The following is a 114,011-nucleotide window of genomic DNA, read 5'->3' as shown; positions in this document are numbered from 1 at the left end:
GACTGATGCTGAAGCTGAAACTCCAATACTTTGTTCTCCTCATGCGAAGAGTTGACTCATTGGAAAAGACTCTGATGCTGGGAGGGATTGGGGACAGTAAGAGAAGGGGACAACAGAGGATGAGATGGCTGGATGGCATCACCGACTCGATGGACATGAATTTGAATAAACTCCGGGAGTTGGTGATGGACAGGGAGGCCTGGCGTGCTGCGATTCATGGGGTCTCAAAGAGTCAGACACGACTGAGTGACTGAACTGACTGACTGACTGAAGTCTTTGTTGAAAGCAATTTATGTCAAAGTTGTACAATTTTCTTTGAAAAATAAAGATGGATATGTATCAGTGGTCTCTTTTCCTTTCATTGGCCTGTTATTTATACATTTGGAAAAACATAGAAGAGAAGGACCTCTTAATCTGGAGCTAAGGGAGTTACCATCGATAATTGTGAGTGAATTTTAGAGACTTAATGATTCTGTCTTAATAAAGTAACAGCTCTAATTCTCTTATTTTATCCGTACAAACTTGAGGAGTTTTCTCCAACTATCAATTTTTCATATTGGATAGCCAGAACTGAAAAAATGTAGATTGATTTCAGGGTGTATTCACAATTATATAGTGAAGCTGAATGTGACACACACATTACCAAGTTTCTTATCAAATATGAAAGAGTCACTTTATCAAATATAAATCACTGTATCAAATATATTTTCAAATATAAAAGAATCATGCTTATTATTCATGCCTCTGTTTTGCAAGTATTTCCTATAAATACAGCGGCCAATACATTAAAAAGATTTCTCACTTTGGCCTTTTTTTATTAATAATTATTTTTTTTAGAAAGGCTAAAGTGAGAAAATTTTTTCTTTTATTTGTTGAATTTGCTCCAGGACTCCAGAAAAAAGGGTGTTACTGATAAACTTTAAAGTGACTCACCACTGACTACCCTTTCAGATTTCTTCTTGACTGAAGAGCTTAGTTGATGAGCTTGACTTAAAACCTACATCCATTCTACTTGGTCAGTACTTATCAATCTCTTAAAATGTGTTTCAAATGCTCTTCTCTTCATAAAAATGTCCTAATAAGATGGCCAGGATGCTCTTGTTCTTCTCTTCTAGTCATCCGTTAACACACAAAACATATCAGTGTTTCCCAAGCCAGCCAATTGCTTGAGATATTAGTAGGTGTTCCGGGTGAAATACATTTAATAAACACTGTATATTATATCCCTTACTTGGAGATGATTCATGTTATGAATAATTATGAATGAATATTAAAGTCTCTGAGAACATCTTCAGTAAAAGAAATCTGCTTAATTTTGTTTAGCCCATTGTCCTCAGTAAATACTTTACGACTTGCAAGTTGTAATTCAAATGTTACTTTTCACATAAAGGCTTTCATGACTCCCACAGGCAGCAGCCAGTGTATCTACCACTGAATTCACATAGCTTGAAGTTATACTATAAAAGTGCTGTAAAAATTTAGTTTCTGTTAATACTATGATGTAATCTTTGGATTGTTAGCTTAAAGCTCATTCAAACTTAATTAAGGGAATTTACTAGTTATCAACCAATAAACCAAAGTTTGGTCCTCAGTGTTGAGGCTCAGTGATGTTACTAAAGACCTAGTTTCTATTTCTTCTTCTAAAATATTTGATTTTCCAAAGTTTCCTCTTTCATAATCTCAGTATGGATGTAGCAGTTTCTAAGAGGGCTGCATGTGCTTCCTTCATCTCTAGTGGGAAGAGGACATCTCTTACGGAAGCTCCTTCAGAATAACAAGGAAGCATCTTTCCCAGAAGCCCCAGCAAAGGTTTTTCATATCTCATCGGCCTGAATCGAGATCACTTGCCCATCACTGAACTGATCAATGTCCAGGGAGATAGCATGTGCTATGCTTAAGCCAAATAGGGTCTATCCTGGTTTTGAGTGTGAAGCTTCCTTATAGTGATTATACATAAGAGAATATGGGCACTCTTTCTAAGGGGAAGGAGGAGTAAGTGCTGGGCAGTCAAAGCCAGTAAAAATCCATTATATGATGCTTAACACATTCCATTACTTCTCTATTAAGTTATACCTAATTAGTATAATCATTCTGTATTAACTTTGTTCACACAAAAACTTGTACAGAAATGTTCATAGTATCAATATTCAAATAGCCAAAAAATAGAAAAAACCCAAGTGTCTGTTAGCTAATGAATGGATCAACAAATGTGGTATATCCATACAGTGGGATGATATTCAGAAATAAAAAAGAATGAAGTACCAATACTTGCTACAACATGGATAAAACTTGAAAACATTATGCTAAGTTTAAGAAGCCAATCACAAAAGGCAACATAATGTATGATTCCATTTATATGAAATGTCTAGAATAAGCAGAACCATAGGGACAGAAAGTAGATTAATGGCCACCAGAGACTAGAGGAAGGGGGAAAAGGGAAACGGTTGCTAATAGGTACAAGATTTCCTTTGGGGATGATGACAATGTTCTGGAATTGGTGACTGCAGCCATGAAATTAAAAGACGCTTACTCCTTGGAAGGAAAGTTATGACCAACCTAGATAGCATATTCAAAAGCAGAGACATTACTTTGCCAACAAAAGTTCGTCTAGTCAAAGCTATGGTTTTTCCTGTGGTCATGTATGGATGTGAGAGTTGGACTGTGAAGAAGGCTGAGCGCTGAAGAATGGATGCTTTTGAACTGTGGTGTTGGAGAAGACTCTTGAGAGTCCCTTGGACTGCAAGGAGATCCAACCAGTCCATTCTGAAGGAGATCAGCCCTGGGATTTCTTTGGAAGGAATGATGCTAAAGCTGAAACTCCAGTACTTTGGCCACCTCATGTGAAGAGTTGACTCATTGGAAAAGACTCTGATGCTGGGAGGGATTGGGGGCAGGAGGGAAAGGGGACGACAGAGAATGAGATGGCTGGATGGCATCACTGACTGGACGGACGTGAGTCTGGGTGAACTCTGGGAGTTGGTGATGGACAGGGAGGCCTGGCGTGCTGCAATTCATGGGGTCGCTAAGAGTCGGACACGACTGGGCGACTGAACTGAACTGAACTGAACTGAATGCTTGAACAACTTTGTGAATATATTCAAAAGCACCAAATTACACAGTTTACATTTAAACTTTCAATTTTTATGGTATGTGAATTATATAAATTAAAAATATGTTTTCATATATACCTTGAAGTTAGGAGCTCATTTTCCTATTTGTATTTTCAATGACCACCCACTACCAACCCCAGTGTCTTACACATAGCAGATACTCAAAAAATATTTGAATCGTGATTCAATTGCTTAGTTGCTCTGACTCCTTGTGACCCCATAGACTGCAGCACACCAGACTTCCCTGTCCTTCACCATCTCCCAGAGCTTGTTCAAACTCGTGTCCATTGAATTGGTGATGTCATCCAACCATCTTATCCTCTGTCATCCCCTTCTCCTACCTTTAATCTTTCCCAGCATTAGGGTCTTTTGCAATGAGTTGGCTCTTCGCATCAGGTGGCCACAGTATTGGAGGTTCAGCTTTGCATCAGTTCTTCCAATGAATATTCAAGGTTGATTTCCTTTAGGGATTGGCTGGTTTGGTCTCTGGGGTCCAAGGGACCCTCAAGAGTCTTCTCCAACACCGCAGTTTGAAAGCATCAATTCTTTGGTGCTCAGCCTTCTTTATGGTCCAACTTTCACATCCATACATAACTACTAGAAAAACCATAGCTTTGACTATACAGACCTTTGTCAGCAAAGTGATGTCTCTGCTTTTTAATATGCTGTCTTGGTGTGTCATAGTTTTTCTTCCAAGGAGCAAGTGTCTTTTAATCACCATCCACAGTGATTTTGGAGCCCAAGAAAATAAAGTCGGTCACTGTTTCTGTTGTTTCCCCATCTATATGCCATGAAGTGATGGGACTGGATGCCATGATCCTAGTTTTTAGAATGTTGAGTTTTAAGCCAGCTTTTTCATTCTCCTCTTTCACCTTCATCAAGTTGCTCTTTAGCTCCTCTTCACTTTCTGCCATAAGGGTGGTGTTATTTGCATATCTGAGATTATTGCTATTTCTCCTGGCAATCTAGATTCTGGCTTGTGATTCATCCAGCCTGGCATTTCATATGATGTACTCTGCATATAAGTTAAATAAGCGGGGTGACAATATACAGCCTTGACATTCTCCTTTCCCAATTTGGAACCAGTCAGTTGTTCCATGTCCGGTTCTAACTGTTGCTTCTTGACCTGCATACAGGTTTCTCAGGAGGCAGGTAAGGTGGTCTGGTATTCCCATCTCTTTAAGAATTTTCCAGTTTGTTGTGATCCACACAGTAAAAGGCTTTAGGGTAGTCAATGAGGCAGAAGTAGATGTTTTTGTGGAATTCTCTTGCTTTTCTATAATCTAATGGATGTTGGTGATTTGATCTAAGGCCATGGCACCCCACTCCAGTACTCTTGCCTGGAAAATCCCATGGACAGAGGAGTCTGGTGGGCTGCAGTCCATGGGGTCGTGAAGAGTCGGACACGACTGAGCAACTTCCCTTTCACTTTTCCCTTTCATGCATTGGAGAAGGAAATGGCAACCCACTCCAGTGTTCTTGCCTGGAGAATCCCAGGGACAGGGGAGCCTGGTGGGCTGCCATCTATGGGGTCACACAGAGTCGGACATGACTGAAGTGACTTAGCATCCTCTGCCTTTTCTAAATTCAGCTTGTACATCTGGAAGTTCTCAGTTCATGTACTGTTGAAGCCTAGCTTGGAGGATTTTGAGCATTACCTTGCTAGCATGTGAAATGAGTGCAATTGTGCAGTAGGTTGAACATTCTTTGGCACTTCCCTTCTTTGGGATTGGAATGAAAACTGACCCTGAATGAGTGGAAAACTAAATTGAAATAACTGATTTTATTTTTGTCTTTAGGCTCCAGAAACTTGCTTAGTTCTCTCCTTAAGTTAGCAATGCAGTTAGCATGAGTGCAGATCAATATCCTCACAATGAACAAGTATATTGTATTCAAAGATTTTTCTTCACTTTTGTTGTTTTACTTTGTAATTTGTCACCTTTAACAGATAATTTTTGGTTAAATACCATTACAGAATTGAGCTGGTTAGTCCATGTTCTCTTCACTTCCACAGTATTTATTTTCCTGATTTACTTGTAAAAATTGCTTTCATTAACTTTCAGCTTTGAGAGCAAAGAGTTTAACTGGGTCACTGAATTTTTTTGTCTGAATATGGCTTATAATATTTATATTATTTTTAAAAACTATTGCCTTGAGTTTGTTTCCTCCTCAGAGAGCTTTACTCATATTAGCACCATTCAAGTTAATCGTCTTTGTACTTGACTCCATAAAGGTGGAATGTGGAGGAACCCATATGTACAGGTGGAATTATTTCTTCAGATCATGAATCTGAAGACAGGGAATATCACAAACAAATTTATTTCCAAGGTTCTTTCTGGTTTTACTTAAACTGGCTGCTCTACCTTTTCTGTCTCATCCCAGTTTATGTGATATATGGAGCCTGTTTATCTCTGCCATTTAGAAGCATTAGTTTTCATAGCCCTTTCATCTTGAGGGTTCAGTGGGGGATATCAGCCAGCAGATTTTGCTGGTTTTGAAGTAAGATTTCCAAGAAGTGTTCTGAAATAACTGTCCTTCTACCCGTGAATACTGCTTTTAAACACTGACAGCCCCATGGCCAGTAAATGTCTTTTTTTTTTTTTCTTATTTAGCTAGAGAAGTACACTTTTATCATTTTCTCCAAATTTCTTTTTTTTTTTTTTTTTACAAATTTCAATTCTATATAAAAATGGAAAAAGTAGTTCAACATCCATGCCGTCATTTAAATTTATGAATTGATAACATTAATATTTTGTCTTATTTGCTTAGATGTGTATATATGCATATATCTTCAAAATATATACATCTGTACCTTAAAAAATATGATTTTATGATCCTTTCAGAAGTAAGTTGCACACTGTAGACATCATGGCATTTTCTTAATTTTATTTTATTTCTTAAGTTCATTTATTTGGCTGTGTCACATCCTAGCTGCGGCTCACAGCTCGCAGGCTCAGTAGCTGCGGCGCACAGGTTTAGTTGCCCCACAACATCTGGGATCTTAATTTCTAGACTAAGGGGCACGCCTGCAATCCCCTGCATCAGAAGGCAGATTTTTAACCACTGAACCACCAGGAAACTCCAGCGTTTTTCATTTCTTTCGTTCCCTTTATTCTAGAACAATTTCCCACCTTTTTTTTTTTTTTTCCTTTATGACATTGCCATTTTTGGAGAGGTAAGGTCTCAATTGGATTAGTTAGATTATTTCTTTATGATTAAAGTTAAACATTTTCCGCAAAAGTATTATATAAGTAGCCAGTGTTCTTTAAGAATCAGTGTGCTCAAGACGTGATCAGCACTTGCCCCAAGCCTGTTTTCCTTCCTAACTCTTCTTCCGTAGCCATTAGTTCATTCACAAGCATTTACTGAAACAGCCTGGTCTACTCTGTCTTTTCCTTAGTTCTTCCCCAACTTAATTTTTTTTTCCTTCTGTATACATAAATAAAATTATTGGAGTGGAGAAGGTTAGATTCTTGAACATAATAGACTGAAAATTCCCATGCAGACCTTAGGAAATTATATTAAAGCCATCATTTCACTAATGATTCTGAGGCCTGGAAGCCACAACTATTGAAATGAAGGCTTTCAAAAGATCAAAGAAGTGGCTCAAGTTATCAGTACCTATGGAATACCAGAAGTTTCACACTGTTATTAAATAAGCATATTTTAGGGGGAAAAAAAAACCTAGTTACTCTACTTGGTGATTCATTTTTTGGGTAAAATTTTATTATTTTTATTTTGTTTCTTCTTTGGTCTTGGGCTACAGATGCTTTTCTAAACACAGTAGATGTCTTCTCATTAGAGTTGAAGCAACTTTTAATGATATTTTTTTCTTTCCTCCTTCCTGCTTTGTATAATTGGTCATACTTCAACCTCTCTTTTTATTCCTCCTCAAAGAGCTACTATTAGTGTTCTGTCTGTTTTCTTCCTATTCTCTTCTTCTTGGGGAATATGGTTGAATGATGCTTTCTGGTTTCTTGATGAAGATGAAGGTGATTGGTGCTTGATAGCCTGTTTGGCCTCCCTGTCCTCCTTATCTTTCTTAAAAATATCTGCCAAAGATTGGTCCTTAGTTCTCAAAACATTTTGCCATTTCTCCCTTGGAGTGAAATTGGTTGCATTGGTTGATACGGGAATCCCTGAGGAATGCTCTGAATTTGTTAGTAATTGCTTACATTCCTCATTCTTTAATTTTCATAGAAGACATAGAATCCAAAGACACATAAGTGAAAAAATAATTCCTATCTTGAAGGATAGAATAATTGCTCTGAAAAGGTTTTGCACATTACAAAGAGCATACAGATGAAGGAATGTCTGTCTTTGCACTTTTGTTTATTTTTTTGTTTTCTTGTTTTTGAGATGAGGCAACAATCTGTTGTTCAGTCACTAAGACTCTGCAATCCCATGAATTAGAGCACACTAGGCTTCCTTGTCCTTCACTATCTCCCTCAGTTTTCTCAAACTCATGTCCTTCGAGTCCGTAATGCCATCCAACCATCTCATCCTCTGTTGCCCCCTTCTCCTCCTGCCCTCAATCTTTCCCAGCATCAGGGTCTTTTCCAATGAGTCAGTTCTTCGCATCAGGTGGCCAAAGTATTGGAGCTTCAGTTTCAGCATATTTCAATGAATATTCATGGTTGATTTCCTTTAGGATTGACTGGTTTGATCTCCTTGCTGTCCAAGGGACTGTTGAAATACTTGAAAAGAAATGGTAGTTTGTTTACTAGAATAGGAGGGAATGAAATCCTGACTAAGGGATAGCATATGAAAAAGCACAGGAATGTAACATAAGAGCGTATATTTAGAGAACAGTAAATAATCCTCTTTGGAGGAAAATATCATCATTTTTGGGGGGGGGTGCTGCATAGCATGTGGAGTCTTAATTCCCCTGTGCTACACTGCTGTGCTTAGTTGATCAGTCATGTCTGACTCTTTGTGATTCCCATAGACTGTACCCCACCAGGCTCTTCTGTCCATGGAGATTCTCCATGCAAGAGTACTGGAATGGGTTGCCATGCCCTCCTCCAGGGGATCTTCTCAACCCCAGGATTGAACTTAGGTATCCCAAATTGCAGGTGGATTCTCTACCATCTAAGCCGCCAGTTCAGTTCAGTTCAGTTCAGTCACTCAGTTGTGTCTGACTCTTTTCGACCCCATGAATCGCAGCACGCCAGGCCTCTGTGTCCATCACCAACTCCTGGAGTTCACTCGGACTCACGTCCATCGAGTTAGTGATGCCATCCAGCCATCTCATCCTCTGTCGTCCCGTTCTCCTCCTGCCCCCAATCCCTCCCAGCATCAGAGTCTTTCCCAGTGAGTCAACTGTTCGCATGAGGTGGCCAAAGAACTGGAGTTTCAGCTTTAGCATCATTCCTTCCAAAGAAATCCCAGGGCTGATCTCCTTCAGAATGGACTGGTTGGATCTCCTTGAAGTCCAAGGGACTCTCAAGAGTCTTCTCCAACACCACAGTTCAAAAGCATCAATTCTTCAGCGCTCAGCTTTCTTCACAGTCCAACTCTCACATCCATACATGACCACAGGAAAAACCATAGCCTTGACTAGACAGACCTTTGTTGGCAAAGTAATGTCTTTGCTTTTGAATATGCTATCTAGGTTGGTCATAACTTTCCTTCCAAGGAGTAAGTGTCTTTTCATTTCATGGCTGCAATCATCATCTGCAGTGATTTTGGAGCCCCCAAAAATAAAGTCTGACACTGTTTCCACTGTTTCCCCATCTATTTCCCATGAAGTGATGGGACCAGATGCCATGATCTTCGTTTTCTGAATGTTGAGTTTTAAGCCAACTTTTTCTCTCTCTTCTTTTACCTTCATCAAGAGGCTTTTTAGTTCCTCTTCACTTTCTGCCATAAGGGTGGTGTCATCTGCATATCTGAGGTGATTGATATTTCTCCTGGCAATCCTGATTCCAGCTTGTGCTTCTTCCAGCCCAGCATTTCTCATGATGTACTCTGCATAGAAGTTAAATAAGCAGGGTGACAATATACAGCCTTGACATACTCCTTTTCCTATTTGGAACCAGTCCAGTTCCATGTCCAGTTCTAATTGTTGCTTCCTGACCTGCATACAAATTTCTCAAGAGGCAGGTCAGATGGTCTGGTATGCCCATCTCTTTCAGAATTTTCCACAGTTCGTTGTGATCCACACAGTCAAAGGCTTTGGCACAGTCAATAAAGCAGAAATAGATGTTTTTCTGGAACTCTCTTGCTTTTTCCATGATCCAGTGGATGTTGGCAATTTGATCTCTGGTTCCTCTGCCTTTTCTAAAACCAGCTTGAACATCTGGAAGTTCATGGTTCATGTATTGCTGAAGCCTGGCTTGGAGAATTTTGAGCATTACTTTACTAGCATGTGCTGCTGCTAAGTTGCTTCAGTCGTGTCCGACTCTGTGCGACCCCATAGACAGCAGCCCACTAGGCCCCGCCTTCCCTGGGATTCTCCAGGCAAGAACACTGGAGTGGGTTGCCATTTCCTTCTCCAATGCATGAAAGTGAAAAGTGAAAGTGAAGTTGCTCAGTTGTGTCCGACTCTTAGCAACCCCATGGACTGCAGCCTACCAGGCTCCTCCGTCCATGGGATTTTCCAGGCAAGAGTACTGGAATGGGGTGTGAGATGAGTGCAATTGTGCGGTAGTTTGAGCATTCTTAGGCATTACCTCTCTTTGGGATTGGAATGAAAACTGACCTTTTCCAGTCTTGTGGCCACTGCTGAGTTTTCCAAATTTGCTGGCATGTTGAGTGCAGCACTTTCATAGCATCATCTTTCAGGATTTGAAATAGCTCAACTGGAATTCCATCACCTCCACTAGCTTTGTTCAGGGAAGCCCCTTAATTCCCCTGAAGTGAAGTGAAAGTCACTCAGTCATATCTGCCTCTTTGTGACCCTGTGGACTATACAGTCCATGGAATTCTCTAAGCCAGAGCACTGGAGTGGGTTGCCATTTCTTTCTCCAGGGGATCTTCCCAACTGAGGGATCTAACCTAAGTCTCTCACATTGCAGGCAGATTCTTTACCAGCTGAGCCACAAGGGAAGCCCCTTAATTCCTCTATCAGGGATTAAATCTGTGCCCCTGGCCAATGCCCCCTACAGTAGAAGCATGGCATACAGTCCTAACCATTGAATCACCAGGGAATTCCCAATTTTTTTTTTTTTTTCCAAATACAGTGGTCAGCACAAAGATAACCAGGGCACATGAGGAGAATAGATACTATGAGGAAGGAGAGAAATGATAGATAATAGAAAGACCCAAAGGAACTCTGATGTTACAATGAGTGGGCAGACACTATAAAACAAGTCTGTTTACTATGTTCCAGGAGATAAAAGTTATACTTGAACAATTTGGCAGAGAACTAGAAACTATAAAAAGTGACATTAGCAGATTTGTAAATGAACAAGTAGAAACTCTAGACTGAGACATGGTGAGCACTTAAATTTGTAGGATCAGAGAGATTCAAGTCTGGTGACCTTGATGGTCCTGTAAGTCCAAGAAGACATGCAGAGAGAAAGAGAGAAGAGAAAGCATGTGACCCCAGGGAAACAAAGATGCATGGAGAGAAAGCTACCTGACTATCTTCCAATTTGACCTCTTCCCACTACAACTGATGCCACAATAAGTATCTTTGTACACATACGTACTGGCATTTTTATTTCTATAAAAAAGATCCCATATACTGTGTTAAAAGGATATATTACATTTTAAAAGATCCTGCCACATTACTTTCCCAACTTGTTATTTCCCCCAGCAATGTATGAGAGTTCTCATCTCCCCATATTCTTTCCAGTACTGAATGCTATCAGTGTTTTAATATATTACCAATCTGAAGAGTTAAAAATAGTATATTAAAAGTCTATTTTTTTTTTGTTTTTATAGGTTTTGGGTTTTTTTGCTTCGCCATGCAGCATGTGAGATCTTAGTTTTATGGACTTCCAGGGAAGTCCATAAAAGTCTATTTTCCATAAAGAAAAACATGACCAATGGAATAGAATCAAGTCCAGAAATAAATCTTTGCATAGATGTTCAAAAGGTTTTCAATAAGGATGTCAAGATCTTTCAATGGAGAAAATGGTCTTTTCAACAAAGAGTTTTGGGGAAACTGGATACCCTCATGCAACAGACTCTTACCTAATAACATATACAAAAATTAACTCAAAATGGATCAAAGACCTAAATGAAAGAACTAAAACTATAAAACTCTCAGGAGAAAAAAGCAGAGGAAAAATTTCATGTCACTGGATTTGGCAACAATATTTTGGATATGACGAGAAAGGGGAGAAAAGGGAACTCTCTTACTCTGTTAATGGGAATGTAAATTGATACAGCCACTATGGAGAATGGTATGGAGATTTCTTTAAAAACTAAGAACAAAGCTGCTATATGACCCAGCAATCCCACTACTGGGCATATACCCTCAGAAAACCACAATTCTAGAAGACACATGTACCGCAGTGTTCATTGTAGCACTATTTACAAGCGCCAGAACATGGAAGCAACCTAGATGTCCATAGACAGATGAATGGATAAAGAAGTTGTGGTACATATATACAGTGGAATATTACTCAGCCATTAAAAGGAATGAATTTGAGTCAGTTCTAGTGAAGTGGATGAACCTAGACCCTGTTATACAGAGTGAATTAAGTCAGAAAGAGAGAAACAAATATTGTATATTAATACACATATATATGACTATGCCAAAGCCTTTGACTGTGTGGATCACAATAAACTGTGGAAAATTCTGAAAGAGATGGGAATACCAGACCACCTGACTGGCCTCTTGAGAAGCCTATATGCAGGTCAGGAAGCAACAGTTAGAACTGGACATGGAACAACAGACTGGTTCCAAATAGGAAAAGGAGTAAGTACATCAAGGCTGTATATTGTCACCCTGCTTATTCAACTTACATGCAGAGTACATCATGAGAAATGCTGGGCTGGAAGAAGCACAAGCTGGAATCAAGATTTCCGGGAGAAATATCAATAACCTCAGATATGCAGATGACACCATCCTTATGGCAGAAAGTGAAGAGGAACTAAAAAGCCTCTTGATGAAGGTGAAAGAGGAGAGTGAAAAAGTTGGCTTAAAGCTCAACATTCAGAAAACGAAGATCATGGCATCCGGTCCCATCATTTCATGGGAAATAGATGAGGAAACAATGGAAACAGTGTCAGACTTTATTTTTTTGGGCTCCAAAATCACTGCAGATGATGATTGCAGCCATGAAATGAAAAGACGCTTACTCCTTGGAAGGAAAGTTATGACCAACCTAGATAGCATATTCAAAACAGAGACATTACTTTGCCAACAAAGGTCTGTCTAGTCAAGGCTATGGTTTTTCCAGTGGTCATGTATGGACATGAGAGTTGGACTGTGAAGAAAGCTGAGCGCTGAAGAATTGATGCTTTTGAACTGTGGTGTTGGAGAAGACTCTTGAGAGTCCCTTGGACTTCAAAGAGATCCAACCAGTCCATCCTAAAGGAAATCAGTCCTGAATATTCATTGGAAGGACTGATGCTAAAGCTGAAACTCCAATACTTTGGCCACCTGATGCGAAGAGCTGACTCATTGGAAAAGACTCTGATGCTGGGAGGGATTGGGGGCAGGAGGAGAAGGGGATGACAGAGGATGAGATGGCTGGATGGCATCACTGACTCGATGGACATGAGTTTGAACTCCGGGAGTTGGTGATGGACAGGGAGGCCTGGCATGCTGCGATTCATGGGGTCGCAAAGAGTCGGACATGGCTGAGCAACTAAACTGAACTGACATATATATATGGAATCTAGAAAGTGTACTGATGAACCTATTTGTAGGGCAGCAGTAGAGTCACAGACAGATAGAACAGACTTGACACAGCAGGAGAGGGAAAGGACAGGACAAATTGAGAAAGCACATGACCAAATATAAAATAGATAGCCAGATGGAATTTGCTGTATGACACAGGGAGCTGCTCAGTGTGGTCAAAATAATAATCATAATACTTAAAAAAAATAAAATAAATCTATTTTGTTTTTCTCTGACTATAAGTTGACCATCTTGTTTTTTGTTGTTGTTTTGTTTTTTTAACATTTGCATTTTATCTTTAATAAACCGCCTGTTCTTATTTTTTGCCCAGTTTTTTCCTGTTTATCACTTTGTTATTAATTCATAGGAATTATTTTTACATTAATAATATTAACCTTCTGTCCAAGGGGATTTTCCTTACATTTTATTTAGTTTGTGGTGTCTTTGGTATTCAAAAATCTCACAAAATGGTACCGTGGCCCCACTACCATTATAAGGTGAATTTAGTATGGTGGGACTTCCCTCATAGCTCAGTTGGTAAAGAATCTGCCTGCAATGCAAGAGACCCAGGTTTGATTCCTAGGTTGGGAAGATCCCCTGGAGAAGGAAATGGCAACCCACTCCAGTATTCTTGCCTAGAGAATCCCCGTAGACAGAGGAGCCTGGCGGGCTACAGTCCATGGGATCTCAAGTGTCAGACACGACTTAGCAACTAACCCACCACCACCACAGTGTGGTGGGAGGTGGGGAAAGCAGTTCACAGAAAATGTAATGCTGGCTGGAAAACTTAATGGGTGTCTACTATATGAAATGTTATAAAGATATGGCCTTCAAACAACTGCAAGGAAATGACAGAAGGCACTGGATATGGGTGCTGTTATTTACCTCAGTCATGGTTTACTTGTTACCATTCACCATAATTTCCCCTAATTGTTTATTTATTCAACAAACATTTATTAAGCAGCTATAATGTACCAAGCTCTGTATTTTATAACAGAATACAAAAATAACTAAGATGTGGGTCCTACTTTTGAGAGGCTCATGCTATATTTGGGGAGGTAGAAATGTTAAATTACCAGTAGTTGCAAAAAAATGTTAAATTACCATGAGCATCGCACTAGAAAGATGATGATGCCTCAGGCTAAGACGCTGTAGACAGAAGAAGTGAATGGGAGACTTCCCTGGTGGTCCAGTGGTTAAGAATCTGCCTTGTAATGCAGGCACCGTGGGTTCAGTCCCTGGTCTGGGAAGATCCCACACGCTGTGGGGCAAAGCCTGTGCACCACAACTAGACAGTCCGTGTGGCCAACAAAAGATCCCACATGACTCAAAGGAGATCCCTTGTGCCAAAAATGAGTGGATCTGTGTTACATTTTAAAGGTGAAACTGAAAGACCTTATTGATCATTGGATATAGGTGTCAGGAAAAGAGGGATCAGAGATGATCCTAGGTTTTGGGCCTGAATAATTGTGAATAATATCCAGAAGAGTCTTCATATGTATGTGTGTGTATATATATATATATTTATACTTATTTATTTATTATGTTTGGCTGTGCTGGGGTCTTTGTTGCTGTGTGCAGGCTTTCTCCAGTTGTCGAGAGTGGGGCCCACTCTCTAGTTGGGGTGCTTGGACTTCTGTTGCAGTGGCTTCTTTTGTTGCAGAGCACAGGCTCTATGGCACACGGGCTTAGTTGCCCCATGGCATGTGGAAGCATCCCAGACCTGGGATCGAACCAGTGTCCCCTGCATTGCAAGGCAGATTCTTAACCACTGGACCACCAGGGAAGCCCCCAGAAGAGTCTTTTACTGAGTTGGAGGAGACTGAAGTAGATAGAGGTTTTAGGGAGAAGTCAAGAGTTCTTTTTTTTGGCCACGCCAGGAACTTGAAGATGGAACCTGGCCCAACAGTGAAAGCACCAACTCTAACCACTGGACCAGCAGGGAAGTCCCAAGAGTTCTATTTTAGATATGTTAAATCTGAGATATCTACTAGACATCCAGTGAATTTTCAAGTGTATATTTACTATATGAACTGGAAGGCTGGGGAGACAGGCAAGACTGGATTATAAATCAAGTGGTCAATGGCAGTATTTTAAGCTGTCAGACTGATAGTTGTTAGACTGATAGGGCAGAGTGTGCGTAGAGTAGAAAAGAGCCAAAGCGAGAGCCAATCTTTAGAAATTCCATGGAGGAAGGGGAGGATCCAACCAAGATGATTGAGGCGTGGCCATGGAGGCAAGAAGAAAACTAGGAGAATGAAGTGTCCTAGAAGTCAACAAAAGAAATTACTTCAAGCAGGGAGTAATCAACAGTGTTGAACAGTGTTGAGAGGCTAAGATGAAGGTAGAGAATGCAGGTTATAATGACCTGAACAAGGCAGCTTCAGTAGAATGGTGGGGATAAAACCTAGGTTTGAATGGATTGGAGAGAAAATAAAGATGAGAAAGTAAAGATAGCAAATAGACAAACCCTTTGAGTGGTTCTGTAAAGAATTAGGATAGCTGGGAGGGGAGGTAGGTCAGGGAAAACTTTGGAAAAAACTTAAAAAAAAAAAAAAAAGAAACAACTTTTGAATAGGTTGCACTAGGTACAAAATTATAAAGATACAAAAGGGTGAACAGTGAAAAGTCTCACTCCCACACCTTTTCCCCAGCACAGCCTTTCCCTTCCTCATTCCAATGTTTCCATTCTGTTTGGAATCCTTCTGGAGATATTCTGTGTTTGTACAAGCAAATATACATATCTTCTTCCACTTTCCCTCCTTTTAAACAAGTTCACAAATGGTAGCTCATTCTACACACTGTTTCTGTCTCTTGCTTTTCTATTTCTCAGCATATCTTGGAGATCATTCCATTTAGGTGTACAAAAATGTCTTCCACTTACTTTGCTTGTGGTTGCATTGTGCTGTTATACCATAATTTATTCAACCCCCTAGTGATTCCTGTTGATGAATATTTAGATTGCTTTCAATCTTTTGCTATTACAAAACTGCAATGAATAATTTTATATATAAGTTTTTTCACATGTGTGGCAATATATCTATAGGGTAAAATTATTTAGAGGAATTGTTGAGTCAAAGGATAAGTACATTTGTGAGTTTGATAGATATGGTTCCAAAAGACTTCAATATAATTTGTATCAGTATCTGTACCACCAGCAATGATAAGAGTATTTGTTTCCCTATATCATGTTATTAATTTTTTTTATGTTTGCCAATCTAGTTAATGAAACATGGTTTCTTAGTGTATTTTAAATTTTCATTTATTTCTTTTAAGTGAGGTTGAATATATTCTCAAAAATTTTAAAGCTATTTGTATTTCTTTTTCCTTGAATTGTCTCTTCTTATCCTTTTTATCTTTTTTTAATCCTTCTAAAGGATTATTGGTCTTATTAATTTGTTGGAGCTCTGAATATATTAGGCCCATTAGCCTTCTCTTTGTGATATGAACTGCAAATATGTCTTTTCAATTTATGTTGATTTTTCTCTGAAGAAATTTTTTTTTACACAGTTGAATTTTTCTGAGTTTTGTGTCATACTTTGAAAACCATCCCTACCCCCAGAGTTTTTGTTTGTTTTGTTTTAATTTCCCAGGAGAGTTTTTTAAGTATGGGGAAGGAAATTCTAGAGCGTGTTCACATGATTTCAATAGAAAGGTAGAAATTGATAATGCAGGAGAGATTAAGAAAAATTTCAGGAGCAAAGTCTATAACTAGGCTAAAGGAAATGTGAAACAAAGCCTAAATGGGACAATTGGTCTTTAATAAGAACAGGACACTCCTGAGAATATGGGTGCTAACGCAGATATAGGTTGGTGGATTTGGTGGTGAGAGGATGAGAAAGTTCTTATCTGGTTGCCATATTTTCCCAGTGGCATAAAGGCAAATTTATTAGCTAGGTGCAGAGCAGAAAAGGATGTTAGGGCTTGAGGGCAGTTGAATATTTAGAAGGTTCAGAGGCCTTACTGGATTAGATGTTCTAGTTCATGTTCATTTTCCCCACCTAGGAACAAAAAGATAATTTATTTAAAATTTTTGTTGGTATAATGATTCAATCTGATGGAATGACTTTGTTTCTCTTTGTAACCTTTATGTTTGGAGAATGCTTCATATAATTACATTAGTATAATTAACTTGGCACCAATGTGTTACGCGTGGGTTCCTAGCAGTGTGGGCTTGTCTTCAAGAGGTGTTTGGGCTCATTCTTTGGACAACAACTGAAAACTCTTCACAAATAATTCATTTTCTACACTTACCACACAGCTGCTAAAAGCTTAACAACTTGGGCTTGAGTTATTTGCCTTGTTTTGTTCACTTGGCATATGTCCCTAAAAGATAATTTGATTGGGTTGATTTGCCATTACTCAGTACTGAGTTGTGCGTTTTTGTTTTTTGTTTTTAGTTCTACCTCTGTTTATTGGAGAAGGAAATGGCAACACACTCCAGTATTCTTGCCTGGAGAATCCCAAGGATGGAGGAATCTGGTGGGCTGCCATCTATGGGGTCGCACAGAGTTGGACGCGACTGAAGCGACTTAGCAGCAGCAGCAGCACCTCTGTTTATTGCTATCAACCCATCTCCATCCACCCAGCTCATGCTTGCATGCTCAGTTGTGTGACCCCATAGACTGCAGCCCACTAGGCTCTTCTGTCCATGGGATTTCCCAAGCAAGAATACTGGAGTGGGTTGCCGCTCCCTTCTCCAGTGAATTCTGCTTTTGAACGCTAAGCTACTGCTACTGCCTCAGTGGCAGTTGACTAGCCTGTATATAGCTACCTTCGACTTGTGTCTTGGCCTCTGGTTAATCAGTTGTGATAGCAGAGTATATTTCATTCAAAACAGATTGTATGAGTCATATCACTTGAGCAGGAAAGAACAGTTTGGATCATTTTGCTTAGAAAGGGTCCAAGTACCTGGCAAGCCCAAATAGCTGCATGGACTCCTTCAGCCCTCCCAATAAATTCTTCAGATCCTTTGTTTCAGTAGTTAATTCTACAAGGAATCTAACTTAAGAAAATAATCCTTAGCAGGCAGTATAGCAAAATGGTTAAGAGTCAGATAAACTTAGAATTGGATCCCGAACAGTGATGAGTAAGTATCTCCTAGAGTTTTATTTCTGTGGCTCTCATCATCACTGTGCAATTAAAAAACAAAAGAACCTGGGACTACCCTGGCAGCCCAGTGAGTAAGAGTCTGCCTGCCAATGCAGAGGACATGGGTTCAGTCCCTGGTCTGGAAAGATTCCACATCTCGCAGAAGGACTAAGCCCATGTGCTACAACTATTGAACCCGAGCTCTAGAGTCAGCAAATCACAACTACTGAAACTATGCTCCACAGCTACTGAAGCCTACATACTCTAGGGCCCGTGCTCCACGATGAGAGAAGTCACCACAATGAGAAGCCTGAGCACTGCAACTAGAGAGTCGTCCCTGCACTCTGCAACTAGAGGAAAGCCTGTGTGCAGCAACAAAGACCTAGGACGTCAAAAATAAATAAATAAGTAATTTAAAAAACAAACAGAAAACACAAAAAACCCTACCACATCTCCATGGGGATGTAATTCACATACCGTAAAATTCACTCATTTAAAGTGTAAAATTTAATGATTTTAAGATATTCACAGACTTGAGCAACAAGAAGCACTTTTGAAATATTCTCATCTTGCACAAAACAACCCCTAGTCCATTAATCACTCCCATCCAATAAAACCCTATACCATCACTAATCTTTTTGTCTTTATGGACTTGTCTATTCTGGACTTTTCATATAGAGGAATTATGCTACGTGATCTTTTTTGACTGGATTCTCTCATTTAACACAATGTTTTGAAGTTCATCCAGGTTGTAGCATACACCAGTACTTGAGTCCTTTGAATTGTTCAATTATAATTCCATTGCTTGAATATACCACTTTCATTGATCCACTTATCAGTTGATGAACATTCAAATTGTTTCCACTTTTTGGCTATTATGAATAATCCTGCTGTGAACATCCATGTACATCTCTTATCATATAAGTATTTGTGTGGATATATATTTTTGTTTCTCTTGGATATATCTTTGGAAGTGAAATTGCTAAGCCATAGGGTAATCCTATGTTTGGCTTTTTGAAGAATTGCCAAACTGTTTTCCAAAATTCTGAACCATTTTGTATTCCCACCTGCAACATATGAGGGTTCCAATTTCTTAAACCCTCACCAACACTTGTAAATATTTGTCTTTTATATTATAGGCATACTAGTGGGTGTGCAGTGGTATCTCATTGTGGTTTTGATTTGCATTTCTCTAATGGCTAACGATTCTTGAGTACCTTTTTATGTTTTTTTCAAAGAAATTTTATATATTTTTAAAATTTATTTATTTTTTAATCAAAGGATAATTGCTTTACAGAATTTTTCTGTTTTCTGTCAAACCTCAACATGAATCAGCCATAGGTAATTTTATTTTGTTTTATTTTATACATTTACTTATTTACTGGCTGCATGGCACAGCATGTGGGATCCCCAACCAGGGATCAAACCAACGTCCCCTGCATTGAAAGTGCAGAGCTTTAACCACTGAGCCATCAGGGAAGTCCCACCTTTTTACATTTTTACTGACCATTTACATATCTTCCTGGGAGAAATGACTATTCAAGTCCTTTGTCCATTTGGAAAAAATGGGCTTTTTTTTTTTTACTATTGAGTTATAAAGCTTTTAAAAATAGATATTCTGGATACAAGTCTCTTATCAGATTTATAAAAAATTTTCTCCCATATGGTAGGTTGTCTTTTGGTTTTCTTGATGGTATCATTTGCAGCTAAAGGTTTTTAATTGTGATACAGTCCAATTTCTCTGGTTTTTTTTTTTTTTTTTTTGCTGTTTGTCTTCTCAATATTTTGAATCCTTTCCTCTCAGTCTCTCTTGCTGCTGCTGCTGCTGCTGCTAAGTCGCTTTAGTCGTGTCTGACTCTGTGCAACCCCATAGACGGCAGCCCACCAGGCTCCCCTGTCCCTGGGATTCTCCAGGCAAGAACACTGGAGTGGGTTGCCAGTTGCTCAGTCGTGTTTGACTCTTAGTGACCCATGGACTGCAGCCCACCATGCTCCTCCGTTCATGGGATTCTCCAGGCAAGAGTACTGGAGTGGGGTGCCATGGCCTTCTCCGCAGTCTCTCTTGAACCTACTGCAAAACCAGGCTTTTGCCCTTACCACTCCACCAAAATTGCTCTTGGTCAGGCCACCTGTGACCTCCATGTTGTTAATCCAACAGTCAAGACTCAGCCTTCATTCTTTATGACAAAGCTCTTGCCTCCTCCTTCTTGAAATATCTATGTTTTATCCACTAGACTTCCAGGTCACTACACTGTCTTGGTTTTCTCCTACCGCACTCACTGACTGCTCCTTTCAGTCTAGGATTCAGACCTTGGCTTCTCTATTTTTACTCTATTGGTGATTTCATCCAGCCTGATGGCTTCAAATATCATCTATATGCTGACAACTCCTTGACTGGTATCTTTGTCCCAAACTCTCTGCCTAAAACATTCTTCCCCCAGGGAGCTCAGTTCGGTGCTCTGTGATGACCTAGAGGAGTCATCTGATGGGGGAGAAGGTGGCAGGGAGGCTCAAGAGGGAAGGGATACATGTATGCATGTAGATGATTCACTCTGGTGCACAGCAGAAGTTAACACAGCATTGTGAAGCAATTATGTGCTATGCTGTGCTTAGTCTCTTCAGTCCGGCTCTTTACGATCCTACAAACTGTAGCCCACCAGGCTCCTCTGTCCATGGAATTCTCCAGGCAAGAATACTGGAGTGGGTTGCCATGCCCTCCTTCAGGAGATCTTCCCAACCCAGGGATCGAACTCAGTCTCCCCCGTTGCAGGCAGATTCTTTACTGTCTGAGCCATCAGGGAGGTCCAAGAATACTCAAGTGGGTAGCTATCCCTTCTCCAGGAGATCTTCCTGACCCAGGAATTGAACCTGCATTGCAGGTGGACTCTTTACCAGCTGAGCTACCAGGGAAGCCAGAAGCAATTATACTCCTATTTAAAAACAAAACATCCTTCCCCCAGATATACACATTACTGATAAGCTGCAATGGACTGAATTGTGTTGTCCCCCCGACCCGTATTTATATGTTGAAGCCCCAGACCCCAGTATACTATTTGGAGATAGGGCCTTAATGAAGGTAATTAAGGTTGAATGAGGTCATAAAGGTGGACCCCCGATATAACAGTTAATGTCCACATGAGAAGAGATACCTGAGCACCGCCTCCCTCCCTCTCTCTCTCCTCCCCTCTCTGTCTCCGTGTGCACACAGAACAAGAAGGCTACCTTCCACAGGCCAGGAAGAGCTCTCCTCAAAACTGGGCCATGCTAACTCCCTGATCTCTGATTTCCAGCCTCCAGAACTCGAAAAAAATGAATGTCTATTGTTTAAGCCACCCAACCTATGGTGTTTTGTTATGGCAGCCTGAATTGATTAACACACACCACTTTCTCCAGGTTTTTGCTCAGATGTTGCTTTCTCAGTGAGGCGTTTCCTCACCATCCTGTTTAAAGTTACAATCCCATCTAACCCCAGCTATCTTTCCCTCTTTCCTGCTTTATTTTTCTCCAATGAATCATTTGGCATATTATACCTATACTTTAATTATTTTTTATTGTCTAGCTCCCATCACTAAAATGTCAGTTTTTAACAGTAGAAACTTTTGTCCATTTTGTTCACCCCTATTTCCTTAATACTGAAACTAGGGCTAGGCAAATCATAGGCTTTTAAAAAATAAATGAATGTTAAAAAAAGATACATGTCAAGACACTTAAAAAAAGGAAATAAAATCTTTTCTATCACCAAAATTAATGTGTAGTAAAATAAATACCTGATGAATGACCAAAGAGGGGAAATATGGATGAATGATTGCCATCATAGTTTGAGAATATATAATGAAATTCGGTATATTAAATAGGGATAACATCAAATTGGCTACTTCTGTGAAAATTAGCATTCAGGCCTTCATGGTTATATCTTCGGAACTGTTAATTAACAGCTTCATCAGTTAACAAAAGTCCTTCCCTCATGACCCTTGCAAGCCAGAGTTGGAGCTGAGATGGTCTTTACACCAACACTGTATAAACATAGCCATCTCCTAGAACACTGCACTTTTATGTTTCATTAAACACCAAGTGTACATTGGTGACTTTGTTGGGAGATCCTCTTCAAAGCTGTGTGATCCATTGCTGGCATTACTGTGCCCTCCTGTTTTTTTACTAAATATCCAAATGAAAGTGTTTGAATATGGGAGTACCAGCTTAAATGTTATCTTTGTTGTTTTTTTTTTTTTCCTTCAGTCAAGAAATCTGTGTTTCATGTTGGTCATTATACTTTGGCAATATAAGATAGATTTGTTTTTGCTATTGCTTTATAGCAATTCTTTGTATATGGGATGAGAAGGTCATGAACAGTTAGAAAGACCACCAGTGAAAGACATGACCTCATTTTGATGATGGAACTCTGCATGGATGCATTTGTATGAATACATTATACTAGTAGTCATTGCAGTAGGAACTGTAAGTAACAGAAAAAAAGTAACTGATTCAACTCTCAGTCATTCCTAAATCAATGGATACTCTGGCTAACTTTCATTAGAGTGTATACTTATTACATAATTTGTACAAGCAGCTTTGGTTGCAGTCAGATAGATCATGTTTGATACCTTCTAGTATAACATGGTACTTTATTTATATTTTTAAATTAACTTTTATTGGAACATAGTTGTTTTACAATGTTGCATTAGTTTCTGTTGTACAGCAAAGTGAATCAGCAATAGGTATCTCCTTCTTTTGGAGTATATAACATATATCTCCTCTTTTTTGGATTTCCTTCCCATTTAGGTCGTTATAGAGCATCAATTAGAGTTCCCTGTGCTATACAGTAAATTCTCATTAGTTATCTATTTTATACATAATAGTGTACATATGTCAACTCCATTCTCCCAAATCATGGTGGCCCCTCCCCCGCTCTATATCTTTACATTCATTCACTACATCTGTGTCTCTACTGCTGCTTTGCGAAAAAGTTAATCTATATCATTTTTTTAGATTCCACATATAAGTGACATTATACAGTATTTAACATGATACTTTAGATGTATTGTTTTCACTGAGAATGACTTTAACAGTTCTATTATAAATTTCCACAGTGCTGCTACTGCTAAGTCGCTTCAGTCGCGTCCGACTCTGTGTGACCCCATAGATGGCAGCCCACCAGGCTCCCCCGTCCCTGGGATTCTCCAGGCAAGGACACTGGAATGGGTTGCCATTTCCTTCTCCAATGCATGAAAGTGAAAATTCAAAGTGAAGTCATTCAGTCGTGTCTGACTCCTAGCAACCCCATGGACAGGAGCCCACCAGGCTCCTCCATCCATGGGATTTTCCAGGCAAGAATACTGGAGTGGGTTGCCATTGCCTTCTCTGAAATTTCCACAGTAAGATAAAATGAAAATTTGTTTAAAAAGAATCTGCTGACTTGTTGACATCATAATAATGGTATTTGTACCCATAGCCCTCTGAGTATTAAATAAATACTATACAGTTTCAGGTATTTTGCTCTGGGTTTTACTATTCTATGTATCATGTATCACCCAACTCCTCTGTTATGACTTGGACTTTCTAATGTTTTGAATGACAGTCTCTCTCAAGGGGGCCCGTAAGTATTTATTTACTTATGGCTGCACTGGGTCTTCATTGCTGTGCCCGGGTTTTCTCTAGTGCAGTGAGTGAGGGCTACTCTTCGTTGTGGCATGTGGGCCTGTCATTGCAGTGGCTTCTCCTATTGCAGAGCACAAACTTTAGAGCTCCCAGGCTTTGGTAGTTGTGAATGGAGTCTTCCCGGATCAGGGATCAAACTGGTGTCCTCTGCTTTGGCAGGTGGATTCTGAACCACTGGACCACCAGGGAAGACCCAAGGGAGCCCTTCTAATTGTAGAATCTGTGCCTTGCATTCTTGGGTTTGCTGGTTCAGTATGAACACGAAGTGACTAGTCTATGGATCTACTTGTCTCATGGAATGTATATTTCCTGTGTTCTCCATCTGCCAAATTGGACCAGAAGATGCTACTAGGCTTCCTCTTGTTTATTGTCTTTCTCAGTAGAACCCTCTTGTTTAAATTTGGTTTGGTCAATGGGCATTATTAGAAGGGTTTTTTTTAGAAGGTTGTTTTTTTTTTTTTTTTTTTAATTCAGTATAACTGATGATTCCATAGCAAAGAAAAGAATCCTCTAAACTGCAGAGAATGAGATGGCATACCTTCAAGTCTTGAATAGTAAGTATCATGAGAAGTCCATCTTTAGTCATTCTGCAGATTGATCACTTCTCTTAATTTGTCACTCACTAGCATTTACTGATGGCGCCCCACTCCAGCACTCTTGCCTGGAAAATCCCATGGACGGAGGAGCCTGGTAGGCTGCAGTCCATGGGGTCGCTAAGAGTCGGACACGACTGAGCAACTTCACTTTCACTTTTCACTTTCATGCATTGGAGAAAGAAATGGCAACCCACTCCAGTGTTCTTGCCTGGAGAATCCCAGGGACAGGGGAGCCTGGTGGGCTTCCGTTTATGGGGTCGCACAGAGTCAGACACGACGGAAGCGACTTAGCAGCAACAGCAGCAGCATTTACTGAACAGCTTTGTGGTGGCTACTTGCAAATGCTGGAATGCCGAGTCAATAAGCTAAGATCCTTGCCCTCATGGAGCTCACAGAGTGCCAACTATTACTATGTGTGATAATGCTATAATAGAGGCACACATATGTTTTAATATTATGTGAAAAATGATTTAGGGAATGACATCACTATGATATTTTTAGAGATATAAAATGTTGGGAAGAAATCATTCTTGGGTTTAGGATTCTTCATTTTGTTTGTTATTAGATACTTACTAGGGTTAGGGTTAGGGTTAGGCTGCAGTCCATGGGGTCGCTAGGAGTCAGACACGACTGAGCGACTTCCATTTCACTTTTCACTTTCCTGCATTGGAGAAGGAAATGGCAACCCACTCCAGTGTTCTCACCTGGAGAATCCCAGGGACAGGGGAGCCTGGAGGGCTACCATCTCTGGGGTCGCACAGAGTAGGACACGACTGAAGCGACTTAGCAGCAGCAGCAGCAAAACATATTTTAATGCCTCTTGAATGCTAGGAGTTGTCCTTGAAGAAAAGTTAGATGCGGTTTCTGCCTCCATTGAAGGAGATAGACAGACATTAAACAAATAGAGAATTAGTTATTTTCAAAACTAAGAAGATAAGTTCAAGGTGTCTTGCAAAACTAGAGGGAATTTAGATAGAAGGAAAGCCACTAAGTCTATTGTATGTTATCTATTGCTATATAACAAATAATTTCCAAAATTAGAAACTTCAGACAAAAATTAACATTTATTATTCCATAGAATTTATATAGGTGAGGAGTTCAGGAGCGTCTGAGTAGTGTGGCTCTGAGACTGTCATGAGTTTATAGGCAACATGTCAGAACTGCAGTTATCTGAGACTTAACTGAGGCAAAAAGAGCCAATTCCAAGGTGGCTCGTTCAGCTGGTTGTTGGCAGGAGACCTCAATTCTTTGCCTCATGGATTACTTTATAGAGTTGCTTGTCTCCAAGACATAGCCATTAGTTTTTTTCTGGGAAGAGTGATCCAAGAGAGAGTAACGCAGAAGCCACAAGTCTCTTCTGACTTGCCTCAGAAATCCTGTACCTGTATTTCCACACTATCCTCCTGGTTCCAGAGGTCATCCCTGTCAACATGGGAGGGGGCATGACTACCGGGAGGTAAGACTATTAAAGAGCATCATGGAAGCTGACTGCCACCTGTATGAATCTCCAAATGCAAGCTTGCTGAAATCAGACTTTCAGAAGAACCCCATGCAACCATTTCATAAACAGCTTCTGTTTGTTTTACTCGAGTAAGGTCTTATTCAACTGCATATCAGTAGAGGACTAGCATGACCCTGCTCCCTACCTTCCCTGGTGGGTCAGACAGTAAAGATTCTGCCTGCAATGCGGGAGACCTGGGTTCGATTCCTGAGTACGGAAGATCCCCTGGAGAAGGAAATGGCAACCCACTCCAGTATTCTTGGGTAGGAAATCCCATGGACAGAGGACCCTGGTGGGCTACAGTCCATGGGTTCGCAAAGAGTTGAACACAACTAAGCAACTAACACACAGCTCTTCCTGCCTTTCTGCACCACTCTCTTCCAGAAATGTTCATAGAGTACCTACAATCACTGCTGCTGCTGCTGCTAAGTCGCTTCAGTCCTGTCCGACTCTGTGCAACCCCAGAGACAGCAGCCCACAAGGCTTCCCCGTCCCTGGGATTCTCCAGGCAAGAACACTGGAGCGGGTTGCCATTTCCTTCTCCAATGCATGAAAGTGAAAAGTGAAAGTGAAGTTGCTCAGTCGTGTCCGACTCTTAGCGACCCCATGGACTGCAGCCTACCAGGCTCCTCCATCCATGGATTTTCCAGGCAACCTACAATCACTAGAAGCTCAGTTTTGCACAGTTCAGAAAGATGTAAAGACAGAATATTTACTCTCAAGATACTCATGTTCTAGTGGAAGTAAACTCACAGTACAAATGTGATAATGGAAGCATGAACAATTAGGTTGAAAAATAAATATCTGAGTCAGGACTTCCCTGGTGGTCCAGTGGTTAGGACACCATGCTCTCTCAGTGCAGAGGACCCGGGTTCAATCCCTGGTCAAGAAACTATATCCATCATGTGACAACTAAGACCTGATGCAGCCAAATAAAAAATAAATGTTAAAAGAATATGTATCTGAGTAGAATAGAGGTCAACAAACCATGGGCTTAATTTAGTCTATTGGCTTTTTTGTAAGTAAAATTTTGTTGCAATACAACCCTTCCCATTTGTCTATTGTTTATGGTTGCTTTTGCACTGCAATAGTAGGGTTGTTTCATTGGGACAGAGACCTTATATAGCTCTCTCTTTTCCCTTGGCCTGTAAAACCTAAAATATTTACTATCTGATTCTTTATAAAAAATATTTGCCAACCCTAGGTTAGAGAAATCAGAGGCTGCTTCCTAAGGAGGTGATATTTGAGATGAGGCTTGGGGGAGCCACAGGAGTCCTTCTGCTGAAGGGAGCAGCATAAAATAAGTTATGAAGGGCTATTTCCTAATACATTGGAGAGGAGTCTTTATTAGAGCAAGACCACACTAGCTTAACCCCCGTCTCAATCACTGCAGCTTCCGACCATAGGAACGGAAGGAACAAGACACTGACAGGGAAACACGAGGCCCAGCACCAAGGTGGCACCATAGCTCACAGCCTTACATGTCCTTCGTCCTCCTCATGTACAGGCGTGAAGCAAAGCTTCTAACGGTGAATCGTAGGCCTCTCTTTACTTTCAGTTAAACTGAGTTTTGATCACACTGAGTTTTGGCCCCAACTTAGATGGAATAGAGGGGTCTGAAGAAAGGAGAAACCCTAGAATCCAAATCCTGTTGACCACAATGAAGATGAGATGTTTCACATCTCCTAGGTAGAAAGACAGTAGGTATGCAAAAGGGAAAGAAGTGAAGTCGCTCAGTCATGTCTGACTCTTTTCGACCCCATGGACTGTAGCCTACTGGGCTCCTCTGTCCATGGGATTTTCCAGGCAAGAATACTGGAGTGGGTTGCCATTTCCTTCTCCAGGGGATCTTCCTGAACCAGGGATCATATCCGGGTTTCCCATATTGTAGTCAGAAGCTTTACTGTCTGAGCCACAAAGGAAGCCCCTGTAGAAGGCAAAGTAACAGACAAAACTATACATCTGAAAATCTTAAGGCAAAAAAAAAGTCATGGGACTTCTCTGGTGGTCCCATAGTTAAGAATCCTCCTGCCAGTGAGGAAACATGAGTTTGATCCCTGGTCAGTTTGATCCCTAAGATCCCACATGGCGCAGGGCAACTAAGCCCATGAGCCACAACTAGGCCTCTGCACGCCCTAGAGTCTGTGCTCCACCAAACAGAGTCACCACCGTGAGAAACCCTCACACTGCAACTAGAGAGTATCCCCAATAGCCACAACTAGAGAAAACGTGACATAGATATAAATATATAGACAACTAATTAAAGCAGAAACAGAAAGTGGAAGAAAGACCAAGAACTGAGACACACTAGAATTGGTGTTTATCACAATTAGAGGGGAAAAAAGGAAGAAAAGATGAAGAATTAAACACTTTAAAAGTTGCTGTAAATATTAAATAAGAACTCAGAAAACACAGTTCTCACCGTCATTCATTCATTAGAGGGCTACGCCACTGTCTGAACAAAGCTTGTAAGTGGTGCCTATGATTCAAATCATCCCAGGCCATTGCAGAAGACCTTGTCTCTTTTAAGGAAGGGTAACCCCTCTGTATATCTTTCAATAACAGGTGTTTTAGAAAATTGCCTAAGATTTCCTCTTACTGAACTATGCCTGTGCTCGTTCTCACCAGTCTCAATGCTATACTATCTTAATTCAACTTTGCCTTTGCACTCTGGATGGGGTGTTCATACCCCTTGTTGTTGCTGCTCAGTTGTTCAGTCATGTCCGACTCCTTGAGACCCCATGGACTGCAGCACTCCAGGCTTCCCTGTCCTTCTGCATCTCCCAGAGTTTGCTCAAATTCATGTCCACTGAGTCAGGATGTTCATATCCCTGATTGCCTAGTGTTTGGCCATTTGGCTTTCATCAGATGGCTTTAGATCTGCTCTTCTGGAACCCAATCCTAGCCTTTAAGCCAGTTGGCCTTTGGCCCTAGCTGGGCTAGTCCAAGGCACTCCTGACCCCTCCCTCAGAGGGAGAGTCTAGCAACTGGGAAGAACCACTTCTACTTTATCTTCTAATGATAACTGCCAATTACAAACACAGTTGGTTTGTTACATTTATTACCAGTAGGTCCATGGGCAAGTTGGTCTCAATTATACTGCTGAAAACATGCTGAACATTCTTTTATTACCTCTCAGCAATAGTAGAAGGAAGACAACTTGACTTAATAGAAAGCATGCAGCCTTTGAGAGTAGCTTTCTAGGTCTGGGTACCAGAGAGAGGGAGATGGGCAACCCCAGTCTTTAAGACTCCTCATTTATCCAGGGGCACCCAGATTCCCTCACCCTCTTCTCCCTACAGGACTTGAAGGGTCCCTTACCCATTCCAGTCTGACCTCCACCATTCCAGAGCAAGCTGGACCAGATGTGCCTGTGAATGAGTTCTGACCATGCAACTGAGGTGATATCCTTAAGAGAGGGCAAAGCAACAATAGGAAAGGAACCCATCTCTGACTGACCAGGGACAGCAAAGCTGTCTGCTGTTCAGCATCTTCCAGACTGCTATTTGAGAAATAAACTCTGTTTTCTGTTTTTTAAAAAGAAAAAAGAACGTAGACTCTTGATTTAGGGTGGAATTTGAATATTAGCTCTTACATTTAATACTCCTGTGAACTGATTAAATCCCTTTAATGTCTATTAGCTTCATAAGTGTAAAGTAAGATTGTTATATACTTCACAGCACTGTTCCAAGTAAAGAAACTAGGTATACCTGGCATATAGTGGACAGTCAATTTTAAATAATAGCCATTATATTTCTAAAATTGAATACATTGGTTTTAAATTAAAATTACAACTTGGGCCTTTTTCCTGTCTGTCTCTCTCTCTCTCACACACACACACACACACACAAATCCAAAACCAAAACTGTGTTTAGAGCATTCCCTGTGATCTATAAGATCAGGTTTCTAAGTTACTGAGGTTTTCTTTATGCCCATATTGGAGGGACTAACAGTTTGAAATCAGAAGAACTGAAAAGAAAAGAAATAAAGAAGAACTTTTGATGGGAAAAAGCATATCTGACTGAATTGTGTTAACAGAAAAGTATTAAGGTAATTCAGTTTTCAACGAAGGTAATTTATCCAACAATTTAGGGCATCTGTAGGGAAACTGAGGATATAGGAGCTAGTGAAAAGGAACATTGAACTGCCTTTAAAAAGCCAATACAACTCACTTCCAGGAAAAAGTCTCAGATTAACCTATTTGCTCCTACTTTACACACAATGCTAATAAACATAGTTATCTGGTTTCCTAGGACACAGATTAGGAAAAGGACTGCCAAAGCCAGGCGCCTAGGAAGTAGCAAGAGGTACTATCTAACAATTTAACAAAGGAAGGGGGAGAAGCCAGAAAGAAAATTATTAGAAGTACATCAAAGAACACAAAGACACACCAGCCTTGGGTCACTTGGGGTAGAGCAAAGAGCCTGGTGTTTTTTAATATTTCCCAAGACGGCTCAGTGGTAAAGAATCCACCTGCCAATACAGAAGAAGCAAGAGATGCGGGTTTGACCAGTGGGGAAGGAGGAAATGGCAACCCACTCCAGTATTCTTGCCTGGAGAATTCCACCCAGGGGAGCCTGGTGGGCTGCTGTCCATGGGGCTGCAAAGAGTTGGACCCGACTGAGCACAGTAGCACAAGATGCTTTACTTTGAACTCTACTTCTTAATGCTAACGGTGACCATGAGTGTATTTGCTGTGTGTTTCAAGAAGGCAAGCATCTATTTTATTTAAAATAATATTTTATTAAAGGCAGATTTTTTAACATCTTGTACTGAAAAGGATTCATTTAGTTAATTAAGTTATTTAGAAAACTAATTCAGAATTTTCACATTCTCTAAAGGTGTTAGATAAATGAAGCTTTTCTAAATTGTAACAGCAGGGCTTCCCTATTGGCTTGGTGGTAAAGAATCTGCCTGCCAATGCAGGAGACACAGCTTTGATCCCTCATCTGGGAAGATTCCACATGCCTTGGAGCAACTAAGTCCATACACCACAACTACTGAACCTGTTCTCTTTGGAGCCCGAGAGCCACAACTACGGAGCCCACGAGCCGCAACTACTGAAGCCCATGCGCCCTATAGCCCATGCTCTGCAATGAGACGCCCACTCATCCCACTAGACAGTGGTGCCCACCACAGCTAGAGAAAAGCCTGTACAGCGATTAAGACCCAGCCAAATATAAATAAATTAAAAAAATTTTTTAACTGTTAAAAAAATACATTGTAATAGCAAAGTCAGAGTGAATACACATCTGTTTACATTGACAAGTCTTCTAAATGTGTCGTTAGATCTGGTTGGTTGCTTTGACCCTCCCCCGCCCCCCCCAAGCAAGAGAGGAGAAATAATGCATTCCTTTACAAGCTGACTAACAGTAAAAGTGTAACAAGTTCCCATTGGTATGCCCAGCCCTGTAGAAGAAAAAAAGAGTAGAAGATAAGAAAGTTATGAGACACCAAGTTCTGAGTTCCCGAGGATTAAAGGATGATCATACAAACAAACCCACAATGTAAATTATTTGTACTGCTAAATAACATGAATCTATACAAATTAGCAAAGATTATATACAAGAACAATTTCTAAGTCTAATGTGGTTTAGTCGCTAACTTGTGTCCGACTCTTGTGACCCCATGGACTATATAGCCCGCCAGACTCTTGTTCATGGGATTTTCCAGACAAGAATACTGGAGTGGAATACTGGAATGGTTGCCATTTCCTCCAGAGGATCTTCCCAATCCAGGGATCAAACCTGAGTTTCCTGCATTGCAGGCGATTTCTTTACTGACTGAGCCACCAGGGAAGCCCTCTAAACCTAATAAGCTATTGCTTAAGAACGCAGTAATATTATGAAGTCCATTAATGCTCTTGTTCTCACCCTCTGAGATACCTCTGTGGCTCTTAGGGTTATTTGTTATTCAAGGCTCAAAAGTAGGTTGAAAGCAGAAGGTTCTGCAAGGCTACCAGCCAGGAACTCATGAGTATATCTGCTTTTCTTCCTTGCTGTCCAAGACCTCAGGGTCTTTCTTTCCTGCTTCACTCAGGAAGAGCAGGACTCTTCAAGACACAGTGAGGGAATCACCCAAGCACATGGCAGGTCGGTCAGGGCTGCAGTCTGTTACATGTCCTCCCTTCCCACCCACTCCAGGGCAAAACCTGATGAGAGCTGGTACCTTGTGTGCCTTGCGTACAGCACTGGGCTGGCATGTAGTAATATCCAAGCATTTCCTGAATGAACATGATAGAGTGGCAAAGAGACCTTGAGGTACCTGAAGCCTTCTTTTGGAAAGCTTTTCCCAGGAATAAGGGCATGACCTGGGGACGTATAGGCTATTCAGGGAGTACTAAGCAATATACAACAATCTGTAATGGAACTATATGCCCCCAAATGAACTCAGACAAGTTTCCAAACCCAGGAAAAGGCAGCTAGGGAAAACGCTTTTGTTATCATGCTAGTTTTTCTTTGGGACTGATCATTTACGTTTCATAACAAAAATTTGGCTTTGGGCAGCTTCATTCATTAAAGAAGAACATCTTGATTTTGGAGAACAGAAAACCGTTTCCTTGTTTTGCTGTTCAGTAGGGCAGAATGTTTAGACTGGCTGTCTTTTTTATAGAAGTAACTTAGCATACCCAAATGTCTATGTACACAACTGTTATGCTGCTGGAAGTGACAAGAGAAAACAATCCAGGTAGAAACGAACAGGAAAAGATGTTTAGGTTCCCTATTCTGTGGAGAGTAACGTAGGGAAATGAAAGTGAATTGAGGAGAGGAAGAGAAATGGGAGCTGAAGAAACAGCCAAGAATCAGGAAGAGAGATTGCAAAACATGCCCCCTTTAGCCCGAAGTGCATCTGCATTTGCTTCTTTCTCTGGCTTTTGGCTGTTTGGAAGTGCCAGGCATGCATGGCCACACAGCACACCCTCGACCTCTCCTGGTCACACTCTGTCATGAGTCACACCCTTGAGTGCTGAGCAAAGAGCAAAGATCTGGGCTCTCGGGGAGGAAGACAGTGCCTGCCCCAGTGTCCACTACTTCAAGGAATGGGCATAAGGTGGCAGCACTGGTAGTGCCTGCAGGTGCTGTGGAGAGGAACTTGGCCTAGGGCCAGCTGTACTTGAGCTGCTTAGTCCCAGCGAATAGATGGAAAAGGAGAACTCTGCAAAAGGCCTCCTTAGTAGGGTAGTTAGCGATGGAAGGAAAAAGCCTTCTTTTAGGGGAGCGGTGGCACCCAGGAGCTCGCCTGGAAGGAATGGGGGAGAAGGTCACATTGCTTGACACCCACACATCTGTTAAAAGAACAACTGCCACTTAAGAGGAAGGAGCAAGACGTTATCGATGAACAACATGGATGGACCTTGCAAACATGGGAAGAGAAACAAGCCAATCACGAAAGACCTATATTGTACAATTTCACATATGAAATGTCCAACATAGACAAATCTACAGAGACAGAAGGTAGATTAGTGGTTACCTAGGACCTGAGGCTGGGGGCAAAGAGAATGGTGCTGGTGATTTAGTCACTAAGTCGTGTCTGACTCTTGTGACCCCATGGACTGTAGCCCGCCAGGCTCCTCTGTCCCAGGCAAGAATACTGGAGTAGGTTGCCGTTTCCTTCTCCAGGGGATCTTTCCAACCCAGGGGTCTACCCTGTGTCTCCTGCATTGCAGGTGGTCTCTGGTATTGCAGGCGGACAAAGAGGGGGTGACCGCTAAAGGGTATGGGATTTCTTCTTAGGGTGATGAAATGTTCTAAAATTGATTGTGGGGATGGTTGTGCAACTTTGAATAAGCTAAAAGCCATTGAATCGTGCACTTCAATGGATGAACTGTAATGAAACCTCAATAACGCTGTTACTAAAAAAAAAAAAGAAGACTATTTAGTTAAAAACCAGAGAGGAAATTTGAGTGCATTTTTAACCATTCTCTCCCTCCCTGGTCTTGGAATACGGAAGACTTCAGTAGGGATGAGAGAAATTCCTTTACCTGGAATCCCCCATCTCTAAGCTAGTGCCTCTTAAACTTTAATTTGCATACAAATCACGTGGGGATCTTGTCAAATTGCAGGTTCTGTTTCAGAAGGTCTGAAGTGGAGCCCAAGACTGTGTATTTCTAAGAAGCTCCTAGGTATCCAAAAGCTGCTGACTTGGAATTACACTTTAAATTGTTGTTGTTGTTTAGTCACTAAGTCTTTCTTAAGGACTCAGTCCTTCGTAAGTCACCATTTCCTTTTCCAGGGCATCTTCCCAACCCAGGGATCAACCCCCATCTCCTGCTGGCAGGCGGATTCTTTACTGCTGAGCCACCAGGGAAGCCCCACACTTTGAATAGAGAGACTCTAAGAGATTAATGAAATTATATTTACTCTTTGATTGGGATCAGTGGTATGTCTGCTCTGTATGAAGTTAAAATGCCAGGTAAATTTTTTATTTTGACCTTATTTTTACTTGTTAGAGGCAAAAATATATATATGATGCTTCTAACAACAGTTAATACAGGTATGTTGAATAAAGTACATTACCAACATTATGGGGTTTATTATCTTTTTCTTTATGGGCTTCCCTGGTGGCTCAGTGGTAAAGAACCCACTTGCCAGTGCAGGAGACACAGGGGAGACCCAGGTTTGATCCCTGGGTCAGGAAGATCCCCTGGAGAAGGAAATGGCAACCCACTCCAATATTCTTGCCTGAGAAATCCCATGGACAAAGGATCCTGGTGGGCTACAGTCCATGAGTTGCAAAGAGCTGGACACAACTTAGTAAGTGACAACAAGCATGATCTGTTTTTCATTGATAAGTTCAGGATTTGGAATTTGTAAGAGAGCTGGGTTTGAATCCTGGCTCTATCATTTACCAATGTCATGGCCTCGGACTATCTGTGTTTCAGTTTCTTTGTTTATAGAATGGAAATACTAATACCTATCTCAGCGGATTTTTGTGAGTCACTCTTGAGATAACCACTCTTATTGTCATCAAAGCTGTGTGAGGCGAGAGAGATACCCCACTTTCCTTTTCACATCTGCATACTCTGTATTTTCTTTTAAATCTCCTAAATCTTGAAATTTTAGTTGTGTGGGAGATGCTTCTCTAAGATTATTTTTCTTTATCTGCTTGAAGAAGGTGTTGTTTAGAACTCTAGTAAAATCCATATGGAAAATAATTTTTAATACATAGATGTGTGCTTTCTTTTTTGTATGGGGAGATTATTGGTTCTGATATTAAGAGATTCAAAGTAAAAGTTCAGGATATTTAATTTAATAAGGAATTTTGGTCTCCCCATTTCTCAAGTGCAAAGCTGAAATAATTCAACCACAATGGCTTTGGTTTTTGGTGAAAGGAATTTTCAAGCTGTTACTCAATTTCACTTTAGGGGTTCTGTTGTTTTCCTTTTCCTTTACAGGTACAGCAGGCAAGTTCTTCTAATGCCTGGTCCTCAGGGAAGCCTACAGAGAGAGGCAATTCGGAAAACCCTGTTTTAGAGCAGAGCTGCTCCTTAGTAGCTCCCTATGGAAGAGGGATTCCTGCAAATGACATGACATCACAGGCACACAACTTGGGCTAGAGTGAGGACTGCTTTTCCCTCTTGCGGTAGTCTGATCTGGGAGGTCCATGGACTACAGTATTAGGTGAGCGCCCGGGTGCCTTGTTCTCCCACGTTATACTTGGGCTACTATCTGAATGTTAGTAGTAGGAGGCTGCCTAGTGAATTTGCTTCCTTTTGTTTTTATATTCTTTTGACTTTTAGGCTGACTTTATCTCCTTGATTTTCCTGGTTTTTGGAAGAATATGTAGCAGATACTAATTGTCACTGGGAAGTTCCTGGTATGCAGCATTAGTGAAATTCATTTCTTAGTGATAAATCATTCTTGTTGTTTTTTTTTTTTTTTGTAAATTTAGCCTCTTGCCGACACCTACTATCACTGTGTACTCAGCATTACCTATATGAAGACCTAAGCAGTATGGAGACTTAAAAATATGTTTCCTTCTCTGTTTTTTCAATTATAGAAGACTCTAATGGTGTCAGCTGGTAAATGTTTAGAGTTTAAGATAAACAGCACTCTAACTTTTGTAAATACTGTAATATAAAACTGGTTTTGGAGATGTCAAAAACAAATTAAAAATTTTGTTTTATGGAGAATTATGTTGAAAACATAGTTTCAAATTTGGAGAAGGAAACAAGGGGTTCTGCCTCTTCAGTGCAGCTTTGAATATTTAGGATTTCTTCTGTTAACTGTTCTGCTTTATGTCACTGTTGCATGAGGGGCTCAGAAAGGCTGAACTAGAAACACCAGCCCCCTGGAAAGGACAGTCACGTGTTCATGGAGTGAGGAAGTGCTAGCTGCTGGCTGGGGATTTCCCAGGTCACTAATTTTGAAAAACCCCCTAAACATTGATCTTAATGACCAAATTCTTCTCTTCAATAGCAAGGATCAAAAGGTTGGAAGTCTGCATCCTGTTTCCTCATCTAGCACCAGGGTTCTGGTGAAGAGTTACCCTGGGGTGGACTCTAAGTTGACCTGTTCTTTCCCTTCTCATCTGGCCAATTAAGGACATTATTTGGTTTGGTGCATCTTAGCCATTCATTTTGGTGGACAGTTGTTTCTCTTGTTAAAGGCCAAAGACCATTTTAAACCCAGAGTCAGCCATATCGGTAAAACAAAAATATCTCATAATTCCACATACCTGCCTTAGGAGGACTGGACTCCAGTTTATACAGGACTCACAGGCATAAGCGCTGTGACGTGCAGGAGTCTGAGCGCTGAGTGTAGCCAGTGTGGCAGAGACTGTGCCTTGTGGACATTTCTGTGCCATTTAGTCCAAGTACAATTACCCATTGTGAGAGCCTATGCGACACTGAAACAAAAAGACAGAAGGAGAGGAGGAGCAGGAGAGAAATTATCTCAATTCTCTTCTCCTCTGGGGGAAAAATGACTAAAATATAACCTGAGTGTAAGAGCATTAGTAATATTAATATCTTTGATAATTAGGCCAGTGATCTCAAAGTACTTTTAAAATCCACTATTTTCTTTGTATTCATCAAAGTCTCTTTAAGGTCCCACAGAATGGGAATTGCCATGTCTTAAGTTTTTCCCTATTTGTCTTTATTCATCAAATTTCTTGCAAAATGAGGGATTTTGCTCTGAGTGTTAGAAACTCATAAATTTTGAAGGAAAAAGGTATATACTGTTTTGGAGGTATATAGTATCTTTCCTGTTAGAGATCATCCTACACTGTATTTATGGAATGTACAAAAGTAGTGTATATTACAGTGTTGTACATCACAGCAGGGTAACTGTCAGAGAACCTTCCACTTACTGTAAACTGAATGAGAGGATTGGCATCCAAAATCAAAAAGTGGAAACTTCCAGACTGGTTTCAAAGCATCACAGTGAAAAGATAGTCATTTGACTCATGGAAAACCTGTGCTCTGATGCTTCAGAGTGTACATAGTCCACATGATTAGATTTTGTGAGTCTGAAATCTTGATCATTGCTGTCTATAAATGGATACAGCCTTTTGGAAATCTGACTTAGAATGAAAGTCTGGACCTTTATCTCCAATGATGAGATACTTTCAAACTGTAGGTAGGCTCTTTGCCTTGAGTATTAGGTGGTTTGTTCTCCTTTAACTTTTTGTCTTCCCTTTCCACCCCCAATCACTCCTAAGAATTACACTTCTAAGAGAGTTTTTGTTGTCTTTGTAGTACCTCATTCCTGTAAATTCCTTCTTATCCATGTTTTTGTTGTGTTTCAAGAAGTTTGGGAAATGGCAGTGTAGAATGTGTTTGATATAACTCTAGTCCTGATCAGGATTTGTGTATATATATGTTTATACAGGGAAAGACTAGGTTAGATAGTACAGTGTATACAATAGTGAAGCATTTACTAAATTAATATCCAATTAGCAGATCATTCACAGGCCGTTAAAAAGTGATGTCAGTGAACAGTTATGGCTCAACATGATTGCTTCTGTTTGCTATTGCATTTAGTCCTAGCACCATTGCTACGGCAGGGCTCTCCTCTGAATTTTATTGTCGGACTTTAGAAATGTCTACTGCCAACGATAGCATAAATAAGTATTCTAGGAGACAGTTAAAGCAAGGAACAAGTTACTTAGTGTGGTTTTATATTGATATTATTGGCAATAATAATAGTCATAATTTCTAGTTGAAAAAATAAAATGCTTACAGGAATTTGGAGCTTAAATAGAAGACCCATTTGGGTGGAAATTGGGTCAGAACAGCACAATGCAACTCAAGGATTGCTGAAGAAGGGCAAGCACATAGAGTGAAGTTGCTTCATCATGAAAGGTGAATATTCATTGTATAGACTGTGTGTCCTTGGTGAAGTTTATACAATGGTTTCTACCTAAACTCTCTGTAATAGTTACCACTTGTGCTCATAATGGATTACTAAAAATTTCAGTAGCCAATCAGGTTGTGACCTCCTTAGCTCTAAGCTTCTTCCTAGAAAATATCTTTCTTTAAAAAATAATTGTATTTATTTACTTATTTATTTTTGGTTGCACTGGGTCTTCATTGCTGCACATGGACTTTCTCTAGTTGTGACAAGCAGGGGCTACCCCTTGTTGCGGTGCGCAAGCTTCTCATCTCGGTGGCTTTTCTTGTGGCCGAGCATAGGCTCCAGGCCCAGGGGCTTCAGTGGTTGCAGAACATGGGCTCAGTCATTGCGGTACATGGGCTTAGTTGCTCCACGGCTTGTGGAATATTCACGGACTTGCATTGGCAAGTGGATTCTTATCCACTGTACCACTAGGGAAGTCCTAGAGAATATCTTAGGAAGGTTATGTAGTATCTCAGTTCTCCTATGTTTTCATCTTGAAAACACTGGCTGCTAGTTGTAAAAAACCAGAGTACATGCGAGTCGACTAGAATCCTTTTCTAGTTACGTTGGACTTCCAACTTTAGCTGGGCTAAAGCAGAACAACATCAGTCATGAACTCCCAAGTTTTGTAGAACGGACTGCCATATTTTCAGGTAACTGTGATCGCCTGGGGGAAAAAAGACTTAAATGAGTTCTTGGACTTTGTTCTGAGGTCAAAAGTGACCTCACATTAAAAAATGGGTATTTTATATCATGATCTTGGTGTTTGGAGCAAAAATCGTACCTAATGTTGTGTGATATAATATATTCTTTTGCTTGAACATAGTTTGTGGATGGATTCTATTAAACAAAATACATTGTGGTGGAGAGGAACGTGCGTGAGTGTGTGATGTGCGTGAGTGTGTGTGTGTGTGTGTCTGTGTTTCAGTTTTTAAATGGCCTTTTGGGTAGGCTTGATGCAGTGTGTTAGGTTGTTTTACTTTTGTCTCCTGTTCTCTCTACAGCAAGACTGGAAGAACAACACACTTATACCCCAGCCAATTGGAACCAACCTACTCGTCTCCACCCCCAGCCCCCCTGTAGATTCGTTTCAATGTTGTTAAATTTCAGGGCAGAAAGTGATAATTTGGAAAAGTGCCAAAACTGACTGTAATTTTTCCTGGCAGCTTTCCCTTGGTGTCACTGGTAAGTTCTGCATTTCACTGGAGTACCACACCACTACTACGACAATATCCCACAGCAGACTTTCTCAATTGGTCCACTTTCATCTTCCGAAGAAGCCATTTTTCAGTAGGGATAGATGGATTTACACTCTCTTAAAGCTAGTCCGAATGCTTTCCCTTAAGGGCCATTCACTTCCTGCCTTTTGCCTTGTAAGTTTCTTTGGCTTTTCCTTGATGCTTACATAAAAAGCCTGGGATGATCATGCTGGATGGAGTATTCTCTTGAGGTGGCTGAGTTGCATACTTGCTGCTTTAGCCTCCCTTCATGTTTCAAAGGACTGTACGCCATGCCTCCTTCCATTTTGTCCGTGCTCACTGGGGTTTTCCTTTACTTTCCACCTCTCTTCTACAGATTTGTGTTGGAGCAAAAGACTCCATTCCAGATCCATTCCAGAGTTGCTATGAAAAATTTCCCCACTCTCTGACTTTTTTTTCTCCTATCTCAGTAAAATGGCAGTGTAAGAAAGCTCTGTGCAATCAGGGTTGAAATAAATACCCACCTAGAATATTTGATTTTCTTTCTGATATTCTTCTCCATTCTCAACTTTCAAAAATTTCCCTTACAATCACTTTACATGTGTGAAATGTTCTAGACTGGTTTTTAAAGAATAAAGCTGAACAAAAGCAGCCTGTATTGGTTTAATATGGGAAGTCAAAGAAAACAGACTTTTCCTGTTCCTGAGCAATACCTCCAGTATTAAAACTGGTGACCTTATCTTTCTTTGGTAGTGTTGTGAGTGTGTTGTTAGTGTTTAGTTCTCCAAATCTAAAAACAGCTTTATGTAATAAGTGCTAAATACAAAATTGTCCTGTGTCTTCTGATGAACTATAAAGTGGCTTTCAAACTTCTTTGTAAGTAGGTTTTTCATATGTGCACTGTTTCTGTGTCAGTTGGTGAATACAAACCTTCAAGGAGGCTCAGTAGAAATGCCCAAATTCCTGATATGTTCAGTGGTTTTATAAAACTCCAGTCTGCAATGGTTTGTCTTAAAATAGTATTAATACTTTTACACTATCTTCTGCAAAAGAATCATCAGCAAGCTCACCAATGAGACAGGTGGATAAGGAGAATGCATATATTAGTGTGAGAGAATTGGTGCCTTTCTCCTCATGTTAGATTGACTCTGAGTCCTTGCTTTGTTTGAAATCTACCACAATCCAGATCAGCCTGGACCTTTATCTTATTTTACATTTCAGTTTTGGGGTAGGTGCTGGTGAGGCTAATTCTTTTTTATAGTGGTACAAAAAAAGCAAGTTGACTTATACCTAAGGTTTTTTTTTTTTTTTTTGCAGGGCTCCTGGTGAAAAAAAAAGACTCATTCAGAAATGAACATTTCTCCAAATGTGTTCTTTCTTTTTGTGAAAGATAAATTCCTTCAAGTTGTTTATTTTAAAACTTTACAATGAATGGCAAAAGGATCCAGACAAGCAGTTGTTGAGCCACCACCATGCTTGATACCTCTGGACTTGCTCCTTTGGAATTCTAGGTGCTCGGCAAGCGCTATTTTACCAGGGTCTGTTGAGAGCGCCACTCGGACTCCGTTCCATTTTTCTCGGTGGCGATCCAGTTCGTATCTTACAGCTCCCGCCTGGAAGCCGGCAATATAATGAATTGCCTTGACTCTTGCTTCAATCCACTTTCCTCGCTTAATATGCAGCCCAAAGTTTTGCAGCTCGCTGTCAGATGGTAGTGCTAGACTTTCACACTGCTCCCAAAGCCTCCGCTGGGGCTGTTTCAGAACACGGAGTTACAAACTTTAAGAAACAGACAGCTCCAGACGGAAATCCACGCCAGGCTTTGAGCTCTGCTTCTGGCTTCCGTCAACTGACATAGTTGCCCTTTTGCTCAAACTCGCAGCTCCAGTTCTCACTCGGGAGAGCTCTGCTGGGTGTCTGCTTGCTTCGCCGCGGCGGAGACGCGTGCAGGGCCACCACCCGGCGCTCCATTCAATTTCCCCGCGTCTTAGTTCAGAACATAGACAAACCCTCACTTGGGTCCCTGGACTTAAACGTTTTCCTTCAAAAAAAAAAAAAAGTGTAGAAAAGAGGGAGCCGGGCCCGATCTTTTGTTTATTGAATTTTGTATTTCGGACACTTAGGGGAAGCAAATAGCCAGAAAGGAAAGGCGGTCCACCTTGCAAACGCTTCCATCTCTTAGCAAACCCTCCAGGCCTGGGTTCCACATTTTGCAGTTGACTGCGTGGATTTTAATAGGTTGCTCCCTTACTTTCAGACCCAATCCATGCACACCGTGCAGCCAGATTAAATGAGAGCACATCCTCTGCCATTTTCAGTCGGTTTGTCCTGGCAGCCCTGCCCCCCTCCTTGGCTGCGGCAGCCGCGGGAGTTAATGCTGAGCGCAGAAAACTCTGCCTGATTCTCCGGGCGGAAGATCCAGTCCACGTTTGCCAAGTGCCGTGCGGTCGGGGACGGCGATAAGAACTCTCTCGTGAGGGAGCCAGCGAGACTTTAGTCCGGTTTCCATGTCAACGATTCAGTCCATATTTGCCATCAGGCTGTTGGTGGCACTGGAGCTTTCGTGCGGGTAGCGCTGTCCTAGTCCTAGTTCTCCAGTCTGCGCCGGGATTCCTGAGCTGCCAGGGTGTGGGGTTAAAAGGCAGGGACCGTGGGGGTGAAAACTCCACCAACGGGAGGACCCACAGTCCCAAACCCGGGTCCTGGAGCTCGGGCCAGCCACGTGCCCAGCTCCTCCCCTCCCCCCCACCTTTCCCGCTGCCATTGCCCCTAGGGAAAGCTAATGGGCCAGTTTCTAAGAAAGTTCCCGTCCACTCGGCTGTCCCTGGGACAGTGATGTGGGCTCTAGAGGTAGCCGTGGAAGAGGATCCTAAAGGATTTGAAATTAAAAAAAAAAAAAAAAAAAGGTGGGAAAGGAGAAATCCTACATTACCTCCTTCAACCCAAGTGGATAGATTTTTGTGCACTTTATTGCTAGATAAAGATGGTGGCTGTTTTCAAAACAGCGTGCCCACGTGTCAGGGATTTTGGCATTTTCCAAATTTCACAACCATTGAAGAAGGGGGATGAGGGCTTCCTCTGGAGACAAATTCATTCTGGCTTCCAGATTTTCACTGGGCTCCAGGTTTCTCCTTACACTCCAGCTCTGAGGGAAATGGCAGGGTAATTGCATGTAAAAAATTCTTCATTTGTGTGCAGGACTCAGGACTGTTTGCCAGCTCTGAGGCAGTTGATTAAATAGCCAAGCTCCATTTCTGAGGCAGCCTATAATTTGGTTTCTAGGACCTGATGCACCAGGAGAGTTGTTGCCCCTGAGGACTGTGAATGAAAGGAGGGCACTGGTCCATTCCAGTCAGTCAGATCCTGGTAGGCTGGTTTGGTTCTTGGCTTGAGGGGAAGAAAACACCACTCTTAATAGTCATAAGAAGTTTGTGCCATTTTAGTGTAAGATATTAGGTTTTCTGGGGGTTAAGAATGAGTTCAGGTTTGGGGAATTATTCAGTGACAAGTGGCACAGCCAAAAAACTCCAGGGGCCTGCAGAATCTGGAAATTCTAAGGTAATAGTTCTGTGGCCTGAAGTGTCTATTTACAGCATTTAAGGGGGGATGAAGCCTTGGTGTCTAATGCCTAGCTGACCTAGCATCTCTCAAGGCAGCCCTGGGCTTGGTGAGGAGCTGGTATCCCCTCTGGCCTGTGTAGCCTGTCATGTCAGAGCATTCTAAGTCAGTCAGAGGAGGACAAGGCTGCTGCTGAGATGTGGTGGAGCCTGTGAATCTAGAATTTTCTGTGTATACCTCCAGTTCACTAAGCATCTCTTAGAATGTAACAGTAAACTTTAATGATTCTTTACAATGAAGGATAGAAAAACAAATTTAGGTTGCATCTGTTTTCTGAGTGAGGTGTTAGACTGCACCTTTTCTGTCTTTTTAAGGAGAAAATGGTTCCCTCTATTTGGTCATCCCTCTTCGGCAGTGGTTCCTTTGAACGCTCAGGTTCCACCAGTCCCTGGAGTCTCTTCTGTGGTCTGTTACAGTCTTACAGGTACTCTCTTTGGAGACTGGGACCCTTGGTCATTGTGGGCAAAGGTGGGGCTTGTGTCTTCCTGCGAGAAGGCTGTCATATGTCCCCAAAATATCTTCAGGGGTGACCATTTTATATCAGTTGAGATGACCAGCTTTGATCTCAAACCCATTCTGATGTTCTGATCCCACTGTTGTATATGGCACCACTTTTCATTACTATTATTTCTAATGCTAAGTAGGTAGACAGGGGCAGCACTGGGGACTCTACTACTTTTTAAAGTCACCCTCCACTGCCCTCGTCTTTGTAAGTGATAGGCTAAGCGATAGGCCAGTACCCTACGCTGTCTTATAACTGTAAAATGGGGATAATGGACTTCATACTCCTTGTAAGTGATAGGCCGGTCCCCTACGCTGTTATGGCTCTGTAAAATGGGGATCAGGGACTTCATGCCCCCCAGGGCCTGTGAGGACCGGCTAATGAGGGCAGAGAGTGCGAAAACGGAAAGTCTGAAACAATGATCTGTCATTCCATGCAGCTTGCAAAGAGGATACAACGTAAAGCTCAGCTGGGTCTTTGGAGCAGGTCTGCAAAAAGCTTTGAAGAAGGAAAAGTGCCGCGGAGATGCTAAGTAGCGGCCAAGAGACCAGGCCCGCTGCCAGGGGGGGTCAGGCCTGGGCCGAGGCGGCCGCGGTCTCGGGCTCAGGCCAATTTTGCAGCCGCGAGTAAAGTTCACGCTGCCCGCGGCGCGGAGGGGACCGACCTGGATAGGGAGGCCAGGAGGGAGGCGGCGCGCAGGCTCCGGAGAGGCGCGAACTCCGGGCCGGGTTTTCCCCGAAGCCTTCGGCGGCGGCGCTGCCGAGCGAGAGCGGCAGAGCGCCTGCCGCCGCCGCCGCCGCCGCCGCGGCTGGTTCTCTCCCCTCCTCCTTTGTGAGGGGAAGGGAGCGAGTCCATTCCACGGCCTGCGCCCCGCTCCGCGCTCCGTTCCGGGTTTGCCAGGCGGCCGCGACGGCTCTGGGTAAAATGGCAGTGCTGAGCCTCGTGTCGGAGTGAGGGGGACTCGGAGGAGAGTGGGGCGCTCTAGCCGCTCAGTCCGGCCGCCCGCCCGCTCGCCCGCCCGCCGCCGCGCAGTAGCCTCGGCCCGGCGCCGCGGCCGGGGAGGGGAGGCAGGGCGCCCGGCCCGGCCCACGCTCCGACTCTGCCTGCCGGCGCCCGGGCTGCTGCCGCGCGCCCTCCAGCCCGCCCGTCCCGGGTCCCCCTCCCCCCGCTCCCTCCCTCCCTCCCTCCCCGCCCCCTCCCCCTTGCCTCCCTCCCTCCCCTCCCTCCCTCCCTCCTTTCTCCGGCAGCAGAAAGCGGAGAGTCACAGCGGGGCCAGGCCCTGGGGAGCGGAGCCTCCACCGCCCCCCTCATTCCCAGGCAAGGGCTTGGGGGGGAATGAGCCGGGAGAGCCGGGTCCCGAGCTTACAGAGCCGGGAGCAGCTGAGCCGCCGGCGCCTCGGCCGCCGCCGCCGCCTCCTCCTCCTCCGCCGCCGCCGCCAGCCCGGAGCCTGAGCCGGCGGGGCGGGGGGGAGAGGAGCGAGCGAGCGAGCGAGCGAGCGCAGCGCAAAAGCCGCGGAGCCCCGCGAGGCCCGCCCGGGCGGGTGGGGAGGGAAGCCCGGGGGGACTCGGCCCCGGGGCGGGGTGGGGTGGGAGGGGGGTGAGAGAAGACGAAGACAGGGCCGGGTCTCTCCGCGGACGAGACAGCGGGGATCATGGCCGCGCAGGTCGCCCCCGCCGCCGCCAGCAGCCTGGGCAACCCGCCGCCGCCGCCCTCGGAGCTGAAGAAAGCGGAGCAGCAGCAGCAGCAGCAGCGGGAGGAGGCGGGGGGCGAGGCGGCGGCGGCGGTCGCGGCGGAGCGCGGGGAAATGAAGGCAGCCGCCGGGCAGGAAAGCGAGGGCCCCGCCGTGGGGCCGCCGCAGCCACTGGGAAAAGAGCTGCAGGACGGGGCCGAGAGCAATGGGGGTGGCGGCGGCGGCGGAGCCGGCGGGCCCGGCGCGGAGCCGGACCTGAAGAACTCGAACGGGAACGCGGGCCCTAGGCCCGCCCTGAACAATAACCTCACGGAGCCGCCCGGCGGCGGTGGCGGCGGCAGCAGCGACGGGGTGGGGGCGCCTCCTCACTCAGCCGCGGCCGCCTTGCCGCCCCCAGCCTACGGCTTCGGGCAACCCTACGGCCGGAGCCCGTCTGCCGTCGCCGCCGCCGCGGCCGCCGTCTTCCACCAACAACATGGCGGACAACAAAGCCCTGGCCTGGCAGCGCTGCAGAGCGGCGGCGGCGGCGGGGGCCTGGAGCCCTACGCGGGGCCCCAGCAGAACTCGCACGACCACGGCTTCCCCAACCACCAGTACAACTCCTACTACCCCAACCGCAGCGCCTACCCCCCGCCCCCCCAGGCCTACGCGCTGAGCTCCCCGAGAGGTGGCACTCCGGGCTCCGGCGCGGCGGCGGCGGCGGCCGCCGGCTCCAAGCCGCCTCCCTCCTCCAGCGCCTCCGCCTCCTCGTCGTCTTCGTCCTTCGCTCAGCAGCGCTTCGGGGCCATGGGGGGAGGCGGCCCCTCAGCGGCCGCAGGGGGAACCCCCCAGCCCACCGCCACCCCCACCCTCAACCAACTGCTCACGTCGCCCAGCTCGGCCCGGGGCTACCAGGGCTACCCCGGGGGCGACTACGGCGGCGGGCCCCAGGACGGGGGCGCCGGCAAGGGCCCGGCGGACATGGCCTCGCAGTGCTGGGGGGCTGCTGCTGCTGCGGCGGCGGCGGCTGCGGCCGCCTCGGGAGGGGCCCAACAAAGGAGCCACCACGCGCCCATGAGCCCTGGGAGCAGCGGCGGCGGGGGGCAGTCGCTCCCCCGGACCCCGCAGGTAACACGGCTGAGTGGGGTGGGGGGGTGCTGTGGCGAGTGGGGTGGGGGGTCCTGGGAGTGGGTGGCGGCGGCGGGGAGCGGGCCACGGCCGTGGGCTACCCCCAGTCTGGGGCCCCCACTGCTGGGGAGCTGCCATTGTCTCGCTCTTTCTCTCTTAAAATGGCTGCCCGTCTGCCTTCCTCTCTTTCCCTCCTTCAGCCTTTGTGTGGGGCTTTCCTTGAGGTGTCCGCTCCCCTCCTCCTCCTCCCCGGGTCCCTTCCAGCTCCGGGGGGTCTTCAGAGGGGTGCGGAGCCGGGTGTGCGGGAAAAGGGCCCGGCCTGGGCTGAGGGGGTGTTGGGGGCTCAGGTTAGGGGTGTAGGCAGCCCTCGGAGGTTGGGAGTTGAGTGAACAGTTCTCTGCTCACCTGCCGCTCCTCTCTGCCCTCCCTACCTTCCTCTAGGCCGGTCCCCATCTGTGCTTTCAAGGAGGGGGCCCCTCGGGCTCGGGGGGGACCTCGAGGGAGGGCAGGGGCCTGCTTGGGAGCAGCTAGAGGCCGGCTTCGGTTCACCCTGGGCAGCCCGGGTCGTCTCCTGTCTTAGTCTCTGTCGGCCCAGTGGCCTGGGCTTCTCCCTGGAAGTGCTGGTAAACAGCTGAGTGATTGGAGTAGTAAGTGCAGATTGCTTTGGTTTGGGATTTGAATTATGGAGGTAAAATCCTTCTGTCAAAGCCAGGAGACAGTTGGTCTTAGGTTGACATCCTATCTGTGATCTGATTGGCTCCCCATCTCCTGCTCTTGGCCATTTATAATTGCCTCTGATGTAATGGTACAACAATCCTGATGAGCTCATAAACTTTTACACTCTGCTTTTCTGCCAGTGATAACCCAAACCATCGCTGCCACTATCTGCCTTTTATTCCAGAGCTGAAATTGGCTGTGACCTTGAGGAGGGAGGTTTAAGCAGCAATACTGTATCAGCAGGAGCAGAGCCCCAGACAGGCTGCCCTTGTTACATTGTGCCCGGAACAAAAGAGGAGGCAGTGGCATTTTGCTTGTACCTTGGATTTATTTTGCTTGTTATGTTTTATGCAGCCTGAAATAGATTCTGTGTTGTCCGAACAGTAGCTGAGTTTTTCTCTACAATGGGTTTGCTGTTTGTTTTGGTTTTGTGACTTTCCTGATGGTATAAATGACTTCTTTGATGGCTCTGAAGATGCGTTTGTCTTGAGTAATTTTGACCCTGTTCGCTTTGCAGAATTGAAATAATTTTACTGAGCTTTTTATTGAGTGGCAAATGTGGGATCTTTATCAGAGGGGGTAAGAGAAAACTGAGAACTGGAGGCTTTCTGAGAGAGAATTTCACATTTAAGTGTTCTAAGGAAGGCTGGCGTCATTCTTTGTTTACATGTTGAATCTTGTTAACACTTTCTTTTGTTAATTAAACTTTGGGAGAGCAACTTATTTTAAAGGGAAGGACATCTTTCATGATCTTGAGAGGTACTGTTTCTTAAAGGCTTGGTTTGGTGAAATTTATCATTTGTTCCTGGAATCATTTGTTCAGTTTTTTTCTCTGCATTTTAAGTTCCATTTATTTCTGTCTTCCAAGATAATAAAAATATGACCTACAATGATACTTAAGATTTGCTTAGAAATTACAACTTTTAGGTATGTTTCTATGCATTCTGCTTTATTTTGCTCTTCTTCCTTCATCGTGTTCTGTCTTCAGTGCTTTGGTCAGGAATATTGGGTGTTCTATGGAGTCATCTTTTCAAAGCAAGGGGAAAAGGCTTGATCCTTTTTCATGTTTGTCCCTCTCTCAGCAGTACCCAGTTGTACCTTTGTCCTGTGAGATTTTATTCACATTTTGTTCACTTAGGCGGCCTAATTATATATATATATATATATATATATATATATGTATATATATATTCCCTCCCCATTCTAGAACTGCTTTTCCACTGTTACTTGGAGCTGGGATTTTTTTAAAGTAGTTGTATCAGATAGCAGGTTTAGAGGTCTGTGCCTTGACTCCATGTCTTCCATGATGTCCTATATCTGGGCAAGAAATAGGGAAATTTTAAATTGGATTCCTAGTGTCTGGAGGATAAATTATGTTTTAGAACATCCTCTTGTCTCTGGGTCATTCTATAGTTTATATCGCTTTCCTCTCATTTCCCCCTTTATTTGTGGAGGAGGGGGAAAGAGGGCTGAGAAATTTACCTTTCTTAAATCATTGGAGAAAAAATTTGGGGCAAGTCAAGGCTCATTTAAAAACAAAAATTAATTTGAATTCTTTAAGTTTGGGGATATTCAGGCAAAAAAAATTTTTTTTTAATTAACGTTTACCATATAGCATTTTCTGCTTTTCAGTCATTAAATATTTGAGCATTCTCTATGTACTTGGTACTATGTTCTATGCTGGGTAAAAGGTGAGAAAGTAGATACAGTCCTTGTTTAGAAGCTTGTCTGTGCTGCCTTTGGGCAAATTTTCTGACTCCCTTTTAACATTACCAGGCTTAGCACCTCACACAACATAGATTCCTGTTGGATTTCAGTTCATTTGCTTATTCTCCTGAGACCCACAGCCATGGGCTTGAGAGCGTTCACTCTTAGGAGAGACAGTGCAACTTCCAGTTTTGTAGGTTGCTTCAGATATGTCATCTAGATGAAGGTTGTAGGTGGATAGATTTCATACTGAATTCCTTTTTGCTACTTAAGGATAAATTTCTTGTCAGACCATGATGGCCTATTCTTAACATTGTTAAATAATAAGATATTGCTCTGTTCTTTTCTTACCCTCAGTCTTGAATTAACAGTTTTTTGTAAATACTTGATTAACACATCTAAGATAGTAATGCTCTCCTTTGACTCTGCCTTTTTGAAAGAAAGATTAGATAAGTGTGTGTATTGTGGCTGTGTCTTTTCACAGGAGCTGGAAAGATCTCAGCATACAGAATTTTCCTTTAAGCCTTTCCATAAGTAAAATTGTATCTCAAAGAGTTGTATCCTGCTAGTAGTGAAATACTTTTCAGTCACCAATGTGACTGAACCTCACTTAAAGCTTTTTACTTGGGATGCTTTTAGCTACAGTACCTTGAGAGTAGTACCAGCTCATCAAAGTAAAAAAAATCCAATAGAATATGTAGTCCAGGATCAAAGTGAATTTGATTGTAGAAGCTTGGCTGTTAGTTCCTGCTATGGAAATATCAAACGGTACTTCCGACTCCTGGGAAACAAACACGGGAATCCTAGGCTTATTATGGGAATGCCTACTGGCAGAAATTCTGGGCTGGCTGAAACACAGGACTCTTGGAGTTCTCTCAAGTAGGAGGGATCAGGGTAACCACATTGAGACAGCACTTAGTTGTAAGAGCTTCATGTGTCTCTGCTCTCCACGAGAGAACTGGGGGTAATGGAATGGGGTTGATGGTGAGAGAAGAGAGAAAGCCGTCAGGACCAAGGCTGGCTTCTTTGTAATGGGCCCTGTGGGGACTTTTTAAGGTTCCTTCCTTTGTGTGTGACACAGAGTTACCATGACAAGTGTCACCTGCTGTAACAAGATGTCCTGGATTGCATTAAACATTCATATGTTAGATTGACTCCTGTAGTATGTGACGTCTCTAGCAAGCCTTTTACAAAGTTAGTGAACCTTTTTTGAAATGTGGAAATCAGCTAACAAAGTAATGGTCAGGGGCTTTTCCCATCCCCGTCCCTCAAAAGGTGGTATTGATTGGCTACAAATCCCAAAATTCTAGAAGGATCTGAAGCATGCAAATGTGGTATTCAGAATAAATTGGCACTGAACAGTTCTTTTCTGCCTGTGAGCTGGAGTGATACCTTGATGTCCGATATGGAGTCCTAGATTCCCTTTGCTTTTCTCTTGAGTTTTTTCCTGGTTATATTGGTCATTATCATTACTGTTGTGCATCGAGTTGCGTGTGGCACAGTAGTGAGGGGTGACGAGCACAGGACTTGGGAAGAGAAGCTTTGGCTCCATATGTAGACCTGGATTAAGCTGTGTGACTTTGGACAGGGCATTTGCCTTCTCTGGTTCATTTTCTCTTCATCGGACTGCATGACCTTCTTCTCTGATGCTATATGTATCTGTCTGTGCTTCCATACCTGGCTTGTTAGGAGGGCAGCCTCTTCCTGTACCTTTTTCGACAGGGATCCAGAGACCATCTTTCTTCCCCTGGGCTCATGGAACTTGAGGCTGTTTTCTCTTGAGGATTTACAGGATCAGGCTCTAAATAGTTGGGTACCACTGTGTCTGTGGCCCTTCGCAGAACCCTACCAGACTCCTTTGCTTTGAGACTGTTAATCTGTTTGTCATTAGTCATTCCACCTGGCTTGTGGTATTAAAACACTAAGTAGTAAATGAAAAAATTAGGCAGACTTCATTAAAGCAAGACTTGAAAAATAGTTCCTTCAAAATCTCCACAAGACGATTTTGGAGGTAGATTAGGAATGGAGTGAGGAGTGGATGTTCATAAATTGAATGTTAACACCGTATCTTTTCTGGGGCAGGATAGGAAGGTGGGGAGAGGCAGCATTAAGCTCTCCAGCTTCTTCTGGTGTTTGGGCAGGTCTAGGTCTGGTTTGGGCAGTTGGTTGTAATCTGAGTGCCTGAACTTGCCCTGTAAGTTTTGCTGAGAGAGGAGTAAAAGTTCCTGAGACTGGAACAGGAACAGGAAAAGCTTAAGTGTTTCAGGGTCAGCTTCGTAGGTGTACTGCTTTCTCATAGCCCTGGTTTTGCTGTTGTCGTTGTTGTTTTTAAACCAGGTGGTGTGGTTTGCAATTGGTCCTGGAGATGCTGTTCTCTTAGGTGTTCTCCAGTGCCCCTGAATTTCCGGTCTTTCTCCTCTTGGTTTAGCAGTTAAAAAGTGTAATTTAGGCATCTTAGAGGGGTGCTAGAAGGAAGCTTCCCTTTATGAATGAGGGAAAGGTGTTTGATAATTCTCTGCTTGACACAGCAGCTTCTTCTCTGAAGGAACCAAATGTTTCAGAGCTTTGTGTAAATACTTGCTGAGCTGTCAATATGTACCCAGGAGGTTTCTGTAGTAAGATGTAAACGGCTCTATAGAATGTTTGACAGGCAAATTAATAAACAGTTTTCAAGCAAAGATAATGCTAGTTTCTTTTCACGTGGTGGAATAAAATAACACTGAAGAAAAAGACCTGGGGATAGAGAAGAGAGAGTGATGTGGGGAGTGGGGGTGGAGGTGAGGGCAGGGAGCATGGAGATAAGAGATGATCTAAAAGAGTTTGAAGTGAAAAGATGATGCCATGGAAGAGAAGCCTCCTGGCTCCGTGCTAAGTTCAGGACACGTGGAGCCCTGTTTAAAATTGATTGCAGTTCATAGTGAAAATAAACAGAAGTTTGGAAAGAAGGACCTAAGTTTCAGTCAGTGAATTAAGTGTGCTTCTTAAACTTTGTTTATGAGACTGTGAGTTTTAAATTTAAAGCCTTGTTCTTTCAGAAAGGTTTTGTAGTTTGGTGAGGTGTTTTTAGGGCTGGGGTTTGCGTTTTTAGAATACTATAAAGAGAAAAAAAAGATACCACAACTTCAGTGTTGTCTGTCCCAAGCCTCTGTTGTGCGTTGGCTCTCAGGATCATAAGCCTACTCCAGGGGCTGTGTTTGTTTATGTAGTTTTTACTGGACTCCTATGCATCACTTATTTATATATGAAAATTAATGCCCCAGGTTTCAGTACAGTGTTTGGGGACTCAACAAATCCTGCCTGAAGGGTTATGTGGGTAGATTCAATTTTTGTTTTTAAAATTGCCATTTTAGGATTAAACACGTTTCTGGGTTGTTTTAGTGAAACATCTTTTTTATGGAGGAGGAAGTATTTTAGAATTGTTTGAACTGTCTTCTGATCGTAATCTCCCTTGGTGGTCTTGTGAGATGACTGGATTTACTTTCTCAAAGTCCCTTTTCAAACGTAATCCACTAGCTCTGACACCAGTTTTCTTCTCAAGAAGTGTTTTTTAGACCAGATTCCTGGAAGTGCCTTTTTGACCCAGCATAGTATCGATAGTAGGGAGTATGAATGTAATTATGGCTCTGACCATAATTTTTAGTTAGGTTCAGCTCACTTACCAAAGACTATCAGCTTGTTTTAAAACAAGATACAAAAACTTGGGTTGACACTGACATTGGTTATCCAGGCCTTTCCCAGTATGGTGGTAGGGAGGGTCTTAGAACTTCAGGTTTGTTGCTAAGAGCCTGATTTCTAGCTCAGGGAGGTCTGGAGTTTCAGATGAGAGTGGGAAGTAGCTCTGTGTGAACATATCTACTAGATACTAGGGAGGGACTTGAAAGATAGAGGCAATATCTGCTTCAGAGGAATTTAGTTTTCTTGGGAAGCATGCTTATGTGCACACATTTGGAAAACTTGCAGAGCAAGGTTTTATAAATGGATATAGACCAAACTAAGTGTATGGCCTGAAGGAATCTGGGAATAAGGAGCTATGAGACTTGGGCAGAGTAAACCTGGGACAGCTTTCAGAGGCAGTGATTTATGAAGTTAAAAGTCCAAAAAAGGAAAGTTAAATTACTAATTTGCTTTTTCATAGTGCTACTCTGAGTTTCACAGGCTTTACAGAATCCAAATTACACATCCATCCCCAGACCTGTAGTTGTCTCATTCTGGTGACTTTGGGGATTTGGACTGTAACCAATTCCATGAAAGAGAGTGGTTTCAGGGTCTTAGTGGTTCCTGTGGTTACGTGGGGCCTTTAGTACAACCTGCCAAGTTCTTGGCCAGTTCAGGGCCTCTTTTGTAGTAATTTTGGGTTTGGAAGGTTGTGTCACCTTCAGAGTTGTGTGCCCTGGACGCTTCAGTGTCCGTGGTTCAACTTTGGTTAGAGAACCTGAGTTTTTTCTTTTTTGGCAGAGTTACTTGACCTTTCTTAAAACAGGAGCCATGAGGTACCTGTCCAGATCTTAGACTGCTGCTGTTTTTGAAGATTTGGGAGCCATGCTCAAGCTGAGTTGCTTGGATCAGACCTTATATTGAGGGTTGTTGGATGGGTAAACCTGCATATATGCAGTTTGCCCATCTGTTCACAGAAATGGCCTTCAATATTGTTTTTGACTAGGTTGGCTGTGGCCAAGAAGCTCCTAAATGCTGCAAACACATGCTTATTCCTTATAGGAGCCTCTTTAATGTAGTAATTTTGGTTTCTCTTTACCTGCTGGTCCATGTGTGATTGGATCACAAGCAATTTTTGGCACTTCTCAAAGGGCTCTAAGTAGATGCTTAACAGCTAAAGGTACATGGAGGATCCAGTGCCAGGTTACTACAGGGCTTCCACCTGGAGGAGGACGGTGGGTTATGCTGTTCGCATGTAAAGTTGTATGGAGTCTTGAATACAGATTCTAGTTTGGAAATATCTCGTTCACCACCTTTTCCTGGCCGTTCTGGCATTTTGCAAAAGTGAGTTTCCAGCAACTTGGAAATGGGCACAGTGGTTCAGCAGCAAGTTTGTAGGGGCTGAGATGAACTCCTCAGTCAATCTGGGTTTTAGAAGAATCCAAGTTAGGGTGAATATTGGCTTAACTGTCCTGAGTATTCTTCCTTGAACTCACTCTTCCCCCTGTTTAAATGGATGGCATTAGTGAATTTGAAGGGACATCTGAGTGAACTTTTGTTTATTTTTGTTAGTCATTTGTGCATACTAGAAGATGGTCTTGAGACAGGTTGAATCTTTATTTCCCAGTGGCGTCTGCATTTTCTAAGGGTGGACTGCAGTGGGAGGAAGTCTGATGCCAAGAATGCATTCCAACATGCAGCCGAGTAGGAAATTTGATCCCTGAAATGTTGACTTAGTGTTGGTTATGGTACATATTAGAAATCACTCAGTAATCCAGGACAGATTTTTGTCGCCCTCCAGGAAGTTAATGTTGATATGAAATACTAAGGGGCTTTTGGGCACTGGGCTGTGTGCTCTTCAGGCCCAGAGTTTCTGCTTGAATATGAAGAGGAAATGTGCCATGTGCTCCCCCCCCCCCCCCCCCCCCCCCCCCCCCGGCCTTTTTTGCATTTGGGCTTCCTTATGGCTTCATTGCTTCTGGGTTCCCAAGTCTGCAGTGTTAGATATTAGACTTCCTCTTCCCTTGGCACTGGCGCATTCATGATTTTTTTGTGGCTCTTCACCAGCAGCCAAGAATTTTGTATGCGTTTCCCTCTTAAACTTGTTAGCTTTCAGCTTGCTTGTTTATAGACATCTCTGTTAAAAGGAACTCCCCCTTCAAGATCTAGCAGCAGCATGACAGCAGCAGGGGAGATGAGGGACTGGTGTGATATCAGTCGTTTGAAAACCCATTTGCTGTGTGCTTAGTGTTTTTTATTTTGCCTCCTGTTTTCCTTGAGGTCACAACTTGCATGAGTGCATCTGGATCCAGCTGTTTATTCTCAACTGACTGGTGCCTGGTGTACTTTGACTTTAAGAAGAGTGTGAGTTCAGCCACGTGGTAGAGGATTAAAGGCTACCTCGTGCTGGGTGCTTCCTTTTAGAGGAAACAGATATGTCTTTGGGCTCTTCTTGCCCAGTGATTTCCCCTGTCTCTTGGGTAGACCTTATTACTGCTTTCTGCTGTTCTTAAAGAAGTCACCTGAGCAGAAATGCTGGAAATAGGTTACTGTTTGTTACTGCATCTTCTCTGGTGAATACAGATGGCATTCTCTCTCGCATTTTGGACAAGATTCTGTTCTGGCCACAAAGTGATGGAGTTTCATGAGCATTAGCCTGCCTTTTGTTTCTAGACTTCTAACTTTTTTACTTGTTTAGGAGTCTGGGCTGCCAAAGTTATTATAAAAGATTTGGGGGTCACTTCTATAGTTAATGTGTCCACAGTTTTGTCCTGGGCCAGGGATAGACCAGGGACCTCACTGAGTTCCGTGTTTTCTACTGATGGCATGTCAGAGGTGACTATTAATGACAATTACCGTGTCTTTGAGTACTTACTGTGTGCTAAGCACTATGCTTGCGTGTCTCCATGAATTTCTTCATTTAATCTTCAAAACCCTGAAAGGCGGGTTCTAATGTTACTCCTCCCGCTTTACATACAAGAAAGTAGAGTAAGAATGAGAAATTTGCCCTAGGGCAAAAAAACTAGTAAAAGGTAGAGTTCAGATTTGAATCTAGGTTTGTCTGATTCTCCAGAACTATGTAACATTATAAAATACTGTTTGCTTATCCAAAATAAATTATTCAAGCACTAGAGCTTATTTTTTCAATAGTCTAGAACTCTTACATGGGGTGAAAGACTGAAAAGCCTTTAGTTACAGTTGACATTATGCCAAGATTTCTGTCCCATCCATCTCTTCCATTTAGATTTTTATTTAGGTTTCTGATGAATGGCTGTATGATACCAGTGGTAAGAATTGGCAGCATTTGGTCCTGAGGCCCTGTTCTCTTTGACAGTGGGGGTGGAGGTAGGATTCAGACTCAAAGATAGAAACCTTCACTTTGATCTAAGTGAACATAACTTGCATTATGAAAATGTTTGCCGAGTGATTTTACTTTCTAGAACTTGGGGCACTCACTGGAGAGATGAGGATTTTTGTCTTAATTTTCCACTTCAAGAGAGTGAACACATAAAGGTTAAGTGCCTCACAGTTTCACGTTAGAGTCAGTTCTGAAATTGAGGTTTAAAGTTCCCTTAGGCTGTGTGACTTTATGCAGGTCACTTAACTTCTCTGAATCTGTATCCTCAACTGTGTAAGGAGGAAAACTACCTGCCTTGCAACTGTAGTCAATGTTAAATAACATATATGAAAGTATTATTTTTTATCAACTGAAATTTGAACACAACTCCTAGTTGGTAGAGGCCTCTGCTTGAGAGGGGGTAGAATTGAGTGCTTAAACACAGCATTGATCTTTGCTAAATTAAAAGCTGTCCTGTAGTATTTAGCTACATCTGAGTTGTATTAATGCTAAAACAACAAAACCCCAACAAATGTTGTTAAGCATCTGTTCTAGTTTGATAGGTACATTAGTGCAGTGGTTCTCAGTGTCATCCCTAACCGTCCGTCATCACCCAGCACTACCTGGGTCCTGTTTAGAAGTGCAAAGACTCATCCAGACCTGCTGAATCTGAAGCTGTGACAGTGTGTTTCAGTGAGACCTCCAGGCCACTGTAGTGCATATTCAAGCTTGAGAACTGGATTTATGCTCATCTAGGCTACAGAGTATACCTGAATTACCTGAGGGGCTTCTTCCAAATTGTACCAAAGGCTAAAATGTTTCAGATGTATCTGCCCCTCACATTGTGTTCAAAGTGTGTTATTAGTTAGAGAAAAGTTTAAAAGTGCTTGGAGTTGGGGGAGAAGAAAGGAAATACTTTTTTTTTTTTTTTTTTTAAGAAAATACTTGTGATATACATAGTATATTTTCTACTATGCAGTAATGACAAACTCTGTTTATAGGACCTAGGGCCTCCCTGCCTTCCATTTCTTTCTCTTCTAGCTCTTTGGTGGCATAGCATGAGGATAATCTGAACCTGTGGTCTGGTTGGTTGATGAAGGTGGAAAAGCTCATTTTAGGATAGTGACCTATGGTGGTCTCCAAGTATGACCAGTTAAGAAAACTGCCCAAAAACTGATTCTTGAAAATGCTGCTCAGAGGCTAGTATGGGAGCCTTAATTAAATGCTACGATAACCTTTCAGCTTGTTGATGGCCAGCCGATCTGAGAATCTGTTGGTCCCTGAGTAGATCATTCTTAATAACTTCCCTCTATCTCTCATCCCTGCCCCATTGTCCCAGTGGCCATCTTGAGTTTTGTTGTTTTTCCTTTCCTTGTGTCACTTGTTGTCAAGTCCTAGTAAATAAACCCTCTAAGAAGACTCCTGACAAGTTACCAAGTGGATGAGGTCTCTTTGAGTAATGGACATTTGAGCCACGACCTGTCCCTCGTTGTATGTCTTAAAGATTGTGCTTGGCACAGAAATGGTCAGATAATAAACATTAATAATGGAAAGACCAAGTGGAGAACCAGTGCTTTAGTTCATGTGGGCTTTCTGAAAACCCTATGTGGTTTCTGAATCCTTCCCATTAAAAATAAGTTAACTGTACCAGACCACTCTTCCCTCCTGCCTGAGTAGGGAAACTGTGATCGCTGTGACCCGGCTGCGATGAAGGCAGAGGCTTCCAGGAGGCAGTATGTTGACAGTTTGATCTGTGAGTTGATATTTGTATGTACAGATGAATACTCTGGCAGGGAGTCATGTGCTCCGTGTGTGTTTCTGTGTTCTAGACTCACTGTATCATCCCTCTGCCATTTAGCTTTATTTTCTCTCTGTTCTTGCTTTCTTGCTTTTTCATTCTCTCCTTTGGTGTCTAACTCTGTTAGTAGAATGCAGAGCACATTGGGAGACATCAGTAACTTTAACACATCAGAGCTGGTAAAACGTCTTACAAGAACTGGAGAGGCAATTTGTACCACTTTCAGGTCAACATCGTTTAAGTGAAGATTCCTGGTGTCTGCTCACCTCTGTTGGAATGGCCTGGCTAACTGGAGGCAGGATGTGCCTTTGTCTAATTAACTAATAAACCAGAGTTCCCTAGGTGATCTCTGCCTCTTCTCCTTTCCCACTTTGTTTCCTTTGGTCTAGGGATTGTTTCTCAGCCCTCAGTCTGTTTGGGGGGTTCTGTTGGTCTAGGACAGATTTGTAACATTCTTGTTTTTCTTTCTAGTCTGTGATTTCGATCTTCTGCTTTCCCAGTGCAGCTTTGAATTGGCTTCTTTAAAACCCCTACATAAAACCTCAAGTGACCAATATGTGGTCTCATTATGGTATTTTGGGTTAAAATAAAATGAGATTGAGATAGCTGTGTTCACCCACCCAGACACATTTACCAAAGGGAAATTCTGTGTGCCTTGAATAAGACAGTCTCAAAAGAGTCTGTGAGCCAAAACAGACTTGGGGGTGGGGGTATGGATAAATATTAGCTAGATTTCCATAGCTTAGCATGCCAAGTAGCCATCCCAATTTGATTATACTGGCCAGAGATAACAAGAAAGACAGCTGGTATCTTTGGTCTATTCTCATGTATTTCTGGTATAAATGATGAAGCTAGGCTCTTTATACATTTGTGTGGACAGTAGTGTAGAGGAGGTTGGTACCCAGGTACTTTTGGAGCTCTGAAGAGAGAATTGGAGAATCTATAGGAAGGACTCTGGTTTTTCATTTGGGGAACTAATGACCTTTAAAAAGCCTGATTTGGAAGCATCTCAGAGTATTCTTACCTGGAGAATCCCAGGGACAGGGGAGCCTCGTGGGCTGCAGTCCAAGGGGTCGGTGAGAGTTGGACATGACCAAGTGACTTCCTACTTTCACTTTCCACTTTCACGCATTGGAGAAGGAAATGGCAAGCCACTCCAGCGTTCTTGCCTGGAGAATCCCAGGGACGGGGGAGCCTGGTGGGCTGCCATCTATGGGGTCGCACAGAGTCGGACACGACTGAAGCGACTTAGCAGCAGCAGTAGCATCAGCAGCAGAGAATGAGATGGCATCACCGATGTAATGGACATGAACTTGGGCAAACTTCGGGAGATGGTGAGGGACAGGGAGACCTGGTGTGCTGCAGTCCATGGGGTCGCAAAGAGTCGGACACGACTGGGTGACTGAACAACAGCATAATCTTAATAAATTGGCTGTTGCCTCAGCCATTCTTTAATTTATTTTATTGTACCTGTTATAGTCCCAGTGGACGTAGGGGGACCAAGGAAAAGGCTGGCATTTTTGGAGAGTGGTCCAAGGCAGCCCTAGGAATTAATGAAATAGTGATATGGCTGCCTTTTCTCAGTATCTTTATCAAAAATATAGTACTTAGTTGGATTGATGACAGTCAAAGCATGATGACAAACAGAATCCCCTACTGCATGTAAGTCACGTTCCTACAGCTAAGTGATGTATCACAGATATCTTTTTTAGTAAAGAAGAAAAAACTGGCAGAATGTAGAACTGTGTACTCAGAGTTTAGGATCTTTTTATATAACCCATGCCAGATCAGTCCAACTTTGGAGATAAAAGGAATAGGGGGTAGGGAGGGGGTAAGAGAGCTTTTTAAAAGAGAAGGCAAGAAGGCCTTAAAGTTTTTTGGTTAAGAACGGTTTTTGCCTTTTTTTCTTTGTTTCTGAGCAGTTACCCACAGAGCAATTTAATACATGGAAGAAAGAGTAGTATTTTAGAAACCAGGTCAAAAGAACTAGGTGTGATTTAGAAGTGTTGTCCTTACTGAAAAGTTGATAGGGACTCTCCTGGGTAAAGCTCCGTTTGTAAGGTTATGTGACCCTTGTCTCTCCAGGTATCCCTTAAGTGTACCATATCAATTCATGATGAATGACAAATAGATAGGGAAGAAAATGTCTTAAAAAACTGCCCCTCTTGTTTGGGCTTGTGGTCCATCCACACTAAGGTCCTTTCCTGAGTAGAAGTACCAAATGATGGCTTGCAGGAGGAAATATATTTTTTCTGATGTCAACTCATAATACTTAGTGTGGGTAGCAAGATCTGTACATTAAGTTTTTAATTATTAAGCATGTACTGGGGATACAGTATACCAATCTGCCTTCCTTGTATATCATCAAGATTTCTTAGGCTTTGATCATGTTTCATTTCTCAAGAATTTTCAGGATAAGAACTTTTTTTTTTAGCTCATTTAATTGTCCAGTCCTGTTACTGAAATTGTCTCATTTAAAGCATACAATAGTTGGGACTTGCCAGTGTAAGAAGTCTTGCGGCAAAACTTTTTTTGAAAAACCTGTATCTACCTGCCATTCAGCAATTGCTTACAGTAATGCAGCAAATATTTAATAAGCTTCTACAGTGGATCAGGCACCAGGATTCTAATGCCATGGAGTACTTTCTAGAAGGGAAAGATGTATATATATAAATAACCACAAATAACTGTATAATTGTGATTAACACACTGGGAAAGTACACCTTCAATAAATTATCTTCCAGCTATTTCATAAAGTAAATATTTAATTTATGATTATCTTGGCTAGTGGGTGACTTTGTACTTGGGATGGGTATCAGTCAGTTCTGATTCCCTTTCCCTCCACTGCTCCCGAGTCAAGTGTTCTCAGATTCGGCTTGTAATGGGCCAGAGTCCATTGTTTCTGAGGCTCTTCTTTGTGTGGCAGTGCATAGCAGGACAGTTGGCATCCTGCTCCCCAGGTAACAAACGCCAGTAACGCCACAGAACTGCTGCGATAACCAAAAAGGCACTTTCATACATTTGTTTCCAAACGCTTCTCAGGGGCTCGTGTTGTCCTGGTTGAAAACCGTTGGACTTTACTGTCAGGATTCTTGGAAGGAGCTATTGAGAAATTCCTTTGGAAGAACACACTGAAAGTAGGTGGAGCTTGAGAATTGGACTGGTCAACCCTTTGGTGTCTGGCTTGTGTGCTTTTGTTTTTTAAGTAGGTATTTTGAAACCACTTTCAGCTCCATTCTGTTTTTTCTCCTGTTGAGGGTGTAGAGAAGGAAGTAATTTGTTAACTTCTAGTTGACCACTTTGGGTTTCTGGTCTTGAGTGTGTGGGACTGGACCTTAACTACTCTGGTTTCTAAGCTTTATTGCTAGAAATTTGGGATTTGTGTAGATGATAATAGCTAAAGTTAAGTTTTGGAGGATACAGCAATCATTTAAACACAGATACATGCTTTGTATTCTAGCTTTGTAGCTTATATATTCTAGTCTAGGGTATAGACATTAAACAAGATAAATAAGTAAACTTTAGCATATAGTATGCTTAGTGATATGTGCTCAGAAGCAAAGTTAATCAGGGGTCAGCTGCGAGAAGTGTGCTGGATTGAAATTTTAAATAGGTGCACCAGGGGAGGTCAGTTTGAAGTGATATTTTATGTGAGAGAGCTGTGCTAATACCTGGCAGGAGAAAGAGTATTCCAAGTGGAGAGATGAGTGAGTACAAAGACTCTGAGGCTGGAGCATGTCCAGCTGGTTTAAAGAACAGTGTCTTGTGTTGTTTTGTTTTAATAACTTATTTCATTCAACCCTGAGGGTGCTGTTACTGTCATCTCTATTCTGTTGATATAGAAACTGAAGGACAGAGATGTTGAAGGCAGAGCTCTTAGGACTGACCGACCTAATGTTTAGCCAAAGCATTTCCTCTCAACATGAATGCTGGTAGGAATTGCCAGACCTGCAGAATCCCACTTTCTCTTTCACAGTCTCCTTTCTTTTCCTCTTAAAGTTGGTAAGTGTGTTTTACGTACAGGTGTCTTATGTTCCTTCCCAGAGCTTATGTTCTACTCTAGGGTATAGACAGTGAACAAGATAAACAAGTAAAGCTTGTAGTAATTGTTAGTAATAGGTGCTTAGGTGGACAAGACAGTCAGGGATTGAGTATTAACAATTTGGGGAAATCTTAGCTTTGAGAGTGCTGCTTACTTGGGAATCTGAGTTCTATTCCTGGTTTTGCTCGATTGGCCGGGCACTGCCCTCTTCAGACCATTGTTTGGCTAAGGAAAACCGAATGTGCATCTGAGTTCTCGAGGTGCTCTGTGCTGGAGATGGAGGCGATTTGGAGGGAGGCCATGGAGCCCAAATGCTTCCAGACTGGACCTGAGAATCGCCTGAAGAGATTCCTGGCCCCATCCCAGAGCTGCTGGTTCAGAATCTGGAGGGCAGGATTCTGGTATGCAGCTGAGGAGGTTAAGGTGCGACCTGGCTAGCACCTGCCCCTCTCCCCCCAGTTGGTCAGAGAGCTGGGATGGAAACCCAGTCGTTCAGTCTGGTGTACTCTTTTCACCACGTTGAACTGCTGCCTCACTCTTCAGATTAAAAAGTTGTAAAGAAGGGGATGTTTAATTTTATCAAATGGCATTTCATTCTTGTTTAGTTATTGCCTTGGGGCCTTGTGTGTCTACATGCTCAGTCGTGTCTGACTCTTTGTGACCCTATGGATTGTAGCCCACCAGGCTGTTCTCTCCATGGGATTTTCCAGGCGAGAACACTGGAGTGGGTTGCTATTTCCTCCTCCCGGGGATCTTCCCGACCCAACCCAGGAATCAGACGTGTAACTCCTGTGTCTCTTGCATTGGAGGTGGATTCTTTTCCACTGAGCCGTCAGGGAAGTCTTGTCTTGGGGCCTCACTGTTTTATATATTTTATCCCTGTTTTAATGGTACCTTTCTCAAGAGAGTGTGTGTCTTTCTTAGAGGTTTTTGTAATTCAGTGGAAATTGGGAGAATTTGGTTTGCTAAGTTTGGTGTTTCAAAAAAGGGATCATTTTTGGAAGACCACTTTCTCTGTGAAAGGTGGCTAATGAAAGTGCTCTGAATGAGAAGAACTTTATCATTTGTTGGGGAATTTATTACTTTGATGCTCTAGCTGCTTTATTTGAAGGCCCTTTCAGGAACCAATGAAGACATAAAGATTTATCAGCCACCTGGTTGTGGTTTTTCTGTCATATGCCTCTTTTGGATGGACAGCTGTGAGGTGGTTATTACAGTTGGCTCTCATGATCTGAAGATTCAATGACTTTCCCGCTCTGGTCTCTCTTTTCTGCCTCGAGTGAGGTTGTTTCTTTTAATCCCCTGATCTTCTGGTTTGGAAGGATGGAGCACAACAGCCTAAATACCTCCGAGCCTGGACAAGCCAAGCCTCCTGTCACTTTTGAGACAGTGTGGGTTGGAGGGTCCCTGAGTCTGTTGTCTGGTTGCAGCCCCTCCTAGGGGTTCCATGAGGTTGATGCTTCAGGCGATGTCTTTGAAATGCGCTCTTACTTAAGGCTGCAAAGAGGAATGTGCCCTGATCTTCAGGAATCACTTCTGGTAAACAGAATGGGGGTAGGTAGAACTTTTCATTGACTTTGGATTTTTTATTTATATTCATTGTGAACATGTACAGAACTTAGAAAGAATTTTTTTTTTTTAAACTGTCTCTTTGGAGTGGTAGTTGTAAACTAGTGGTTGGTAATTCCTCTCACACCACAGGCGTATGACCAGTTTGTTGAGAACTTGAATGAACTAGAACTAAACTGAAAGAATTTTCAGTCTCTTGTGAAGTAGAAAAATGGGGTGTGATTCTCAGGTTATGAATGATAAGACATATAGGCTAAGTGGGTTGATTTCCTGGGTTAGGTATGGGTAGATTTGATGAGAGATTTTTATTATCAATTTAGATTCAGGAAATCATCAGTGAATGCCTCTGGTGAGACCAGATAGGAAGTAAAGAATCTCTTACTGCCCTGGGTCACATTATTGGTGGGGAAATGACTGCTTAACTGCAAGACAAAACGAAAAGGAAGGAATCTCCTTATTGTTGGAGGCAGCATCTGGGATAGAACTAAATAAGCAGGTTTCTGGGCAGTTTCTCCGTGATTGGGGTTGGGCTCCTAGACCAGTCTTCAAAGCCTTGAAGTGTGCTGGAGAAGTGAGAAAAGACTGGATGAGGATACAGATGTTTGTGTGGCTGGGGAGGGGAGCACAACGAGAATGATTTATGCTGGTCAACACGTGTATCTCGGGGTGCAAAGGGTGGTTCTGTTTATGGAAGTCTGCTCAGTCCTTCCTTAGATCTGAGTGGGGCCACGTGGAGCTTGTGGGGAAGCCGAGAGACCTTAACTTTTTCTACTTGTCCCTGCCTGGAATGCTGCTCAGTAGGGGAGGGTCCCAGCCGGGAACTGGATCAACAGCTGCGGCCCGTCCCTATAATCACAGGAAGCTGAGGCCGGGTGCCTTTGTATGGGAGCTCCGCAGCCAGACAATAGTTTGTGCTGGCGGGGCCATGTGGCGCGTCACGTGACCTGGGACTGTTTTCTGCCGGGGTCCTTACCCATCTGTTCTCTCGGCTCTTTCTGGGTTATCAGGCGCCAGTCCAAGTCCTCCCAGGCAGCCAGCTTCATGGCCAGAGATTACGAGCACTAACCTTCCTGGCAGGGGCGGTATGGCTTCGCGTTTATGCAGATTAGCCATGTGTTTCTCACTTCAAGGCGTTCCACAGGAAAAGCCTTTTCCTGTGTTTGGCTCTCAGTGGGCGGTTCCCAGCTTACTGTACTGGGACTCAGCAAGCAGCAGGCGTGCACGAGAGGGATCACAGTACACTGGCCCCCTCCCATTCCACCTCCAGTGCTACGTCACCACAACACAACCACTCGCGCTCTCATACTGTTGGTGTCATTCATTCGGTGCCAAGATTGCTTTAAAAAATTCCCTTGGCCCCAGTTCAAACAGGAGTACAGCTGGGATGTGTTAGATTTTAGGCAGTCTGCCCTCAATTTGAGATGAGTTATAAATAGCAGTGCCGACTTCCTTAACTACCGCTCTCTGAGGTAAAATGCAGGTTAATTACTGTGGGAATCAATTAGGGGGTTCTTTCGGTTAAAGAGCCAGGGATGCTTTTTTTTATTGTTATTATTAAAAGTCATACAACAAATCTGGCCAGGAATAAATTTGAAAGCACAAGGAGTAAGAAATGATATTCTAGGTTTCTGCCGGCCCCAACTAGTTGGCATTTAGGGTGACAGGTCGAGTGGCAGTCAAGACTTCTGCTTGCTGATGGACGCATTTTGTGGCAGCCCCCGGCCCATCCCTCTCTGATCACGTTCTTGCTGGTCCTTGGGTACTAAATCTGGCTCCTTTGGTTTGCTGCCTGGTCACTTCCTTTCTGCATCTTCGGATTGGGACTGAAACCTGGAGCTTTTCTCAGTGGAGCTTTTATTTCAAGAAAATTAAGAAGTTTCTCTTTCCCTTTGCCCCTGCCATGTGGTATGGTGTGTTTTGATGAATTGTATATCGCTTGGTAGTTGGGTCCTTGGTCATGCCCCCTCTACTCCCTTCTGAATCAGTCGTGATCACAAGAGAATTTGGAAGTCAAGTGTGTTATATCTCAGCAACCCCTTAGGTTGTTATGGCTTCCTTTGGTGCAATAAGAAGTTGTAAGGGATTCCGTTAGCCCTCTGATCTGGTGGGGCTTTTAATTCCATTTGCTTAGAGCAGGGGACTCTATGCAAGTGGTGAGTCTGTAAGTGGTTTGTTCTGAATATATTCAAAGGGTCTAGCCTGCCAGGCATCCCTTTCCTTTTGATGCCCCTAAACAGCATCTTTTGATGCACTTCATTTGGCAGGCAGTTTGTAACACGTCCAGTGATCTGGAAAGAGATAAATGGTGAATGGAGATGGGGTTTTTCTTATGGCTCTTTTCCTCTGTTTTATTTTTATTTTTATGAATGCAGGAGAGTATATAGCAGGGGGGCCCCGACCTCCCTGATCAAGGGGGCAGTATTTTCCTCTCAATTATGTGTCTTTGTGGCAGAGCCTTTGCTTTTGAAGTGTAATCACAGTAATCTACCCCCGTGGTTTCCCATTGAAAGGATTTCCTCTCCTTCTCTCCCAGAGTGGAACCTCTGGCTCTTTGGTATTTCCCATCCTCTGCCTCTTCCTGGGTGCCTGCAGACTGCTGATACTGGTTTTTCTGTCTTGCATGTAGTAGGGATTTTTTCTGGTCTGCAATTGCTACTTTCCAATAAAACTGATTAGTGAAGATTTAAGGCCCCCTTCTCTGTTACAAAAGATTGGAAGATGACATTTCATCTATAACTGCAAGTCACAAATCTTTAACAATGGTTTTAAATGTCAGAGGTGTGAGTTCAGTCTCTGCCCACCTCCCCTCCTCATGTGAGCAGATATTTAACTTTCACATGAGACCAGAGTAATCTGATTGAACTGAATACATTTTAGTTTGCTAAGCTGCATATTCTGTTGAAGGGAGGGGGTTCAGAAATCTCATGTCCAGGAAAGGGAAATGTCTTCATTTCATTTTTTTTTAAGAGTAAGAATTTCTTTAACTTGCATTTATTTTTAGTCTGCAAGGAATTTCTTAATGGAAGAATCCTTGAACCCTTTATTAACTAGCCCCTACATTAGTAGCTGTCCTTAATTGGGAGTGCCTTCCCCCTGATGTGAGAGAGGAAAAAGTAAGTTGCCTTTAGCCTTTTTGTTTGTGGATGCCTGTGTAGTTTGATGGCCTCTCTGGTTATAGGGTGGCACCCAAGATTCTCCTCAGAAATGTGCTCATTCTCTTGGACTGCTTGTTCTCCCCTCCCCTCTGCTTTTTCAGTGCCATCCCCATTTTCTTCTGCCCTCAGAGTCATAACCTGGTTTAGGGTTTAGCAGTGCCCCTGGTCCTTTGACTCGATGGTTAAATCTAGGCGTTCCACCCATGGTATCCTCTACCACTTCCTAAAGAAAGACAGCCTGGCACATTGAAGTTCCTGAACCCTAGTTCTGCAGATGGGGTCTTGGGGGGACTTTGAAGGTAAAATACCTGGTCTCTGACTTCCAAGAACTTAGCCTTGAGAGGTGCCGCCGGTTAGCTGGACTACTAAGTGCTGTAGCCTGTGCTTCTGACTGATTTTACAGCAGAACCTTTAGAAATGTGAAAGAGCAGGATGTGCTAAAGAATTGGGAAGTGGCTTCATGTTTAAGGGTTGAGTTTCTGCTGGTGGAAGCCATTGTGGGCAGGAGGGCGGGGCAGGGTACAGTTGCGTGGAGCTGAACAGTGGAAAGTTTGGCATGAGCCTGAAAAATGCGAAGAAGTGGAGCACACTGTGGCGGACTTTAGAGCCAGGCAGAAGCACTATTTATCATTATTGATAATAGCTACTATTCATCGGGTGTTTTAAGTACCAGGCACTGTGTGAAGTGTGTTATGTGCGTTTTAGATAAAGAACTGATGTATTCAGGGTCAGACAGTGATAGAGTTAGGATTTGAACGCAAGTCTATCGATTTACTATGTTCTTTGCTCTTTCCATTTGATACTGTACATGATGTAGTAGGTAGGAAGATTGGAGCTGTTGTTGAGCAGGGAGAGGTGCAAATGATTTGTGAGTGTTGTTCTAGAACTGTGCAGTCCGATATGATAGCCACCAGCTACATGTGGTTATTTGAATTTAATTAAAAGTAAATAAAAATAATTCAGTTCCTCAGTCACTCTAGGCATATTTGAAGTACTTAATAGTTATATAACACAGAAAATTTTATTGGGCATGCTTCTCTAGATCACTGGTTCTCAGCTAGTAATATACATTAGAACTGGGGAATTTCCTGGCGGTCCAGTGATGAGGACTTGGCACTTTCACTGCTGTGGCCTGGGTCCAGTCCCTGGCTAAGGAACTAAGACTAAGGTCACTCAAGTTATGCATCTCAGCATGCGTGTGCAGTCCAGTGTGCACACACTGGAATCATCCAGGGATCTTAGGGGGTTTGAGGGGAGGGAGCCCAAGGCTTTCTGGACCCACTAAGTTGAAATCTCTAGGGAGAGGCCCAGGCATTTGTGAAGCTTCCCGGAAAACTCCAATCTGTAGCCCTGGTTAATAGCTGCTGCTCTAGAAGCTCCATAGTAACCATGGTAGTGACTGCCCCTTGTGTGCTGGGGAGGCCTAGACTGACAGAGATGCCCAGAGTGGGCTGGTCTCTGTTCAGCACATGTAGTCTCTTCACCTGGGGGCCGCATGGAAAGCAGCTGCAGTCTAGGATAAATGAGAATCTCCTTGTCATCTGCAGCGTGTTGTGGCTATTAAGCCCCAGAGCTCCTTGTAAGAGAGAACGGTGATATTTTGGCTCCATTGCCAGGTGTGTCTGGGGAAGATCACATGATATTTATTACTCACTGGTACAGTTGTTGAATTTGAACTTCCCAAAAGAATGCATGGAGCTCCAAAATTATGATCGGAAATGTTGTTGGAGCTTCTGATACCGAGGCTGGACTGGGCAAAATTGTTCAGTTATGGTTGTTGGAAAGAGCACTTTAATAATACTGATAATGTAATAGTGATTTGGGACATGGTTTTACTATGATTCTTATAATAGCTTAGAAACTTGGAGAGTATTCTCATGATCCGTGTTACCTTTAAGGCTAAGATTTGAGAGAGCTTTGCTTCCACTTTTTCTCTGTTGATATTTAGAGGAATAGTCTCTGTGGCTTTTTAATCTTAGCCATTTTCTTCAAGACAGCTCAACTTCCTCTAACATAAAACACTTAAATGTAGTATGCCACCAAAAAAAAAAGGGATATGTACAGAGAACCAATTACTTGAGTGCCCCCCTCCCCTTATTTTGGAGGGTTTTTGTTTTTGTTTTTAAGGCTAAAGTAATATATGAATTAGAGAGTAATAGAACCAGAAGGGACCCTTGGTGTAATCTCGGTCAGTGGTTCTCGATCAGTGGTTCTTAAGTGTGGTAGTCCCTGGACCAGCAACATCAGCGTCACCTGAGCGCTGTTATAAATGCATATCCTAGGCCCAGCCCCAAACTCCAAAATCAGACTCAGGGAGTAGGTTCCAGCAGCGTACATTTTAACCAGCCCTCCAGGTGATGCTGAAGTATTCTAAAGTTTGAGAGCCTCTGAATTCCTTCATTTGAAGTTACTGATATTCAGGTCATGGTATTAATATCTGCTCCCCACCCCCAATTTAAGATTCAGCTTTCAAGTTTTATGTCACGTCCAGGCCTGCTCTGCAGCCAGGGTGTACCTAGTTAAGTGCTTGGAGACGCACCCTCCTCACTTTCTCACCACGGGTAGATATGGGTGAGTGTCTTGGGGCGGGGAAAGTGTGCCGGGGCTCTGTTCTATGCAGCTCCATTAAGATAAAGTTAGGTCAGAAAATGAATGAGTCGATGGATCGTATTGCACCGTAAAGAGCTGAAGGTTATGTTTGTAGCCAAATACCTATGAATTGGACTCTCGTTATCGGTACCTCTGTGTCTTGCTCTTTAAAGAGACGTAAGTTCTACCCGCCTTGCCACTCTCAAGGAGGTGAACTTTTCAGTTGAGTTGTACAAGGCTCTTAAGTAAATTCATGGTCACAATTCCCTCAACAACGGTAACTTAGCTGTGTTACCCATTTGGGAGAAAGCATAAATTTAAGTGCTTGTGCCATAGTACAAATGGGCTACTGATATGCAAGGAAATAAGATTTCACTATTTAAAGAATAAAAATATCTAGATGCTTGTATATTTAAATTCCCAACCACAGTGTTGAAGCATCAGTTTTGGTATTACTGAACAAGATCATGGGAGAGTATAGTGACACCAACCCCTCCCAACTACAGGGCCTGTGTTCTTGTTTTCTGTACCATAGAGTCCATGTATTCATTGCTTCACACCTGGCCTGTTCCTTGGGTCTCAAGTAGTACCGTAGTTATAAAGTAGAATGTAGCTTACAAGGTGCTTTCATAAACGGGTGGTATTTCTCTTTTACATATGACAAAATCCAGTTCTGAAGAAGGTTAAATGACTTGTCCAAGGGTTATTGGGTATATACCATTACTTTTTCATAGTAACTGTTTTCCTCTATGGCACACAGATTTGTATGCCTAGGTTGTGTTCATACTGGCCAGAGGCCATCAAAGCTTCAGGTTAATGAAATGCTCTTTATTTTGTAGCCATCCAGTCCAATGGATCAGATGGGCAAGATGAGACCTCAGCCATATGGCGGGACTAACCCATACTCGCAACAACAGGGACCTCCATCAGGACCGCAGCAAGGACATGGGTACCCAGGGCAGCCATATGGGTCCCAGACCCCACAGCGGTACCCGATGACCATGCAGGGCCGAGCGCAGAGTACCATGGGCGGCCTCTCTTATGCACAGCAGGTAGATGGTGACTCCAATGACCTTAATCCTTCTTGTTGCCCAAGATCGGGTCTTGAGCTGTAGGATCAGAATGTGTCTTTGGCTTCTAAACCCCTTGAAAGGAACATGGGCCAGCCAACTCAATTTCAGTGTGCTACGTACAAGGCCAAGGTTGTGGTCATCATAGCATGTATACTTGAAGGAAAACTGCTCCCTGGCCACTGGCTATACATAGCTGTCTTCTTTGACCTGGCTGGCCTGCTTGTATCCACTGAGTGGTTATCTCTGAAGGAGGTAGAAAGAAAGAAAAAGGCAGTAGCTGAACACCAATCCACTGCTACCAAGGAAAACCACTCATACCATGTGTCCTGGGGAGGGAAGTGTTAGTTGCTCAGTTGTGTCCAACTCTTTGCAACCCCATGGACTGTGGCCCACCAGGCTCCTCTGTCCATGGAATTCTCCAGGCAAGAATACAGAGTGGGTTGCTGTTTACTCTCCAGGGGCTCTTCCTGACCCAGGGACCTCAGGTCTCCTGCATTGCAAGCAGATTCTTTACCATCTGAGCCATCAGGGAAGCCCGAGGAGAGAAGAGGCCTTTTGTATTTCTCAAGGCCTTCAACATATATAGCTGTCTGGTTTACAGTGAATACGTAGAAGGGACTGGGAGTAGCGGGAAAAGGGAAGATTTGAACAGTAAAGGTGCCAACGGTGCTATTACAGACGTTAAGATTTTACTCATCTCCTTTTGTCTGAGCATCCGCACCATCATCTTTTTATCACCATTCTTTTTTGTTTGTTTTGATAGCATTTTCTATCATTTATATATGAGTGATACTCATATTGAAAATGGTGTGAGGAATAGAATATTAAACCTAATTGTACTTCTAAGACTGTGAAGCAAAGTATGCCCTTAAATATAATTGCCTTTCCCCCCCAACCCGCACTGAGAAAATAGAGGATATTTGGGGTGAATTTTATTGGTCTTTTTTCTTTCCTAGTTGGCCAAATGTATCCCTTGTGCCTAGAATAGTGCCTGGTACAAGTAAACAAGTAGGCTCTCAGATACTTTATGAATAAAGACAAAGTGAAAAAGAGAACCAGAGTAGTTTAGTCATTGGCATACAATCTAGACTACTAAACCCTAGGTTTTCAGTTGACTGAGCCAGTGACTCTTCATTGTGGCTAGGATACAGATTCCTAGCGCTTATAAAAACAGTCTAGGCCATGATAAAAAAGAGTAGTCTCATTGGTGAAGACACTGTTCTTGAACTCTTGTAAGTTGCCCAAATTTTTATTAAACAGTGTAAATTTTCCATGGATGAATGTCGTCCATCTGTAAACAAACCAACCTAGTAACCCAGCTTGGCTGACCCTCCTGGCTCAGTTTAACAGGGTTGGTAGAAAAACCCTGGGCCTTCCAAGTGTGAGGGTGTGAGGCTTGGCTTGCCTGCTTTCAGTACCCATCTTCAGGGCATAGCTTCTGACAGAATACCTCACGTTTCTTCATTCAGAAGTGTCAGTGCTAAAAGTATCCTTTCCTTTTACAGATTCCTCCTTATGGACAGCAAGGCCCCAGCGGGTATGGTCAGCAGGGCCAGACTCCATATTACAACCAGCAAAGTCCTCACCCCCAGCAACAGCAGCCACCCTACTCCCAGCAGCCACCATCCCAGACCCCCCATGCCCAACCTTCGTATCAGCAGCAGCCTCAGTCTCAGCCACCGCAGCTCCAGTCCTCTCAACCTCCGTACTCCCAGCAGCCGTCCCAGCCTCCCCATCAGCCGTCCCCGACTCCATACCCCTCCCAACAGTCCAGCACCCAGCAGCACCCCCAGAGCCAGCCCCCCTACTCACAGCCGCAGGCACAGTCTCCTTACCAGCAGCAGCAACCTCAGCAGCCAGCATCCTCGACGCTTTCCCAGCAGGCTGCGTACCCTCAGCCCCAGTCTCAGCAGTCACAGCAAACTGCCTACTCCCAGCAGCGCTTCCCTCCACCGCAGGTAAGATGCGCCCTCCCTCCACGTGACTGCAGACTTTGGGGGTTGGTGTCATGAGAACTTTGCCACATGAATTGGTTCTCTAACTGAACTAGCTGCATAAAGATTTGTAGCTCTCTTTACTAATAGGGCAGTGGAAAGTTGCATAGACAGACAAGAAAAAAAGATAATGGACTAGTTTTGTTTGTTTGTTTGTTTTTAAACTGAGCATTCAGAACTTGAGCATCCAAGTGAGTTTGGTCTTTTTTAAAACAGTCACTTTGGGAGACTACTGTATGTCCATGCAATTGCCATTCTGTTCTGCTATTGCTCAAAATATTTTGGACCCCTTCATTTGAAATTGCTATCAGGGCTGATATAACATTCTTTAGAATATTCTTAGTGGTGAAAGTGAAGGTAGCTCAGTCGTGTCCAACTCTTTGCTATCCCATGGACTGTAGCCTGCCATGCTCCTCTGTCCATGGAATTCTCCAGGCAAGAAAACTGGAGTGGGTAGCCATTCCCTTCTCCAGGAGATCTTCCCAACCCAGGGATTGAATCTAGGTCTCCTGGCACATTGCAGGCAGATTCTTTACCAACTTAAGCCACCAGGGAAGCCCGTTCTCAGTTGTAGCAAATACTTTTATTTGAGAGTGGATTTTGGGAAATAGCTAAAATTCATTTGTAGCCATGTCTATGAACAAGTTAGGTGATAAAGTCTGAAAATAACAATTTGGGCTTTATTCTCTAAAGAACAAAAAGAGGAGAAATGCCTGAATGATGACAAGTCCACTAGAGATTTTGTGCATTGGTGGCATTGTTGGAATCTCATCCCAGGCCAGTGCCTTTAAAGGAAGCAGTACTCATTTTAATACAGAGGTTCTAGTATGAGTTTTTTGTTGGTGTTTTGAAATCGGTTGGTCTCTTTCCTTGATAGATAAAATTTGTAGTTAGCTAGATTTGAGCCTTTGTTCCAAAGAACAGTTTTCTTCTGTTGGTGATGATAAATGGTCAACAGTGCCATCAGAGAGTCCTAAGTCCACTGTTGACATTCTTAAGAGCCACAGTTTGTATTTTTCTGCCTTTGAATAGTATTGTATGCGAGTGGTCAGTCTCTCAAACCCAGTTTCCCCCTGTGTGATAGAGTCCCATAGCCCTTTTCACCATGAAGCACTCTGGCCTGGTTTATCAATAACCAGGCTCTCACAGCTTTTGTTTCTCTTGTTTTAGGAGTTATCTCAAGATTCATTTGGGTCTCAGGCATCCTCAGCCCCCTCAATGACCTCCAGTAAGGGAGGGCAAGAAGATATGAACCTGAGTCTTCAGTCAAGACCTTCAAGCTTGCCTGTGAGTATTTCTGCCACCCTCTAAAAGCTGATGGGGGCAGAGAGAAAAGCAAGGAAGACCAGTTTCTGATTGGATGTTTTGGTGGTATTGAGCTAAATGAATGATGAACTATTCCTTAAATTCAAGCTCAGAATTCTGAATAGGCATTTGTGGACCGACTTTATAGAATGTCCTTTTTGGTTGCCTGCCCAGGGAAGAACATATTTGTGATCTCTGTTCAGAGATCTAAACATTGTTTAAATGGGTTTTTTTTGTTGTTGTTTGTTTTAAATCTTGGGCTCTTAGGCATAGATGCAACTGAGGGACAGAGAAGATGGAAATGATAAAAGCACTGTCTGCTTTCCATCAAAGCTGAGAAAAAGTTCAGTGTTTTTTGCTTTTTTCTATATCTTACTTTTGAAAGCTAAATTTTTAGGTATTTGTCTTAACTTTTAGCTAGGAGGTAGAATCTGGAGTGCGTTCAGCATGGATTGTCACGTTTGAGCATGGAGGAGGAAAAGCAGATTTTCTAGTTGTTTTATGTGAATATATGCTTTTGTCTAGTAGAGTTTTTGGTGCCAGATGCTTGATGCAGTGTTTATAGAATGTCTGGACAGACAGTATCCTGAAAAAGACAGTATGGTCTGCTGATGAAGAGCTTGGGCTCTAGAGCCCTGGATCTGCATTTTGACTCTGCCACTAACTGTAACCTTGAGCAAGTCACTTAATCTGTCCATGCCTTAGCTTTTGCATCTGTAAAATGAAACTAAAAGTACCCACTTCATAGAGGTTAATATTAGTATACAGAGAGTGTTGGTGCTTGTTAGGCCCTCCATAAACATCGGCTCTAATGACCATCATCTTCAAGGAACTATACTCAATACTCAAAGGCAGGTAACACCAACTATTTAATAGTAGGCTGGTCCTGGGAGCATTTTCCCTTGGTCTTAGCTCTGTCACTACATGTTGGCAAGTCCCTCAGGCTGGGCATAGGAATAAAATGGACTGTCCTGAGAAGACTGTAGGTAGCAAACCTTTCCTTAACAAATCTGGCTTCAGTTAGGAGATGGAAATTCAGCCGCAGGTAAGAATAAGATTCTTTTGAAATTTTTATTCTACTTGGATTTGAAGCTTGTCTCTTCCATTATTCTGACTTGTAAGAAAATGGTTTTCTGGATCTTTAAGGTAGGAGATGGGAACTCACTTTATCATGAAGGCCCCATGGCTTCCCCTGAAGATCTCTAAGCCGTAACCTTAGTAGGACAAGGTCTGTCCCTCAGCACCTGTAATTCCGGCATCCCAGGCCAGGATGAATCGCTGTTGTCAGCTAGGCCTTTGGAGACTGTTGACTATTTCAGCTGAGGGGTTGGGGGAGGAAGTGTCTGAATAAGGCAATCACTCTTGTTCCCTTCTCATTAACATCTGTTGCAATCCTGTTTTGCATCCTAAACTTCACTGGAATGTGCTTTTTAACCTGATTCAGTCAGAACTGTGTAACCACTCCCTCATCACCTATCCGGGTGAGGGACTACTGTAGCAAGAACCCAAATCAGTAGATTTCTGCCCATGCTGTAAGTTGTGCCTCATCAGAAAGTTTCTGCTTGTTTCTGGTGACATTTTGGTTGAACTGCATTTGGTAGTTTTTAGTCCTGAGAAACCTAGCATACAAACACATTGTCTGTTAAAGCTTGAGAGCCTTATGCTGTTGAATACAAGAGCTTGATTTGACCTACTGAAGTGAAGACACCAGTAGCCTGTAGCCTCTTGGACCCAGGAGAGAGCTGTTCCTGGGTAGCCCATCCCAAGGAGCGTTCCCAGGTTCAGGCTTCTGCCCTGGGTTCATCCAAACAGGCCATTTGTTCTGTAGTAGTAGAAGCTCCATGTGGGAGGTGAACTGGCCGGGTTATTGGCATCTTGTTTGTTGAATTGCTTTTTATCCCTCTGCTACTTAGACAAAGAAACAAACGGTGGTTTATTCTTTGAAATTTTTTCTGGTTTGATGCCAGATTTGCCTAGCCAGGCTGGGGAAATAGTCACATCTGAAGAAAGGAGAAGGCGGGATTCCCTGCAAGGAGCCCGCTCCTTTCTTAAGCAGCTGTGGTTAAGGGGGCCCTAGGTTCACCAGTGTATCCCTCCACTCAGCACGTGTTTGTGTTTGGCTACAGAGCAGATGCTCTGCTGACTGGAGGGCAGCCCCTTCAGTTTTTCATATCCCTCTTTCCACTCAGGCACCCTTCCAGCTTAGCCCTAAAGGCATTATGATTGTGACCCTTGATTTAAAGACTCAGTATGGTTTCTGATCCTGATTATTACAAAAATTAGATTTTGAGGGGTTTTTGCTGAGCTATTAACGCCAGACCATTTAGTTACTGTTATCCTGATTATGTTATTCCTCTATTTAAAACCTCTCAATTATTTTTGATTAAGAATAAAATCCAAAATCTACCCCGCCTCCCCACCTCTTTGATTTAGTAAGTCTGGAGTGAGACCTGAGAATTTGCATTTCTAACAAATTCTTGATGCTGCTAGACCAAGAATGGCACTCTGAGAACCTTTGTATGTGTACTTAGTCACTCAGTAGTGTCTGACACTTTGTGACCCCCGTGGACTGTAGCCTACCAGGCTCCTCTGTCTATGGGGATTCTCCAAGCAAGAATACTGGAGTGGGTTGCCTTGCCCTCCTCCAAGGGATCTTCCCAACCCAGGGATCAAACCCAGGTCTCCTGCATTGCAGGCGGATTCTTTACTGTCTGAGCCACCAGGGAAGCCCCTGAGAACCTCTGCTTCATCCTTTTTTTTGCTTTCTGCCTTCTCTCAGTTTCTGTGGGGCCCCATGCCTTTTCCACTTCCAGCTCTTGCGCACAGTCTTCCCTTTGCCTAAGGTACTTTTCCTTCTAACTTTTTATGTTTATATTTCAGACTACATCTTCAGAATCATTTCCTCAGGAAACCCCTTAAGCTTCAAAATTCAGCTTAAATAATTTCCATGTTGCCTTCACTGACTAAAGGCATTTTTTATTTTTACTATTTTAAAAGCCTGCAATATTTAAGATGTATGAAAAGGTATAAAGAATAATTAGGTGCCTGAGCCAAACCTTGCTGCCACGGGTAAAAGCACCTTATATAATCCATTGGGATCACTTCCCCATCTTGTGCCCAGAGAAGCATCATGCTGGATCTGAGGGTTTTTTGCTCCGTGTTGCTAGAGCATTTTGCTAATACCTCTGGGTTGTTGGGTCTTTCCCACTAGATAGAAAGCTCCTGGAGGGCAGGCATTGTCTTAGTGACCTCTGTACCCCAAACCGTGTCTTACCATACCCAAGACCAATAGTTCTCTACCTTGCCTGCATGTTAGAATTACCTGGGGGAACAAATGATTTTTAAAACCCATGGCCAGGGTTCACAGAATTCTGGTTTGTTTGGCGCGGGGTACGGCTTGGGCGTTGGCCTGCGAGAAGCTGTGCGGGTGCTTCTGGTTGGCAGCCCTGGTAGACATCCTCTCTAGTCCACACTGTGTCGGGTTCCTCGACTACAGCAGACCGGCTCAGCACCATACTTCTTGTCAGTGCTCATCTCAAGGGTAATTTCTGTTACTTACTTCAAGCTCACTGAGGGTCAGACTTGCTCTGTCTTGCTCATTGCTGTCATAGTGCTTGTCATATAATAGTTCCAACTCATCGAATAGGTACACCTGAGCAGATTCATTGCTCATCCAAAAAGTGTATGACTGACAGGGTACAACATGACCATATTACCAAATTGTTGTTTTCCCTGCTAGTGCAAGACAGTCATCACAGACTGTTATGGGACCGCCCAAACTTCATTTTAGAGGATGAATTAATTTATTAGTGCTTCCTGACAGTGGCCTTAGGAAGAAGTGGGGTTAGGATTTGTCATTATCTTGTGAAATAGTCTCACTTCACCTTATGTTAAGAAGGTTCCTGGGACTTCCCTGCTGTAGTCCAGGGGTCTAGAATCCACACTTCCATTGCAGGGGGCACAGGTTCAGTGGCTGGTCAGGAAAACATAAGATCCCACATGCCACACAGTGCGGCTCCCAGCCCGCCCCCCCAAAAAAAAAGTTCTTGTAAGGGGTAGGTGAGCAAATCTCATGGTGTTTCATTAAGTCTTTAGTTTTCTTTATTTAGGGGCGAAATCTGTAAGGGACTCATCTGAAAATTGGTTTCTGACTTTTGATTATAGTCATTTCTGAGAATGACTTGGAATAGTTGCGTCTTGAAAAGCTTCTATTTAAGTGATTCATTCAAGTGTATGTGGTTTCCTTAAGAGTAATGATGGCTTCTCGAGTTTTTCTTACTGAGGCACATTTGTAAATTTACATGTTAGTCTTGCAAGTGTACCTGGAATAGAGTTTCCATTCAGTGATGCAAAATGGATATAGGATTAAAAGCTTTCATCTGGGGAAGTTAGCTATATCACTGCTTCTCAAACTTAGGCATGCATTAGGAATCATCTGGAGATTAATTAAAACACAGATTACTGACATCCAGCCAGAGATTCTGATTCAGTAGTTGTGGGGTAGAACCCAAGAATTTGCATTTCTAGCCAGCTCTCAAGTGGTGCTGTAGATCTTAAGACCATACTTGAATGAATAGCAGTGAGCTTTGGTAGTCCTTTGAAAAGGGAAGAAAAAACTACTGGGCTGGGAAGCCACATGGCAACTTGAGTAATAGTGGTGACTTACGCTGTAGTTTGATTCTTGATGATCTGGAGGGAAGACTGGGTTGAAAATGGGTGAAGGAAGAGAGACCTGGGAGAGACCCGACGGACCCGACTGCCTGCAGCTGGGACCCCTGCAGTTTATTCCTGGGTTAGGGCACCTCTTGCGTTGCCAGCTCCACCCTGGGAACTCTTTGCTCTCTGGCACTCATCACTGGATCCCTTGTCCTTCCTCATTGCCTTTCTGTTGGGCTCCCATTATCTCTTACCTGGTGTTTGTTTGTTACAGAGTCCTAAGCTGTTTCTTTTCATTCCAAGTCCATCTTCAACATAATCACCAGGGTGGTCATCTTAAAAAAATCAAACTTCACAAGTTACACTACCTCTGACTACTTGATTCCTATAGGTCTAAGCCCAAGTGTGACATACAGATTCCTTTGTGATCTGGAGGACTGAGGATATTTCAGAAAGAAAAGTAGGTAAACTGCCTGTCTCTGGAGTAAATTCTGGCACCCCATTTGCTCTGGTTGTTGTATAGAAGGCCTAGACGCATGACTATAAGGAAGGGTTGAACACCTATGACTTACGAGGTAACCTGAACTCTTAAGTGGGTGATTCTGACTATGATATGGTTGTAACCCTTAGGGATCCTCCTCTGTTTCATTGGTAAAATAGAAGAATGTGTGCCTGAATGTTACAGTGAGTGCTATCAAGGTTTGGTGAAGTCAGTGATCCATTTATGTCTAAAGAGTAGAGTGGGAGGGAGATTTATGAGGGAGGGAACGTGTGTACACCTGGGGTTAATTCATGTTGATGTATGAAAGAAACCAATATTGTAAAGTAATCATCAATCAATTAAAAATAAGCATAAAAAATAAAGTCGTAGAGGGGACATCACGGCAGAAGTTTAATTAGAATGAACTAGATATGGGTGTCTTGGGTGGGGTGGAAAGGAAAAGTGCTGGGCTGAGGCTCGGTGGGGGTGGGGTGCAGTGTGGATGACTTCTGGGGGGCTGGTCAGGATCAGTCTTCCTGAGGTGGGCAGGAACAGGAAGGAAAGCTAGATCACAGGGGCTGGAGCCCTGGTACGATAAGTAAGCCACTCGGATCTGATCTCATAGGCCTGCAGATACGTAATTAGGGCAATAACATGATGAAGCTAATGTTTTAACAAAAATGATCCACTGGTGTGTAGTATGGTTTGGAAAGGGGATAGTCTGCAAGCAAGGGGATGAGTTAAACTATTGAAATAATTCTAGCATTCAGTGGAGTTCTACTCTTCAGCCTCATTTACGTAGCTACCTAGTCTTAGTTGTGAGGTGCTCAGGAAAGAATCTATAGAACTGGGAATAAGTGGATTCTACTGACTGGAAAATATAACAATCTTGATATACCAGGTTTGGGGAGGGTGGGGCTCTCATTGACAGAAATAGAAGGTTAATAGGGAAACTCACCTTTGAGGAGAAGTTAAGCTCCATACAATGAGATGTCTAAAAATGCATGCTTCATTACTAGTTGGAATTTAGGAGGCTGAAACTCAGGTAAGAGCTGAGTCTGGATAGAGTTTGAGAGTTGTCTGCATAGTGGTTAATAGTTAAACCTCCCAGGCCGTGCAGCATGGCCGAGTCAGATGGCGCGCTGGACTGTGCTTGGGTCAGAGTAGAAGTGCCCAGCACATAACTGGAAAGGTTGGAAGGGGCCCAGGGTTGTGTCATATTTCTGGAAGCCAAGGAAAGGGACAAAGATGGTCTACATCTAATGTATTGTCAAGGAATGTAAAGTTGAATTTGTCATGAAGCAGTTTATTGGGATCCTTCTAAGTTAGGGAGAGGCCCTGATTTCTGAAGCTGGAAGGAAGGAAATGAGTAAGGGAAGGGTGTAAAGGTGAAGAGGACTCTTGAAAGGCATGTTAGGAGGAGTCAGCTGAATCGGCCCAAATTCCTCAGCTTCATCTCAAGATTCTTATGTGTATAAAGCAGATAGGGTACAAAATAGTGAAGTTGCTGCTGGAGTGTGCAGTTCACTCAGTCATGTCTGACTCTGCGACGCCATGGACTGCAGCACGCCAGGCTTCCCTGTCCATCACCAACTCCCGGAGCTTGCTCAAACTCATGTCCATCGGGTCGGTGATGCCATCCAACCGTCTCATCCTCTTTCATCCCCTTCTCCTCCTACCTTTAGTATTTCCCAGTATCAGGGTCTTTTCCAGTGAGTCATTTCTTCGCATCAGGTGGCCAAAGGATTGGAGCTTCAGCTACAGCATCTGTCCTTCCAATGAATATTCAGGACTGATTTCCTTTAGGATTGACTAGTTTGATCTCCTCGCAGTCCAGGGGACTCTCAAGAGTCTTCTCCGACACCACATCAAGAGCCTCTTGATGAAAGTGAAAGAGAGTGAAATTGCTGGCTTAAAACTCAACATTCAGAAAACTAAGATCATGCCATCCGGTCCCATCACTTCATGGCAAATAGATGGGGAAACAGCGGAAACAGTGAGAGATTTTATTTCTTGGGCTCCAAAACCACTGCAGATGGTGACTGCAGCCATGAAATTAAAAGACACTTGCTCCTTGGAAGAAAAGCTGTGACAAACTTAGCATAATAAAAAGCAGAGATACTACTTTATTGACAAAGGTCCGTATAGTCAAAGCTATGGTTTTTCCAGTAGTCATGTGTGGGTGTGAGAGTTGGACCATAAAGAAAGCTGAGTGCTGAAGAATTGATGCTTTTGAGCTGTGGTGTTAGAGAAGATTCTTGAGAGTCCCTTGGACAGCCAAAGTGTTAGGAAGATATAAACAGGCACATCCTACAGGAATTAACAAGAGAAGGGAATCAAGGGCACTGGGTTAGCTTAAAAGGGACACTATATCCTTGACTGAAAAAGTCTTAGAGGCTGCTATTGAAGATCTAGACCATACTTGCTTGCACTTGTTGGCCAGGAGTGAAAGTTGTTGATGCCAGGAGTGAAGTAAATAGAAATTTTAATGTCTGTTAAATTATCGAAAGGTATTCTTTTATAGCTTGAGTTTCCAAGCCCTCCTTTATATTTCTACTTAACAACAGGGTACCTATTCACACTCAAGCTTTACTACTGTGATGTTCTCATATCATGAGAGCTTGGGTTATAGTGATCTGGAATGAGAAAATGGAAAGGAACTCTTACAGAATCTGAATCTTAAAGGACAGTTGTGAGGCCAGGAAAGGATCTTCAGCCATAGTGAATCCTCCTGGAAGAGCAGGAATTGAAATGTACTAAGTTTAATAATCACTTCTATTTTACATAGGAAACTAAGGGTTGGAGTTAGAATTTGAATTCAGTTTTCTCTGATAATTCAGATGAAATATTTCCTTTAGCATCCCGCCCAGCAAAGGAAAGGCATGGACAATCTGATTCTCTTTTAATATTTAGCCAAAAGTCTCAACCCTTTGTCATTTATCATTTACTAGATTTGTCATAAAAGGAGGAGTGTAAATGGACATCCATTTCCCTTTCTTCCCCCAGACCCTCCCTGTGATGGAAGCATAGATGAGTTGTGAACTGAAGGGGCAGGGAGGAAGTGGAAGAGGGAAGGTGGTTAAATCTATAGATCAGGCCTGCTGAAGGAGCTCACCAAGCAGGGCATCAGCTCCAACAATGAAAAGTTGACAAGAACGGTTCTTTGGTTCCCTTTATTGTATGGGAGCAAGCCCTGTTCTGTGCCTTTTTTCTTAAACAGTGTTCTGATTAATGGTGAAACTTTAATCAGTCAGATCCTTGTTGCTGAGGAAAATGTGGTCCATTATCAAGCAGCACAGACATTACCTGGGGGCTTGTGAGAAATGCAGATTCTTGGGCCCTACACCAGCTTTATTGACTCCAACACTATTAACAAGGTCTTCAGGTGGTTCATGTGTCTTATGGTTCTGGAGCAAGGAAGAGTTAGACCCTGAAAGCTGAGTAAAATTTGCAAGTGAAATATCTTGCCAGAAGCTGTGTGTGTGTGTGTGTGTGCATGCGCGTGTGCATGCCCCCACATGCGTGCGCACACATGCAAGCATGCTCAATCTTGTCCAACTTTTTGTGACCCCATGGACTGTAGCCCACCGGTCTCCTCTAATAAATGTTACCACGTCTAGTAAACTAGTTGTTTTGTGTGTGCTCTGGGAGCCCTGGCTCCCTGTACCTACAGCCCAGAACCTATTATGGGGCCATCCGCCACTCCCAGCATGCCTCTACAGCCTCATCTCTGGCCACTCAGGGGCGCCTTGAAGCTCCTCACAGCTCCTGGTCCTCACAGAGCTGTTGTCCTTTGGCTTAAGGTATGTGTCATCTCTATTACTCTTCCCTCACCACCTTTTTTTTTTAATGTCCGACAAAGTTCTACTTTGGCTTCAAAACCTAGCTGTGAAATACCTTCTCTGGGACTTCTTCCCATTTTCTTCATGTTGGTGTAGCATTATGCTGGTGCTTCTGCTTGAGCATTCAGACCTGTGTCTAATACCTGTGTTAGGCAAATCTTAGTAAACCTTTGTTGACTAGCCTGTAGGTTCTTACTACCTGCCTGAGCTTGGGGACCTGCTTTTCATTGTCTAGGTTTATTGGTGAGGGGTAGGAGAGGTGACAGAAATTCTCTAAAAGCTTAATAAACTGGAATGTTTGAAGGATTTAAGTTTTACACTATGTTCCTTTTTGTTACATTTCATGGTAAGAGGAGGCAGGACCGACAGTTTTTGCCTAGGTTTTTGATGGCTTATTTTTTTTAAGGGATAACAGAAATGTCACTAGCAATTTTGGTACCCAGAGAAGCTGAGCCATTCTGAGGTTGGTGACCTGTTTTCTTTATATCTGACTGTGTATCTGTGCTCGGTCCCCTTGAATTGTAACCCAGGTGCTCTTACAAAGTCTCAAAAAGGAAATCCCCACCCCCTCTGTCACATCTGCCCAGAGTGCTCAGAGCAGCATGTACCCTGTGCAGGTAGCCATCCCTTCTCTAGAGCGCCTGTGCTCTGGCAGGACCAGCCAATCTGCTTCTCCGTCTTAGTCACGCTGCTTCGACCCTGACACTGCCTGGTGCCTGCCGGAGCCGGTGCTGCTTGCAGCAGATTACTGTATGCTTGTTCCTGGGCCCGTTTCCTGTTTCTATTCTAGTTGCTGGTGGCTCAGCTCTGCTTCCTGCCTGTGTGTCTCACACAGATTCCTCTTGCTGGAACCTTTTGTTTTCTTCAGAAAACTTCATTCTGAAAACTAACCGAGCCTCACCTCTAGTGTGATGGCTCCTGGGCTTAGTTAGCATTGCTGAGGACTGGTGGGAAATACCCCGTCCCACCAAGCATGCCACTTGAATTTGACCTTGTTTTTTCAGTTTGTCCCCACTCCTGCTACAGGAAGCTGGTGGTTTGTTACTTCAACCAGAAATTGGTATAAGAAGATAAACTAGGATCTTGTATGGGCCAAACGTGTCTTTGGTCATTAGCTGTGCAGGGCTGTGCCCTGGTTCTTTACCCCCTGGATTATGTAAACATATTTCCTGCTTCTGAGGAAGACAGTTGGTGCCCTCTCTAGCCCAAGCCCAGAGAATACTTATTTGGGGTTGGGCAGGTAATGCTACCCTCAGCAGAGTAAAAGCTTGCAGAGAATATAGGGATGGAAAGGAAAGCATGTGCTGACTCAGCCTTCCATCTTCTGTGAGCCATTCAGCTCCCCCCCCCCCCCCCCCCCCCCCCAGAGCTTAGAGTGGGAGGGAGAAAGTACAGGAAGATGGTAAAAAGGGAAGAAATGAAGGAAGTTGTCCTGGACAAATGTATTTTAAAGTTCTAGGCTTCCCCATCTTGCCCATTTTTCGTCAGAAGACTCTGACTTAGGGAATATGCTTTGTGAATAATTTCTTTCATCTTCACAACTACTCTTCGTGTCGTCTGACAAAATTATGTCAGAGAGAGTGATTTCTACACTGAACCTAGGCCATACTAAACCCTAGGTAGTTTAATAGAGAAGGGTTTAATATAGCAAATAGGGCTTGAAGATTGGTCGAAGGATTGAGGGAGGCTGGGAATCGGGATCTAGACCTAGATTTGACCCACCAAGGGAACCTCCGCTTGGGAGCCACTGTCGGCTTGCGTGCTCTTCGTCTGCTATCCAGGGATTGGTAAGCTGGAATCAAGCAGCAGCAGCTGCAGCCACCAGAACTAGCGCCCAGTTAACTGGAAGATGAAACCAAAATGCTCCTGTAGAAACAAGGGAAGGAGACAGAAGTATGGCCACTGCCATACTTTGATCTAATCTTGAGTCTGATTCTAATTAGCAGAACCTAAATTGTAGCCAAAAGCATCTGCAGGGGGATTCTGGGAAATGTAGTTTTTAGCTTTTTAACCTCTGCCGTTAGGAAAAGAGTAGAGTGGAGGCAGCATGAGCTACTCCACAGAATATTCACCACACTAACACAAACACCATTGTCCCCTTTCACCCCACACTTTACATATATGAGAACCTAAGGCCCAGAAAGGGTACAGGAGTTGCCCATGGTCATTCAGTAACTGAGAACATGGGGTTCCCTGACTTCTAGCCCATTGCTTTTACTATTAGGACCGACTCCTATAAAGGATCCTTTAAGTGAAGGAAGAATGCCATATTAAAAAGACAGACTTTGTCTTCCATAAATTCTTCTCTTTGGAGAAAGGGAAGGAGGTGCGATGGAGAGGTCTGAGATTGAAACTTCTAGGCAAAGGTAATGATACTATAGCTTCTGGGTTTGGGTCTGCTCCCCAGGAAGATGTAGGAAGCATTTATTCTGGAAGGAAGAAACCTCAAAAGCTTGAATTTCTTGAATTTCCTGAGTCAGCATATGGATGAACTCAGTTGCCTTGGTGATAGTGGCTTTCCTCCATCTTTATCTCCTCTTCGCCTTCTCTCCTGTTGGTGCTTTTACAACCTTTTGCAAAGCTGTTTGGGAGACGACCTCAGTGAGGTACCTACCCTGGTTCTGCCATTGTCCTCCTTCAAGAAGACCAACCAAAATCCAAAAGCTAGCCCCTAGGTGTGGGACTGCCAAGCTGTGTCTCGTCTTTCTGAGGAAGAGGGTGAGAAGCAGCAGAGGGTGAGGGGGTATCTTGGGGTTTTTGAACAAAGTTCGCCTAGCAATGCTGTCTTTACAGAAACCAGTAGGGCCCCCTGCAGCAGAGTGAGAATCTGGGCCCAGAGGGGAGGGCCCATAGGTGTGGAGCTATGTTAACATACCTGATAAATCAAGCACAGAATCATCTCTTGTCTTTTTCTCATATTTCTAAGATACTTGGTGTTCTACCTGAAAGCTGTGATGAAACTGGTATGTGATCTAGGGCTGTCCCTTTGGGGGCCACTGCTTGATCTCTTGTTCCATCTACTTCGGCGGCCAGAACCTATTCCTCCTCCACACCTGCTGTCAGCATGGAATTGTCTGGTATTGTGACATAATCTCTGATTGCCCTGAGGTGGAGCTCACCTCCACGCTGTTAGCTTGCTTCCCATTTGACTTTTCCCAAGGGGGCTAAGAAGCCTCGCCTTGTTGAAGGTGGGAACTGGGCATTGGAGGCGTAAGCTGACAGCTTATCTGTCCCTTCCTGAAGGCCAGCTTTGATGTGGGAAGAACACTGAATGTTGTTTACCGAGATGCGAGAAGGTGATCTCCTGATGGTTGGGGGAAAGGTAGGCGAGAAGTCGCGTTCCAACAGTCAGAGGGCCTGTGCGCAGAGGCACTGCTGTTGCGAGTGCGCGTCGCTCCTCCACCCCCTGCTTCGTCTTCTACCTTTAGACTTGACCGTGTCTTTCTTTATATATAGAGTTGGTGTTTTTGGTTTTAAAGGCCTTCAGGGTTGATGGCTGTCTTTTCTGGTTTAAGATTCTATCCATTTCCCACTCAGATTTGTTTGTTCCACTTCTTCCTTCTAAATTTTCGGATTTTATCTAGACCTGTAGGTCATGGTAGGGAAGACCACTGGAGATACACATTTAGAGCTTTAAATATCAAACCAAGGAGGCCATCCAGCCCCCCAGACCTCGGTCTGCACTGTGTTCAGCGCAGTGCCAAGCTCACCTTCCCCGCCGGTGCACATCGCATCCTCCTTGTTTTCTGGTTGCTGTATTTCTGAGGAGCAGCCAAAGGAGGTGGAAGCTTAAGGCAGTACCCCTCCCCCTTATACTTCTCAGACCCAGAATTCTACTGTGTTTTCTGTGTTATTTTCCTGTCCCCCTTTTCCTTGTCTGCTTGCTCAAGTTCAAGGATCCAAGCTGATGACCATGAAGGAACATGGTCTGTGTGGTTGGCCTTCCTGATGGAATGCAGGACTTGGAGAAAGTAGGGAGTTCTTCACTTCTTTGCCTTCTTTAGCTTTACAGTGCTCTTTTCCTGCTGGGATTAGAATAGCCCTTTTCCATAAATATGCACCGGTCTTGACTGCTCTAACTCAGACCCAGCTCTGCCCTAGTTTCTTTTTTTTTTCAAATTTGAGTCTTAGCTAGTGACCCTTAGAACACGCTGTACATTTTTGGCCAGGAGGTGGTTTTTGACTAGAGAAGACATTCTCTGTCCTGGCCTAAGTGAGAAACCCTGGTAGGGGGAGGGGTGTGTGTCAGAAGACTGCTCAGGTAGTAACATGGGTATCATACGGACCTGGTGGGGTCTGTGACAAACCAGAAAGCAGGGTTTCAATCCATCAGCGCTCTCTGGGAGTTCTAGCATCTATTATTTTCACAAGTTGGGAACCTGGATTTTTTTATGTAGAACGTCTGCATCTTTAGAAAGATCTCTGTGGGGATGTTGGGCAGTGGATTAAAAGGCTCTCTGGGGTCTGTGGGTTGGCCCAGGCAGCGTCTTGTGGGTTGCCCATGTAGCTTTGGTTCCCTTGAACTGGTGTTTATGATTTTTCTGGGGGTGGGGGTGTGTGTGGGGAGCACCATCTCTCTGTCGCCAACTTGCATTGTGTTTGGTGTTTGTTTTACTGGTTTGGGGAGGGGCCAGTGCAGGGAGATGAGCAGAAGCCTCAATGTGATTCAGCCTCCAGCTGAGCAGATCTGTGGGAGCAGAGTATCAACCCCTGGAAAATCAATGGCTGCTGCAGTGGCCGAGCTGCTGTCTGAAGGGGTGCCCACTGTAGGAATGCCAGCAGCCCAGTACTCTTTCTTCTCACCTCTTTTCACCTCAGCGGTGCCCTCAGCCTTCACTCAAAGGGTCAGACCTACCTCAAGAGATTCTGCTGAGGTGGATTAGGACAGTGGGTTCTTGTATTTTTGTAATTAGAAATTTCTCCAGGGACACAGAGACCCGCCTCCCAACAGCCTCCTCTCCAGACGTTCCTCCCTTTAGTGCAATTCTGTCAAGAGTTCTCAGCAGGTGGCCGAGGTCCTTTCAGCATCGCACTTCTCAGTTTTAGTCGGGAAAGTCAGTTCCCTTGATGACAACACCCGAGTCCTTCCTTCAACTGTGGAGGTCTAGAGTGAAGGTACAGTGTTGGGGTGAGGGAAGGACTGTTAAAGAAGAGAGAGAGACTAATAGAGATTGGATCTAAAGAGGATGCTTTTGAGTAATATTTATCAAGCATTTTATCTTTTGTGGGCCTGGCATTAGTAGTAACATTGGAGGCTCTCACCCCACGGGCTAGTGAGGAGAGGGGCAGATTCAGCATAGTGCCACCAGTCCTGAACTTTGACTCTGGGGGATCTTGAAGGGACTCGGCTTTGTCTGTGGAGGGAGCGGGGATCAGAGAAGTTATACTGTGGTTGTGGAGGCTTTGCCCCACGAAGCTGTTCTTGTCTTTGAAGTTCCCAAGGCAGAAAACAAGTCTCGTGTGTAGTCGCTGCGCTGGTGGTGTGGCTTCACGCGGCTGCCCTTCCCACCCAGTTCTTGCTGATGGCTGGGAAATGGGCCGCCCGGTGCTGCTAAGGCGCGTTCTGTTGCCCCATTGCTGGGCACGGCTGTGGGCAGGGGGTTGGAGCTTGCTTGGCTCATGCCCCTGGAAAGGAGCTTTCCCATGTTGTAGTTTGGAGCTGCTCAGCAAGACCCAATTGTCCTGCAGTTTGGAAGGGTGGTCACAGGGCCGGGTGAGGAAAAAAGTGTGGGGGTTTGAAGTTATCCAAGATGAGGCCACCTGGAGGCCAGGAATGTGTTGACTTCTCTCTCTGAGCCCCACTTTTGTGCCTGATAGTAGGGTTAGGGCACAGGAGCACAGGCTGAGATCACATAGCTACTTTCATGGGACTTCTGCTTATCTCCCCGGATTCTAAGTCATTCTCTTCCCCCCTCCATCCATTAAGTACCCTTCTGAGGACCCAGAGGTGAGGAAAAGTACTATACCCTTTAGTTTAGAAGAAGTAGGCTTAAATCAAGAAAGTTAACAGGTGAAAGGGCTGACTTGAAATAACCATGAAAGAAAGTTTAGTAAGGAAGAGTGGCTAGGAAAGAGAAGGACACACGGCATGGTAGACTTGGGGAGCTGAATTGTCTAGTTTTGCTCTTTCCTTCTGCAAAGAACTAAGTGATGCCGAGTGAGGTTAGCCTCTGAGAGTCATGTAGCTAACCACCCAGCATGTCTGGAGACAAGCTGTTGCCTCATGTTGTGTGGAACATGGAGCCCAGCCTTTGATGTTGGCAAGCTCCCACCTTACGGTCGGAAGAGTGCAGGCTTTGGAGTCAGAAATATGGGTTTAAACCCAGTTCTCCTGTTGAACAGTTTTCTGTCCTTGGGCAAGTCATTTAATTTCTGAGCTTCTTGCTTCTTTGCTAAAATGGGCATGATCCCTACCTCAGAAAATGATGTGAGAATGAAGTGTGAGACAGCCATGTACCCTTGGGTTGAACACCTGAGAGTCATGTATTCATGTCAGTTCTGAGTCCCTTCAAGAGGAAGATATGAAGGATCTTGCTTTACTCCTCTTTCTAACATTCTTTGAATTTGGAGATTTGGTCTCCCAGAGCTTTCTTTATGAAATTCAACATGTATATGTATGGGATCTCTTCTTGGAGGTGGGTGGGCCCTGAAAAGCGTTCTGGAGACAAGAAGAGTCTGACCTTTTCTCTACTGTGCATTCCCCACCAGGCAGTCAGAAGGTACCAGAAAGAAATCATTCACTGTCTACAGAGTAATAACCTGTAGAAAAAGGGAAGAGGGAGTTTGGTGAGGGTTTTTTTTTTTTTTTTTGGAAACTTGGGGTAGGGGGTAAGAAATAAGAGTTCTCTGAGCCTTTCCCAGAGTGGTTTCTGCTTCTCCACAGTGAATGTAGTCCAGGCAGGATGATGGTCCCAAACTGTAGGATAGTGCCAGTCTCCTTGTCTTTTCTTTCTTCTTCCTTGAAGTGTGAAAGTCACTCAGTTGTGCCCGACTCTTTGTGACCCCATGGGCTATACAGTCCATGGAATTCTCCAGGCCAGAATACTGGAGTGGGTAGCCCCTCCCTTCTCCAGGGGATCTTCCCAACCCAGGGATCGAACCCTGGTCTCCTGCATTGCAGGCGGATTCTTTACCCGTTGAGCCACAAGGGAAGCCCGTTTCTTCCTTAGTGCCTGCTTAAACCCTGACTGGGGAGTAAGAGGCAGCCTCTTCTGTGTGTTGATTCGTTCCTGGCATTTCAGCCAGCACTGCTCTCTAGGGAGGGTTGGCATTTAATCTCTTGGACGAAGACCCCTCATTGGAACAACAGAGCAGCAGTCATGTAACTCTGGAGTCCCTTCTAGTCTGGGTGGGTCAGATCACCCATCTTTCCATTTAGCAAAGACTGAAGGAAAGAAAGAGAATTATTGTACTGAATATTTGGGGTGGGGGAGGTGTTTGATAGAGGTAGTCTCTTCTTCCTCTGATCCTTGACAAATGTTGCTTTAAAGAAGGCTTTATGAAAAATCAGGCCTCCCCAAAACTTATTTGTCTTAAGTCATTCCTAAAGTTTGTCTTTTCCTTGAAGTTTGTCAAAACTGTTGCCTCCTTTCCTACCACCTGCCTTTCATCAAAGGTTAGGTTTCCCAGCCTCTTCTGTGTTCTTCGGGGTTTCCTCCCGTTCTCCAGCCTGGGAGCAGCCTCCCTCCGTGGCCGTGGGCCCGTTAGGCTAGGCTGACAGAGTGCTAGTGCAGATTTGGTCTCTTCAGTCTGTGCATTTGGACTTTTTTTATCCGGGACTTGTCATTTAAGTGAGTATGGCTGAGTTGTGAAGTTCCTACCACAGTCACATGCACCCCATGCTCGCACACACACACATTTACTACACGTGTGTGTATAGTATTTACCTGGGGTGGATGGTTTCCCTGCCAGTAGTCAGCACAGCTTGGCAAAAGCTCTTCACAAGTGAAGAATATGAGAACTCCATCTGGGGGGTTAACAAAAGCTCCATTTCTCAAGGATTCAGCCAAATTTCTGAGAAAACCCTGAACTGAACATTGCCATGAAACTTCCTTATTGATGTTTAATCTGCTCAGCAAAATGAACTGAGGTCATCCTTGTGAGTCTCTGTTGGGAGATTGTTTAACCCCCTTCTGTAACCCTGATCTGGTATCTTTCTGCTTGAAAATGTACTCAGTCAGGCAGCCGATTCATGTTAGAACTCGCAGCTCTTCCTGCGAGAGCACTAGCAAACCCCCGCCCCACACCCCCGATGAGGTATGGCCTGTGTGATTTTCGGGCATGGTTTTGTTGTGGTGTGAAGAGAAGGTGTTAGCTGCTGAGTTCTGTTTGTCAGCAGAGCCTGACAAACCCATGCTGGCACTCGCTGGGGCTGGGCAACCAATCACAGCTGGAACGCTTATCGTCATGGAATCCCTATGGGCTTCCTCTATCAGGTCATATCCCAAAATAACATTGGGCAGTATTTCAAGTGAAGAAACGAAGGCTTTCGGGGCTGTAGCCAGCCTGGAGTGTGAGATTCTGTGTGAAATAGTTGGACCTGCTCCAGCGCTTTTGATCTGCATGGTAGATGAGCAATAAAATGCATGAAACACGTTGGAAACACGTGAGGAAATTCTCCCTGGCCCTGCTGCTTCCTTGGAACTGGCAGGGCACTGAGTGGGCTGATCCTCACCTCCTGTCTCTCAGCAGGATTGTGCTTGGAGGAAAGCAGAGCTGGGAAAAGAGATCTTTCCACTTACAGGGCATTGCTGTAGTTCTTTTCAGCAGTCCTCCTGGACGGCACCTGTTGGGTGGACTTGGGAGAACTGAGACCCAGAGTCCTGAAATGCTAAATGGTGGCCCCAGCAGAAAGAGCGAACAGGGGCTTGGATTGTTTGGACTTTGTGTGCTAAGTGTTGTAGAAAGTCAAACTCGTTAGGCACATTGAGGTCTGACTCAACAACCAGACATCCGGCTTTTTGTGGAACAAAAGACCTGAAAAACTGGCTTTTTGTAGGGTAGAAAGCAGAGGTGTGTCCTGTGCAATAAAAGGACATGGAGTTTAGAGCAGTGTCCATGTAGATGGAGCGGGGAGCCCTCTTTTAGAGTCTTCCGCCTTTACCTCTCCCTCTCATTTCCCAATAAAAACTTTTCCTGTGATTAGCTGCTGGAGCTGATGGGTGTGTCTTACATCTTATACTGCCGCGTGTTGTTGTGTCTCTTATTCCAGGGTACTGCTGCTGGTATTGCATTTTCCATATGGCCCTGACCATGTGGTGCCAGTAGAGGTTCTTGCAAATGCCCCAGGGGCATCACAGACTCAGATTTGTCCAGTCATCTTGTCGTTTTAAGTGTTAGAACTGAAGCCTAGCTTGTTGCTAGCTTGCTTGAGGTCACAACTGATAAGTACCAAGAGCTTTAGTCTCCTAACTCAAGGTTGTGATGCTTTTTCCTCAGTCTTTATGGTATCACAGCATAATGGAGAGAGAACACAGGCTTTGGGGTTCAGCAGATCTGGGTTCAAAGTCTTAATTTCTGTCACTTACTTGGTGGGTGGCTTGGGCATGTCTCCCGGAAAACCAACTTACTCCTTTTTAACGTATTAGTGGTACTAGTATCTACATCTGAGAATTGTGGAAAATTAAGGAACTCCATAGCGTGGCTCAGGTGGTAAAGAATCTGCTTGCAATGCAGGAGAGACCCGAGTTTGATCCCTGGATGGGGAAGATACCCTGGAGAAGGGAATGGCCGCCCACTCCAGTATTCTTGCCTGGAGAATTCCATGGACAGAGGAGCCTGGTGGGCTACAGTCCATGGCGTCACAAAGAGTCAGAGTCAGACATGACTGAGCGACTAACACTTCCGCTTCCATAAAATGTCTGAAGCATCATGGATGCTCAAATGATCATTAATATTCATATAAATGCTCAGTTCTTTCCTGTGCTAACATTCTAGGTTTGGTTGTTTTTTGTTTTTTGTTTTTTGTTTTTTTTTTTTCAATTTATTTATTTTGGTTGCACTGGGTCTTTGTTACTACGCGTGGGCTTTCTCTAGTTGCGGTGTGCGGGCTTCTTATTGCAGTGACTTCTCTTGCTGCAGAGCACGGGCTCTAGCGTGTGGGCTCAGTAGCTGTGGTGCTGGGGCTTAGTTGCTCTGCAGCATGTGGAATCTTCCTGGACCAGGGATGGAACCCGTGTCCCCTGCATCGGCAGGTGGATTCTTATCCCTATGCCACCAGGGGAGTCCAACATTCTGATTCTTAAAAATTTCTTTTTTTAATCAACCCCTCCCCCGACCAGTTGCCATCTGATGAAAACGGTAGTTTTGAGGGACTGGCCTCATACCAATCAAATGAGAGAGATAAGAAGATTAATGCTGATTTTTTCCCTACTATTATTCTCTGCCCAGGCATTCCAGTCCACGTGGGCTGCTGTTGACAAGTGGTTTATTTAGTACTTTTTCTCCAGAGGAGCCTCAGGGCACTTTACCAAAACTGACAGCTCTCCTCAGAGTGCCTCTGTGAAGGAAGCCGCCACGTTGCCACCACAGGCCTCCAGGCCCCTGGGATCCCTCAGCTGCACTAGGACACTCGCCTGTGTGTCTCTGGAGAGCCTGATTTATAACACACTCTAACTGAAGGAGCATTTGCAGGCTTTACTCTGACCTTGTAGCAGTGGTCGGTGAGCTGGTAGGGTTTTTTCCTTTTATTTTTGTTTATTGAGATACAGTTGACTTACAACATAATACTCGTTTCAGGTGTATAACGTAATGATTCAGTATATGCATGTTTTGCAAAATGAGTACTGCAAGTCTAGTTAACGTCATCGATAAAGTTTACAGGGCTTCCTGGTGGCTCAGACGGTGAAGAGAGTGCCTGCAGCGCAGGAGACCCAGGTTCAATCCATGGGTTGGGAAGATCCTCTGGAGAAGGGAATGGCTACTCATTCCTGTATTCTTGCCTGGAAAAGCCATGGACCGAAGAGCCTGAAGAGCTGTAGTCCATGGGATCGCAAAGAGTTGGACACCACTGAGTGACTAACATATAGTTTCAGAATTTTTTTTCTTGTGATGAGAACTTTTGAAAGATGTCAGATATACAGTTTTATTAACTCTAGTCACCGTGCTGTACATCACACCCCCTTGGCTTATTTATTTTATAACTGGAAGTTTGTACTGTTGACTCCCTTCTCATTTCTCCTTCCCCCTCTGGCAGCCAACCAATGTGAGCTGGCTTTGTTTTGTTTTAGATTCCACATGTAAGTAGTATCATATGGTACTTATCTTTCTCTGACTTACTTCACTTAGCATAATGCCCCTCAGGTCCATCCATGTTGTCACAGATGGCAAGGCTTCATTCTTCTTTATGACTGAATATTCTTGTGTGTGTGTACACACATTTTCTTTATTTATTCATCTGTCATTGGGGTTAGGTTGCTTTCCTGCTTTGGCTATTGGAAATAATTTTTCCATGTTGTAGTGAACATGGTAGTATGTGTATCTTTTCAAGTGATTGCTTTGGTTTACTTAGGATAAATATCCAGAAGTGAAATAGCTGGATCACTTGGTAGTTCTTTTTTTTTTTTTTTTTTTTTTGAGGAACCTTCACACTGTTTTCCGTAGTGGCTGTACCAGTTTATATTCCCACCAACAGTGCCTAAGGGTTCCCTTTTTTCCACATCCTTGCCAAAATGGGTTTCTTTATTTTTGTCAGTAGCCATCCTAATAGACATGAGGCTTGTTATGGTTTGAATTCCTTTTCCCTGATAATTAGTGTTGTTGAACATCCTTTATTTTTCCCCCCTCCTCAGTTCCTCAGAAAGTCTCCAAGGATATATACCAAATGGAATAGGGTGCTTCTATTGAAAGCAGGCAAAAGAGAACAGAGGGGGACTTTGAGTTTACTTGTACTATCTGAGCTATTTTTACCATGAAACTGTTCATGTTTTACTTGTTTAATTAAAGACAGAAATGTTTAAAATAATTTTTCAAGGCCACTGGAAGAGTTCTTGTCTTATGGCTGGACCGTTGATTCTTGTTCTGTTCCAAAATATGTTGATTTCTTTTTCCTCTAAGCAAGTAGCTCTTATTACTAGAAGCTGGTGGTTTGGTAAAGAATGGAGACAGTAGGAAGGAATGTGAGGGAAGCTCATGGTCCCTAAAACAGAGCATTGGGCTGTGGTTTCTGTTATAGACCAGGGCTTAACAAGTGGCTTTCGAGGCCTTTTCTGGCCGACACAGTTGGCTCCTCTTGTCATCTTGCTGCCACTTTGGGTTTACCCTTCTTGGTTCAGAAGCCAGGTGTCCTGGGACAGCTTAGCCCTCAACGTGGAAGGAATCCTCTGTTGGGATGAACCCAAGGCTCTTTAGAACTCCAGGTGCTTTAGTCCTTTGAAAAGAAAGAGGCCCTTTGGTGTTACCTAGAGGAGGGCTTCTTGAGTTCTCGTCCATGCTGGGACTAATTCTAATTGCATTTTTAAAGCATGCTATGGTGTACTGGGTCTGCTTTTTATAGAAAAGCTAGCATTTTCTGAAATCTCAGCTAACTCTGAGAGCTGAACACAGACAAATGTACACCTACCTGCCTACCTTGCCTTCAAGGCAAGCTTTGTTCCCACAAAACTCAGCAGAAATACTCCCAACCTAGTAAAGTAACCAACTGGTTTGCAAAAGGTCCAGCTAACCTGGACACTTGGGGAGAGCATAAGAGGTACTCTTGATCTCCAGTGTTATTGTCTGACTCTAGGGTCAGAATCTCCTCCAACTCAACTTTCCAAGGTGAGCTTGTTGTGGGAATAGAAATAGACTCAAATCAGGCCATTTTGGATTTTTTTCCTCTTCAGATGTGTCTCTTAAATTTAAGAGAAGTTTTTTCTTAACCATTTGAGTCTTAGGGTTTTCCCAGACCTGAGCCTGTTCCCAAAGCTTTCATCCTTTCTTCAAGGTGTAGTTAGTTCCCAGCTTGAAGTTAATGTATGATGTTGAGCCTGTGGTGTTGCCAGAGAGTGAAATTGGGGCTGGGGTGGGGTGGGGATGCATCTTCTGTGGTGAATATCTTCCTTTTTTTTTTCTTTCTTTTTTGGCTGGGCCACATGGCATGCAGGATCTTGGTTCTCTGACCAGAGATCAAACCCATGCCCCCTTCTGTGGAAGTGTGGAATCTTAACCACTGAACTGCTGGGGAAGTCCCTCTTTTTTTTCTTTTTCAGAGTATTTTTTCATATTGAGGTCCTAATTGCTAACCTTGAGGTTTACTGACGTAGCATGAACTTTTTTTTAAGAGTGAAAAGTGAACTCTTTACAGTTTAATTCAAGACACAATCCCTAAGCACAACCCCCAAATGTTCTCATTGAAACATAAAACTAAAAAAAAAAAAACTTGGTTTGTTCAGTTGGCAAACATTTGTTCATCCCTGTTATTGGCCAGGTGTTAGGAATGTAGTCCCAGGCCTTCTTGGCAGTTAAGGAATTGTCTGTGTAATATATCCCTTTCTTACCTCCTACCCCTTATGTTTTAAAGTATGGCAACTTGGAGTGAGTTCTTGGTAAATGTAGGTTATAATAATCTGATGCAGAGGGGATCTGTGAATGTTGCCCAAACTTGTTAACATTTTCTTATAGCTCCTGGTGCCATGCTGGCAGTGTTGTAAGTTTCCCCGTTGGAAGAGAACTAAAGGCTCACTGAAAGAGCTGCTCTCTTTTGACTGTAGAAGTTGGGGCTGGGAAAGAAGATGAAAGTACTCAATCTGCTTCTGGTAGATAGACCAGGGGTCAGCAAACAATAGCTTGTGGGCTAGCTACTTGTTTTTATAAATAATATTTTGTTAGGGCACAATCACATCCATTTGTTTACGAATTGTCTGTGACTACTTTTGTACTCTGATGGCCTGAGTTGAACAGTTGTGACACAGACTGTATGGGCTGCAGAGTCTAAAGTATTCTGTATCTAGCCCTTAATAGAGTGTTTGCTGTATACTGTAAGCTCTAGTATCATGAGTACATAAATGTGTGCCGTGTATTTACTTTGGACTGTTTAAGGAAAATGTTAATCATGTAGTAGGATTGTTGAACAAAGAATCTTTCTACCTCAAAATTGCTAACCCATATCCTTGTGTATATGTTCCAGGATCTGTCTGGTTCAATAGATGATCTCCCCATGGGGACAGAAGGAGCTCTGAGCCCTGGAGTGAGCACATCAGGGATTTCCAGCAGCCAGGGGGAGCAGAGTAATCCAGCTCAGTCTCCCTTCTCTCCCCATACCTCCCCTCACCTGCCTGGCATCCGAGGCCCCTCCCCATCCCCGGTTGGCTCTCCTGCCAGTGTTGCTCAGTCTCGCTCAGGACCACTCTCGCCTGCTGCAGTGCCAGGTACTATCAAGTGCTGACCTCTGGGGAAAGGGAAAGAGGACTGCTGTGACCCCCCGCTCACCCCCACCCCCTCCCCCGCATGATATTAGGGAGTCCTGGCCTTCCACTGGCTGAGAGATTCCCTTCAGCATTTGAAGAAAGGAGATGGGAGCCCCTTTGCTGGATCCTCCAGTGTATGTGATCCTGGGAGGTTCTTGGCCTTCCCAGAAGCCATTTCCACTTTGAACTTAACCTGCTAACTAGGTTTTCCAGGTGTAGCCATGACTGGCTTACTTCTTTCTCTCTCCGGAGCAGGCAACCAGATGCCACCTCGGCCACCCAGTGGCCAGTCGGACAGCATCATGCATCCTTCTATGAACCAATCAAGCATTGCCCAAGATCGAGGTGAGAGCCTGTGCTTCAAGGGAGAGGGGTGGAGGGCAGAGGCAGACCTTTGGTTCATTATCTCTGCAACAGCTTTTGGAGAACTATATGACCATGAAGCTTAGGACAATCTCAGCAGCAGGTTGTGAAGTTAGGATGGGCTTGGCCATCTTGGTGGCTCCAGAATTACATCTCCCCACAGCCATTTTTTATTGGTCATGTGTTTTGGTGGATTACCCCTCCATTGTGCCTAATTTGGTCAGCAAATACTAAATACTCACCATCAAATCTTTACCCTGTAAATCCTACAGCGTTTATCAGGGATTTGGGGCAGGGGTCATTGCTTTTTTTTTTTTTCCTCAAACCTCCATTTAGTAGAAACAGTTGGTATGCCCTGGGTTAATGACTATGTCACTTTTGAGGATGCCTAAAAGAGCACATAATTATACAACAAATAAGAGACTTCATGTAAGTATTTGCTAAAGAAAATGTAGATGGTGAAGTCCTAGGATAAGGGAGAGTATTTGTTCCCATGGTACTGAGATAATAACTATGTGGACACTACCCACAAATAGGTTACATGCAGAGGAACCCCCAGATGCCCCAGTACAGTTCCCCCCAGCCCGGGTCAGCCTTATCTCCACGTCAGCCTTCTGGAGGACAGATGCACACAGGCATGGGCTCCTACCAGCAGAACTCCATGGGGAGCTATGGTCCCCAGGGGAGTCAGTACGGCCCACAGGGTGAGTATACTACCCAGGTAGGAGTACATGGGGGTGAGACTAGAAAAGAGTTCCTTGTTTGATAGGCTGCTATCTGGGTTATAAGAGTAGAACTATGTTTGCCTTAAATCCACCCAGGCCAGGTCTTAAAGTAGAGCAGGACTGCCATCATGGGAAAGTCCTTGAATCTCTCTGAGCCTCTGTTTCATCTGTAAAATGAGGATAAGGTAATTTAGCCCAAGACAGAGCATAGACACTTAGTAAGTGGTAATTATTGGTTATTAATTTTTATTTTTTTAGTAAATTAGTCCCAATAGAATAGATCTTTGCTCAAAATCAGCTCTAGATGGATCTCAAGCTGAATTTCTTAGAGCATGGAAGATGAGTGTGTAGAAAGGGAAGAATCTGGGAGGTGAAGGACCTGGCTTAGCAGCATAGCCAGCCTTGCCTGCCAGCCAGCCTTGCCCTGTGCTGTGCTGTCTTTAAGATGAGGGGCAACTGAGGCCTGGCTTTATACATTCCTGCCACACCCTCCTTAAACTTTTTTTTTTTTAATGGACTATGAGGTTTTGTTGTTTTTTTAAAGAGACCATGAAATTGGTCTCTTTCCAGACCAAATATTGAATGATTCCCATTGTTTATGTCTTTAGAGTTTTAGAGTTGAGCATTATTAAATGAGTTGCCAGTGAGTCACTAACCAAGTCTCTGTATCTTCTCTCCTTCCCCTCCCAGGAGGCTACCCCAGGCAGCCAAACTATAATGCCTTGCCCAATGCTAACTACCCCAGTGCAGGCATGGCTGGAAGCATGAACCCTATGGGTGCTGGAGGTCAGATGCATGGGCAGCCTGGCATCCCACCTTATGGCACACTCCCTCCCGGGAGGATGAGTCATGCCTCCATGGGCAACCGGCCTTATGGCCCTAACATGGCCAATATGCCACCTCAGGTTGGGTCAGGGATGTGTCCCCCTCCCGGGGGCATGAACCGGAAAACTCAAGAAACTGCTGTCGCCATGCATGTTGCTGCCAACTCGATCCAAAACAGGTAAGGCCTGGGAAGTGAAGGGGGACGGGAGCAGTGCAAGAAGAGCATTTCATCTAGTTGGGAAGCGAGCATTTCATCTAATTGCAGAGTCGTTTAGGTCGTTGAGATACTTCTGGACCTAAACCATATTATCTTGGTAAATAGGCATTTTATTGAGAGCTCTTTAGAAAACCAGGTTTCTTTACAGTGAAAAAGACAGCAGAAGTGCTGACTTGTAAGCATCTCAGATTGGTATCAGACATCATATGTAAAGAAATTTATAAAGTATACGTCACTTTGATTAGTAAAACAGGTTTTCAGAGTTTATTTCTTCTGCCAATCCAGCTTCTTGGTTTCCAAAAATATTTTTAACAATGCACATGATTTGGGTCTGTGGTGTGGGAAATGGAGGATGGTGAGGTTGTGGTTTGCCATCTCTCTTACTCTTCTGTGTGGTCCTTTGTATTTGACTCTGGTGCGAAAGTGCAGAAGGCTTGTGTGATTTGGTTTATGACTTCAACATTCATCTCTTCCTTGGCCACTGGCTTCAGTGACTAGGCTTCTCCTGTTTCTGAAGACTGTCTGTGTACCCCATTGTTGATGCTGACAGTTCTTACAGTGACTCTTAACTGGGATGCTGGTGAACAAAGGTAGAATAGGGTAACTGAATGAAGAGAGGTGGGTTTGGTAGTACTTTAGGATGATAGAAACACAAACTTTGCAGTAGGCCCATCAAGGAAGAATACAAAGGGTGTTCCCTGGCGGCCTAGTGGTTGGGATTCTGGCTTTCACTGCCATGGCTAAAGTTTAATACCTGGTCAGGGAACTGCGATCCCACAAGCTGTGCAGTGTGGCCAAAAAATAAATAAAACTAAGATTTTTTTTTTTTTTTTTTTTTGAGGTGTAGTTAAAAATACACAGACCCTCCAGGTGCTATCCTGTGAGTTTGGTTGGGGTGACATGACAGAGTAGTAAAACTGAGCATTTAATCTAGGCCTTTTGCCATAGTGAGGGCCCCTAAATGGAAACACAGCTTGACTTTGGAGATGCCTTAAAGGGAAGTAGTATTTAAGAGACACAGTAAGACTCCATTCTTCAAGGAGTGCATCCTTTAAAACTGAGCGATGATTTATTTCCTTTTGGGAGCTTAAACCCTCTTAGAACATTTGTGGGTGGTAGAAAATAAGAATATCTGTGTGCATGGTTGTAGTTTGTGGGACCCATAAGACTTTCCCTTGTAAGCCTAACTAGATGATCTTGGCTCACACAGCCCTGTTTATCACTAATTTGAAAGCTTAGTGTCTCTAACTCTTGTCTCTCACACTCTGTATCTTCTTCCTTAGACCACCCGGCTACCCCAATATGAATCAAGGGGGCATAATGGGAACTGGACCTCCCTATGGACAGGGGATTAATAGTATGGCTGGCATGATCAACCCTCAGGGACCCCCATATCCCATGGGTGGAACCATGGCCAACAATTCAGCAGGTAAGTCATAGGCATTGCTCACCCCAGGGATTTCTTCCAGAACGGTCTTTATGTCATAAACCCATCGGACTTTTCTCTTCTTTTGTAGGAATGGCAGCCAGTCCAGAGATGATGGGTCTTGGGGATGTCAAGTTAACTCCAGCCTCCAAAATGAACAACAAGGCAGATGGGACACCCAAGACGGAATCTAAATCCAAGGTAATGGCTTATATCTTGACTCCTCAACTTTCTGTCCCATCCTTTCAGTGATAGGAAGGAAAAAGAAGAAAGGGTGATTAGACTCCAGCCTTTTATATGACACCGACTAGATAATCTTGGCAAAGGGTGCTATTACCTCTTCTTAACCATGAAGAGTCCCAGGATAATCGTTCATTGAATTAGGTTTGAGTTAGCCCAAGGGGTCCTAATGTAAATAACATAGTGTTCTCATGTCTGTCTGATATGGAGGAAATGCCAGACTGGCAGAGTAGAATTCTCTACACTGTACTCTCTGAAACTGTGACCCCTGTCCTTATGCACTGATAGATGACGTATGTCATGGGTGACTGGTTGTTGTCTTCCTGGACCTTCCTGGACTCAGAACAGCAGGAATGGTTGGTGCCCTATGTTCCATAAAGGGGGAGAAGAGGCAGGTGGGCTTTGGGTCCTTGACCTCTCTCAGGTTGGTCCTGGGTCTGCTCTCTGTTGGGCTGTGTGGCATTCTGGGGACCTGCTCAGTATCTGAGTCATTTAAAATATTTCTGCCCTTCGTCATACCTCATTTTCCCTGCCTTATAAAGTAGGGGAAATAACAATCATAGCTGCCACCTCTTGTGGACGTTCACCTCTGGCTTCCAGACCCTTTTAGTCATCCTCATGTCTTGGATAGTCATCCAAAGCCATTCAAGCAGAACTCTTCCTTTCTTGAGAGGAGGAAAAGTTCCTTTTCATTTTAGTCTATCGTCTCAAGGTCATATTTTTGAGTTTCTTGATTTCTCTGAAACGTCTGTAAAAGCGTGTCCAGGCTTCTGGGTAGTGGTGTGGGTGTATTAGTGACATTGATGTCAGGTGGACAAGGGTTTGACTCTCAGTCCTGCTACTGAAACACTAGGAGATCTTAGGCATGGCCTCCTTGATGCCTGCTGCCTTACCTTTTAAGAGAAGGATAATTTGTAATACCTATTGCATAAAGGCCTCTGGCACAGCACTCAATACCTAATGTATAGGCAGGGTTAGCTTGCTTTCTTTACAGGAAGGTCTAGCTCCCTTTTGGTTTTTGTGAAGGCAGGGCAGATGTTAGTGACCACCCCAGAATGAGAAGCTTTACTACTGCCCTAATCAAGGGGCTTCTGAGACCCCTAGCATAGGCTTTGAATCTGACCAGTTCCTATGAATCTTGACCTGCCCCTTCCAGAAATCCAGTTCTTCTACTACAACCAATGAGAAGATCACCAAGTTGTATGAGCTGGGTGGTGAGCCTGAGAGGAAGATGTGGGTGGACCGTTATCTGGCCTTCACGGAGGAGAAGGCCATGGGCATGACAAATCTGCCTGCTGTGGGTAGGAAACCTCTGGACCTGTACCGCCTCTATGTGTCTGTGAAGGAAATTGGTGGATTGACTCAGGTGAGTGCCTGGCACTTGGCTCCCCCTGTGGTTTCAACAAGCCTTTCTGTAGGTACTCAGTGGCCTCACTGGTGCCATGCCTCCCACAGGCACATCACCCTCCCCTGCTCTCTGAGTCACATATTGACAGGCCAGGGAGCCCAGGCCTTCCAGAAGACAAGGCCACGGGAGGAGGTTGAGATCTCCATGGGTAGCGTGAAGTATTAGCATTAATTTACATGTGCCCAGAGTCCCCCTGAGTTGTAAAACAGGGCAAGTCTATGAGCATTCTGATTCCATGGCAGGCAGTTTGGAGTATGAGACAAGGGCAAGATTCAGAGAGGGGTCTGGTTTTGAATTCTTTCTTAGCCACTTACAACCTAAGTGACCTTAATCAAGAGGTGTAACCACTCTGAGCCTTCGTTTTTCTTATTTGTAATGTAGGGACAGTGTGTATCCTGCTAGACTGTTGAAAGCTAGGGATAATCAAACAAAACTTGGAGCAAGATTTCTGCCACATAAATTGGTCTACAGGATGGTACAAGGGAAGCCAGAATAGTTGCTGATCCTTTCATTCTAGAAAGCTTCCCAGTGGAGATGGGACTTCAGGAGCTATTAAGTAGAAATAGTTTATGAAGGAAGAAGTAGGTGGGAAATTGTGTTTAGTTACTCTGTATGGGAGACTTAAATGAATGGATTAATCTCCACTGGAAACCCAAACTGAACACCACCCTGAGCCTTGCGCCTGCCCTGATAGCTTAAATCTTTATTTTATACTCAGCCCAGGAGTCAAACAGGTGAGGCAACCCTGGCAGACAGTCCATCGTGCCTTGCAAACTTTCTTCCTATGTATGTTCTGTAGTCATCATACCAGGAGCTTGCTATTGGATCTGAATGTGCAGCTGAGCTCAGGGGATGCATAGTGGGAAGGGGTGGACTCCAGATCTTCTAAATCAGAAGAGGAAAACAGCTGTCACCAGCAGAAGAGAAAATGATTGGAATGAAGCCAACCAACAGTCAGTTATGAATTCCTTCTCCCTCAGGCTTTATTCCCCTCCCTCACAAAAGGAAAACAAAATAAAACAAGACACGTGCACACTGCCACATAACCAGCGTGGGAAGCAGAGCCCCAGCAGGCTTCTGAGGTGACCCTGGGTTCACTGCTGCCATTCTCCCTGGTGTTGAGTTCTCATAGTCAGGGCACTCCTACCTGTAGAGAAAAGGGGCATTGGGTTAGGTTTGGCATACTTTTTAATTGCCTGGGCTTCTGGATTCACTGGACCTAAAATGAGGTATAGGGGGAATCCCAAAGCCCAGGGGTCTGTCTTCCAGTTTCCAAAAGGTTGCCAGCCTTTTAGATGCTGTGATGTGATTGAACTCTAAAGACAGTTCAGAGAAGATAGAGTGCTGTTATGAGTTAGTTTGTGAAGGCTCCAAGAAGGCAAAAGATGAGTCCTGAGCTCTCTGAAGGATTAACAGGGTCTGGGTCAAGTGAGGAGCTGTTCCAGTTGACTGGCCCTGATGGCATGAAGATGGGAAAGGGTCTGGAATATACCCTACCAATGCCACCTCCAGCCTTCCAAGTCTCAGCTCAGACATTGCCTGCTCTAGGAAGTGTTCCTGGTCATTTCCCCTCCATCTAAACTGTTCCTTTCTTTGCTTCCTTATCACTCTTGTCTCTGGTGTCACAGGTACCAGATCAGCAGGTGTCAAAACATTTTGAATTCCCTGTGGATTGGGACTGGAAAGTTGTTGTTTGTAGCCCTTGAGAGACAGGCTTATCACGTGGTGGACGAATAAACATAAGAATACCTCAAGGGGAATTCCCTGGTGGTCCAGTGGTTAGACGCTGCCACTGCAGGGGACACGGGATCATGCCCTGGTCGGGGAACTAAGATCCTGCATGTTGTGCAGCGCAGTCAAAAAACAATTACGTGAAGAAGGAATCCTGCCTGGCTAAAGCAGACAGACTAATTGTAGGGATGGGAGACAGTGTATTCTGAAGCTGAGGAAAGGAAGCAGAGCTCTAGACTGGTCCCTGGGAAGGTAAAAATGAAGTCATGGGGCCTGAAGCATCTCCTGGACAGTCAGGACAGTGACTGCTGAGGGCGAGGGGCTTGCAGTCATACGTCACTGAGATGCGGGAGTAGGGACACAGAATGTCAAATTTGTAAGAAGCCCCACACTGAGAAGAAAAAAAAAATCAGATATGAACACCCCCAGTTTGACAAAGTAAGTCAGGCAGGGTGGTTGTTGATATTGCCACACATCTCCATTTTATAAAATGTTAGTTTTTATCAGTGCATGTAAAATATGATTTGGATCTGATGGTGGTGCTTTGCACATCGTTTTTCAACAGTACACTTGTGTAACGCAAAGCACATACCTTCTGAATTCTGATCTCTCTGACTAATAGTGATGTAAACTTCGCCCTATTTTGAATAAGCGCTGACAGTTGCAGTGATCTGTGGATAAAACCTGCTGAGGGTAGAGGGAAGCCATGGATTTAATGTTGGCTGTGTACTATCCACCAAGCAAGGATAACTTCTGTGGTTAACTGAGAGTTGTGGTTTCACAAGATGAGTACCTGGTCGGTTGCCTGATGGGGTTCGGGGTATGTGGGCAGGAAGGCCAGATGGAAGATGCACCCCGACTCTTCTGGTTGGTTGTACAGGTCAACAAGAACAAGAAGTGGCGGGAACTTGCGACCAACCTCAATGTCGGCACCTCAAGCAGTGCTGCCAGCTCCTTGAAAAAGCAGTACATCCAGTGTCTCTATGCCTTTGAGTGCAAGATCGAACGGGGAGAAGACCCTCCCCCAGACATCTTTGCAGCTGCTGATTCCAAGAAGTCCCAGCCCAAGATCCAGCCTCCCTCGCCTGGTAAGGATGGGGTGGGCAGCCTCACCAAGGCTCACCCTGTAGGGGTAGCAGTCCAGGGCCTAGGCTCCTCATTCACCAGTGGCCGCCACCAGGGATGTGTGCTCTGTCCTGTCCTACCACTGAGCATAACAGGTTGGCAGACTGAAGAGTGGGCGGTGGCGACTCCCTTGGGAGGTAGTTTGCAGCAACCCTTAAGTTTAAATTTTCATTGTGCACCTGGCGCCTTGCCAAATGTTTGTAAACTAGTGAGTGGGAGGGACACTGAACAAGTCGGGAAATCTGACAAATAGCAGTGAGGCAGGCCATCTGGGAGCCTTGGCCCACTGATGTCAGCGCCTTAAGAATGCTGCTCAGACTAGAGCCCTGAATTCCCCAGGGAGCTGAGATGGCAGTGAATGGGAAGGAGGGCGTGGGGCGGGAATATGAATGGAGTGCTCCGCCGGCAGTGCCTCTGCCCTTCCTCCTTTCTGAGAGGAGGATGGGGCCTGGACAGGCATGTCGAGGGAGGAAGGCTAGGGCTCCTAGAAGGTGGGTGTGAACACATGTGCCCTGGGGTTGACCTCCGAGGGTGTAAGCAGTGCCTGAGATGACTCATCAGCTGGGGAGGCCAAAGCCGCGGGGTATCTGCTGCTGAGAATGGTAACTAATGGAAGCGTTAATTACCGGTACTGTGCTCATCAGCTTCAGGGAACATTCGAACTGCTGGTGACATTGGGTTAGATGCTTGAGAATAGGAGTTCCTAGGTTCCTACAGTGCTCTGCAGGTTTGGGGTAAGAGGGGACCTCGCCACCCAGCCTTCCAGGGCCTCTTACTGGGATCTTGTGTACCAGCATTAGAAGGTATGATAGGTTAGACAGGGTCCTTGGGGAAGTAAAGAAAAAGAGTTGGGAATCTTGACAGAGACTCACATCATCACCAGCATGCTAATGGTCTCCAAACGTGAACAGCAGCGAGAAGCGATGGAGCCCTCAAATTCCCTTCTTTATTACTGGCCTTGCAGATCTGCTGAGAATGGTGATTTAGGTTTTAAAGAACCCTAGTTCTAGCCTTTTTAGTGTTCCTCTTCAAAGAGATCCTAGGGCATTTGTGTGTTTCTGTGAGAGTTTTCCTGCTCATCCTGTATCACTGTCTGCAGCGGGATCAGGGTCGATGCAGGGGCCACAGACACCTCAGTCAACCAGCAGCTCCATGGCAGAAGGAGGAGACCTGAAGCCACCGACTCCAGCATCCACGCCGCACAGCCAGATCCCCCCCTTGCCAGGCATGAGGTAAGGCCAGGAGCAGGGTCAGGCTGTGTAACCCAGGGTGTGTCCCTGCTCTGTCCAACCAGTGACTCCCATGTGCCTTGCGTTATTGGAGGAATTGCTTTATTTAGGGTCTAATTGGCTCCCTTCACTCTTGAGTAGGAGCAATTCAGTTGGGATCCAGGATGCCTTTCCTGATGGAAGTGACCCCACATTCCAGAAGCGGAATTCCATGACTCCAAACCCTGGGTACCAGCCCAGTATGAATACCTCCGACATGATGGGGCGCATGTCCTATGAGCCAAATAAGGATCCTTACGGCAGCATGAGGAAAGGTGACTGACTACTGTTGGCCTTCTGTTGTTGAGGGCAGGGCCAGGGTATGGGGGCGTTGGAGTGGCTTAAGGTTCTTGTTGCTCGTCACGCCATCCCCTTCATCCTCCTTTCTTGTCGTCTTCTCCCTGGGCTCACGCATCATCCTTTACAAGTACGTGTTCTTTGCTAGTTGGGGCCTTTCTAGATCTCGGTTTCAAACCGGTCAGGAAAACAGTTGGAACAAACCTGAGCTCTGAAGAGGGTCTGGGTCTTTGGGGCAGGCGAGGCAGAGGTTGCTCGGCCCGCTGACCCACCAGTTTACTCACTGCCTTCCCTTTTGCTCTCAGCTCCGGGGAGCGATCCCTTCATGTCCTCAGGTCAGGGCCCCAATGGCGGGATGGGGGACCCCTACAGCCGAGCTGCCGGCCCTGGGCTGGGAAATGTGGCAATGGGACCGCGACAGCACTATCCCTATGGAGGTCCTTATGACAGAGTGAGGTAAGCATGTCCCCCTACCCCCACCCCGTCCCACCCCAACACCCCACAGCTATCACGGACTCAACCTGCTCTTCCGATTTTGTTTAGGACGGAGCCTGGCATAGGACCTGAGGGAAACATGGGCACTGGGGCCCCACAGCCGAATCTCATGCCTTCCAACCCAGACTCGGGGATGTATTCTCCCAGCCGTTACCCGCCGCAGCAGCAGCAGCAGCAGCAGCAACGGTGAGTAAAGCCTGGTCGCCGCGCTGCTGTGACTCAGGCTTCCCCACTCCCACCCTGATCGTCCGCTTCTCTCCTGCCCGCAGACATGATTCCTATGGCAATCAGTTCTCCGCTCAAGGCACCCCTTCCGGCAGCCCCTTCCCCAGCCAGCAGACCACAATGTATCAGCAGCAGCAGCAGGTGAGGAGGGCAGTGGATGGGCTGACCTACAGGTTCCCCCCAAGAGCCTTGTCAGCAGGCTGAATTGAGAAGTCCCTTTAGATTCCTTGGCGTTCTTCTCCCACCCCGACAGCCAATTTTGTGTGAAGAGCCAAGCCTTCAGTCTCTTCTTCCCTGTTTGGGGTCCAGGCCCATCTCCAGTGCTCCATGAGGGTTAGGGTATTCTGTATTTTGATTTTTGAACCTTTCTACATTTTTCTGCTTAGAGCAAGGGAGAGCCAGAGGGAATAGAGAATGATTCTTGTTTTCAGAAGGAGCTTCAAAAGATAACTCGTAAAGGTGACTCCTTTGTTCCCGTGGAGTCTGTGTCCCCTCTCCTAGAGGGGCAGAAGTAAGCCCAGCACGTGTCTGGTGTCGCATCTTGGCAGCTGTGGTCTTGCGTCCCTGAATGCAGAGTGTTAACTTTCTCTCTGCTTCTGTCCCCGTCTTAGAATTACAAGCGGCCGATGGATGGCACCTACGGCCCTCCTGCCAAGCGGCACGAAGGGGAGATGTACAGCGTGCCGTACAGCGCGGGGCAGGGGCAGCCCCAGCAGCAGCAGCTGCCCCCCGCCCAGCCCCCACCTGCCAACCAGCAGCAAGCTGCTCAGCCTCCCCCTCAGCAGGACGTGTACAACCAGTACGGCAACGCCTATCCTGCCACTGCCGCTGCTGCTACTGAGCGCCGACCAGCAGGCGGCCCCCAGAACCAGTTTCCATTCCAGTTTGGCCGGGACCGTGTCTCAGCACCCCCTGGCTCCAATGCCCAGCAGAACATGCCACCACAGATGATGGGCGGCCCCATGCAGGCATCGGCTGAGGTTGCCCAGCAAGGCACCATGTGGCAGGGGCGCAATGACATGACCTACAACTACGCCAACAGGCAGAGCACGGGCTCGGCCCCGCAAGGCCCCGCCTATCATGGCGTGAACCGAACAGACGAAATGCTGCACACGGATCAGAGGGCCAACCATGAAGGCCCCTGGCCTTCCCATGGCACACGCCAGCCCCCCTATGGTCCTTCTGCCCCCGTGCCCCCCATGACAAGGCCCCCTCCAGCCAACTACCAGCCCCCACCAAGCATGCAGAATCACATTCCTCAGGTATCCAGCCCCGCTCCCCTGCCCCGGCCAATGGAGAACCGCACCTCTCCGAGCAAGTCTCCATTCCTGCACTCTGGGATGAAGATGCAGAAGGCAGGGCCCCCAGTACCCGCCTCGCACATAGCACCTGCTCCCGTGCAGCCCCCTATGATTCGGCGGGACATCACCTTCCCACCTGGCTCTGTTGAAGCCACACAGCCTGTGTTGAAGCAGAGGAGGCGGCTTACAATGAAAGACATTGGTAAGGAGACCTCCTTGATTGGGTTGCTTAATCTGCCTCTTTACATCTGGTTCAGTGTTCTCTCTCCATCCTGATGTTCTGGATGAGTTAAAATCTGGTCCAGTGTTGACTAAAGTAGAGCCAAAGAACTTTCAGTAAGGAAGAAATCAGCCAATGTCAGGCTTTACTAAAGGAATTGCCACGCAGTGATGTCCTAAGCGAGCCTAGAAGCCATGAGGGGCAGATGGGAAGTGCCTCTCACCATGTGTTCTCCTCAGAGTAGCCTGACTAATGAGCCAGCTCTGGGGTGGGGGGCCTCCTGCCAACCTGGGCGTGGTGGATGGACGACGTGGAGGTTTATTTCAGGAACCCCGGAGGCATGGCGGGTAATGATGTCCCTCAAGTCTGGGCTGCTGGCAGAGAGCACGTGGGCATTAGACACCATTAACATCCTGCTGTACGATGACAACAGCATCATGACTTTCAGCCTCAGTCAGGTGAGTCCAGGTGCTGAGGGAACACCGGGAGGGCCTGCGATCTTCTTAAAGTAGATGGTGCTAAGTGACCAGGGAATTACACCCTCCCTGGCCAACATGGTCTCCTTTATTTCACTTGTTGTCTTGATACCTTCTATGCCAATACTTTGCCCCTTGTTATAGGCCTGATAATTTGTGTTAGTCGATCAGGACTGACTTTAAAGGGAATTTGGGAGAAACTTGGTATTGGTAAGAAGGGCAGATTCTGCTGATGCCAATGAGGACACCATATTTTCTAGACCGAAAAGAACCCGGGGTCTCTATCCATGAACCTGTGGTCTCTGTCCGTGAGCAGAGCAGTTTCTTTATTTTCCCTTTCTTTCTTCACCCATGCTGAATAGATGAAGTCTTTATTGACAACCATTTTTCCTAAGATGTAGAATGGAAAGTGTGAAGAAGTGTACATTGTGGGGCAGTGGGGGAGGTTAACACAGAGATGGCTTTCCAAATTCCAAACCTTCTCTGCAGAGACATGTAGCTGGGAGTTTTCTCAGCTAGGAAGAGGTTCTTCTGCACCACCCTACTCTGTCTTTGATCATCCTCAGTACCTCCCAGCTCATCTGTCAAGGAATTGACTAGCGGGGCAATGCTATTAATAGTTCCATTTACTGTGCCCTCACTTCGTGCTAGGTCCTTCGTGTTTTCTTTTGTGTCGTCCTCACTGTAGCATCTGAGCAGATGTGGCCGCTTAGAGATGAGTAAATAGGCTGAGAGTCTTATTTTTGCCCAGGTTCACACAGCTGTTAGCAGTCTTTCTGAATCCAAAGCCTGCTTCCCATGAGAAAGAAAGGAACAAATATTGATTGAGCAATTTCCATAAGCCAGGCACTTGACATATTCCGTTTAAACCTCAGAACAACACTATGAAATTTAGGAATTTGCCTCATTTTCAGTGGAAAGATAGGAAAGCTGCAGCTCAGAATTTTCAGTCACACAGATAGTTCCTGGAAAAGCCAGAATTCAAACATGGATCCTTTTTTAAGTCTAAAGCCCTATTTTTTCCTTTTAGTTATACTCTTCAGCCAGAGATTAATCTGACTGGATTAATGTTTTCTGCTAGGGGTAGGAAATAGCCTGCACAGGATCTAAGCTGGAAAGTTGTACCAGCTTGGAGCAGTGTTTAGAGAGCATAAGCCTCATCCCATTTACCGTGTTACGTGATGCATAGAGGTCCAGCCTCCTGGGAAGTTGGGGAGGTTGGGGAAGAGTAGACGAACATCTGTCCAGCCTGCCTTGTATTGGAAGGCATCATCCCAGCATGCCTAGCCTTGGGCTCCACTTGCACTGGAATGTAGAGTGTCCTCCTAGAGGGACAATGGCAGTGACCCAATAGGTAGGAAACTGGGCCTGGTGAAGAAAAGCAGAAGTTGGTTGAGAAAGGTGAGGTAGAGAGGTGGGTGGCCCTGGTAGGTGAGGTACAGAGTTGCTGGTCAGCATGTCCATCTGCAGACGCAGGCTTCTGTGAAGATTGGACTGAAGGAAGAACTTTGTGCTAGGCAGAGGAGAATTTAATGACTTGCTTTGTGAACAGCCTTTGGGAAAGAAAAGAACCCTGACTCTCCCAGTGATACAGATGTGTGATCTGGAAGGGAAGAGGGGAGGTTAAATAGAAGACTTTGGCAGGCCTCTCAAGTCAAGGATTCTCTTCTTAGCCACTTATCTCCCTTAATTTAGTTCCTGTTCTTTCTCTTTTAGCTCCCAGGGTTGCTCGAACTCCTTGTGGAATATTTCCGACGTTGCCTGATTGAGATCTTTGGCATTTTAAAGGAGTATGAGGTGGGTGACCCAGGACAGAGAACACTATTGGACCCTGGGAGATTCAGCAAAGCGTCTAGTCCAGCCCCTGTGGAGGGGGAGGAGGAGGAAGACCTTCTAGGTCCCAAACTAGAGGAGGAAGAAGAGGAGGAAGTAATTGAAAATGATGAGGAGATGGCCTTTTCGGGCAAGGACAAAGCAGCCTCAGAGAATAGTGAGGAGAAACTGATTAGTAAGTTTGACAAGCTTCCAGTAAAGATCGTGCAGAAGAATGACCCGTTTGTGGTGGACTGCTCTGATAAGCTTGGGCGCGTGCAGGAGTTTGACAGCGGCCTGCTGCACTGGCGGATTGGTGGGGGCGACACCACTGAGCATATCCAGACCCACTTTGAGAGCAAGACAGAGCTGCTGCCTTCCCGGCCTCATGTGCCCTGCCCACCAGTCCCTCGGAAGTATGTCACAGCAGTAGAGGGCACACCAGGGACAACAGAGCAGGAGGGCCCCCCACCCGATGGCCCTCCAGAGAAACGGATCACGGCCACTATGGATGACGTGTTGTCCACGCGGTCTAGCACACTGACCGAGGAGGGAGCTAAGAGTGTAGAGGCCTCCAAGGAAAGCAGCAAGTTTCCATTCGGCATCAGCCCAGCGCAGAGCCATCGGAACATCAAGATCCTAGAGGATGAACCCCACAGTAAAGATGAGACGCCACTGTGTACCCTTCTGGACTGGCAGGATTCCCTTGCCAAACGCTGCATCTGTGTCTCCAACACCATCCGAAGCCTGTCGTTTGTGCCAGGCAACGACTTTGAGATGTCCAAACACCCGGGGCTGCTGCTGATCCTGGGCAAGCTGATCCTTCTGCACCACAAGCACCCAGAACGGAAGCAGGCACCACTAACTTACGAGAAGGAGGAGGAGCAGGACCAAGGGGTGAGCTGCAACAAAGTGGAGTGGTGGTGGGACTGCTTGGAGATGCTTCGGGAAAACACCTTGGTCACGCTCGCCAACATCTCGGGGCAGCTGGACCTCTCCCCGTACCCCGAGAGCATTTGCCTGCCTGTCCTGGACGGACTCCTACACTGGGCAGTCTGCCCTTCCGCTGAGGCCCAGGACCCCTTCTCCACCCTGGGCCCCAACGCCGTCCTCTCCCCCCAGAGACTGGTCTTGGAAACCCTCAGCAAACTCAGCATCCAGGACAACAATGTGGACCTGATCCTGGCCACGCCCCCCTTCAGCCGCCTGGAGAAGTTGTATAGCACCATGGTGCGCTTCCTCAGTGACCGAAAGAACCCAGTGTGCCGGGAGATGGCTGTAGTACTGCTGGCCAACCTGGCACAGGGCGACAGCCTGGCAGCCCGTGCCATCGCAGTGCAGAAGGGCAGCATCGGCAACCTCCTGGGCTTCCTGGAGGACAGCCTTGCTGCCACACAGTTCCAGCAGAGCCAGGCCAGCCTGCTCCACATGCAGAACCCGCCCTTTGAGCCGACCAGTGTGGACATGATGCGACGGGCTGCCCGTGCGCTGCTGGCCCTGGCCAAGGTGGACGAGAACCACTCGGAGTTCACGCTGTATGAGTCACGGCTGTTGGACATCTCGGTATCACCGCTGATGAACTCACTGGTTTCACAAGTCATTTGTGATGTACTGTTTTTGATTGGCCAGTCATGACAGCCGTGGGACACCTCCCTCCCCGTGTGTGTGTGCGTGTGTGGAGAACTTAGAAACTGACTGTTGCCCTTTATTTATGCAAAACCACCTCAGAATCCAGTTTACCCTGTGCTGTCCAGCTTCTCCCCGGGAAAAGAAGTCTCCCCTATTTCCTCTTTCCTCCCCCTTCTCACCCCTTCTTCACCCTCACCTTTCTCGTCCCTGTCCTCACTTTACTCCCCTCAGGACCCTGCCCTATTTGAAAAGACAAAGCTCTGCCTACAAAGAAGACTTTTTTTATTTTAACCAAAGTTACTGTCGTTTACAGTGAGTTTGGGGAAAAAAAAATAAAATAAAAATGGCTTTCCCGGTCCTTGCATCAAGGGGATGCCACATTTCATAACTGTTTTTAATGGTTAAAAAAAAAAAAAAAAAAAAAAGGAAAAAAAAGTACAAAAAAAACCCTGAAGGACAAAAAAGGTGACTGCTGAACTGTGTGTGGTTTATTGTTGTACATTCACAATCTTGCAGGAACCGAGAAGTTCGCAGTTGTGGACAGACCCTGTTCACTGGAGAGGCCTGTGCAGTAGAGTGTAGACCCTTTCATGTACTGTACTGTACACCTGATACTGTAAACATACTGTAATAATAATGTCTCACATGGAAACAAGAGAAAACGCTGGGTCAGCAGCAAGCTGTAGTTTTTAAAAATGTTTTTAGTTAAACGTTGAGGAGAAAAAAAAAAAAAGGCTTTTCCCCCAAAGTATCATGTGTGAACCTACAACACCCTGACCTCTTTCTCTCCTCCTTGATTGTATGAATAACCCTGAGATCACCTCTTAGAACTGGTTTTAACCTTTAGCTGCAGCGGCTGCGCTGCCACGTGTGTATATATATGACGTTGTACATTGCACATACCCTTGGATCCCCACAGTTTGGTCCCCCTCCCTGGTACCCCTTTATAGTATGACGAGTTAACGAGTTGGTGACCTGCACAAAGCGAGACACAGCTATTTAATCTCTTGCCAGACATCGCCCCTCTTGGTGCGATGCTGTACAGGTCTCTGTAAAAAGTCCTTGCTGTCTCAGCAGCCAATCAACTTATAGTTTATTTTTTTCTGGGTTTTTGTTTTTGTTTTCTTTCTAATCGAGGTGTGAAAAAGTTCTAGGTTCAGTTGAAGTTCCTGATGGAGAAACACAATTGAGATTTTTTCAGTGATAAAATCTGCATATTTGTATTTCAAACAATGTAGCTAAAACTTGATGTAAATTCCTCCTTTTTTCCTTTTTTGGCTTAATGAATATCATTTATTCAGTATGAAATCTTTATACTATATGTTCCACGTGTTAAGAATAAATGTACATTAAATCTTGGTAAGACGTTTGTGAGGCTTTTTATTTTCAAACTGTTTAAAATCTTGACCTTTTGGGGGCTTGGGGGAATTCGTCTTGTTCTTGCAAATCTCCCTTGGTATGTATGCTCTCTCCCTAAATGGTGACATCCTGGCCCCTGTCATTTCTGTACCATATTCCACTTGACCTTCCACAGTGTAAGTCTGAATTTAAGAAAGCTGTGTAGCCTACTAGGCTGCTCTGTCCACGGGATTTCCCAGGCAAGAATACTGGAGTGGGTTGCCATTTCCTTTTCCAGTGGATCTTCCCGACCTGGGGAATCAAACCTGCGTCTCCTGCATTGGCAGGCGGATTCTTTACCACTGAACCACCAGAGAAAC

The 114,011-nt window shown here is 44.5% G+C and overlaps 1 protein-coding gene across 3 annotated transcripts; it reads left to right on the top strand.

The window, feature by feature from the left end:
- Positions 1 to 44,980: 44,980 nt before the first annotated feature.
- Positions 44,981 to 113,656, top strand: ARID1A (AT-rich interaction domain 1A). 3 transcript variants are annotated; one of them, XM_025278665.3, is made up of 20 exons: positions 44,982 to 46,207; positions 69,615 to 69,827; positions 71,354 to 71,806; positions 73,013 to 73,129; positions 96,231 to 96,471; positions 96,766 to 96,855; positions 97,410 to 97,577; positions 98,289 to 98,601; positions 99,924 to 100,069; positions 100,158 to 100,267; positions 101,463 to 101,672; positions 104,326 to 104,533; positions 105,670 to 105,802; positions 105,941 to 106,113; positions 106,441 to 106,591; positions 106,679 to 106,816; positions 106,900 to 106,996; positions 107,467 to 108,358; positions 108,704 to 108,834; positions 110,569 to 113,656. In XM_025278665.3, the coding sequence occupies exons 1-20, from the start codon at positions 45,062 to 45,064 to the stop codon at positions 112,297 to 112,299; spliced, it is 6,861 nt and encodes a 2,286-aa protein (XP_025134450.2). In that variant the 5' UTR covers positions 44,982 to 45,061; the 3' UTR covers positions 112,300 to 113,656. The 3 variants fall into 3 exon arrangements, with proteins under 3 accessions (XP_044794023.2, XP_025134450.2, XP_025134448.2); XM_025278663.3 differs by having other exon boundaries at positions 105,938 to 106,113; XM_044938088.2 differs by lacking the exon at positions 101,463 to 101,672 and having other exon boundaries at positions 44,981 to 46,207; positions 105,938 to 106,113.
- Positions 113,657 to 114,011: the final 355 nt, after the last annotated feature.

This window comes from Bubalus bubalis, chromosome 2, assembly GCF_019923935.1.
Source record: "Bubalus bubalis isolate 160015118507 breed Murrah chromosome 2, NDDB_SH_1, whole genome shotgun sequence".
Classification (NCBI taxonomy): Eukaryota; Metazoa; Chordata; class Mammalia; order Artiodactyla; family Bovidae; genus Bubalus; species Bubalus bubalis.
This window is presented reverse-complemented; position numbering and strand designations above follow the sequence as displayed.

Bases quoted from the DNA above. Each gene is read 5' to 3' on its own strand.
- ARID1A (XM_025278663.3), top strand. From the start codon at position 45,062: ATGGCCGCGCAGGTCGCCCCCGCCGCCGCCAGCAGCCTGGGCAACCCG. The intron at 98,602-99,923 runs GTAAGGCCTGGG...CTTCTTCCTTAG, and splicing joins GCCAACTCGATCCAAAACAG to ACCACCCGGCTACCCCAATA. The intron at 106,817-106,899 runs GTGAGTAAAGCC...TCCTGCCCGCAG, and splicing joins CAGCAGCAGCAGCAGCAACG to ACATGATTCCTATGGCAATC.